This window comes from Hakea prostrata, chromosome 6 (assembly GCF_041222555.1).
Source record: "Hakea prostrata isolate BN-2017 chromosome 6, UWA_Hpros_2, whole genome shotgun sequence".
In the NCBI taxonomy this organism is placed as follows: Eukaryota; Viridiplantae; Streptophyta; class Magnoliopsida; order Proteales; family Proteaceae; genus Hakea; species Hakea prostrata.
The window spans coordinates 23,145,175-23,289,353 of NC_142605.1; the positions used below are offsets into that span (position 1 = coordinate 23,145,175).

The 144,179-nt window shown below is 37.9% G+C and overlaps 8 protein-coding genes and 1 pseudogene across 9 annotated transcripts; all 9 read left to right on the top strand.

Moving 5' to 3' along the window:
- Positions 1-2,982: 2,982 nt before the first annotated feature.
- LOC149012707 (MADS-box protein SOC1-like) lies at positions 2,983-76,894 on the top strand. The gene is made up of 7 exons (XM_089159761.1): positions 2,983-3,176; positions 3,297-3,503; positions 72,683-72,764; positions 75,547-75,608; positions 75,713-75,812; positions 75,903-75,944; positions 76,110-76,894. Exons 2-7 carry the CDS (start codon positions 3,322-3,324, stop codon positions 76,257-76,259), a joined length of 618 nt encoding a protein of 205 aa, XP_089015887.1. The 5' UTR covers positions 2,983-3,176; positions 3,297-3,321; the 3' UTR covers positions 76,260-76,894.
- A 2,508-nt stretch (positions 76,895-79,402) lies between these two features.
- Positions 79,403-80,903, top strand: LOC149012708 (putative pectinesterase 29). The gene is made up of 5 exons (XM_089157653.1): positions 79,403-79,623; positions 79,769-79,925; positions 80,089-80,295; positions 80,400-80,626; positions 80,738-80,903. The coding sequence occupies exons 1-5, from the start codon at positions 79,403-79,405 to the stop codon at positions 80,901-80,903; spliced, it is 978 nt and encodes a 325-aa protein (XP_089013779.1).
- A 12,951-nt stretch (positions 80,904-93,854) lies between these two features.
- On the top strand, positions 93,855-98,189 carry LOC149012709 (GEM-like protein 1). The gene is made up of 5 exons (XM_089159852.1): positions 93,855-94,166; positions 94,626-95,011; positions 95,110-95,211; positions 96,164-96,438; positions 97,676-98,189. Exons 2-5 carry the CDS (start codon positions 94,687-94,689, stop codon positions 97,874-97,876), a joined length of 903 nt encoding a protein of 300 aa, XP_089015978.1. The 5' UTR covers positions 93,855-94,166; positions 94,626-94,686; the 3' UTR covers positions 97,877-98,189.
- Positions 98,190-102,849: 4,660 nt separating this feature from the next.
- LOC149012710 (GEM-like protein 1) lies at positions 102,850-107,878 on the top strand. Its single transcript, XM_089159169.1, has 5 exons — positions 102,850-103,102; positions 103,628-103,973; positions 104,076-104,177; positions 105,329-105,603; positions 107,422-107,878. The coding sequence occupies exons 2-5, from the start codon at positions 103,646-103,648 to the stop codon at positions 107,623-107,625; spliced, it is 909 nt and encodes a 302-aa protein (XP_089015295.1). The 5' UTR covers positions 102,850-103,102; positions 103,628-103,645; the 3' UTR covers positions 107,626-107,878.
- A 3,755-nt stretch (positions 107,879-111,633) lies between these two features.
- LOC149012711 (thaumatin-like protein 1) lies at positions 111,634-112,584 on the top strand. The gene is made up of 2 exons (XM_089159170.1): positions 111,634-111,693; positions 111,829-112,584. Exons 1-2 carry the CDS (start codon positions 111,645-111,647, stop codon positions 112,500-112,502), a joined length of 723 nt encoding a protein of 240 aa, XP_089015296.1. The 5' UTR covers positions 111,634-111,644; the 3' UTR covers positions 112,503-112,584.
- Positions 112,585-117,932: 5,348 nt separating this feature from the next.
- On the top strand, positions 117,933-119,118 carry LOC149012712 (thaumatin-like protein 1b; annotated as a pseudogene). The gene is made up of 2 exons (XR_016173936.1): positions 117,933-118,036; positions 118,214-119,118. The product of XR_016173936.1 is annotated as a thaumatin-like protein 1b (transcript).
- A 5,823-nt stretch (positions 119,119-124,941) lies between these two features.
- Positions 124,942-126,117, top strand: LOC149012713 (early nodulin-like protein 15). Its single transcript, XM_089157654.1, has 2 exons — positions 124,942-125,122; positions 125,573-126,117. The coding sequence occupies exons 1-2, from the start codon at positions 124,942-124,944 to the stop codon at positions 126,115-126,117; spliced, it is 726 nt and encodes a 241-aa protein (XP_089013780.1).
- A 3,190-nt stretch (positions 126,118-129,307) lies between these two features.
- On the top strand, positions 129,308-130,431 carry LOC149012714 (thaumatin-like protein 1b). The gene is made up of 2 exons (XM_089158391.1): positions 129,308-129,426; positions 129,591-130,431. The coding sequence occupies exons 1-2, from the start codon at positions 129,363-129,365 to the stop codon at positions 130,265-130,267; spliced, it is 741 nt and encodes a 246-aa protein (XP_089014517.1). The 5' UTR covers positions 129,308-129,362; the 3' UTR covers positions 130,268-130,431.
- Positions 130,432-137,176: 6,745 nt separating this feature from the next.
- LOC149012715 (thaumatin-like protein 1b) lies at positions 137,177-138,282 on the top strand. Its single transcript, XM_089158372.1, has 2 exons — positions 137,177-137,255; positions 137,388-138,282. Exons 1-2 carry the CDS (start codon positions 137,192-137,194, stop codon positions 138,062-138,064), a joined length of 741 nt encoding a protein of 246 aa, XP_089014498.1. The 5' UTR covers positions 137,177-137,191; the 3' UTR covers positions 138,065-138,282.
- Positions 138,283-144,179: the final 5,897 nt, after the last annotated feature.

Below are 144,179 nucleotides of genomic sequence, written 5' to 3' on the forward strand. Positions count from 1 at the left end.
TGGGTGAAGGGAATATTCTTCCTTCACTCATCTTCTACCTAGCCTTTGTCGGAAATCCCCCACCACCCACAGAAACCATTACACCCCTCTCCTTACTGGCGACAACCGTCCCCACCTTCCTGCTATTGGAGATCACTAACCTTGCCCCAGCCCCTCCTCTTTTGGGGACCACCTTAGGTTTCTGGTGTAATTCTTGTGCAAGAATTGGCGGTTAAATGTTGGGTTTTAGGACAAGAACAAAATAGAAGAAGAACTTACTTGGGTTGGGATGTGGGTTCTCTGATTTCTTCTATGATTACAAAGAAAACCATTTGTCTTTTATGCTCAAATTTGTTGAATGGAATTCTATTTAAAACCTAACTAAAATCAACAAAGAAATGGAGAAAGATCTGATCCACACTTCTACTCAAGTCCCCAGTTGGGTCCTGCCTTTGCTCCCCCAACCAACACCCGTCATAGTGTCGCTCCCAAGAAAAAGCATTGAAAGTTCACATTTTTCACATTTCTGTTTGGGTCCAAGATGGAAGAACCAAAAGTAGCAGTTGTTCGAGATTTCAAGTCTTCTATAGCTACTTCTCCATCTTCGCCATCGATTTCACAAACCTGGTTTTCCACCATCCTTCCTAGTAGCTGGAAGAAACAATCCCGTCTTTTCTCTGTAGAAGGCATTGCTGCTACCACTGACATCGGCCATTGAACTCAATGAGAATATTGTGGTTTGTCACCAACAAGAGTCACCATTGATGATCACTTTGGAGACTATGAGAGCCCTAGTGGTTACTCAATGGATTCTTCATGGCACAGGAGGAAACAAGGCTTGCCGTCCCATTCTTAACACAACCTTTCTGATTCATTGACCTCCAAGAGGCATAAGATCAAAACGAGGGTTGTGTCTAGGGAAGGTGGGGGCAATGATCTCCTAGTAGGGGGAGGGGTGGTGGTTGCCCGCAGTGGTGGGGTCTCCGGCAAGGTGGGAAGAAAATAAGTAAAGGGAGAACCTAAGGGTTGGATAACATGAGTGAGAGTGAAGTGGCATTAAAGTTATTTTATGACACATAATGGCATACCTCTTATTTAGTCATTTCATAATCAAACTTAACATAAAATGTAACTATGGTTAACAGATAACTTTTCAAATTGTTAAAAGTGGGCATCCTATAATTTTTTTCCACTTAAATATGCAGATGCGGGGGCCCCCGGGGCCCCCCCCCCCCCCCCCCCCTTTTGGAAAATAAGTTTTTTTTGGGGGCGCCGGCAAAGGGCTCTACGGGGAGAAGATCCGGATTTCTAGTAAAGAACTCTATATAAAAAAGTAACCCATCACATGCAAAATGTTTCCAAATAAATACCACCAACCCCTGTTTTTGGTAAAACACCCTCCAACATTCCAGGTACCATACAAATCCCAATGCTCACGTTACATAGCTGTTAATTTTGATTTTCTTGACTGCTCTTTTTTTTTCTAATAACTTCTACACCCTTGGGTTGAACATGAAACTTGGGCGACTCCTGACTCCCCTCTCCCCTCTGTATCATATGTTATATTTGGATCCATTCCATCAAACTGTTTTAAGACATAGCGAAATTCAAATTAAATTCAGAATGTGACTAAATTACTCTTTATATGTTAAATTAAATGATCCAAATGATTCTATACATTATTTTCATAGAACCATATAGGTGGTTGAAGGGATTATCCCTTTACGCATCTTCTTCTTGAAAGTCACCCACCGTTGCCCACCACCAAAAGCAATATGAGGCAAAAAAGGGACGAAAGGATCTAGTTCCAGTGAAGGGAACTAGGTTATTAACGTGAGATTGAAATTTCCGTTAGTTTTTTTTTTCCTTTTCAATTTGACCCTTTTGCTGAGTCAATAAGTCCTACAGAACTAGGAAACTAATTTCCAGAACTCGTGAAAACTGAAATTAAGAATCGGCTGCTCTGTTTGAAAACCTAGGTTGATTTGAAGAACCCTTTAATTAAATGCTTGGCCTGGATAGAAAGACTTAAGCAGTGGAGAAAAATCCTAACATGGAAAACTGATTCATGCCTGTACGGAAAAAGAAATCAACTGACTCCACTAGGAATCAAATGACTATAAAAAATGAATTTTGCTTAGGCCAAGGAAGACAATTATTCAAGGGCTGGATGACGTCAAAAACAAATGCAGTATAACGTCATCCGTGACATTGGACCTAAGAGTAGAAGAAGTTCACGTGTAGTTGCACAGGTAGTCCCTGGTGGGGCCCGCAGTGCAAATCATCGTCACGTGGCCAATCCTAACCGTTAAAGAGATATATATGTGAACCAAGCTGATCTGTTCTCTCTCTGTGGAAAAAAGGGTAAAGCCTGTCGAGTTCCCACCCATCCGAAGGAAACTTTGGGATTCTACTTTTCCAAATAAAATAATAAAATAATAAAATAACCTTGGGTTCGCGAACCTCAGAAGAAGAAATCTTTTATTAGGGTGTTTTAGGAAATGGGAAACCTACGCAAAATGAACATAAATGGAAAAGACTACTAAAATATAAGAAAGCGTGACCCCACAAAACTCCACAACCAATCCTGTTTAGACACGAGGCATTAACCACGTGACGCAGGTCAAGTCTATTCCCATAAGGTCCCCTCTCCAATAATAATATTAAATTTAAACAGGCAATTAATTATATTCAAAACAGTTTTTTTCCGATCTCAAGTTCTCAACAAACTCGGACAAGAGTGGAGCAGTGTGAGACCAATCACCGACAGCAGACGTTGTGTACGTGGCAGACTTATATTGGTTGATGAGTTGGGTATCGTACGGAAGATGGGACGTGTGACTAATCGTCGTACAAGATCGGACTTTTCTTCCACCTCCGTTCTGTTTTCGAAAATATGGGAGCATGAGCGTTTTGATAATCTTTCCCCATTCTTTCAAGTCACAAGTTTCCACTTTTTCTCTTTTCTTTTTTAAGAAAATTTAACTATTTAAGACAACTGGGAGAGAGTAATAGATATAGAACTAAAATTACAAGAGAGAGAGAGAGTGAGGGAGAGTTCTTCTGCGGAAGGCTTTTTCTTCTTTTGGCTACGCGTCTGCAGATCGCTTTTCTTCCATTTTGGGTTCGCTGAAGAAGACCTTTCTTTTCTTCCTCTGGATTTTGTAGATCTTCTGTGCGATTTTCGTCTCCTTAAGGTCTGTATCTTCTGAAAACTTCAAGATTTGATACTTTCAGGGATCTTTGTTTTCCCCTCTTCTACGTACTGGCACTGATACCGTTTCGTTGCGATGGCTCGTTTGGTTTTACTTCTAAAGGTGCGAACAAGTTGCAGGAAAGAAGATGGGGAGAGGGAAAACTCAAATGAAACGAATCGAGAACGCTACGAGCAGGCAAGTGACTTTCTCCAAGCGACGAAACGGATTAGTCAAGAAAGCGTTCGAGCTTTCCGTTCTCTGCGATGCCGAAGTTGCTCTCATTATTTTCTCTCCTAGGGGAAAACTCCGCGAGTACGCCAGTTCCGGGTACGCTTTCTCTCTCATAATTCAATAGCTCCCAGTCCTTTGCTTGCATGAATAGAGTGCTATGAAAGTTTCGATGTTAGAAAACATCGCAATTCCAGTTTCCGCAACTGTTGGAAAGTTCTTCCACCTTCGATGTTAGAAAGCTTTGATCGTACGATCTTCATCAGTTATGTAGCTTCGGATTGCAGTGTTAGTATATTTTATGGATTCTTAACTCTATTTTCCATGGAGTCTATTATTGCTGGTTCTGAGCTCCGATCTTCAAATAGATAGTGACGATTCAGGCTTACTCACAACTTAAAACATCCTAACCTTAAAAAAAGGAACAATTGAGTTAGAACTCCTAGTAGATTCGAATATAACCTATCGAGACATAATTATGGAAATTCATGAGCAAATGTTATGCAACTTTATGTAACGCACTTCCATGAAAGGCAACTATGAGCAGGATTTTTGAGGTATTAGAATTTTTGTTCATATCGGCTACAGACTCACTGTTGACACTGACATGAATTGGCTGGTATCATCCGCAAATTCAAATTTTTATCGGGTATCGCGTATTTGACCACCGATACTGTGGATTCCAGTCGAATACTTAAATATATGGTATTAGGGCTTAGGTTTAGCTGATACCCAATTCTTGATCCAAACCAATTATAGCGTATTTATTCATTTATTCGTTTAACCTATTATTATTACCAAAAAAAATTGGTTTAACGTATTTTATCATTTATAATAGGAATTCCTATTTTTGAGGATCACATTGGATTTTTTTTTTTTTTTGGGAAACCGATCATATTGGTATTTGAGGTACTGGATGTTGGAGGAAGTCTTCCACTTACCACATCATCCTAATGCTCATAGACCTTATAGGGTTTTAATTATATGTTCTTCAAAAAATCTTATTATACAGTTGCAGAATTGTGTTATGTATGTGAGCCTCCTTCTAAGTAAATGTAGGGGGTGGTGGAGGCCAACAGCCTCCTAGGGAAATAGAGCTTGTTGAGTGAGTAGAGTTCCCCTGTAAAGCTAGTGAAGGCTGAATTTACAAGGCTGAATTTACAAGCTAGTTTTGTGCAGGAAATTATTTTGTAGGAGCCCAAATTGCATTGAATTCATCTGGTAGCTTAGATTACCTTAAGAGATGTACAATGTTAATTATATACATATATAACTCTTTATTTTTTTTTTTTGGTAGGAATATAACTCTCTTTTCTCTGTAACTGATTTTTAGCAATTGAGATTAGTGGCTAATTGGCAGCTGTAGATTTCTTTTTCCCCCTTAAGGGTTTCCTATGTAAAAATCTTATGTCTTAGTATTCATTTCTCTTCTTCTCTTTCGTTGTCTGATTACACCTAGGATCTGACTTGAATACCTTGTAGTGAATTGATTTTCATCCCTTGTGACTTGAGAAAAACCCGATCCTAATAGTTATATATGGCCCTGTAATGAAGAGATTCTCATTTGTCCACATTTAAGGAAATCCTTTCCTTGTAGCTGTAGCCTCACAATGACTAAATTCTCATTTTCCATCCTTTAAGTTTATTACATCATTGAAATCTAGTTTTTTTTTTTTTTTTTTTGGTAAGAGCATTGAAATCTAGTTGAATAGTCCAAAACTGTAAAGAACCTTGGTTGAAGTAGATTTGGCTAATATTAGCTCATACAATCCCAAGCATTTTACCTTTATGTATTGCTTATTGTTTTGATTTTTTGTGAAAGTTGTTTGGAAATTAATCATTTGGCGTTCTATGTTCTGCTGTCTCTATTTGAAGTTGGATGCAAGTTTTATTTTCTTCTATCTCATCGATTTTGTTAGATATTCTTGAATAGTCTTTTGTTTTTTAGATGATTTCTTGTTAGTTTTCTTTTATTGTTTAGAACTTTCTCTATACGGTTATTTTGTAATAGATTGAAAAATTATTTGCTTCAAAAATCCCAATCACAAAATGTTGAAAAATAGGTAACCATAAAAATATGTACGTATGTCTTCTTGAGCTCCTACAGCATTGGAGACCAAATATTTCTTTAACCTTTCCAAACCCAAAAAGAAAACATTCTTCATTTCTTTAACTAGTTAGTGTTACTTTACCAAAACCTTTTTATTATCTATGAAAATCGATAGTGTCAACTTTGGTACTTCCAAGACCCTACAAACCTCTTCTATAGGAAGCCAACCATACATTCCGGAAAACAATAAATTAAGGATTTCTTTTGAAAAAAGAAAATAAAATAGTACTATCAAATGGTATGCCAGAATTTCTATGCATTATGGTATATGTGAACCACTTATGATTGGTTGAATGCAATCAGATTAGCATCAAGAACCCCTTAACCACTTTATAAAAATAGTTAATAGCTCCACACCATCAGGTAAGAAGATTAAAAATAAAAAAACATACTATCCTTCAGAAAAAAGTTCTACGGCCACCTTGCTTGGTTCTTTAAGTAAGCAAACCAACCAACTGTTTGTATCCGAAAATATCTACCTTTTTCCATCCTTGTGTTTGTGTAGTATGCTTTACTTCAGTATTCCTCTGACGATCATCAGCCTCTCCAGCCATGGTTTTTTCTGGGTAAGGCTCTCTACCCATAGTTGCCATGGCAAATAATGATCGTTTCAGATGAGATATTCCTGGAAACCCCTGATGAATCCTCTTAGAAATTCAAAGCAACCAAAATAACTATAGACTAGTTTGACAATGAAAGAACTAGTTAGAAGACGTGAAATTGCTAATCATATCAAACAAATCGCACTTGAGCCTTAAAATTTTTTAAAAATAACTCTATCATAACACTATTCCAGTTGATCGTAGGATCTAGAGATGTCAAACTGAATCCTTTTCTACCGAAACATGCCATTGTGATGATTTAAGAAACAAAAAGTCTCACAGCTAGGGATTGTGATCAGTTTATATGAACTGTACTAGCGAACAACATAGTATTATTTTATGAGATAAGTACTAGATTTTTTTTTTTTTGGTGAAATAAGTACTAGATTTATAGACCCATAATCTTATATAAACTCCAGGTTGTCGAGGATTCGTATCTAAGTTTACGAGGTAAGTCACTCCCTTGGCTTGATTTGGGCTCTACAAAGTACAAAGTATAGTTCTAACCATCCATGTAGGTAATACGGAGGAACCCGAATCACTCCATCATATCTGATTTGGGTTCTTTCACAACCCCAGATTACAAAACCATGAACAAGTGTTGACCATATATATTGATGGAGTTTTACTAATCTGAAGAGCCCAAGTGTTGCTCCCTTCCATATATTAGTTCTTCCTCCAATAAACACAAGAAAACGAAGTCTTTGAACTTTCTTTGTGCAGCCAATGTTCTCCTAATCAATGCAATAAACTTAGAAATTCGGGTTCCATCAAACCCTAATTCTCAAGATCTTGAAGTCAAATAAGAGAGCAGGAGAACAAGCCATGAGAGTGGAGTTCTCTTAAAGGGAGAAATGAACTATTAAATTTGTCTTTGCCTCTGTTGCTCTCCATTTTTGCTTACATGGAAACCCTAATACGGCCCCCTTTTAGCCATTTGAGCTTCTGGCTCTCTTTTTCTCTCCCACTGTCCCCACTAAATCGTTTTGGCTTCCAACTTCGCATCCTTTGCATCGAATTAGGGAAAAAGTAATAGTAAAGATAAATAGAAACAATAAAATCTTCCACATTATTTTTGAATAAAATAAATAATCATTTCAATAACAAGACCAAACCTAAAGTTATATGACATAATAACTCTTTATTACGTATCAGGTACTCCTCCATTAATCAACATCAACATTATGGAATCTAGGGAACGCATGCAAATTTTGCCAAACCCGTTCCATAGCAGACACCCATATTAGATTGTCGATGTATGTGATCAGGAAACGAAACATGACTATTCATCTTCATAAATATAGATATATAATTTAATATATTTTGCATAAATAAGTCCTGCAACCCTTTTCTAAAACGGAGCAAGATTTGATTTCAGCTAACCATTTGTAAACAATCTCTCTTGATGTCTTGCAACCCAGTAGTGGAGATATTATTGAATAATCCTTTCACTCAAAAGATGCTCGCCCTTACTCCTCATATTGACTTTGGGACCTAGATCTTAGTCTTTGGCTTACCAAAGTACATGTTTGTATCTTGTGTGACACGAATCCTCTCAAATATAGGGTCTTGCTAGCAAATGTCTATCTCTTACCTACACTTGGTACTAATACATGCAAGAATTAAAATGATTAGACTCTTCCCCAACACATAGATACCTAGACATAAACAAGATTAGGCATATCTAATGCAACGGCCATGGCAGTGGCCGAAACCTTACTTGTGGCTCCAAATTAAAGTCTTAACTCTAGGATACAAACAAATCGTCATTTTATATGACATGTGATAATATAAAACGAAGCAATTTGTAATTAAAATTAAAATAAACTTCGTTTGATGTACATAAAAAAGCCAACAATGTCCACTCACAGATCAACACCAGGTGAACCTAAAACCCATAACCTCTAGTGTTTTTTTGACGCAATAGGAGAATAACCCTTTGTTATGGCATCAGTTACATTTTTGATAATTTCGACGTTGGAGACAGCTACATTGTATTGATGGATTATCTCTCTGGTGAGGTAATGCTTTACTGCACAAGCCTGTTCCTCTAATGAGCCTTGAGCTCCTTACTCCTATGCAATATGACAATTCAATGTACAATCTCCAAATCTAATAAGAACTTCCTCAGCTAAAAACCTATCTTTGCCACATCACGTGCTGGAAAGTTTTTTACTTTCAGTATTTGAATTGACTTATCAGTAGGATTCAACTAGCTTCAAAGATATCTTTTGTAGAAAAAGGTTGGTGATAACTGTAACTTGACTATTGCTTGCTTGGTTGTTAAGACCAATACCTCTTAGTGAAGAGGTCTTGGGTTTGATTCTACCTGATGGTCTATAATGTGATACCTCCATCCCTAATATATAAAACCCTCCTGCTACACATACACACACACAAAAAAGAATGACTGCAACTTAACCCATGGATGAAACCCTACACGGTTATTTTGTGGAAAAAAGGATAACTGCAACCTAACTGATAAATGAAACCTTACACAGTTTTTTTTTTTTTTTTTGTGGTAAAAATGAAATACTACACCATTCTTTTTTTGGTATAAAAATCCTACACCATTCCCAATGATAAAATACTATCTATGTATAATTTGAGAAACATATCGCTCTCTTGCTTATATCTTTGTAAATGCATGATGCAACCTTGTTTTGATCAACATCAGACTGCTTTTCAAATGTAATGTTCTAAATTTTAGAATTTATGGACTTATGGAACTTGCATTCTTTGCATTCTGACTGGGTTATTAATGTATTTAGATTTCTTTGTCAAGAACCAACTTGAAAACATAGTTTACACCTTCGTATGTTAGATTTTTTTTTTTTGGGTGGGGGGGGGGGGGGGGGGGGGGGAACTTTCATTTCTTACATCTTATAATCATAGAAAGCATGACCAGATAGTGAAATTTTGATGGAATTCAGTGATTGCTACCTGTAAAAGGTTTTCTCATAATCTTTATTCTCTTAGTATGTAAATCCTCTTTCTACTGGTATCACTTTAATGTTTGACCTTTCCGATGGGGCCCTTCTTTTAAAGATCTACTTACATTGAATGGGCTTAACACAAAATGGTGAATCGTCTAGACTTTGGAGTTCATGCCTAATTGGATTGCACCGAATCATTTTTTGGAGTATGTTGCTTCTAGTCACTTAGTGACATCCACATCTTGAGGTGTTAATAGATTGTCATTCGATTCAGCTAAAACTATGTAAAACTCTTTTGCAGCTTTTTCTTCTTTAGTAGGAAGAGTAATCTTGTGGGTAGTATAGTAGGTCTCTCGATACACTGAAACTCTTGATGCATTTCATTTTAAATGGGTGCAATATTAATTGGTCTCATTTAGAAAAATAGAAGTATTAATTTTTCAAATTGTTGCGTCCAAATCTGACACTTTGGGCAAACCGTGGGTGAACTTTTGTAATCCTAGCTAAGGCCTATTCACAAAACAAAATTGTGAGTGCGGCCGGCCTTTGGGATCGGGAAGCCGCCTTTGATGATCAAGTCAGTAAATGAATGCAACACCTTCTCTAGCTAATGGGGATTATAGGCTTTGAATTGAGAAGTTGCAGAGCAAAGAAGATGAGTTCACTAGAATTGGAAGAATCAAAGTTACCTTTGTTCAAGGGAGTTGATGGTTTATATGTTAGAATATTAATTAAATATTCCACATAAAATGGGCTTTATCGATTATGTTACACTTTGATTAGGTTTCTTATTGGTCTGATATCGGTAATATACGGTTACTAAAACTCTTATATGAACTGGCTAGTGTGGGCTAATAGGGACCATTAGATCTTGATGATCGATCTAACGGATTTGCCTACATAAAGGATGCTAGGTCCCTATTAGCCTATATAAAGGATGCTAGGTCCCTATTATATGAACTGGCTAGTGTGGGCTAATAGGGACGGTTAGATCTTGATGATCGATCAAACGGATTTGCCTATATAAAGGATGCTAGGTCCCTCCTCTAAACCCTAATCATAATCACATCTACTTAGTCAGAAAGTTATACCATCAAGCCAGTGAATAGGGAGGAGTCTAGGGGAGAAGATCTAACATCAAGTTGATCATAGAATCAACTTTCACCTCAAGTTCGTTCCTAGTGGGAGACAAAAGAAGATATTTCGCTGCGCTTCGTCTCCAATGGATCCTATGTAAAGGTATGTTCATCATCATCTTGTGTCATTATCATACTAAGGTATTTTTAGTCGATCTATGCGATATTGGATAGAAATATTCTAACATGTGGCATCAAGAGCTGTATAGAATCGATTAAAAACTCATATGATTGTTGAATGATGGATTTAGGGTTCTAGAATGGAAGCTATGAAACTTATGATTTTTTCTCCTGATTTTTTTCATCGAAACCAGGGGTTTTTGGTCAATAACTTTTTTTTCTAGAAAGGATCTTGAAGATCTGAAACCACCACTGCGTAGATCTCAAAAAAACGAAGAGATCGATATATTATGGGTCACCATCGGACTTTTAACGCGCCGCCAATCGCTTCCGGAATCCGGCGACGTTTTTCTGGATTTTTATAAATTTTTTTATAAATAATAGTGCTGATGTGGCAGTTTGACCGGGTCAACGGGTTGGTTAACCAGGCCCATGACCCGGATGGGTGACCCGAATATGAACATGTCGGGTCAAATGGGTTGACCGGGGTTACCCGGTTGACCAGCCAACGGTTCGACCAAATGGTTTGGGTCGGGTGAACTGTTTTACTGTTTGGACCAATTTTGATTCAACTCATTTTTTTACTCAACGAGTCGACCTGCCAGTATCGCGAGTCAACTCGCTGGGTCAAGTTAACGGTTCAATTTCAATTTTGATTTCAATTTGATCCGGTTCAACCGAATATGATTATGTTTTGATTTAAATCGTTTTTATAGCTGGCCGAATCGGTTAAAAAAAAAAGAAGGGGGAAATTCCCAAATACTATTTTTTTAGTATTTTTTAATTTCTGACCAAACCGTTAGGAATTTTAAAGCGTTCATTTGAGGTTTTATGTTTTAGACCCTTCCGAACGCAATGGAACCATTCTAAATACCCAATTCTACCCATACATATGTGAAATATGATATATCATGTTTTGGTTGAGCCGAAAATTGGAATGCTATTTATTTAGTATTTTTTTTTTTAATTTCTGGCTAAACCATAAGGAATTTTAAAGCGTTATTTTGGGGATTTATGTTTTGGACCCTTCCGGATGCAATGAAATTATTTTTAGGACAAAATTACACTTATATATATATGAAACATGATATGACATATTTATATTGTATATGTAACTTCATGGCTTTGTATTATGAGCATGTTTTATATGATATTATACAATTGTAAAATATATATCATGCATGCCTTATAAAGGGTTTGATTACTTTTGGAAATTCGAAATTTTATGCAAATGTATGATGTATTTTATACATGCTTCGATTGCCTTTTGGTAATCTGGAATCTTTTGCATACAATGTATTAGCTTGTCTTGTAATTTTGTCTGCACTCCAACTTTTTTCTATAAAGGTTTAAAATTACAACTGATATCATGTTTAAAGTGTATCATAGTATGAGAGAGTTACATAGGCTTGATTGTGGATGACTGCCAAAGTGGCACTCATGATTAGGTCTATGAAATATCATTCATATAAAGTAATGAGATATTTCTTTATGTCAATGTGTCTTTATACACCCTAAGGTAGTAATTGTGTAAGTGACATTAAGAGGGGTGACACAAACAACATTTGGTTGAGAGTTAACTAATCTAAGAATTTTATACACACAAAGGTGGTAAATTTTTGAAGGTTGGAACGCTCTCATGGCCACTGATGTGTAATGAAGTATCACAACTGTATGTCATGAATTTTGCCCAACGGTGTTTTCATGATGATATATGTGTACTCTTTAAAGTGATGCACTTATAAGTTATATGTTACCAACATTGTGTTAATAAAGTGATGTACTTATAAGTTACATATTAAAGTGCTAATAAAGTGATAGAGTATCACAGTTGTATGTCATGAATTCTGCCCAAATGTGTTTTCATGATGATATATGTGTGATCTTTCAAGTGATGTACTTAAAAATTACATATTAAAGTGCTAATAAAGTGATTGAGTATCATAGTTATATGTCATGAATTCTTTTTGCCCAAAGGTGTTTTCATGATAATATATGTGTGATCTTTCTAGTGATGTACTTATAAATTGCATATTAAAGCATATTAAAGTGTTCATAAAGTGAAGGAGTATCACAACTGTATGTCATGAATTCTGCCCAAAGGTGTTTTCATGATGATATATGTGTGCTCTTTTGTTAGTCACATTTTCTGTCTACAACAATATGATTGTTATTGAGATTCTTATAAAATCAAATTTCATGAAATTGTAGATGATGTGTTGTTAACTACACATTCTTTGTTATTGAATAACTAATGGATATGACTCATAAGAGTATAAAAAAACAAAAGTTGGAATTTTTGCAGAGTTGAAAAATAATTATGTCTACTTTTATTGCCCATTAAGAAGTCCATCAATGAACACTTGAAGAATTGTTTACCCACTGAATGCACTGTTTTTGAAATTGTTGAATGCAGTAGCACAAAGATATTAAGTCTCATCTAGTGTTGAAATAAGTATATTTCTGTAAGAGTTATTTATCATAAGGTGTGATGGTTTTGGAGGAGTTTGGGATTATTTTATCAGGATGATTATTTTTCAAGATAAAACTCATGATTCCTAATGTTTCTTTTTATTACCCCTGCTATTATCCATCAATGCCCTTTGCATCCTCTACTGAGTTTGGAATTATAAAGACCAATATTTTTTCCAAAAAGAAACTTTGTTCTTATGAACATCAATACTCATAAAAATGTTCAGGGTAAAGAGTCCGGTTAGACTAACAATTTGGGACTTATGAAAACTTCCTTATAAATAGAGATGATTGTTGCTTCTTCTTCTTCTTCTTCTTTATATTTTTTTTTCTTTTTTTCTTTTTTTTATGTAAGTAGAAGTTGCATTGAGTATAAGGTCTGGTTAACTAAGTGCGAAAATAAAAGTTATGATTTTTTGGTTTTTGTTTGAAGATCTGATTTTCTCTTGTCCCATTCAGTCCTGGTGTCTTGACAGTGGTCCTTATTCAGCCACCTTGTATATAAATTATTATTTTATCATATCTATTGATGACCACTCCTAATATGCGTTTTGTACTCAATTGAGAAAGAGTCTGAATCTTTGAGATCTTAAAGAATTTTTAGACTGAAGTTAAGAAATTGTAGATCTGACCGGGGAGGAGAGTATTATGGCTGATATGAGGATGCTGGATAGCTTAAGGGCCCATTCGCCAAATACTCAGCAGATTCAGATATAGTTGGTCCGTTCACTATGTTTGATAGTCCCGAGCAAAATTGTGTAATCGAAAAACTTTTATCACACTCTTGTGAACATAGTGATGAATATAGTAGGATAACTATTTTGTTTGCATTTTTTTATAAGGTGAAGCCCTGATAATAGCTTTTTATATCCTTGATTATGTTCCTTTCTAAATATGTTCTTTTTTATTTCCTTTTCCATTGCAGATTATTCATAAATCTAACTTGAACCATTTAGCGTTTGAGTTGTTCTGCAAATCTAAGGTTGAATAATCCAGTATTGCAAAAGTTAGAACATAAAAGTTTTTCATTGCTAATTTGTTTCTTACTCAAATCTTGTTTTTACCATCTTTGTTAAGACAGCAGAATTGTGAAATTTTAAATAGTTTTCTGGAGTTAGATATAGCCAAGAAAGGTAACTTGTTCCCAGACTACTTGATATAATGAACATGACTATAACATTGGCATTATGGTTGACCCAGTTACTAGAAAGTTGTCTTTAATCTTTAATTAGATTTGTGATTGAGTGCAACGAGATATATGATATTGTTGATGAGACATAATGATGTTTGGGAAGCTTGTTAAGTTGCCCGAAGGCTTTAAACCCATTTATTTTAAGTGGGTGTATAAGACTAATAAATATTCATGAAGAAAGATTGTAAGGTTTAAAACCAGACTGGCAGCTAAAGAGTTTACTCATAAAGAGGAAGTTGACTAGTGAAATTTTCTCACCTATCTCTTCTAAGGACTCTTTTAGAGTTATACCAAATAGACTTGAAGATTACATTTCTAATTGAAAACCTTAATAAAGAAGTACATGTCATTTAGCCTGAGGATTTTTGCGGTTGATGATCTTAGTCATCTTGGTGTAGACTCAAGAAGTCTAATTTGTGGTTTTAAGTAAGTTATCAAACAGTGATACTTAAAGATTGATAATGTTGTGACTTCATTCGATTTTATTGAGAAACTTGTAGATCAATATATATATATATATATATATATATATATATATATATATATATATATATATATATATATATATATATATATATATTTATTTATATATATGGCAATGTTAGTGGGAGAAATTTTATCTTTCTCATTATTTATGTTGATAATACTTTGCTCACTAGTAGTGACGTTGGCCTACTGTATAAAGACTGAGCAATTGTTATTTGAGAATTATGATATAAAAGACCTTGGTAAGGCATCTTTGTCTTGGGCATTGAGATCCATATGGATTGTTCATGCTATTTATTGGATCTTTCTCAGAGGGCATATATAATTTACATTTAAAGAAGTTCAGTATGCTAGATTGCAGCCTTGAGAATGGTTTTGATTATCAAGGGAGATACACTGAGCTTATTATAGTTGCCCTATAAAAGATTCTGAGAGAGAACAATTGAAGAAAGTATCTTATCTTGAGATACTTGAAGAGAACAATTGATGATATGATAATCTACAAACTTGTTCCAGACCTATAGCATTAAGGTAAATATATAGATTTTGACCTTGCTAATTGTTGGATAATAAGAAGTCCATTTTAAATTGTTTTACATGATGACAGGAGGGATAATATTGTGAAAAGTGTGAAATAATGTTAAATTACTTATTTCATCATATAGGTTGAGTTTGCTACATATTATGGGGCAGTTATTCAAATTGTTTGACTAAAGAATCTCATCAGATAATTGACAGATCTATTTTAACATTCTGGATAGACCCATCCAGTTGTACTGTGATCACAATTTAGTTGTGTTATTTATTAACAACAAGAAATGTATGATCATAGGGTCTAAATACATGATGGTTAAGTATTTGACCATTAAAGAAAAAGCTGTTTGGTTAAGAAACATCATTAGACAATTGACAGTTTTTTATTTTGTGGATAGACCTATCCAGTTGTACTATGATAACAGTTCTGCTATGTTGTTTATTAACAACAATAAGGGTATCACATGGTCTAAACAAATGGAAATTAAGTATTTGACTACTAAAGAAAAGGTAAAGAAGGTGACACCACAGTAGAGCATATTTGTACAGATAATATGATTATAGATCCCCTAACTAAGGGTCATTGCCCAGACGTCTATGATAGACATGCGGTAACTATGGGTTTAGGAGGAACCTTAGATGCGGTTGTTTAGTGGGAGTTTGTGAATTTTCCTCTATTGTGTAATAAAGTATTATATCTGTACTCGTCTCTTGTATGCACTGATAATTTATTTGAATTCAATAAAGTTCTTTGGTGACATATTAATGTTCATATTATTATCATGTTGCATGTTATGAAAGTCTTAAGGTGTGTGTTAACCTTGAGCAAAAGTTAAGGCATTTATGTATTAGCCTTAAGGTGTGTCATGTAACACATAAAGTTAAAACTCGAGTTGTAAAGATGACACAGGTTCGTGGGAACCATAATGTACATATAATCTCATTTTTGTGGCATTGAGTCACAGGTTCGAACCATAATGTGCATGCTTTCGTGGCATTGAGTCACAGGTTCGTAGGAACCGTAAAGTATATTCTTTTGTGGCATTGAGTCACAGGTTCGTGGGAACCGTAAAGTATATTCTCTCGTGGTATTGAGTCAGGTTCGTGGGAACCATAAAGTGAGAGATTTTGACTGACAACGGAATGACACATGAGGATTTCTATAAAGTGTCATTAGTTGCCACACTACCATATTGCATCCATTTTCAGTAAAGTTAAGAGTATTTGTGACCATGGATGGTCCTGTGTCGCTTAAAAGATGCAGTCACTTACATGATTCGGTACTTAAGGCTCTATGTGAAGGGATTGAGTTCTAGGATTATCCTCAGACCAATATAAAATTGTGCACATAAAGGTCAAAATGTTTTCAACATGTCTTTTTCAAATGTTTTCTTAAAACAAAAGAGATGTTTTGTTTTGCTCGACTATGTCACAATCAATTTAGCCCAAGTGGGAGAATGTTAGAATATTAATTAAATATTCCACATAAGATGGGCTTTATCGATTGTGTTACACTTTGATTAGGTTTCTTATTGGTCTGATATGAGTAATATATGGTTGCTAAAACTCTTATATGGACTGGCTAGTGTGGGCTAATAGGGACCGTTAGATCTTGATGGTCGATCTAACGGATTTGCCTATATAAAGGATGCTAGGTCCCTCCTCTGAACCCTAATCATAATCACATCTGCTTAGTCAGAAAGTTATACCATCAAGCCAGTGAATAGGGAGGAGTCTAGGGGAGAAGATCTAACATCAAGTTGATCTTAGAATCAACTTCCACCTCAAGTTCATTCCTAGTGGGAGACAAAAGAAGATATTCCGCTGCGCTTCGTCTCCAATGGATCCTATGTAAATGTATGTTCATCATCATCTTGTGTCATTATCATACTAAGGTGTTTTTAGTCGATCTATGCGATATTGGATAGAAATATTCTTACATTATATAGATTAACCTTGTTCAATCTAGAACATCGGATGATTTGGATCTTCTTGGTGTCATCTGAATCAAGGCTTGTAAAAGTCGATTTTGCGTGAATCTTAGATTGGTAATCAGTTTCTCTTGCTTTCGAATGGTGGAGACGACTCTTTTGCTAGCTTCCTTAGTTGATCACAACTTCTTGCCATAGTGGGTCTCTTGTTGAAGATCCCAAGCGTGATTTGTTGGGTTCTCACGCTATTTTGCACTTGAGATCGAACCTTGGTTTAATTTGGTCGGCTCGATTCAGTCGGTTCAGCTGCAGATTGGGGCTTGAGCTTGAGTCGGTGCAACACAAACAACTCACGATTAACTATGAGTTCAATTTCCCTGGTCAATAGCTCCTCCTTTTGAATAGTAACATGTTTATTCTTTTTTGGTGAATATAAAGTATATAAACAAACCTAAAGGACAAAAGGTGGGGGGGGGGCACTGAGAATAAGCTAGCCTCTGAGAAAGCAAAGAAATGTCTATACCCTATGTAACAACAATGAGCTCATTCTTCGGTGGAGCCTACAAGGGATCCTAGAGTAAGTAAGAAGAGCTTGGAATTAACGTTCTTGCAAATAGTGTTACAAATCTTGTCATAGAACCTAGATTTAGTAATCCATCTAAGTAGGTTGTAATCAGGGGTGGGAACCAGGATTCAACATTGGGGGGGGGGGCAAGAATGAAAATCCAGATAACCTTTCCGATGGGGAAGCACTAATGTGTTTTTGCCACATATTGTATGGGTTCTTATAAGATTCATCAGGGGTTCTACCCCTGAATTATTTTATTATATTAAAGCATAGGCCCACATATCTTTTGTGTGGCCTGCACATATTTGAAGAAAAAAAAGGTAAATTATTGATGATGATATTCCCCCCCCCCCCCCAAAAAAAAAATAGCTAAATTAAAGCAACAATAAAAAATAAATAAAAATGACACATGACTTCAACCCTAAAAAGTTATATGCAAACCAAAATTTTCTTTGGTAGGAGATGCAAACAAATTTTATTTTTTTTTTTTGGTTGGAGATGCAAACCAATGGTAGTTAGTTATCGTACTAACTATAGACATTTTATTCACAATATAAAATCAAATAACAAAAATTGCAGAAGAAATAAAGAAATAGATAATATAAAATTAAATAAAAAGATAACAAAAAAAAATTGAGAAAAAAGAGAAAAGATAAATAAATTGAGAAAGAGAAAGAGTACCGAATTTTGAAGAAGATTTTTTTTTTCAAATTTTCCTTAATTCACGCTTATAGAATAGGAAGAAAAGAGGAGAAAGGATGGAATAAATAGAGGGATTGAGGAGTTAGTTTCCAATTAGGAATGACATTTTAAATATCTCATAAAAAAAAATTTCAAAAATTTTCTTAACCCACATTTATAGAAAAAGAAGAGAATAAATAGGAAGAGAAGATGAGAGAGAAGAGAGGGGAGAATAAATAGGGATTGAGGAATTAGTTTTTAAATAGAAATAACATTTATATCCATTATTTTATTTCTAAAAATTGTTCTCAATATTAAAGGGGGCAAAGAGTGATATTTCATATGTGGGAAGAGAAAAAAACTGAAAAAAAATTAAAGAAATTAATCAAAATGGGGGTGGGGGGGGAGGGAACAGAGTCTGGATCAGCGACCCGTACGGCTCCCCCCACGCTTCCTGACCACACACATCAGTGGGGCCCACGGTGAAAAATAATTTTTGGAAAAAATAAAAAAAAAGTTTTTTTTTTCACCAGTGGGACCCACTGATGTTTGTGGTCAGCAAGCCATGAGGGAGCACTCTGTGCTCCTCCGACGGGGAGAAGATCCGGATTCGGGGCATGGTCCCCTCTAGCCCCAATGTAGGTCCGCCCTTGGTTGCAATCAATTAAGATGGGAGATACAAATGTTAAAGAGCGAACTCCCAATGCTATCTACAATTGGGGAGCCACTGGAAGCAGAGGCAACCAACACATTGAGAATCAAAAGGTTAGTAGCATCTAATATAGTGTTGGATGGAGGATAAAGCATGAACCAAAGACTTTTGTGAAAGGGCAGGCAAGAAGAGGTGTTGGGGGTTCCCCTCTCCATTAGACTAGAGGATGTAAGAGGGAGTGACTTGGATGTGGTGATGGAGAAGGAAGGGCTGGGCTGGGCAGGGACACAATGAGAGAGGATCTTCAAGCAATGAATGCTTGTCTAGGGAAATGGCTCTTCAACTAGACAAGATTGACCAACTGAACGTTGGCGGTTTGGGTATTCAGAAAAATCAATACTTACCACAAGCGAACAATATCATGCAGCCAACAGCTTCATCTCAAGGAAATACACAACTTTACTCACTTAAGCAATTTAAGATTTCCATTGACCAAATATAAATATTACAACTTAATTAAATGAAAGAATAAACAACTACGAAGAAAACTATTGCATTAGTTTCATTCAAATATAACCAACCCTGGTCAACATGTCTAAAAAAATTAACTAAAAATCAAAGAGCATTGAGAAAAGAGAAAAGCTTAATTGCTAAAGAGAAGTGTAAGTATCTCAAAGAGGGGAGGAAGGGTATTTATTTAGGGATATTAGGGAGGCAGGAAGTATAGAAATAAAAGAATAAGGGTAATATCACTTCCCTTCCCTTTTAGTTGATCAAATGACATTTGGACCCCCCCCCTTAACTAATTAAGGTATCAAACACCTCCTTGTTAACATTTTGAGTTAAGTACTACTTCTACTGTCACATCAAATTGTGATGAAATACTTTAGTAGTGAAAATCTTAAATTATCTTCAATTAATATTATTGTTGAAACCTCAAATTATCCTAAATTTCCTTAATAGTTAAAACCCTAAGTTACTCTTAACAACTTTTATTCTTAAAACCCCAAAAAGACTTCTAGATTTTTTTTAATTAATTTCCTTTTTTGCTAATGAAAAAGAGACATCTTGATTAAAGAACATAGAGATACTTTAAAATATAACTAATTGAGGGTAATTTAGGGATATAAATACTAAGGTAATTAAGAGTAATTTGGGTTTTCAACAATAATATTAATTTAGGGTTTAACTACTAGCGTAATTGGGTATAGTTGAGGTTTAAACTAAAACATATTTTCCGTTAAGAGTAGTTTGGGGTTTTAGAAAAATATTTAATGATAAAAATAGAAGTTTAACTGAATAAGTTTAGAAAGGGGAGGTATTTGATACTTTTGCTCGGTAAGAGGTGAGATAACTGATACTATCCAACTAAGAGGGGGTCCAAGTGTCATTTCGTCAACTATGAGGGAAAGTAAGTGATATTTACTCAAAGAATAATAATAAAAGAATATTGAAATAAATAAAAGAAATAGAGTAGAAGTAGTTGAATATAAGAAACGAAAACCTATTCCCAAAAAAAAAAAAGTACTAAAATAAAATAAAAGAATAGAAGAAACGAAAGAGAGAAGTAGCAGGAAGTGGAAGCAGAGAAGAGGAAATAATGAAGGAGAGCGAGATGAGTAGATGACTGCAATTGAGTAAAAAAGTATAGAATTGGAAATGTGAGAGGAAAGAAGAGAGGGGGAAGGAAAGAATAGAAAAAGATGTTAGATGTGATAATCGTGGGAAAAAAGAAAAAACGTATAGAAAAAATGGGAAGTAGAAGGTGAGAGAAAAGAAAGGAAAAAGAAAAGGAGAGAGAGAGAGAGAGATTGTGAGATATTGTGCTAAATCTAAAATAGACTAAAGACAAAAAAATTGCGACATAATGTGAAGGAAAATTGGAAGGAGGCAACTTATACGAAGAGAGAAAATGAAACATAAGTAGACAAATTCTCAATCCTTGATTGCGTGTGGACTCATGTGTACACTTGGCATTTCTATGTTTATTAAGAATCTATACCTATTTCATGCAGCGGATCACAAACATTCACAATAACAGAAGAGAGACAGGGTTTTTTACTTGGTTCGGACAATACATCCTATATCCAGGGATGAATGACGATGACTCATCAAATCATGCACTTTTTTATATCATAATGAAGGTTTACAAAAGAACTAGACACTCTCAAACCTGCTCTAAAACCAAGAACACAAAACCAGCAAGGAGACCAAAGGTACACTACCTACCAGTACCAGTCAGACTGCTGCATCTTACCAATTGAAGGAAGACACCAAACATAGACATCATCCTAGCTTCACCAAAGATCAGATGTTCATCTCCATGAGAGCTAAAACCAAAGAGAATGCCTCAAAAGCCTATAGAGGAGCACTATCAAAGGAGAGAAACCCAGAGATAGAAACAACTCCGAAAAACCATTGACATACATACTGAACACAAAACCCTAAAGAGGGTATTTATACAAAATAAAGAAATGATATTGCTGCCCTCTAAACAACTAAACAGAAAAGACACAAATATCCCTTAGGAAGAGCATCATTCAACAACATTCCTCCACCTTGACTTTGGTATTTTTTTTGGATGAATAATTAATATAATAAACAGAAAGCAAACAAAGAGCACATACAAAATGGAGAGAAAGGGGGGGGGGGGAGAAGACCAGTCAAGGAAGGGACTGGATAGGAGAAGTGAGACTCCAAGAACTAACGATCAGTCTATTTCTTGGATAGTCAGTAACAGGGGGATGGGGGAGAGATAGAAGTCTTGAAGAAACATCAAAATAGATGGCATTCCAAATAATATCTCGAGATCAGGACTTGGAAGTCCATCTTCTCATGTTACGTTCCCACCAAAGATGATGGACAATGGTGGCAAAGACAAGCTTACCCACTAGGTCGCAGATAGTGGCACCAGCGTAGCTTCTTAAGATCCAGTCTCAATCTCAGGCAGAGCCAAAGGACCGTCGCGATTGGAGCCAAATGGAAGCTAGGGCTAAGGTCCAAACAAAGCGAGAGAGTGGGCAACAGAAAAATAAATGGTCAAGGTCCTTTGAACTATTCCAACAAAGGGTACAATTGGGGTGTGTCTCCTCACCTACTACAATAGGCTATTGGGGCACCCACAACCCACCACTGCTATCGCAGGTCAATCGGCTTCAATACCCCTGCCAAAAGGGTGATGACATGATAAAGGGGTTTGTAACCATGCATCTAGACACCTAGAGCATATGCACATAAAGTCTATATAAAGTATAAAGTACCAAGGCCAATGGACGAACCTACAAGCTTGGGTAAGATATATATATATATATATATATATATATATATATATATATATATATATATATGCATTATCCACTCATTTCCCAATCACAATCATAATTGAAGATGAAGTAACAAAGTAACATAATCAACTAAAGTTCATGTTGCCATGCATGCCATACAACATCAATCCACATTAACATACATGAGCACGCATAATTACATGAAATATAACATAAATCAAATGCATGAATGTATAAGATTGTATCCCTAACCTATCAAAAATGTTAGTGTCTCCAATGAAACCAAAATGTCTAGGTCAAATAATTATCCAAAATCCTAGCAATTATATAAAGCATATTAGAATTGGGTTTGGAATCAATTCAGATGGAAAACAGACATCACCACCTGACCTGACCTGAGAAGGGCCGGTCAATTGGCCTACCAAGGCTGGTCGAACACCCCCGGAGATCGCCTTTGGGCTGCAAACCTTCTCAGCTCGCATCCCTACTCAAATTGAATCCCCAATTTTGAGGGGTTTTGGGGCTCCATTAGAATAACATTCTTGCCCCTAAAACACCCTAATAACCCCTGATCAAACCCTTTGCAAACATCCCTAGATTCCCAAGTTTATCAAAGCTAGGGTATCTCTGAGATATCCACACACACACACACACACACAAAATCAAAATGGGAAGATTCTCACCAACAAGAAAAACATCAAGATAACATCAATGCATCCAACCACCACAGTTACCATCATTAATTCCACCAACCAATTAGAAATATATTAAAGAAATTGCTAGAAAGTGAAGAGAGATGATGTTCTTACCTCAATACACTTTTAATCAAGTGATTCAAGCTTTGGCATGCACAAAGTCCCAAGATTCTCACAACTCTAAGGCTTCACCCGTCTCTAGAGCTCTCAACCTCCAAGAAACATAAACAATTCATTTGTGAGGCTTGTGAGCAATAAAATAGGGTTTTTCAAATCAAAATCCCAATTTTGCCCTTTTCTGGGTAGGTAGCCATCTGCCCAACAGACCAACCGCCCCCTCAAAATGTGCATTAAGGTTGGGCTTCCAGGGAGGTTTGTCTAAGAGACTTACCTAACCCTTCTTAGCTTGACGGTAGCATTTACCTAGGCTTGGGGACCTTCCAGCCTCAATTTCTGTGCATGTCAAATCCATCTACCAAATCGTTTGGCTTAGCTTTAAACCTCCTCCCAAAGTCATTTAGAGTGACCAGGTGACGTCTTCACCATCTATGTCCATGGGCTTAAATCTCAATCCCATGGTCTCAAATCGAATGGTTCACACCTGGCTTTTGCTGGCACTTTGGGTTCTCGGACCTGCAAGATGGGCTTTCTAGTTAGGGTTCTAGGGATTTCACATCCTCCCCCCTTAAAAGAAATTTTGTCCTCGAAATTTAAACGTACCTAAACTTCCAAAGAGATATGGGTACTTTGCTCTCATTTCCTCTTCCTTCTCCCATGATACCTCTTCAGGGGTATGATTCTTCCAACGAATCTTCACCAATGGTATGGTCTAGTTCCGAAGTTATTTGTCGTTATGGTCCAATATCTCTTCAAGTTTTTCTTCATAAATGAGATCCGCACTCAAACCTTCGGGCTCTTGTTGCAGGAGGTGTTACGGGTTCTCTATGCACTGCGAAGCATATAAACGTGGAACACATCATGCACACCAGTTAATAATGGGATGGGCTAAGTGATACGCAATTGGCCCAACCTTCTCAATAATCTCAAATGGCCCAATGTACCTGGAACTAAGCTTCCCCTTGATATTAAATCTCATTTCACCCTTCACTAGCGATACCTTTAAAAAAGCTCGCGCCAACCTGAAAATCAAGATCTGTCCTCTTGTTTGCATAGGACTTTTGTTTGGACTGAGCGGTTTTGATCCTTCCTTTGATCAAATTAACCATAGCCCTAGTGGCTTCTATCAACTCAGGGCCCAAAATTCGACACTCTCCAACTTTATCCTAATATAGGGGAGTGCTACATGCCCATCTATATAATGCCTTGAACGGTGCCATATCGATGGTTGACTAGTAGCTGTTGTTGTAGGCAAACTCCGCCATTTCTAGGTGTTCATCTCAATTTTTGCCCATATTAACCTCACAAGCTTTAAGAATATCTTCCAAAAGCTGTATGGTCTACTCAAACTGTCCATCTGTCTGAGGATGATGGGCTATACTCAGATTCAGCTGGGTATCGAAAGCTTTCTACAAACTTCTCCAAAATTGGGAAGTAAATTTTGAATTGTGGTCTAACACAATGCTAACTGGCGTACCATGCAAGCTTACTACATATATAATCTTGCCAGCTTGTGTATAGTAAAGGTAATCTATATCAATATGAAATGAGCCGATTTAGTCAACCTGTCCATGATTACCCACACAATATCCATTCCATTGCAAGTATGAGGCAAACCTGTGGTAAAGTCCATCGTGATGTCTTCCCACTTCCAACTAGGTACCAGAAATGGTTGCAACAGACCTAAGGATGGTTGCCTGACAGTCTTCACTCATTAACAAGTAGCACACTTGGCTACAAAGTATTCCACATCATTATTGAGTCTTATCCACCAATAGTGCTCATTCAAATCCTTATACATCTTGGTGCTACTAGGATGCACCGTGAACACCGAATGATGTGCTTCACCCAAAATCTCCTTCTTAAGATCGTCCATCGTTAGAACACACATTCTTCCTTTAAACATTAAAGCACCATCAAACGATATAGAAAAGTGTAACACTTCCATGGGATTTGAATAAATCTTCTCCACCTTCTCCTTCAATACTGGATCAGAAGATTGCAACGCGATGATCCTTTATCTCAAGGTTGGTCTTGTTGTCAAGGTTGCAAGGATCACATCCAAACCTTCTGGTTCAATCTCCAACTCAAACTCCGTGATGGCATTCAGTAGAGGTTTACTGAGCGTTGCCACTTCTATTGTCTTATGGTTTCTCTTCCTACTCAAAGCATCGGCACAACATTCGCATTACTAGGGTGATACTGAATATCATATTCATAATCCTTCACTAACTCCAGCCACCAACACTATCTTATATTCAACTACTTTTGGGTGAAGAAGTACTTCAAGTTCTTGTGGTCAGTGTAGATGGCTATTCTTTCTCCAAAAAGGTAATGACGCCAAATTTTCAATGCAAAAACCATGGCTGCCAACTCAAGATCATGAGTAGGGTAATTGTGCTCATAATCCTTGAGCTGCCTTGATGCATAAGTAACTACTTTTCCATGTTGAATCAACACACAACCAAGTCCAATCTTCGATGCATTAGTTTACAATGTCAAACACCCAGAGTCATTTGATACTGTCAACACTGGGGCATTTTTCAGTCTCTTCTTTACCTCTTGGAAGCTCTTCTTATAAGCCTTATTCCACTCAAAATTCACTCCCTTTCTTATCAACTTCTTTATAAGAGCTGAAAACTTGGATGTTTTCTCAATGAATCTCCTATAGTAGTCTGTCATTCCCAATAAGCTTCTAATCTTATTGACTATCCTAGGTTTATCCCATTACACACTGCCTTGACTTTATTAGGATCAACTCTAATTCCTTAAGCAGATACCACATGGCCCAAAAATACCACTTTAAATAGCCAAAACTCGCACTTACTGAATTTACCATATAACTTCGTCTCTCTCAACCTTTGTAAAGAAAACCTAAGGTGTTCGGCATGCTCCTTCTCATTCTTCAAGTATATTAAGATGTCATCAATAAAGGCTATCACAAAATTATCCAAAACATCTTGAAATATCTGGTTCATCAAATCCATGAATGTGGCAGGTGCATTTGCAAGGCCGAATGGCATTACCTTGAACTCATAATGCCCTTCTCGAGACCTAAAAGGTGTCTTGCACTTATCGCTTGCCTTCACTCTCAACTAATGATAGCCGGATCTTGAATCTATCTTGAAGAACACTGTTGTTCCCTTCAACTAATCCAACAAGTCATCAATCCTTGGCAAATGATACTTATTACTGATTGCCAACTTATTCAACTCTTGGTAGTCAATGCACAAGCCCATGTTACCGTCCTTCTTCACCAACAAGACTGAGGAAACACAATAGGCCATCCTATACGAACGCTTTAGACACAAGAGCCACTCCAAGGATCAAATTGATAATAAACTCCAGTTCTCTTTTCGGGGGTAATCTAGGCAATTCTTCAGGAAAAACATCCTTAAAGTCCTTCATTACCTCAATATTCTCAATAGACTTCTCTTCCTTCTTGACTTCTGTGGAAGAACAAGGTCTAGCACCACCAATCATCTTTCTAACTTGGTGCCGCTGCTATGGCTTTCTCACCATACTTCCCTAGATCACTTTGGAACTCAAATGCAGGGGCACCTTTAGGATGAAACTGTACTTTCTTCTCCAAGTAAGAGATGACGGTTTTGTGAGTGGTCAACCAATCCATACCTAGGATTGCATCAAAATCTTTCATGTCCAACTTCACAAGATGGACATCCAAGGCCTTTCCTTCCACAGATATGGAACAAGGTCCAACTATCTCATCAAGTCTCACTATAGACCAAGTTAGAGTACTGACCACTAAACTTGACTTAGCTTCCCAAGTGACAATGGGATGCGCTTAGCAAAAGATGATGAAATAAATGAGTGTGATGCTCCAGTGTCAAACAACATGAATGCGAGGACTGAAGCAATAGGCAATATACCTATCACCACATCATGGCTCTGATCTAACTCAGTCCCTATGAGACTGTACAAGTAAAATCCCCTAAAATCCTAACCCGATAACCTATTGTTTTAGGTCCACAAACCCAAAGTGCTAATAAGAGGCAACTTTGGACCATTTGAGTGGAGACCAAGAGTCCAAAAATCGAACTTATGGACTTGGATGAACTAGGAGATGAGCCGGCTACTTTAACTGATTTCAAAAGGAGAGAGAAAATCAATCCGAACGGTTTAAAAAGGAGATTTTGGCATGCACGAAAACCAATGAAGAGGATCCCCAATGCCAAGGTAAAGTATACTATTGAATCAAGTATGTTTTGAGGAATCTACCGCCCGAAGCCCATTGAAAATGGCTTTCGCATGTGAAAGTTATAAGGGCGGTTGATCAAATTGACTAATCACCCCCATCTAGAAAAGGGGCAATTTTGGGTTTTTAGGTTCACAACCCCATTTTATTGCTTTTTAACCTCATAAAAGAATTGTTTATATTCCTTGGAGGCTGAGAGCTTGGGAGAGGAGAAGAGCTTGGAGTTCGGAGAAATCCTTGCACATGAGGCTATACCGAAGCACGGATTATGGAGATAATCGCGTGTGAAGGTAAGAAGACCTAAAAACCCCTTTTCCAACTACTTTTCATGGTATTTATGTTGATTGATTGCAATAATGACGGTAGTTGTAAAAGTTGGGTTGAGTTAAATGCTCATTTATGTCGCCCATCATGTTTCTTAACCCATTTGAGCAATGAATCATGCTATTCTTTCCATTCGAGATCCATTCATCCTCTCAAAGACACTTGTGGGCAACACTCTGAGAACCAAATTGGGGCTTTTTGATTTGAGACTATTTGGGATGTTTGGAAGGTGTTTTTGGGATAACACTATTGTTCCATTGAAGTCCCAAAAACCCCCAAATCAATTGATTTTGAAACAAGCTTGAGAATTGAGTTTTTAGTCGTAACCAAGGAGCATCGGTTGACCGGCCTTGGTGAGCTTGACTTGCTAGCTCCTGTCCGAAAGTGTGCAAGTTTGGTTCATTTGATGCTTGGTTTGATTCCCGACTTAAACCTAATTTAGTCTATATGTTTCTAGGGTTCTTGTAGCACGTTAGCACTCTTGAATTGTGGACTTCTTGGACTCGTGCAGATCATTCTTTTAGTTAATAGCTGAGGAATACATTATCATGTATTGTGTATTTGATTTAAATTCTACTTCTTGTTATTACAAATGTCGTATACCTTCTTATGAATTGTGTGTGAGACTTTGCACGTATAAAAGGTAATATGGTGTTTATGCATATGTTACTATTCAATTTGTTTAAATGATGATTGTGAATGTGATGTGTTTGGAAATTGGGTGGTATATATATATATATATATATACCACCCAGGGTTGTGAGTTCATTCATTACCCCTTGTGCCTATGCATTCATTTAGATTTATTATATGTATGGTTAGTACGTGTCTGGATGCACTGACTAGTAAACTTTGATGAATGCTACTACCCATTCAGCATGGGTATTGAACCAAAGTGACCCGTGATTGGCAATGGTTGGGTTCTATTATAGTCTAGCACAATGTGTGATTTTTTTGGGGAGGTATTGACCCCCTGTCATTATGCAATTGGGAAGGTTACATACGCTTAGTGTTGGGCTCGTGGTAATTTCAGCACGATGTGTGATTTCCATGGGGAAGCCATGAGGGCGTCTGCCTATGTACATGTGGACAACTATAGGGTTACGGGATGTTAGTCCAGCACGATGTGCAATTTTCGTGGGGAACAACATCCCTAGGTGTCAAGGATATGTGGATCAAAAGGGCACTAGGAATGAGGGAAGGTATTTGGATCACATGTTGTACGAGACATAGTTGACCTTGCAATAGGTTAGATTTATCCCTAACACGTGCCAGAACTCAAACAAAATGGTGTTAGCGAGAGAGTGGTGACCTAATTCCTAACCACGGTATGATGTGACATAATCCTATTGTTGTGGGTACCTAAAAGAGGTAACTAGTCCTTGAAGGAGAGTGACGAGAATGTTCAGAGGAGGCTGATGTTGTAACTTAATGCGCGTCTTCCATAGAGACTACATTTGTTATTTAGAAACATACTTGCATTTATTATCTCAATATATTTATATGACATACTAATGTGTGTGACGAATGTGCGATGTATAATTATGTTAACCTCACTGAGTTCCATGGAACTCACTCCTCTATATATATTCTTTTTAGATTCTGTTGCAGGTTATGATGACACTATTTACTTGGAGAGTTTGTTGCTGACGTAGTCCTATGAGGGATGGGGGGAGAGGATACTAAGGGACATGGAGAGTCGTGTCCTTGCTCAGACTACACCTATAGAGTTCAGCCTTTCTAAGGCCTCTCAAGTAGGCAGGGGCACTACTTGTACTCTTAAAACTTTGATAATGACATTAAGACTTACGGTGTTAAACTTTCCTCCTTTTCAACTCTGATTATGACTTTGATTAACTTTGATTATTAACATAAGGATGACTGTAATAACTTTGATATTTGTTATCTTTTATTCCTGTGCTCTTGGAGTTTGCTATATTGTGTTATGTAGTCATGGATTTGGTCGTGAACCTAAATCCTATAGTGTATCACCCCTATAGGTGTTTGGATAAGTCTAGATCCGGCTGAGTGGGGTGTGATAGTACACCTTTCCTGCTTAGGGTGCCTGGGCTTGCTTTGCTGCTACTGTTGATAGCTGGTTTCCTTTCTCAGGGCACAACTTGGAGGCTGGAATAATGCTTTGCTTTACCACAAGTGTAGTAGGTTACTTCTTTCTGACCTGATGCTATTGTTGGTGCTACTGGTTTATATGTGGGGATAGGACGGGGGTTAGCATAAATTCGCCCCATTAACTGAGGCGCATTGACCGAGCGAGCTACACCACTTGCATTTCTATAACCATACCTTGCTCCTTATAGCTGATAATGTGGTTTGAGGTAAGGTGTTGGCTGACTAAACTTTGCATGATTTCTGTTCACATACTGATTGCTTCCCTTGTTGGCCATTGACCTTTGCAACTGATAGCTTTCCCTTTTGGCCTCTTCCATATTCTTCAAGGATTGGACTACTTGAGTATAACTTTCAATAGATTGAACAGACAAATATGCTCTAATAGACGGTCAAAGTCTTTTGAAAATTTTCTTTGCCTTCTCAAGGTCCACTTTCATTGAGCTAGGAGCAAAGAAGAAATGTCCTCAAACTTCTGCTGATATTCAAGAACTGTCATTGATCCTTGTTAGAGTGCCATAAACTTTGATTCCTTTACATCTTTGATTGCTTCTGGTAAATAGTTCTTGCAAAAGGCCTCCTTGAACGCTTCCCTTTTCACTTCCTAGTGTTGACCTACTAAAATTGGTTGGGTAGCATTCCACCACACATCGGCTTCATTATGAAGCTTTTGTTCCGCACACAGAATCTTTTGTGCATTGGTGCATTGCAACTACCCAAATGCATTCTCCATCTCTCTTAACACTTATTTGGCTATATGGAAACTTTGGTAACCCCAGTGAAGGTAGGGACTTGAAGCTTTAAGTATTGCTCCATTAGTTTGATTTGGGGTCCCCAACCAAAATTCCTAACATTTTCCCCCACTGTAGATGTGCTGGCTCCATCATTATTTGGGGGAACAACATGAGTGGCATTATGCATGGCCATAAACCCTTGCATCACGGTGTTAAACAAGGCTTGTTGTTGTTGCATCATGTTGCTCATGATGTTCAATATGTCTGAGTGGTGACCTCCGGTGGAGCAGTTGGTAGGTTTCTACCTTGTGGAAGGAGTGGTTGTTATGATCCCGCATGTGACAACAGGAGGGTCCCGCTACCATTTCCTTGACTGAAACTGTTTGCATTGCCACTTCCCACATTCGGTTTCTCAAGTTAACCATCCTAGGAAAATCACAAATTTCCATCATTTACTCCATTTAAACTCATCATTAATCATCCATATGCATGCATAAACTTAGACAAACACATCAATTTAATCAATCATTTGCATAAATGGGCAATTCAAAACACCAAATCATCCAAATCCAACAAATAGGGGTGGGTTTGCCGCGGCGGGTCAACTACCAAGGCAACCGCCCCTTCTCTGTGATGCAAAAAGGCATAAGAACATCATGAATAGAGAAGGACCGGTTGATTGGTTAGTCTGGACTTATCATCTGCCTTGAGTTGACTGGCCTTAGGGACTCGATGCAAAACCACTACAAGGACAGGTCGACCAAGTAAAAAAGTAGGTGGTGGTCTCCCACGAGGAGATTATCCCGGACTGACCAGTGGTCCGGGCAAGGAGTTCGCCTATATTGGACAACCGCCTCCCATTTTGCCCATTTTTACTCCTTCAAAACAGTCTCTGGCTTTGGGGAAAAACTCCATTTCACTCCTTTAGGTGGATTTGAAGCTCTACAATGCATCTCTGCCAAGTTAAACACAAAATTCTTTGTGAAATCACAGGTAAACATCCCATTTATCTCAAATCTACATGGTTTTATCTCAGATTCATGCCAAATCTGTGTCTTTTTGAACTTTTGCCTGTGAAACTTAAGTTTTAGAGTAGATATTTACTTTCCATCATCTCTTTGATTGTTTCTTATGCATTTAAGCTCATATATACACTTTGTTTACCACATCTACAAGATTTTTATCAAAATTTCAAAATTTCCTCATTCTCCATACTTTCTCTTTCCATTTTATTAGATTCATTATGGCACACTGTGGGAGTAGACAAGCGCCTATAGGAGGTCATGGAGGTGGTCGGGTTGTGGATGTGGGACTTATTTGGCATTGAGGGTCATGGCACCCTTTGAAGTTGAGCAGAGTTTCAAGCATTAGGATGGGGTTGTATGGTCGACATGGATGACCCAACTTATCTTAAGCTAATCAGGTATTTCTATAGCAATCTAAGGTTCATTGAGGAGGACATTGGAGGGAATGATACACGTTTTACCATCAACTCTTGAGTACTGGATACTTTCATTCACTTTTCTACTAAGACACTTTCATGTATCCTTGGTGTGCCTTACGTTCCTGGGGAGAGGAGGTGGATCCTGCCAGGCGGCTATGATAATGCACTTCACTACACTGAGCACTTCTTGATTTTCACCACGCTTTGCAATAGAGAGTGCGACCAGGTCCGTCGAGGCAGGTTCATGCTTCCCTCTGCTAGTCATTTCTCATTTGGTGAGTATGAACATTGTGCCTAAGTGAGGGCACCAGGACGAAATCTCTCATGCATGCATCTATCACATTCACTCTCTATGCGGGGTATATGATTGATCAGGCCTATATCATCCAAAAGGCCATAATTTACAGATAGAGAACCCTAGCATAACGATCTATTGTTGGGCATCTCTTGACCCACATCTTCTGACACTACGGGGTGAACTTGCACATTGCTAAGGAGATTACAAGTGGTATGGGAGATCATATTGGCATGAGGCTTATATCCCAGATGGGCCTCCAAGAGGGAGCTTGTTCACCTGTGTTACCAGGAGAGGGAGTTGAGGGTGGTCAAGGTCAAGCTCGTGAGGATGGTTAGTCTGAGCGCCATAAGGAGGTGGCCAAGTCTTCTCGAGCTTGGGATGCTCCAAAGGCACCGACTGCACCTCTAATAGATCCCAATTTATTGACCTATACTTTTTGCTCCACTCGGGAGGATCGAGAACCACCAGAGTCACATGCAAACCTATCAGGTGCAAATAGAGGACCGACAACTTGAGTGGCCCATTAGTTACTCGAGGTCCTACGCCGAGTGACTCGTTGGGAGGACTTCCTTCGCCAATACCTGCCTCCACCACTATCTCATGATCATTGATGTTTTTTCTCGTCTCATAATATTTTTAGTACTTATTGTCTCTTTTGTGGTTATGTCGTGGACATGTATGACTTTATTATGTGTGTTTTAGCACGTCTATATAAACCTAATGACTTACGCATCTTGTTATGTTTGTTTTATCTATGGTTATTATGTGTTATGCTTCACTTTGTTTCTATTATCATCATGGTGGGAGATCTCACGAGATATCTCAATTTTTCAAAGAAGCGATGTGAGATAGAGATCGAGAGCAGAGAGTTGGGATATCTCACTCGAGATCTCGCCATAGCTCGCTATATATCGCTTTGGATCTCACCATCTCTTGCTGGAACTCTCAATTTTCACTGATTTAGCTGGATTTTCACTTGCAACTACTCTTGGCACATCTACAACATCAAAGAACGATCAATCATTCTCTACTTGTCTTATGAACTTATGATTTAATGACTTATATAGAACTTCTAACGGTTGTATAATTTTATTATTCTATTCTTGAAAATTGAGATTGTTATACTCATATGGATGGAATTTTGATGACATTTAGGTTATTTAATACATTTGATACACTTGCTTTTCATTTGTATTCCTTAAAGGTTACATATTACATGTTGTATAACCTTGCATTCCCTAGTCCTACAACATTTCGGTTTCACACTATGGGTAGATTTAGAAATCATATTTAGAGTTGTTTTTGACAAATCCAAGGTCACCAATGTGTTCAAAAGGCCTTAAATAAGATAAATATCAAGTTCTAGCCCAATTGGGACCCTAAAACTCACCGAGATGGGCCATCGAGTTGATGCAAAAAATTGCATATCTTGACCGAGATCTCGTCGAGATGGTCGAGATCTTGGTTTTTCAAGGTGGCGAGATCTCTCGAGCAAGTGAGATCTTCTACTATGATTATCATCATCTGAGTATTTGTTTTCTCCTCTTTGTTGTACATTATTCATGTTAGGTTCATTCAAGGTTCGAAATTTCGAGCCGTGTTGCCGTGTCGCTCCTTGGCAACACGGCAACATGGCGACACGGCCGAAATTTCATCAAAAGTCGGGCGACTTTTGGTAGGGGTTCGATGAAATTTGATGGGTTTTTTTGGTCATTTTGACCTGAAATTTGATGTGTAGCCTAATTTGAGGCCAATAAACACATTGGTAGTGTTATTTTGATCTAAAACATTACCTTAACTAATGTTCTTAATCAACCCATGTCCTACTATACGCGGACGAAAGCCCCGAAACTAAAAACCTAAAAACTCATAAAACCAAATCATATAAAGTCTACAATTCATTGTAAAAATACTGTAATACATAAAGTCATCCAACCATATAAAATCTGAAACTCTCAGTACCAAGTACCGTGCCTAGGTGGATCGAACTCCTCTGACTCAAACTGTCTCCAATGATGCCCCCCCAACAAATTCACATACTCATCCCATCTTATACGATATTGAAAATGGTCTAAGTAATCATTAACTGCAGTTCTATAGCGGTCATCTTCCGCTTCCATGAGAACTCCAATTTGAGGGAAGTGAGAATAGGGCCAAGGAACATATTGCATGCCATCAGATGCCCTTGTTGGTACGAATGACTCTGATTGTGAAAGAGGGAGAGGGACACCATAGCTCCCATGATACGAAGAACTAGAGGGGACACCATAGCTCCCATGATACGAAGAACTAGAGGGGTTACTAATTCCCATATCATCTTGTCCATCCGAAGGGAGGAGAGGGACACCATAATTACCCGTAGGCCAATAACCCGGTGTGGAGCCTCTGGACTCATCCAAGCTCATGGACCCCATTGACGCAATCGCCGCATCCCAAGGATTAACATAGTCATGGCCAGCTCCCCTCTGATGGTGGCTCGGCCTCGTATCAGGATATTGACGACCACGCTGATAATCACCACCATGATCATAATCTTGAGTGGCATGATCAAAATGACTCTCCCCAGTGTATCTGGGTGGGGGCTGCTGTGTCTCTGGTAGTGGAACATGTATACGCTCTCCAATGCCTCCACCACCACCACCACCACTACCACCACCACCACTACCACTACCACCACCACCACCATCATCATCTCCACCAGTCTGACTAGGCGAGAGTGTGTCATCGGGATTGTCGTCCTGCGGCTCCTCCGTGCCTAGTGCCATCATCCAATCCTCATCGGCAGGTGGCAGCTGCCTCTCGCATGTGCCCGACCCTCTTCGGTGGCCATATACTCACCCACATTAACCCCCTGCAGCTTGAGCTAGTTCGGGGTCGGGGCCTCCCTCCAGGTTGGTCCAATACCGGCTCACCCCTGTCCAACATCCACTGAGTGAGGGGATCTTGGTCATCTTCGGCAACATCAAATATATCATCGAGATTGATGTATTGCCTTTCATTCTGAGCCTGCTCCCTGGCATATTGCAGCTTCAACCTCATATTATAGTGAATAAATACGAGGTCATTTAGATGCTGGCTTCCCAACCGGTTCCTCCTGCGGGAGTGGATCATGTTGAATGTACTCCAATTCCTCTCACATCCAGAGGCAGAGCAAGTCTGAGACAAGATCCTGATTGCCAATCTTCGCAAGTTTGATGCACTATTGCCATAGAGATACCACCATTCAACTGCATTATCACAAAAACATTAAGTTAGAAACTCAAAAGTCAAAAGACTCAAAACATTTATGCATCTAAGCCCTAAGGATCTAATATATAAGTATCTAACTTTGGATCCATGGTTTCTCCGCCCGTCAGACACCAGCTCCACTAAAAGACCCAAATGCATCTCTAAACAATTTGATTTGCAATAATACAATCATTAGTATTGATTGGTTATCTAAATTATTTAAACAATTAATACAACTCACTAATCGTTTGAAATTCCCAATGTCTCACCTCATTGTGGCAAAATGATTGGACCATCTCATCTGGCTCCAACTTTGTTATCACCTGTATCAGGGCATCCAATAGGTTTGTGTCCAACCCTAAATGTTGATTATATTGATACTTAGGGTTTAGAAAATATGCTGCATAATTAAAAAAGCTTAAAATTAGTACCAACTACCAAAGTACCAATACCTACAATGCTACAAGCCCACAAGTCTACAAGACTATAAGTCTACAACTACAAATCAACAACCCAGAATATTTACTTACCGGCCCTATGAAGAGGATGCATCAGATGAGCTGTCCATCGTGCATCGACAATATCTAAGAAAGCCCGATGTCCTCTAGGGTTTGCTGCCTTTATAGCATCCTTCATACGCTCGAGGGATGCATACAAGTGGGGCATAGTGGGTCCCCTCAAGGAAGAGTCCACCATATGCAAGACCTTTACTATAGGATCGATGGTCTGCAACACTACAGTAACACATCTCCAGAAATCATCAGATGATATTGTGTACTATGCGGCTCGCCCATTGGTCGTGCTAAATTATCACAAACTCATTAAGTCAATAGACAATAAATATCATACAAGATAATCATAAACTCATAATATAAATATAATAATTTATAAGATGAAATAGTAGATAGTTATCTTACTTGGATCCAGCCCAATCAAACCACTCCTGTGATGCAAACATGGATCCGAGGCCCGACTTCTTATCTTGCATGTCTGCAAGGCGACGAAATTTGTCGCAAATCTTGTCGGACAGTCGCACCAACTCACCTCCACATGATCTCCGCATCATTGCCAAAGCAACGTTATGATTGTAGATGAAGTTGGTTACCTGTCTTGCACTCTCAATGGTGTTGTGGACAATGCTGATTTTTCCAATGTCCTTCAAGATTAGGTCAATTCAATGTGCAAGCACAAGGTGTCCACATAAGGTTATAATCGGTGAAGCCATCAACACTTCACCGGCCTTCTTATAGTTGGAGCCATTGTCAGTGACAATTTGCACCACATTTTTCCTACCAACCTGGTCGATCACATCCTGCAGGAGACCCATGATATATCTGTGGTCTTTCATATGACCGATAGCATCCACTCCGATTTCAAGAAGGCAGGTTCTCCAATCACGAGTATACCATGAAGTTGATGATGGACTTTCTCGTCGGGCCGGTCCATCCATCGGACATGATGGTGCATCCATAAGTATCCCAAAAGGGTTTCATACTATCAATATACTCTTGCAGCTCTTGCTTCTCCTCTTGAAGGAGGGTGGTCATCAACTTTGTAGGGTTGGGACCACTATATCCGAGGCCTGCCGCTGCAATAGTATCAATCATATTCGTATAGTATGGACCCTGTCTTTGTGTTTCTTTGGGATGTGATTGTAATAAATCCACTTTGACATTGCTTTCTTTACCTTCTTTGCCATACCTTTCCATGCACCGAGATATCTTGGGCTGCTTGGCCCCTTTTCTCCCGAATGTATCGGGATCTGCTCCATGGTCGGGTGCCGGACGGCGTGGATAATCGGATGGTTGCCGTGGTAGTGGCATTGAATGGTCTGAACCTGATGTATGAGGGGCCCGCTGACTCTGTGATCTGCCAAACATGCCAAATACACCACCCCTCCCCCCAGAATCAGAAGGTCTAGCCCCTGTAGGCCTAGATGGACCAGCTCCTGTAGCTCTAGCTCGGCCATATCCCGCTCCCCGATGGTGCAATCGTTTGCTCTCCGCCATGGCCCGCCGCATATCCCTCTCCTCCTGATCTCTGTCCACATCAACAGGATCAACATCCCTATCATCATCTAAATCATCCACATATGATGACGGTCCCGCACTGCATCATCTAGATGGGCCTCTGTGCATTTAGTCACATCCTTTGAACTCCCAGTGATGTGACCCTTGAACCTACTGATGCCACCTGAGTATATTCTTTTGTGACAAAAATTACACTCAGTTTTATTTTTGTCTCCATTAATAGCCATACAATATTGCCATGTTGGGTCAGTCCTCCCTCCTACTGCTGATCTCTCAGGTTGTCCCTGACCCTATCCCTGTCCCTGTCCCTGTCCCTGTCCCCGTCCACCCTGGGAAGACCCAGTTCCCCTCTGACTCCGACCAGCAGACATGATGACTGTTGCATTCAAATAACATTAACAAATAACAACATCATTATAATTATTTATACACATATAAACAATCATATATGAAATTATGAATATTGCATGTATGATATAATTATAAAAATAGTTGCCCATATCAAAACCGGCGATGAAGCCACATGGGCAACACAACCAACAGTTGAAAAATACTTATATAATTATTCCATAATTTTCAAAACATTTCCCCCTATTTTTTGCATTTTTCATAATTATTGATATTTTTATTAATATCAGGATATTTTTTGAAAAATAAAATAACTTATTTTTGGGTCAAAAAATATTTCGACTCCGTGAGTCCGTAGATCGGCTCACGGAGTTCCACATATGTTTTTTCTATCATCATACAACCACTGTATCACTTAAAAAGTAATCATACAAGATAATCAAAATATCATTTTTTACCCACAAAAATAAAAAAATAAAATACTTTGCGGAAAAAAATTCCGACTCCGTGAAATTGTAGATCGGCACATGGTATTCAACATATATTAATTTCAAAATCATCCAACATCATATAGCATGCATTTTGTGAAAAATTACTTGGATAAGAATGGTTACCTGTTTGACGAAAAAACTCTCAGATCTGTGCGAAACGACTGCGATCGACAGAAACAATGTGATATCCGGCAACAAGGAAGCAAGATGTACCCGTAGATGTCGAAGATTGGACGAAAATATAGTGAAAAGTGCGAAAAATGAGAGAGAGAAGCTCTGGAGAAGAGAGAGAAGAGAGAGAAATTAAAAAAAAATCGAACGAAATTCGGGCGAATTTCGCCCGAATTTAGCCCTTTTATCGTGAGAAGTCGGCGATTTATCGACCGACTTCTCGCGATGTCGGTGTCGCTGGGGGGTGTCGTGTCGCCCCCCAGCGACATGGCGACATATCGCCCTATGTCGGCGATATGTCGCCGACATTTTGTACCATGGGTTCATTATGCTTCATTCATTTGTTTTTTGTTTCTAATCCAAGTTTGTACCTATAATTTAAGGTCACTTTTGGATCTATGAGCCAAGATGCTCCGTTATTGCGTTTCATGATTAGGATTGTATGGTAAACCTATGGCTCTAATACCACCTCTGTCACAGCCATCGAGCTAGTATCGGACTCACCTAAATACCCGTGGGTGTGATCCACAGTTATAAGGATCTAGGTCTACATTAAATCCTAAAATCAATTACACACAATAACATAATCAAAGAGCAAGATTTAGAAATAAATAGTTATTACAGTTATCTACAAGTTAGGGTCAACGGAAGCCAAATGTTTAAAGTATCAAATGAAAAGTTTAAAGTGTCAAAGAGTGTAGTTAGTTCAATTATTCAATTTTCCAGATTAAAAAAATGAAATCCTAGTCAAAGTTTATCACATCCCTAAATATAATCACATGACACTAAGAAGGGCTGAACACTATATGGGCACTCCATGTCATGGTGGGTAGCGAGATCTTGCCACTCCAAAATAGCAAGATCTCGGTCGAGATCTACGTAAAACCGAAATTCTGTGAAATGCAAGGTTAGACAACATGTAATGTAGAGATATCAAGTATCAAATACATTAACATTACACATCAAACTATCAAAGAACTTAAATGTCTTCAAAATTTTACAACCATAAGAAGTTTTAGACTTTTAGTAAGTCATAAATCATAATCCATAAGTTCTCAATCACAAGAGTACAAGAGTAACAAGATTACGATTTACAACTTTCAAAGTTACAACTTACAAGACAACAAGAGTATCACTCAGCATTCTCCATCAACTGGTTCTGAACAGTGGCCACATATGACTCCCAAGTCAACCCATCACTGTAGTATGTCACATATTGGTTTATATGGAACCGATATGTCTCCATGTCAAAATACTGGAGGAATAGCACTCTGGGATAACCATCAATCGTGGGTGGGTGAAAGAGCCATTGATGTTGATGTTCATATTGCTATTGAATATATGGGTAGGGGTTTCTAAACCACTCAGTTAACAACCCACCTTCACTCCCATGTCTACTCTCCAGGTGCAAAGTCTTGAGGAATAACATGATCTCCATAAGAAGAATACCTATTGTAATCTGACCTGGTGTTGTGATCCCCATATAGGTACCCCAATGACTGCCAATTGGCCAAACTTTGCTATTGTGAATCACTATGACCATGATCCAGACTCATGCTTCCTATGTTCAATTCAAGATCCTGCATGCTTGCATCATCATTCTTTTGCCCCTGGTTTGATCTGCTCTTCCTATTCCTAGTATAAGTCCGAGAGATAGTGGAATTGTGGCTCACATGTGTCGGATGACTCGGACCTGGTGGAGGTGACTCCCTTTGTTGACCCTGACTTCCACCAGCAACACCGCCAGCCTGACTACCTCCATGACTCGATGGCTGACTTGGACCACTTGGCCCTCTCATATCATCGGCATCATCTGAACTCCCACTACTAGACGTCACCGCAATTGTTTTAAGTCGACCAGGTGGCTCCACAAATGGTACACTTGGTCCTGCTAATGCTGCTGCAACTGCCTAACCCTCATCAGAAGACACGAGGTCAACCACAACATCTGGGCCCATAGCAGCAGCAATGGTAGGATCCGGCTGCCCTCTTGGCCCATCCAGCACTGGGCCACGTTGATTCCTAACCCACTGATATATGACATCATCTTCCTCATCTTCTGCGGGGGGCTTGGGGAATATATCAGTCAACTCAATTGGTATCGTCTTGTATGTGCCCTACTCTCAATCTCATGTTGTAATGCACATACACTAAGTCCTCGAGCCTCTTACTCCCCAATCTGTTCTGTACCTTACTCTGGATGAGCGAGAAGGTGCTCCAATTCCTCTCGCAACCAGAGGATGAGCAAGTTTGTGAGAGTACTTTAATTGCTATGTCCATGAGATTTGGTGAACTAGTTCCATATAGCACCCACCAATTAGCTGCATAACCAAATATAAGAATGCATTAGGCAAGTAAATCTTAATACTTATATAACTTATCAGTTATCACTTACAGAGTTATAGACTTATAGTAATGGACTATTTACCAGGATCGTTTTTGCCTAGTTGCAACCACAGAAGGCTTTCCAAAACTCCCAAAGGCATCCCTGAACTCCCTAATCTGTACATCAATTATTATACTTTACTACTGTATATGCACTACTGCAAGAAGTTAAAGAAGCAATTGAATAAGTTCTCACCTCTCCATCAATTGTCCCCTGCATAACAGGATTTGATACAAGCTTCTCCACCATGTCTTGCACCGCATTAATCAACCTTACATTAAGCCCCAGATCATTCTTGAAATGGTACTTTGGGTTGAGGTAGTAAGCTTCTATTGTGGAAATAAAAAATTTGGTTGTTTACTTATTTATAAATTATAAGTTATAACTTAAAACAAATTAACAATGTAAATTAAAGTATTCAACAAAAACTTAAAGACTTAAAAACTCACCAGCCAAGTGCAAAGGATGTATCAAGTGCGTCTCCTATCTATCATCGATGATCCTCTCATAGGATTTGAAGGAGCCAAGGGCAGCAACTCTTTCATTTGCTGGAAGGCAGCATATATGTGGGCATTGTGGACTTCTTCTCTGAATCCACCATCCTTAAAACAAACACAATAGGTTCTAAAATGCCTATTGCCTATTCAGTTGCCTCCAAAAGGAATCATCAGCAATGGTTTGTTGGACTACTACTGCATCAGGATGGCTAGATCATGGTGGGAGATCTCGTTTTTTCACCTTGGCGAGACGAGATGGAGGTCGAGATCTGTGAGTTGGGATATCTCGCTCGAGATCTCGCCATATCTCGCCATATCTCACTATCTCTCGCCATATCTCGCCCTGGATCTCGTTGGAACTCTCAATTTTTGCCTTTTTTTTTTTTTTTTTTTTGTAGATTTTGGCTGAATTTTCACTTACAACTACTCTTAGTACATCTACAACAAGGAAGATCAATCATTCTCTACTTGTCTTATGAATTTATGATTTAATAACTTATATAGAACTTCTAATGGTTGTATAATTATTTTATTCTTGAAAATTGAGATTGTGATACTCATATGGATGTAATTTTGATAACATTTAAGTTAGTTAATGCATTTGATATACTTGCTTTTCATTTATATGCTTTAAAGGTTCTATATTACATGTTGTATAACATTGCATTCCCTAATCTTACTACATTTCGGTTTCACACTATGGGTAGACTTAGAAATCATACATAGAGTTGTTTCTAACAAATCCAAGGCCACCAACATGTTCAAAAGGCCTTAAATAAGCTAAATACCAAGTTTCAACCCACTTGGGACCCTAAAACCCACCGAGTTGGGCCACCGAGTTGACGCCAAAAAATTGTATATCTCGATCGAGATCTCACCAAGATGGTCGAGATCTCTCTTTTTCAAGGTGGCGAGATCTCTCTCGAGAGCGAGATCTTCTACCATGGGCTAGATCCACGCCAATTAAACCACTCCTCACTTGCAAATATGTGCCGTAGACCCACCACTTTCTTCTGGACGCTTTTCAAAGCTACATAGTTGGTGGCAAATCTAGTCAATTCAGGTCTGACTAGATCACCCTTGTAGTGGTTCCCCATTATCTTCAGCACATAGCCATGGTTATAAATAAAATTACTTACCCTTCTAGCCCTGTCAACCACAGCATTGATTGACTTTCTTTTCCTCAAGTCCTTCAACATAAGATCTATCGAGTGTGCTACATATGATGTTCAAAAGATGTGGATCCTACTGCTCTTCTTCTTCATCAATATTTCACTAGCTTTTGAAGTTAGCACCGTTATCTATGATAATTTGGACAACATTGTTTGGCCTTACCTCGAGGACCACCTGCCTAAGAAGCTTGTAAGGTAGTCAGCATTTTTTGATTTTATGTGAGGCATCCACTGACTTAAGGAAGGGTGTCTTTCCATTGCAACTCAACAAGAATTTAATGATGGACTGTCTAGTAGGACCAGTCCATCCATCAGCCATCACAGTAACACCGTATGTAGTCCTTCTTTATTTTGAATGAACCAATTCCTCCACCTCCTGCTTCACCTTTGGTAAATATTTATTCATTACTTCCCAAGTTGTTGGGCCTTTAACCCCTACACCTGCCCTAGCAACTACATTGATCATCCTCAGATAGTATGGTGTGTTGGCTGCAATGTTGTTGTAGAGCATAAATTTGTTGATTGCCAACCTAGCTTCCTCCTCCTTACTGCCTTCTTTACCTCCAGCAAACATATATAGAATGCTTCTTTGATAGGTGTCTTGATGCTTGAAGAGGGAGGGGTCTTGGTCAAATGTGGTATCATAATGTCTAGTCTTCCTCCTCCTTTCGGTCCTCTCACTTCCATGAATACTATATCTAGGTGGCATGGATGCCCCTAACCCCGAATTGCCTGCTCCTCTTGTCTGTTCACATTGCCTCAGATTCTCAAAATATAAGGATTGTCTGCTAGCTTCCATTGCAGCCTTCATCTGTCTCCACTCGGCCTGTGACTCAATACCCATAACCCTCCTTCTCTCCTCATCATCATCTAACTCCTCATCAACATCAACACAAGGTTTAGCCAGCACTGTATCCTCAAATTCCCTTTGCTTTTGTGCCATCTCTTCCTTTTTTGTCTCCCTCCCTTTAAAGTTGTTGCAATTGCTTTTTGCACTTCATAAGGAACTTTGAGAAATTTGGAAACATCTTTGTCGCCACCAGCCAAATGATGCTTTAATCTGGTTGAACCACTAGAATTCTAGTTCTTGAGGCAATACTTGCATCGGGATTTTTTCTTGTCGGCAGTCAGTGGATCCCCATGTTGCCAAGCAATGTCCTCAGTCCCACTGGCAGTGCCGTGACTCCCACTAGTTGCCATTTAAGATACAAGTCTACAACACTGAAATACATACACGAATGTTCCCAAATAATCATTAGACAATTTTTAGATAAATAAAAACATGTAAAAACAATTTATAAAACAACAAAACACACATTTTGTTCTAAGATAACATATATACAATGCTTAAACAGACATGTTTGTATTTTAAAGTACACTACATAATATGAGCATCATTTAATAAATAAATAAAATAGATAAATTTTAATAAAATATTATTTTTTAAAATTATTTTATGCAAAAATAATATATAAAACAACAAAACACACACTTTATTCTAAGATAACATATTTACAATGCTCAAACATGCATGTTTGTATTTTTAAAATAAACTAAATAATATGAGCATCATTTAAAAAAAAAAAGATAATTTTTTAATAAAATATTTTTTATACTTATTTTATTTAATTATTTACATAAAAAAATTACAAAAAAATTACAAAAAAAAACAGTAAGCATGATAATCAAAATATGAATACATGGGATTGTAGTCCTCTTAATGTAGTTTAACATAAGTGATAATCACATTCATATCATAAGTATTTTTTTATAATTTTTCTAAAAAATTTAAATTGTTTCCATGAAAGTGTAGTCAAAGTTAGTAGATCAACATATATTTATACTACACTCACACACCCATTGTAGAGCATTCTATTTGAAAAAAAATCAAATTTGGGGGGAAATCTTACCATTGTTGAAGATCTAGTTGAAATAGGCTTGAATGATGATAATCTGTTGTTGTAAATGTGTTAAGGATGTTTAGAAGTTGAATCCCCAACAAATTACGGCAAAAAATCAACTTTCCGCCCAATTTTGAAGGTTGCAGCAAGAGAGAGGTGAGATATATCTCTCTCGAGCAAGATATGGGGTTTTAAAACCCCCTAAACAGGTGGTTGGACCACCTTTGGTGAGATCTCGCCAAGATATTGGTGAGATCTCCCATCTCTCCCCTCTCCTCTCTCCTCTTGTCTCGCTATCTCTAGATAACGAGATATCTTGCAAGATCTCACGAGCTCTCCCACCATGCTACATGTATGGACACGAGTCGCCATAGGTCTCCATGTCCTCACCCGTCAGTATGTCATATGGCTCTGCCGGGATAGCGGGGTCATCAAAACCTGTATGAGAATTAAAAAAAATTAAAAAAATCACAAGGGATGAGTTATAATGAGCTCAGTGAGATCAACAATATCATATACCACGCATTTAACACATGTATGAGCCATGAAGTATAAGTGCAATGTAATAGAGTAATGTATATGCAAGTATGCTCCTATGAATCTAACCATACTACTCTATATCTAAATAAACACACATTACAATACCACACCAACCTCCTCTCAAAAGTCTTAGACAAACCCTAGCAGCTCCGACCGAACTAGGCAGTACGACTAAGGTATAAGGATAACAATCCAATCAACGGCCATGGTGGGGGATTAAGGCCACACTCTCTCACCACAATCAGTGGTGTGAGCAAAAGCGCATGTCAAGGAACTTCCTAGCCCAATGCAAAAGGTCATCTACTCAATCATGTCACACTAGGTTTGGATATTTTTTTCTATCACCAGCCAACTTGGTCAAATCCTTGCTTCTCTTGAAAATGTCGCATCCTAGGGCACCAACCAACTCAGATTACGCCTCTCTTAACCCTACAACCAACTTGGACTATGCCTCTCGTAACCCTATGGTCATCCACATATAACATGCAAGCTACCTCACGTCCCCTTAGTTACTCCAATAGGCTATTGGGCGCCCATGAGCCCTTTATTATATGCAATCCTACCATGAATGACATACGGTCTATTTGTGTCCCTCACTTACTCCAGTAGGCTATTAGGCGCCCACAACTCAGCACTATTGTCACAGGTCACTCAACTTTAATACCCCTATAAAAAGGGTGATGGCATGATAAAGGGGTTCCTAACCACGCACCTAGACACCTAGAGCATATGCACATAAAATCTATATGAAGTGCAAGGTACCAAGGGCAATGGGCAAATGCACAACCCCAGCTAAGATATACATATATGCATTATCCACCCATTTCCCATCATATGATAATCCCTATCATAATTGAAGATGAAGTAACAAAGTAACATAATTAACTTAAGTTCATGTTGTTATCCATTTGTGCATGCCCTACAACATCAATCCACATAAACATACATGAGCTTGCATAATAACATGAAATGGAACATGATTCAAATACATGAATATACAAGATTGTATCCTTCACTTGTCAATGATTTTAATGTCTCCAATGAAACCAAAATGTCCACAATTGGAAGGCCCAAATATTCACCCAAAATCCTACCAATTATATAGAGCATATTAGAATTAGGTTTGGAATCAATTTAGATGGCACACAGACATCACCACCTAACCTGACCTGAGAAGGGCGGAGACTGCCCCTGGGTTGCGAACTTTCTTAGCTCAAATCCCTACTCAAATTGAATCCCCAATTTTGTAGGGGTTTTGGGGCTCTATTAGAACAACATTCTTACCCCCAAAAACACTTCTAATAACCCCTAACAAAACCCCTTTGCAAAGATCCCCAAATTCCCAACTTTATTAGAGCTAAGGTATATTTGATTGTCTTTGAGATAGAATACAGAGACCAAAACTAGAAGATTAGAACACTATTGCACAATGGGGGTTGGGATAAGAAGAGAAACATCAATGCATCCAACCACCATAACTGCCATCATTAACTCCACCAACCAACCATAAAGGTATCAAATCACGAATGTCATTAAGCTCCTACATCTTTGGCGGGGGGATTGAGTGCTGCAAAGTTGGATCTGTCTCTGTGGGGAACTGTGGCAGAGATACCAGAGATGAGGGCTTATTTTTTGCACACGATTGATGCCCAAAATTCTTGCAGAGAAGACAATGAGATGATTTCAGTCCAAACTGAACCTCTTGAATTAAGTTGTGCTCAGACTCCTCACAGATGGAGATGGAGGAGGGGAGGGGAGGGGGGACTTGGTAGAGACGTCAACACAAATTCAATAAAACGTGAGCTGATCCTTCATCATTGTTGCATTTGAGAAGAGGGGAGTGCCTAATGCAGAGCCTACTATGCTCAGACCTTCAACACACCAACAATAGAGAGATAGGCCTGGAAGATAAATCTAAAGGGGGAGGGATGAGTGATCTTTGGGTGTGATGCGTCCAAAATCTGCTCAGCTCTTAGATCTCCTTGGGATGACCTGCAAAATGAAAGCGTCAGACGTGGCCCGACCGTGGGGGTCGGGAGTCCACCTCCGAAGGCTAAGTCAGTTGATGAACTTAATCACAAACGGCTCTGCTAGAAGCACAGAGCTAAGGAATGAGGAACTGGGAAAAGTGATCTAGATCGTAAGCCTCTGATAGTTTACGTCTACCAGTGTGTATGTGGATCTGAATCCCCCTCACCTCGTAGGCAAGTAAGGTTTATATAGAGTGTACCTTCGAATCTCCTTCGTTGGATGCACTTGAGCCTTCTTCGGGTAGTCGTTGGATCTTATCAGTTAGATCCGTTGGGCGATTGACTTCTACTAGTTTGAACTAGTAGAGGACTCCTGAGATAACCTCCAGGTTATTCGATGATTATCCCTTCAATGATGATAAGTGACAGCCGCCAATTTGTGTCTGCCGTCATTAGGGTAATCAACCTAATCCATAAGTCGGATTAGGGCGTGCTTGTAGCTAATTTAGTTTTCTTCCTCAGCAAGCTATCTTCTGGATCCGGTTCGCTCGGAAGCGAGTCGATATCCTCCGTCTTGCCCGGGGTCGAGGGTCAAACCGAGTATGAACCCGGTTCAATCATATTTCCTCCGTATCACGAGCCCCCTAGACCAAGCGTTCGGTCGATCCCGAGGGCTTGGTTTTTAACTGGGTTCTTCGACAGGCAATAGTCTCTGCGTATCCCATTAAATGTCATATCACATTTAATGCGGTGGTCACTTTTCCTCGAACGTTGTGAGGGCAATGCCATGCGGCTCTTTGCAGTCGATCTATCGTGGCTCACGTAACCCAAGCGACAGTTTCCGAACGCCTGTTTCGGATTCGTGAGTTCAAACTTTCAAAAAGTCTTCTAATCTCGACCGTTGATGCTGAATCAATCTCGATCGTTCAGATCCCCGAACACTCGTGTGGGTGTTTTAAAAGCGGTTCGTTGTCTTCGTAGGTTTCATTCTTCTTGTTTGGAATTTGAACCTTCGTCGTCTGCTTCACGCCTTCTCGCTCTCGAGCCTTTGCTTCACTGAATCAGTAAATTTACTGATCCTTTTGCAAAGTTTAAACTTCCTGTCTCCAATCTTTTTCTTTTTGTATCTTACTGAAACTAGTAATGGCGGATAATAGGGTTTCTCTGGTACCCAGTGCCAGTAATAGTAGTGGTAACGAAGCTTTTGCTTCCCTTCCTTCCGAACAGTCGGATAGTGATAACAAAACCCTAACTGTCCTCTAGCACGAATTTGCTGAAGTTTCCCAAAAAAGTTTAGGGAGAAAAGCTTAAACTTCCTCCGCCCTTCTTGAGTCTGGATCTTCCAAGACTCCTAGGGTGACTGTCGAGTCTTCTAGGTAGTCGAAACAAACCTCCAGGTCTAATGGCGGACTTGGCTCTGTCCCCTCCGTTTTCAAGGAGGAAACTCTTCTTTCAGCAATCCCGGATTTTGATTTTCCTTCTTCTTATCATATTAGGGCTCCCCATTCTGATGAGAGGGTTGATTCAACCCTTCCAGCCGAGTTTTCCCTGTACATAGATGCACTGGAAAGCGGGGTTCGCTTTCCTTTTTTCAATCCTTTGTTTTCAGCCATTCTGAATCACTGGGACATTTGCCCTGGAATGCTCCTTCCCAATAGCTGGCGTCTCATCGTTGGCTTCTTGGGTTTGTGTTTTGAACTTGGCGTTACGCCATCTCTTTCTCTTTTTGTGCACTTTCATATTCTTTCTATCTTCCATCCTCCTGGCTGGGTTTTTCTTTCCAAACGCAATAAGGCTGAACTTGATTGGAGGGGCAGCATTTTTGCCAAAGGAACTTGCCCTTCCAACCACAAAAGATGGCGCGAACGATACTTTTTCTGTTGAGCACCTCAATCAGATCTCAACTTCCGGACCGTCTGGAAACAGTGTACTTCCTATTCTGAAAGTAACCGGGGCCTTCCCTTATCCAAAGAAGACGAGGCGACCGTCAGGAAGATCAAATCAATTCCATGGTATCAGGAGATACATGGACTTGAGGTGGAGTATAACTCCATCCTTCAGTACTGGGGCTTGGCTCATTGTGAGCTTTCTAACCATCATCCTTTAATTTTACTGAAGTGATACGTCTTTTCATAATTCTGACTCTTCTTCTTCTTTACAGTGCCTCCAAGAATGAACCCTGAGAACCTGCGGGTGAAGGCCGCTAGGGCCGTAGTGACAGCTGAGCAACGGTTGCCCAGAGCCTTAACCATTGATCATGAAGCTTCTGTTCCCTCTCCCGACCCTTCTTACAGGGGTATCAAGAACATCAGGCCCGTGGCTGATGCTTCGGGTAAAGGGAAGAAACCGATGGTGGAGAGGTCAAATGTCTCCTCCTCTGCTCGAACCAAAAGGAAGCACGATATAGTTGATGCTTCCTCCCATAAAAAATCCAAAAATTCCGAGGATTGTGAGGAGGTCTTCACCCCTCAGTGGACTCTAAAGCTGACCGTTAGGGTGACACAAGACCCTGAGAAAGCTGTAGAATGGAGCTCCCTCAGTCTTATACCTTATGATCGTCGGGAATTTGAAGCCCTGGACGATGATGCCCTTGTTAGTCAGTCCACAAGGTACCGGTCTTCCTGCTTGTTCACTTTTTCATAATCTCTTATGACTTCTTCTGATAATCTCCTCTTCCCCAGGAATGCAGTGTTGAGCTTTTATCAGCACATGAAAGCATTGAGCCGGGTTGGCCGCAACGGCTCCTTGCTGCTGCACTGTGAAGAGAATTTGGCCAAGGCCAATCCCGAGATAGACCGGGTGACGGCAGCTGCCAAGGAGCTGCAGAGAAAGCATGACGAGGAAATGAACTCCCTAAAGGAGGCCCTCGACTCTTCAACGGCTCGCGCTATTGCTGCCGAGTGCGACGCTAAGAAGTAGAAAGCAGCTGCCACACCAATTCTGAGATAGACCGGCTGACGGCAGCTGCCAAGGAGCTGCAGAGAAAGCATGACGAGGAAATGAACTCCCTAAAGGAGGCCCTCGACTCTTCAACGGCTCGCACTGTTGCTGCCGAGCGCGAGGCTAAGAAGCAGAAAGCAGCTGCCACATTGTTCGGTGACTGACTTGAATTTAAGTGTGTAGAGAACGAAGAATACTTGAAGTTGGCGATTCCCAGCAAGCCCGAGCATATCAAGCCAGAGCTTCGAAAGGATTGTGTTCGGAAGTACCTGAACAGCGTACCTTTCTCCAAACTGCTGGGTGCTTTCAACATCCAAGCTTACCGTTTTGGGCAAAATGACGTCTGGGAAAGAATTCTTGAATCCAACCCTTCCTTCGATACAGCTCCCTTACGTGAGGTGTGTCACAAAGAGGTCTTCGGGAAGTTAGACATGAATCTCCCTGACTGGGCTCGGGAAGAGGATGATCCTTTTCCAGCTGACCCAAAATATGAGGAATATCTTGCTGATGAACCGCCACTCCAAGAGGAAAAGTCACAGGCCGAGTCACAGGCTGCTGCTGAAGAGGACTCTGACAACGACAATCCTGAGGAAGGCTCTTCTTAGGATCCTGAGAAAAGCTCTCCTGTACAGGGCTCCTCGGGCAATAATGAGGAAGAGGCTTAGGGAGTTATCTCTTCTTCTTTTTTGTAAAGATTGACCTCCTTGTTAATGAATAGATACTTCTTCCATGTTTGCCTTAATACTTCCTTGTCTCCTATCGAAAGCTTGTCTTGAATATCAAAATATAAATGATAAAACTTATCACTTAACTTCACATTCCTCGACGAATGATAATCTTGTAAAGATATCGTGAAGAGATGTTTTGGAAAGATGCCTTAGCCTTTATTCTTCCTTACTCCTTCATTTATTGCAAAGTCTACACGTTTACCTTCTGCTACCTGCAAAGTCCGAACGTTTTCTTGCTTTGGTATACCATTCACTGTTTCCAATGAATTGGTAATACATCCATTATCCCAATGGCGGTGCGACGGTTGGAGGTATTCTCGTATCAGGTGCCTATGTCCACGTGGCCTCCTTTTGACCGTTGATCTCACTTGTTGAGGATTTCGAAGCGTCTTTTCGATCTGGGCCATTGGTTGCCTTTGGCTCTTAACCGTCGTCTTAATACCTGAGGCTTATTTAAAGCCTTCGAGGGTACTCTCCATCTATCCTGCTATCTGCAAGTTAGATTTGCAAAAGTGACATTTCGTCCTCCTACTTGCTTCCGTATTCCTCGTACTCCAACAATAACTCTATTAGCTTCTGAACAAGTGAGCTTTTTGCTATCACCAATCTCTTCCCCTTCCCCCTAAGTAAACTGCACAGTAGTAATACTTGGGGTTTATTTAATGGGTATTCTGAGTAATGCATATCTGTCAGAGAACTAGGGTTTTCCTTCGTTTTTTGTGTTGTTGTATTTTTGTACTGATACGGCTCTTTCTGTGTATACAGTGGCTCCCAGAATCGATCCGAACTTTATCAGAGCGAAATCTTGTAAGAAAATCATTCCATCGGCGGTTGGGGCCAGTGGGGTGGTTTCATCTGGTGAATCCTCTAAACGTAAGGCGACTGCTGTTGGTGAATCTTCAAGTCAGATTCCCATAGCTTCTACTGATATCACCCCTACATCTCTTCTGCCTGAAGTGATCGCTCGTTCTTCCTAGGAAGATCTTGATCACTCCGTTGTTGATGGCGCTGCTGATGCCCCGCTGCAGAGACCGTTCGTGCATCCCCGAAGGAGACCCTTCGGACATCTGAGGCAATTATGTTGGCATCTGATGTAGGTGCGGTCCCAGCAGGTGCTGCTTCTATTTCCAACTCTAGAGCTTGTTTGGCATCCTCTGCCTCTCGTTTGGTGCCGGAGAATTTTGCCACTAGGAAGCGTCGTCGGTTGGCAAGTGATGAAGCTCATCCTTCTCTTGATGTAGCTCATCCTTCTCATCCTTCGCTTGAATTAGTGTCAAACGAGTTTGACAAAGCGTTGGAATGGTGCACTGCTGCTCGAATGCCTTCTGAGAGCGCAGTTCTTTTCAAACTTCCAGACGAGGTCTTTTTGAAGTCAATGGTGATGTAAGTCTTTCTTCATTATCTTATGATTCTGAAGATTACTCTTCTGCTCCTATTTAACTAGGAAGTTGTTTGCAGGAGTCTTACTGGTAACTTCCACAACCAAGTGGAAGCAGCCTCTAGGCTCAGTAGGCTAAGCAATGAAGTTTCCAGGCTTCGGAAAATCTCTAAAGCTAAAGACGCTGAGATTGCTCGCCTTAGGAAATTAGCTTGGGAGGTTGCAGGAGAAAAGAATTCGGTGATCGATCGACTCCGGTCAGACTTGGATGATGCCAGGGAGAAGATCCGGCAACTGGAGCGAGGAGTTGGAAAGTCAGGAGCCAAAGGATCTGAAGCGTTACCTCAAAGCCAAGCTGTTATTCCTTTGCCCGAATCCCTTCCAACTGACGTTCGCAGAGCCTGCGTCTTCAAGTATTTACACAGTAAGCCCTTTGTTGAAATGTTGAATGCTTATAACTTGCAGGCGTACCGGGATGTTGAGAACGAAGTATGGCAATCGATACTAAGGAAAGATCCTCATTTTGATACGACTCCCTACAGTGCTGTTTGCCATCCTGAAGTGTTTACCAACCTGGGTCTTCCTTCTCCTGACTGGACCAAAAATAAGATTGATCCTCCGCCTTCTGATCCGGACATTATGCATTTCCTGGAAGATTCTCCTGTTTATTCTCCTCTGGAAGGATTCAATTATGAAGAGCTCGCCTTGAATGCAAGTTTGGTCGAGGACCACACTTCTTCTGGACAAGCTGGATAAAGAGTATGAAATTGCAGAGGATTTTATACATACTGAAATGCTTTTTGTAATCCTCATTTCTCCTCTTCTTTTTCTTAAATCCATACCGATGCTAGACTAATGTGTTTGTTCTAGGAAAGTTGTGCTGATCTTGTATGACTTCTTAATTATCACCGATGATGACTTTCTTTTATGAACGAAGATTGTATTCAACTCTTGTAATCTCATGTTTGATGTAAAGATTGGCCTCTTTCAATCATTTGAAGAAATAAGAAATTAACTTCATCCTGAACTTTGCTAGTCACTTGAATCGCTGTTGCACTAGGTCTTAGTTGTTTAGAACAATGCCTATACTTAAAGATTTCCGGAGAAATTCAATAAGTCTTTGAAGGAACTCACTCGGGTTTTAAACCGATGCCTTTACTTAAGGATTTTTGAAGAAATACAATAAGTCTTGAAGGAACTCACTCAGGTTTTAAACCGATGCCTTTACTTAAGGATTTCCGGAGAAATACAATAAGTCTTGAAGGAACTCACTCGGGTTTTAAACCGATGCCTTTACTTAAGGATTTCCGGAGAAATACAATTAGTCTTGAAGGAACTCACTCGGGTTTTAAACCGATGCCTTTACTTAAGGATTTCCGGAGAAATACAATAAGTCTTGAAGGAACTCACTCGGGTTTTAAACCGATGCCTTATAGTCGGATATTGTTCTTGAATGTGGTGTATGATGCCCCCCAATCAAAAGATAATTTGTTGAAAGCCAATAATTGCATTGATTGAGTTGAAAATGGTTACATCACGAACAAAATTGAAATCATCATCAAGGATAAAAAATTTTGAGATGCCTGGCATTCCACGAACGATCCAACTCTTTCTGGGTGTTGATGTTCTTCAGCCTGTAAGCTCTTGAACTGACTAGTTTTACAACCATATAAGGTCCTTCCCAGGAAGGGTCCAATTTTCTTTGGTGGCGTGAGTCTGAAGCTAAGGTGTTTCTCAACACCAAATCTCCGACTAAGTACCGACGATTCTTTACTCGGGTATTATAATGCGACGCTATCCTTCTTTGATAATGTTGAGTTCGTGCTATTGCCTTTGCCCGAACTTCGTCCAACAAATCAAGACTATCAAGCAGTCCTTGCTCATTCGCTTTTTCCTCGAACTCTCGATCCCGTAATGTCCCCGCCATTATCTCCACAGGTGCCAATGCTTCGAACCCATATGCTAACCTGAATGGAGTTTCTCCTGTGGGTGTTCGAACTGTAGTTCTATAAGCCCACAGTACATTATGAAGTTCTTCGACCCATAAAGCTTTGTCAGCTTCAAGTCTTCTCTTTATCCCTTCCAGCAGCGTTCGGTTAGTAACTTCTACCTGTCCATTGCTCTGGGGGTATGCCACTGAGGACATACGATGCTCGATCATAGAAGTTCCACAAAATTGCTCAAATTGTGGACAGTCGAACTGAGTACCATGGTCAGTGACAATAATCTTTGGAATCCCAAAGTGATATATGATTGACTCAAGCACGAATTTCTCCACCTTTCTCTCAGTGATTGTTGCCAGTGCACTGGCTTCAACCCATTTTGTGAAGTAATCAATTGCTATTATCAGATATTCCCGTCCGCCTGATGCCTTGGTGAACTTGCCCATGATATCAATTCCCCACATCGCAAAGGGGATGGGATCTAGAATTGAAGTCATGGTTTCCGCTGGGCGCTTTGATACCGTAGTGTGAATTTGACAATTGCTACATCGACGAACATACTCTATCGCAGCCTCTTGGATCTTAGGCCAATATAAACCAAGTCTTAGATTTTGTGTGCCAGGGCTCGTCCACCCATATGAGCCCCACAAATTCCCTCATGAACTTCAACCAACGCTGATTTTGCTCCTTCGGGACCTATACATCTCATAAGGGGTCCACAATAAGATCTTTTGTATAGTCTTCCATTCTGAATGACAAATCTTGCTGATCGTATCTTGATCAATCTTGCCTCTTTCAGATCCTCGGGTAATTTGTCATCTCTCAGATATTCGACTATCGGATCCATCCAGCAACGCTCTGCTTCAATATAAGAAATTTCTTTCTCATGATAACTTGGAAATGTTATCTCTTCAATGTAGACCGAAGGATCTAGATTTTTTTCTTTGGCATTGGCTAATCGGGATAGCTCATTTGCCACTATATTTTCAGTCCTCGGAATCTGAGATATCTTCAAATTCCGAAATTGCTTTTGAAATGCCTGCACAATCTCTTGATATTTCTGCAAGCGAGGTTCTTTAATACCATACTCCCCCTGAACTTGGTTGACTATAAGTTGAGAGTCACTGTAAATAGTAACATCTGCAATGGATAATGCTTTTGACAATCGAAGTCCAGCTATCAGGGCCTCATATTCTGCTTCGTTATTACTAGTTTCGAATGCAAATCTCAAAGCATATCGAATAATAAATCCTGCTGAACTTTTCAATAGAATTTCAGCTCCTGCTCCATCCTTATTACTCGAGCCATCCACATATACCTCCCAAATGGTGGGTATAATGGGATCTTCAATAGTGGTCTCCACTGGTGCAGTAGTTTCTACTACAAAATCGGCTAATGCCTGAGCCTTGATTGCCGTTCTGGGCTTAAAGCTCACTTGGAACTCACTGAGTTCGACCGACCAGGCCACCATCCTTCCAGACAAATCAGGTTTATTAAGAACTTTACTAAGAGGGAAAGTTGTAAATACCTCTATTGGATGAGCCTGAAAGTATGGCCGTAGCTTCCTGGCGGCTATCATGAGAGCCAAAGCCTGCTTCTCAATCTGCGAATATCGTGTCTCCGCATCAAGTAACACGTGACTCATATAGTAAATTGGCCACTGTTTCTTATCTTTCTCATGAACAAGTACTGCACTGACCGCTGGAAGGGACGCCGCTAGATATAGCTGTAAGATTTCCCCCTTCTCTGATCGGGACAAAAGTGGTGGTTATCCCAGTGCCTCCTTTAACTCCTCGAAAGCTTTCTGGCATTCTTTAGTCCACTTCGCTTCCTTGCTGCCCCTCAAATCTTTGATTGCTTTGAAGAATGGTAAACACTTCTCTCCGGACTTTGAGATGAAACGATTCAAAGCGGCAATTCTCCCTGTTAAACACTGCACATCACGAACAGTTTTGGGAGCCTCCATGTCAATCAGAGCTTGTATTTTGGCAGGATTAGCCTTAATACTCCTCTGTGACACCATGAAGCCCAAAAATTTGCCTGAAGAAACTCCAAAGGCGCACTTTTATGGATTCAGCTTCATTTGATACTTTCGCAGTACTGAAAAATACCTCAATTAAATCTGCAATATGATTTGCTCTTGTAAAGCTCTTTACTAGCATGTCGTCAACATAAGCTTCAACATTCTTCCCGATTAAATCCTTGAAAATCTTGTTGACGGCCCTTTGATATGTACCTCCTGCATTTTTCAGGCCAAATGGCATAACTTTGTAATAGTAGCTTTCACGATCAGTCATGAAAGCCTTGAACTTCTCATCCTCCTTATTCATAAGGATCTGATTGTACCCTGAGTAGGCATCCATGAAACTTAAAGTTTCATATCTTGCAGTCGCATCTATCAAGAGATCAATCCGAGGTAACGGATAGCAATCTTTAGGGCAAGCCTTGTTGAGGTCTATGTAGTCTGTACACATCCTCCACTTCCCATTTGCCTTTTTGACCATTACCACGTTGGCTAACCAAGTTGGGCATTCAATTGGTTCTATGAAACCAGAATTCTTCAGTTTTTCAACTTCGCCCCGAACGGCTTCGTATTTTTCAATGGAGAAATTTCTCCTTTTCTGGATAACTGGTTTCACCTTCGGATCTATCCAGAGTTTGTGCTCTACAACAGCTCGATCAATTCCTGGCATGTCTTCGGCAGACCATGCGAATACGTCACTATTTTGTTGAAGAAAAAACTTCAACTCATCCTTGAATTCCTCCAACTGCTCAGACCCGATATAAGTAATCTTTTTCTCATCCCCGGTACATAGTTGGATTTGTTCCAGCTTTTCCACTGGCTCGGGCCTTTGCATTTCTGCTTCTTCTTGATCATCTCGAATTTCTATAGGTAGGGCAGTTACCCTCCTCGGGCCTTCCTTGTCTTTTAAATAGGCAACGTAACATTGCCGAGAGATCCTCCGGGTCGAGGAAACTTGACCAATTCCCATGTCAGTCGGGAATTTTATCTTCAAGTGTTTCGTCGAAACAATAGCACCTATCTTGGATAAAGATGGTCACCCGAGGATAACATTATAAGCTGGCAGTTCCCGAACCACTAAAAAATTGATTCGGACGGTCGTCTCCTTGGGAAAACTTCCAATAGATAAGTCCAACTGGACAGATCCTTTCGCCACTGCAGATGATCCTGCAAAACCATATAAATGCGTGGATGATGGCTCCATCAAGTCCTCATCCACCCTCAGCTTTTGATACACTTCATAAGAAATTAGGCCAGCTGCAGACCCTGTATCAACTAAAACTCTATGCACTTCTCGGCGCGCAATCTCTACCTTGATGACTATGGCATCATCGTGAGGTAGACAAACGCCTCTTTCATCCTCCTCGCCAAAGGTGATAGAATCTTCACCGTTTGGCTTCTTCCGCTTCTGCGTCTCTCCGGTTCTGACAAATTTAGATTTTGTCTTTAAACTCCGGAGTGATTCTGGTTCTGGACCTCCGAAAATTGTAAGGATTGGTGATCGAGTAACATCAATCACCTCCTTGCCTTTCTTAGACTTTGGAGCCTCCTTTGATCGTTCTAAATTAACCGAACGATCTCTTTTAGGGGCAGCCCCGCGTGGCTCACGTGGCTCCTCCCTTCTTCTGCTAACAAAATTGAACAAATGTCCCTGAGATATTAATCTCTCAATATCTGCTTTTAGATGATGACAGTCATTTGTATAATGACCATAGTCCTTGTGGAATCGGTAATATTTTTCTCGATCCTGCTGCTCTCCAGGCTTCAAAGGAATTTTAGGTGGCCATTTCAAAATATTTCGCCTTTTGATGATATTTAGAATATCAGCCCGAGGAGCATTCAATGGAGTATACTCACTTTTACCAGGAGACCTTTGCCGCCAAGCCTGAGGTTTTCCAACCCGATCACGAACATTCTTCTTTGGCTTCTGTTTTTGCTCAGGAGCCTTCTGTTCTTTAGTGGAGGCTTTGTTGTCTCCTTGGCGCGCATCTAAGATCTCCATGACTTCGACCGCTTTCCGGCATCTCTCGTACCAACTCAAGCATAAGTTGCGCGGCATATCCCGTAGTAATAACTCCGGGAGTTTTCGGTTAGTGAGTCCAATGAATAGAGCAGTTTTAGCTACTTGCTCATCCAAATTCTCTATCTCCGTCGTTACTCTGTTGAATCTTTTCAGATACTCTCTGATCGATTCGCTCTTTCCTTGTCTGATGGTAAACAAGGTTTCTTCCGTTTTCTTGACCTGGATTCCACTTTGAAATCGCCCTATGAATTTGCGCGCCAACTCATCAAAGTTTACGATCCTTCTAGATGGGAGGTTCGAAAACCACTTTTGTGCCGCTCCGGTTAAAGATGAACCAAAAACCCTGCAGAGAATTTCATCAGAATTACCTGCAACTGCCATGGTCTGTTGATAATAGCCGATGTGGGCCGTAGGATCTCCGGAGCCATCGAATGTAGAAAAGGTAGGCAAACGGAAGTTGTGGGGAAACTGATATCCCGCAATTGGCTCGGTAAAGGGGGTCTTCCGAATAACTGAGTAAATATCCTCAGTTATCCTTCCCTTAGCCAACTGCCCTAATTTTTTATTGATGTTGGCCAATTCCTGACCAATTTGAGTCGGGTGATCTTCAGCAATATGATCACGACCTCGAACAACACGATCATCACGAGCTATTCGATCATCACGAACGGCCCGTCCATCACGAACATTCCGCTCATCGCGAACTGCTCGATCATCACAAACGGTTCGTCTAACAGTCGGCGAGTGAGTCCTCACCCTTGTATCCAACCTTGTATTTGAATTGGTTGTACTTTTCTGTGGTCTGTCAAATTGATCGTCACGCCTAGGTTGATCGTCCATCCTCCTAGGCCCTCGATCACCTTCACGAAAGTTTTGACCGATATTCCGATCATCAGCCAATCTTTGATCACGTGGCAATGCACGCCTCCCTGAATCGTGATGATCAGGTTCTTGTGGTAATACCACTCGTCTGGTGAGCATGCGAAGTGCTTGACTCACCTCCAAGAGTTGAATCTTTACCCGATTCAATTGATCTTGGAATGTCTCTGAAAGGATTATGTCCTCCCTGACCACCATCTACCTCAAGAGGTGGTAGACTTCCCTAGGGAATATCTGGGTTATTCTCGCCAGGAATTTGAACACCGGTATCGCGTTGTGCAGCGGCTGCTGCCGATCTAGTCACCATGGCTATACAAGTCGTTTCCCACAGACAGCGCCAAATGATGCATCCAAAATCTGCTCGGCCCTTAGATCTCCTTGGGATGACCTGCAAAACGAAAGCATCCACCTCCGAAGGCTAAGTCAGTTGATGAGCTTAATCACAAACGGCTCTGCTAGAAGCACAGAGCTAAGGAATGAAGAACTGGGAAAAGTGATCTAGATTGTAAGCCTCTGATAGTTTACGTCTACCAGTGTGTATGTGGATCTGAGTCCCCCTCACCTCGTAGGCAAGTAAGGTTTATATAGAGTGTACCTTCGAATCTCCTTCGTTGGATGCACTTGAGCCTTCTTCGGGTAGTCGTTGGATCTTATCAGTTAGATCTGTTGGGCGATAGACTTCTACTAGTTTGAACTAGTAGAGGACTCCTGAGATAACCTCCAGGTTATCCGATGATTATCCCTTCAATGATGATTAGTGACAGCCGCCAATTTGTGCCTGTCGTCATTAGGGTAATCAACCTAATCCATAAGTCGGATTAGGGCGTGCTTGTAGCTGATTTAGTTTTCTATTCTTAGCAAGCTATCTTCTGGATCCGGTTCGCTCGGAAGCGAGTCGATATCCTCCGTCTTGACCGGGGTCGAGGGTCAAACCGAGTATGAACCCGGTTCGATCATATTTCCTCCGTATCAGGGTGAGAAAAAGGTTTCGATGCAATAGATGCAAAAACAAGGGCTTCTTCCCAACCATCCATGGCCCACTCTCGAGCACCCATTGCCTATCTCCCTCAAGAAAGAATTAAATTCATGATCGAGAAGGTAAACCTCCACCTGTTGAATCTCACCCATATTTTTTTCATAAACTGAAACCAAAATCGTTCTCCTTCATCCCATACCATTAAACAACTTGTTAGCTAAGATAAGCCATGGATTCCTAAGCTCTTTCACATTGTTATGAACAATCTACCTTCCAACCTTGACTCTTGTCCACTTTTGTCCAACTTGAAGCTTCTTTTATTATAAACACCCTAATATTTTTATATATCTATTGTCTATGACAAATGATATCTTGATTGCAATGCAACTTTCTAAAATATTTGTCTTCATTAGTAGGCTACATTTCATACTTAAGCTCTCTCTTAGTGTAACCTTGGAGTCCTAACATAAGTCTTTTAGAGATTTAGTAAGGAAAAAAATCTGTTTGGGTACTTTGATGCTTACTTTTAAAGGTAACTAAATGTTCATTTTTCCAGTAGAAGTAAGTGTTTGGAATGGACAAATTAAAGTGTGTTCACTTTTTTTAGCCTCTAAGATCTTTTCAAACATGTCCACTCAGCTCACCCCTTAAAATAATATTTCTCCTTGACTAAAACCTTGTACTAATCCATCCATATGTTCCCAAGATTGTAATTCACTAATTCCATCCAATCCTACTTGAGGTGCATAGGTACCAATTACATTCACAAGCTACTTCTCCAACACATGCTTGATGGATGCAATCCTTTCTTCGAGTCTTTTAAAACCTACCACTTCAATCTTTAAATATATATCTATTACCATGCCCCTCTATTTTATTACTTTTATCCTTGGTATACTGAAGTTTACATTCATTGAACTATTGAGTTTTTTTACCTTCTATCTAGTCTCTCGAACACAAGCTATTTTAATTTTTTTTCTCTCTTGACAGCATCAATAAATTCTTGACTAACATTATGCGCTTGGTAATGTTTCCATTTTGAGAGACCAATTCTTGTGTAAAACCATTTCTATATGTTTGTATGCTAGGACGTTCTTTATTTGGAATTGGCACTTCATAAACCTGTTTCGGAAGTATCTCCCAAGTGGGCCCACAATTTGAAACATTACTTTTCGAGCAAGAGCACAGGGCAGTAGAGCAAGGTGGAAGGGTTTTGCGAGCAAGTGTGGGTGCGGGTTGGTCATGAGAGACCATCAATAGTACCATTTTATCAAGTATTATACCCTTGATCGAACATGTCTTACATATTTTATAAACTTGCAGTTATTCAAATCCCTTTTCTCACCGGTTCATTCTTCAAGAGCAAACAAATGTTTGTAACAAACATATACCACTCGTTCTTCTGCTCTCTGAGAATTAAGAACACCAGAGTTGTTCTTCAAGACTGTTACCCAATGCATCCCTAGCTGTTTTTGATCTAATGTTCCAAGATGCTAATTGAATCCGACACATTTGAACTAGCTTCTTTACAATTAAGAAACTGAGGACACGATAGAATATCCATAAAGGGTGAGCTAAGTTTGCAATGACTAACGCCTCTTAGTAGGTCAAGAGTTCAAGCCAGGGGGAAGCCCCGTTGTATATAATTTAAATTACCTTGAGGATATAGTTAAAGTGCTCATAAATTGGCACCCGGATGAACCTCGTATCCCGAAAAGACAAAACAAAGGTTACAATAGAATTGATTTTAGGTGTGATCTTTTAGTTGCTTTTGAATGTTAGAAATCAGGCTTAGTAGATCCCCATGCCCAGAGTTGCTTCATACAATATTGTTCTTTTGGATGAATAAAAGTTATGTGCTGGACTGAAAATTTCGCTAGGAGGGCTTGAATCTTCGACCTTGTAGTTAACAACCTCACGCTCTAACCAACTGAGCTATTCCAACATTTAAATTAACTAGAGATTATTTATTTTTTCTATTTTAGTGAGACCATATGTTCAAAACTAGTTGCGTACAATTAAATTTTTTTATTCAAAATATTGTTTTATTTTTTGAAACAAACTTCTTTTGGCATGAAGATCCAAATTTAAAGAGTTGGAGAAACATGAGTGAGCTCAGAAAAGAAATAAGGAGTTACTGACAAAAAAAAAAAGGAAACGGAATCAATTAAGGAGCTCACAATTATAACTGATATAAAACAGGAATATGATTAGAACCTAACCATGAGATTCAGAAGGTTTTTCGACCAAAAAAAAAAAAAAGAAGTTTAGATTAGATCAAGGCCAACATAAATGAGAGGAAACGCAAAAGGGGAGACTGAGTTGTGGTTATAGAAAAATAAAAGTAGAAAATCGTTAGAGAATAAAAAGGAAGAAAAGGGACAAACCAAAAGAAGGCAAAGAAAGAAAAACTTGAAAGCTGTAAGAATGCTGCCCAACTTTTGTAGTTATTTTTCTGGTCTTTTGTCTATTTTGATTCAATGGGACTGATCGTTATTCTATATCTTATAAGTGGGTTCTTCCTATTAATCTGGGCAAGTCAGAATTTATTATTGTCGTCAATTTGAATGCAATAATGATGGTTGAACCCCCATGGTGGGGATCTTGTGCCCATTTTTTCAACTTATGGCCATACTTCAAATTTTGGTTATTTGCTCAACCGAGATGAAACCAGAGGGAGCAATTTTCTTTCCTTGGTTTCAACTGAGATGGTCGAAATTTAGCGAATTTTGCAAAATCCTGCTTAAGAATCCCAAATCTTGGTCAAAATTTAGCGGAACTCGCAGGTGTCCATTCTCTTCCAGTTTGCCTCTTTCAACCTCTTTTTCACTAAAAATTTCCTACTCCCATAGTGGGAGATCTTGTGAGATATCTCACTTTTTCAAAGAAGCAAGACGAAATAGAGATCGAGAGTAGAGAATCGGGATATCTCGCTCGAAATCTCGTTTTATCTTGTCATATCTCACCTTAGATCTCGCCATATCTTGCTGGAACTCTCAATTTTCGCCCATTTTTTTTACAGATTTCAGTTGGATTTTCACTTGCAACTACTCTTAGCACATCTACAACATTGAAGGAAGATCAATCATTCTTTGTTTATCTTATGAACTTATGATTTGATGACTTATATAGAACTTCTAATGGTTGTATAATTTATTATTCTATTCTTGAAAATTGAGATTGTGATATTTATATGGATGAATTTTGATGACATTTAGGTTATTTGTTGCATTTGATACACTTGCTTTTCATTTATATTCCATAAAGATTTTATGTTACTTGTTATATAACCTTGCATTCCCTAATCCTACAACATTTCGGTTTCATACTATGGGTAGACATAGAAATCATACTTAGGGTTGTTTTTCACTTTTTTGGCAAATCCAAGGCCATCAATGTATTCAAAAGGCCTTAAAAAGGCTAAATACCAAGTTTCAGGTCAATTGGGAGCCTAAAACCCACCAAAATGGGCTACCGAGTTGATGCCAAAAAATTGCATATCTCGACGAAGATCTTGCTGAGATAGTCGAGATCTCAGTTTTTTTAAGGTGGCAAGCGAGATCTTCTACCATGCCTACTCCTTTGTCTTCCTTCACCTTGTTTGCTTCTCGCTCCATGTTTATAGCCCTTATCTTTGGATATCCATTAGGACCATCACCCCTAGTTATGCCAGTTTAACTGTCATCATCAAGTTATAGTCCATGGCTTGATGATAGCTTTGGTTGGGATATCTAGCTTGTGTTGACTATACAACCTATAGAAGTGCAGTGAGGGAGTTCATGGAGAAGTATAGGCATGTCATGTGACATGGTCTGCTTTTGTTCAGTATCTAGAGTACTACGTGTCTCAATGGATAGATCCACCTAGGCACTCAACTTGGAACTAAAGTCTGGGAGTTTCTTTTTGGTTATTGTATTTGTAATTTTGTATCAAGTATTTAATTATGCAATAGAATTTGTTCAATTTTACAAAGTTTGTATTTCTTGCAACCTCTCATGTATACTAATACCTTTTTTTTTTTTTGTAGGAAGTATACTAATACTTGAATGACAACTTTTCATTGTTTTTTTTAGCAAAATACCTACATCATTGTGTTATTTATGCTTTAAACATGTAGTGCGCAAGAACTCAGATAAAAAAAAACCCTTTAAAAACCCAAAACATGTGGTATTGAAACTACCTGGAGAAATTCCTAGGTTTCGACTGAAATTTTGACCAGCCGTGAAACCAAGATTTTGAACCTTGCTTATGACCTTGATGGGAAATCTTTGAAAGATTGCTAGGTATGAATACATTACTTTTCGAATACTTGTGAGTCTAAGTGGGAGACAACCGTGCATGCCCATATGGTTAAGGAGTGATCCTCATGATTTTTCAAAAACCTAAAAACCCAAGGGGAAATAGGGGAGATCCTTAACCTTTCTTGCATGTGATTATTAACCTCGTTTATCTTTGGTTTTGGTTTAGCCATTTCTCTTAGGGAGTGATTAATTGGTTATGTTGCTATGCTTGTTCTCATGATGTTGGTTAGGTCAAGAAACCTCACAATGGAGATATAGCATATGCACTTTGATTTAATATAATTTGATCATGTATACAGGTAAGTGTGTACATTTATGATTTTTGGAGATTTTATGATGTTTTTGTCATCAACGATTAAAACTACTCGTTTATTGACCGGGATCGTTAATGACAATGTTAATGATGGTCATGAGATATGTGACAAGATATAGCAGCGGATTTTGACTCATGTAGGTTGATTTTCCGCTTCATTGATTACATTAATGCATGTAAGATACATTGAATGAATCTAGTACCATGACCCTTGCCAATAGGGGTTTAGGTGTTGGATAGTCCTATATACAAGTAGAGACGATGAGATGGATAATCTTTAGTTACCTAGCTAGATGTACGTCGTCAGCAAATTCTATCAGAAACTAGTGACACCAATGTGAGTGTATCTCATGAAAGGGCAATAAGACGAGATAATCTCTAGGGTAATCAGGTACTGGCCTAGACTGTTCTCAGAATGAGGAGAATTCATAACCCACTTTATGTTGTTTATGGTAGATGGTAGTGCCCGTGTATTGGTTGTCAATGTTGTCAACACGGTTCATGTGTGTTGTTAGTCTTAACGTAATGCATCTTAGTAGAATACAGGATAATGACGTGGTGTATGGCATTCCAAGGAAATTACAGAGATTCAATGGTATAGACAAGATTCTCAATGGCATCCTTTTGATAATGAGTTGGTGATTAGGTCTGTAGGGTTTTATATGATGTTAATACAACCCACAAGGGTAATTTGATAATTTGACAGTGATGTGGCATATTAGGTGTGATGTTGGAGCATGAGATACTTCACATGCAGCTTATACTTAAATGGATGGCTTGTATTGAAAGCATGCAGATTATACTGTACAATGGCAAAGACATACCAAGAAGCAGTTTGGAAATACTGTAAGAAGGCAAAGGAGTACAAGACATTGGCAAAGGAATGGCATAGGAGTAAAAGGTGCATCATAGAATTCAAAATTCATGTACAAAATCAGTGTTGAATTTGATATGTGGCTAATCCATATCAATAGTGCTTGTGACACATTTAAGTTAGGAACTATAACGAATAAGTTATAGGCATCAAAGGAATGGTATATGGGTAAATCAGATTACGCCATGTGTTATAATCTTATCTATGCTTCTGCTATTTAAAGAGCAAATGGTGTGTTGTCACATGGAGTGAATATTCTGACATAGCTTAAAATCCAAAATTTGAATGGAAGGCTAAGATTGTTTTGGTACAATCTAACGAATAAGGAAGTGAAACATGGCCTGCCACCTCTGCCCTCATGATGAGTTGTTTATCACAAAGCTGATTTTGTTGTGACACTTGAGCTGTTTAAGAGAAATCAAGATTCCTGTTGGGTTTTTCCTATTGGCTTCTCGTGTATTTATTCTGCTTTGACTCTGATCTGACAGCATCAAAAAGGGGACAAAGTCTTTTTTTATGAGATTTTTTTTTTGGATGATTAAATAATTCATTATCAAAGAGAAAATATACAATAGCACAAACAACAAGCAACAAGTGAGATATAGCAAGAAAAAGCCTCAACTAACAAGCAGCCTAAGAGGCATTGAGCCAAGCAAGAATTTAAGGGCACTAATAATAGCAAACTTGTTACATAGCACAAGAGATCTAAAGCCATACTTTGCACATGGACCAACTAGCAACAATGAGCCAAGCAAGAATTTAGGGCAAACTTGATACATAGCACAAGAGATCCATAGCCATACTTTGCACAGGGACCAGCGTAGCAGCATCACCATTGCAAGGGTAAGTAGCACAAGAAATAGATAAAGAACTAAGAACAGATTAGACTCCAAATAATTTGAGAGTTCAAGATCAATAGCTTTCATAGTTTTCCCCCAAAGCCAGAGAAGCCGTCAATGGCTAAACTCTTGAGTATTTGAAGCCAATCCCAGAAACACAAAGGAAGAGAAGGAGAAACAAAGGGTGAAAGGGCTGGGAACAAATCAGGGTTGGAAAAAATTCGGAGTATATCAACAAAAAAGGCCCTCATGGCTTCCCCTAAAGCTAGCGAGACAATCAAAGCCAAGAATCCTCAACGAACAAATTGAAACCATGAAATAGGAAGGAATGGGCAAGAGAAGGAGAAAGAAACAAGAGAAGATTCGGAGAAAGAAGCTAAAATGGCTCTACTTCCCCCGACGCTAGAGAAGCCATTAAAGACAAGAACCCCCGACGAAGAAACATAAAGAGAAGGAGAGAAGATGAAGGAGATGAGACCAAAATAAGGATGAAACAGAACTTGAGAGATCCGCAACAGTGGCTCTCAACGCTTTCCCCCAAAGCTAGAGAGACCACAGGAGGCAGAAATCAACAACATCCCTAGACAAAACCCCGGACGGCCAATCATCCACAATTTTTTTTCCCGAGCCCGCCCCTCCAGGGAGGAGAGGAGGGGGAGAATGGATCTCAGAAACGGAGGGAAAGAAAAGGAGAATCAAAGGGGAGAACAAGCTACCGCCAGCGGCTCTCCGCCTCCAGAAAGGCCAGACAAGGAGAAAGCGAGAGAAGAAAGAGAGGAAGAGAGAAGGAAAGGAGACGGAGAGATGCACGGAGGAGGACCTCCGGCATCTCTCCGCCTCCAGAAACGCCGATCGGGAGCAGGCCAAGCGGTAGCTGCTGCAGCAACGATCCAAAGGAGCTACAAGACGAGAAGAAGACCAAAGGAGATCTGAAGACGAGGAGGATTGGATTTGAATAGCCACTCCGACACAGTCGCAGGAGCAAACGCTTTCGCTTACAGATCACCTGAATCGACAAAAGGAGGAGCAGCAGATCTGAAGTGGAGGAGGACCAGATCCAAGGCAAACGCTCCGACACAGCCGCACAGACACAGAACTTCCGGCGCTCGCTGAACCAGAAGAAGAACTGTTCATTTTTTTTTAGGAGATCTTATCCAATAAGGGAGAGGAATCAAAGGGGTTATTCATAAAAAGTCATGGATTTCTTGAGTCGAAGCTCCCAACCCTTTGTGAAATGTATTGGAGACTTTACCGGCCAGCCTTTGGATGTTTGAAGACATCTTAAAGTGCCCTAATGATGCCTATGCAACATTGAATGTTGGGTGATGCATTTTGAGTGAGGATTGGTGAAGAAACAGAAAAACCCTTTCCCCCTTGTGTTGTATGCACTTGAACCCATCTCCATTTACATTCTTGTATCTTTAATCCCCCATTAAAGCAGGCAAAATGGAAGGAAAGAGTTATACTGGAATTTGGAAAGGTTATTATACAAAATGGAATGACAGAGAAGGGAAGAAAGAAAGGAGGAAGCAAGAAGGAAAGAGAAAGAAGCAAATCTGGCAAGAAAGAAAGTGTTGTGTTCTATGTGCAAACAAGGTGTTTACAAAAACACCTGAGAAGAACAAGGAGAAAGAGAATAGAAAAAGGAAGAAGGATGGATAATAGAAAGGAAAGAAGGATGGAGAGACTAATGAACTGAATTCTGTGTTTCCCATGCTGCCAAGGAACACCTAAACTTGAAAGACTGGTGATTTACCCCTTTAATCTCATCTCCAAGATACCAGTGATTAGGGACAATGCATGTTGTGATTTTTACTTCATGTCTTAGCTTGTCATTTTGACTATGTATACGCTTTGTAAACTATATAGGTTGAATTACTGCCATAAACATATGCTTGCTTTCGTTGTAGGGCATTGTTATAAACCTAAGTTTGTATATCTGGTTAATAGTGGGTGTAACAACCCCCATAATTCTAATCCGAGATCCGTATTTTAGGTCCAATAACCCGAAAGTCCAACCAGAATAAGTTGTGGAGTATCCAGATTGAAGACCATGATCCATACCCTAAGTCCATGGATTTGGATTCAGCTAATGAAGAACCTGCCTTATGGGAAATCCAAAGAAGAACCCGTAGAAACCCTGACGAACTGGGAAAGTGGATCATCAGTCGGAGTCATGATGAATTTGAAGATGACCAGAATCAAGGTATGTTCACCCCCACATGTTGTTTAGGTAACGGTTTGAGTTGGGGATCAACCCCTTGAGCAAGGCACCCAAGTACTAAAAAGTACTAGGGGGAGGTTGCTTAAGGCAATTGATTGACCAGTCAACTACCCCAAGCGATCGCCAAGTATGCTTGCGGGATTTTAACCCTAATTTGCCCCCAGTCTCATATATATAGCAAACCCCGACCTTTTTACTCATTATTCTATTCAGGATTACTACTGTGGACAGTTAGGAGGTAGAGGACACGTGCTGGAAGGTGAGAGAAGCATGATTGGTGAAGAAGATCAGTCCTTCGTCTATTTAGCGCATCAATCGGAGGTAGGTTGATCTCAGACTCTTTATATCTTTCCTCGTCTCTTGGAATAGTGTAGATCATCCTCTTTGGGTTGGTGGTGGGTTAATTGCGTTGGTTCTATTCCCATCTGTGATCTTGGTTAGATCATGTCCGAAACTGATCCTTGCATTCAAATAAAGGATAGATCTAATCGAAGGAGATGGTTTGAATATATAATCATTAGAATTTTAGGGTTTGTTTTGTGCTTGTATTCTAGGCTCCTTAAGGACAAATTTTGGATTTAGATCATCCCAAAATCGGATGAAAATTGGGAGATCAAAAGTCGGAATTTCGGACTTAGAAGCAGTCTGGAATAGGGGCGGTCGCTTGCCCAACCAACCGCCCTAAGCTACCGGCTGGGTCACAGTTGAAGTTCGTTATAGCTTTGATGAATCCTATACTTAATGTAACTTTGTAAATCTATACTTAGGCGATCTCTGAAGTTCTTTGGACTTTTATATTGATAGGTTTAAGTGCAATTTCAATAGTATATGTTTCTACAAGTAAGGACACATTCTTATATATATGCAATGGTATGCTCTATGATGAACTGTTTGATTTCTTATATATACATCAATGCTCTTATAACTTGCTGTAGGTGTAAAATTTATTGATTAGTAGTCGAATATATACTGTGATTAATGTTTATATGTATTACATTACTTTGTGATATAGAATGAATGGTTATATTATAATGGTTGGTGATGTGATGTAATTGTGATGGAAGGGTATCCGTTTGGGTATCCATTGCTTGGGATATCAGAAGGCTATAGTATGGGACACTACTACTGATGCCCCAATCACTATCATGATTGTTGGATGACATACCTATGGAGTCTAGATTGCATGGCTAGGTACCCATACATGCTATTATCCTTTCGGTAGGGGAATTGAAGCCGAATAACCCATGATAATAGTGATGTGACTATGTTTCATCCTACAATGGTAACCAGTCTGTGCGGAGATTCAATGGTCCACTATTGATCATGTATTGGTAGGGTTGCATATGTTAGGGTTTGGGCTCATGGACATTTAAGGAGAGGCCAGGAATCGTGAGGGGTCATGAGAGCATCCACCCTAACAATATGTGGATGACCATAGGGTTAGGGAGTGGAGTCCAACAGCAGTAGCCAGTCCATGAGGGTTCTCATTCCTAGGTAGAAAATAATACTGAACCGAGTTGGTTGGTGCCATAAGGGAAGTATCTGGACTACCTGTAGTATGTTGCTGTATGACTTTGTATTGGTTTAGAAACCCCGACATGCGCCAGTACTCATGCCAATGGTTGTGGTAAGAGAGTGTTGACCTAAACCCCAGCAATGGTTAATTGATGAGGACTGAATCCCTTTACCTAGAATCCCAGCAGAGGTAACCAGTCCGTGAGGGATTAGAGTGACTAGACCTACCCAGAGGAAGGCTGGTGTTATATCTTAAAGCATGTCCACCATTTAGAGACTTGCATAGTTAGATACTAGCTACATCCATATATTTTCATATCATTCTTTACATATGTGCTTACTTTGATATACTGTCGATATGTATGTGAGATGTGTTTTCCTTATTGAATTTGTCAGATTTCATTCCTTTTTTTGTATGTTACATTATATTATACAGATGGGTATATTGGACTAGGAGAAGTTCCGTATAACTGTAGCAACTCCTGTGAAGAGGATGTGACGGCGTCAGTGGGTGACGGAGATGTATGTCATGAAGCCTCCTGCGGATGCATGAAGTGCGCTTATAGTACCCATTGATGGCAGAAGGAGACAGATAGCTCGGCATTTTGAGAAATCTTTGGAGCAAAGCTAGATAGCTCCCATCATTGCTAGAACTGAAGAGAAGACTTTAGCCTAGGAGCGAGATAATGGAATAAAACTATATTAGTTTATTTTTGCTTCCGCTGAACTTGATAAACTTTGGAACTTGATTTCTTCACTTTCTTTCCTTTTATTCCCTTTTTTGGAGTATTTTGGACTTCTGTAATCCTTTTTAATTAGTTATTTGAATTTATTCTTGCTTATGATTATTATTATTATTGATGATAAAACCGTGGGTCCTGTGACGGATCCCACCCACTGGTTGTCGGGTGGGACCGATACCGGCGGGTGGGGTGTGACAGTGGGTGTGCTAGGAAACCATTATGGTAAAACCCTTGCCTCTATTAGAGAGGTGGAAGCAGGCTGGATGTCCTAAGTCATGGGTGTGACTAAAACATCTTCTGCTGGTGGGTGCAGCCTCCTAGATTCATTCTAGGTAGATGGGTGAAGCCTAGCCTTTGTATCTTCAAGGGAGCAAAGTAGGGATGAGCAGATGCTGAGGTGTGAATGACCATTACTTTCTGCACGTAGGCAAACTACTGAAGCACGTATATATATATATATATGTGTGTGTGTGTGTTAGGAATGCTTGCTCTCTCATATTCTAAATGTGTGTTCTGCAGGATGGGTGTAGACACTTGGTAGAGCCTTTGAGTCTGGCCAGGGTGTGCACTTGACTGTGTGCATGTGAATGCCATTTGTGATACTGTGCAGTTCAAGGTATATTGACAAGCTGCTTTTATAGTTTAAAGCAAAGGAATACTGTATGTAGGTATAGAAATACCGAGAGACGGCAGAGTATATGTACTAAAAGGCACCTTATATAATTTTAAGCAAGGGAATACTGTGTGGTGGTAAGGAAGTACTGTGTCATAGTGTGCTTGAGTGGAGAACTTACAATATTGTGTGTGAGATAGCTTTAAGCAGTAGGGCACCATCCATATTGAGGATCATAGGAAATTAGAGAACAGTTGTGAATAGAAAATTTGGTAGAATTTTGTGACTCTGATTCACCCCCCCCCCCCTCATCAGTGTCAACCCAGGAATAACACTTTGCTCATTGTGCAGTGTAGGTTGAGGATTGTACCTAATCTGTTGTATTACTGTTTAAATAATTGAGACTTAGAGATGGCTCAATAGGTTTTTGTTTCTAATAATTGAAGTTGCGAACTGCGCCACTGCATAGACTATATGGTACTGTTGAGTTATTCGCTTGCCTGTATTCTCTATCATTAATTATCATTGTATTCTAGAGGAGTCAAAGATTACATTGCATTTGCATTCATCCCTCACTAAGCTTGTGCTTACACTTGGGGAATGTTTCTTTCTAGATTTTGGCTCCAGCCTTGAAGGGACATAGTTGGTTTGTTTTGGAGCCAGAGCACATGATCCTAGTTGTGACTGCAGTGATTGTGCCTATGGAGCACATTGACTTGCCTTGACTTTCTTTATGTTAATTTTCAGATTTGTCTTACACCATGTAATGACAACTTGATGCAATTGACTTAGTTGAATTTGTGCTGTTCTGATAGTTGTATTTTGAGAATCCCATTAATCATCTTAATTTATATAGTTTTTTTCCCCGGCTGCTACAAATATTGGTAGCTCTTTATGTCATTGATGTTAAAATTTAATTGTGTGGATATGAAAATTGGCTCTTGAACTGTGTGATTCTACATTGTCGTGTGCTGGTGTAGCACACCAGTCATGCCTTGAACCTAGCAGTTTGGTTGGAAGCCTAACACTTGGGTCTATAATTCATTCTGTAATGCAATCCTTTTCTATTCTCACTTTGAACTACATGTCTAGACTCCATATTTATTCCAAGAACACATAGCACAACGTTCAAGTTGATGTCGGTATGTTTCTTGTGGATTGTTAAGCTCATTTTCTTGTATAAATGGATCGTTTCATTTGTCATACTGGGTGTTGTTTGTATTTTATTAAAGTGTGCAATGTAGCATCACTAGAAGTAAGTTCTGATACTTTTTTAGAACTGTAGGAATTGTCTGTCAAGTTGAACTAAAGCAACTTGATTTATTGACCATGCATGGAAAGTCAAATCTTCAGATGAAACATCCAAGAAACGTCAAATTGTGTAATGATCTGATGAACAACTGTGAGCCACATAAAGATGTTGGGTTTAAGTCCAGCGTGATGATGACAGCAAACTGAAAATAAGCATGCTTAATTATTGTTAAACCATATATATTATGCTATCTGCTTGCATCTTAAATTGAGGAAGTTAAGATAGATTACATTTTTCTTTCCCTATTTTTGGATGCTTCAGAATGCAGAACACAATACATCGTTACCAAAGACTTACCAGAGATGTACAAACCAACAGCAAGACAACAGAACAAACCGTGCAGGTTAGCACCTCTTTATTATTTGACAGAGTAGGAATTTGTATTTCTAGATTGTCATATACATAATTTGAAGTTCTTATCTATAAGCATAAATAGTCTTTTAGTATCAACCTTCAATAAATACTTGAACTCTGATCCCTTCATTCCAGTGAATAAACAACAGAAGTGAAAACCCAGCCAAGAATCTTACATGGTTGAGAACCACTCTGTTAATAGAAACAGAATCAATTCAGTCCATCTAGACTGAAGTTGGAACTATAATTTTTGAAAGTCCCTTTTGTCATTTGTATAGATTTTAACCTTTTCATCTAGAACACAACCAAGCTATTCTTCACTCTTTCTGCTTTTCATTAAAGAGTAACTGATGAACTTTTTTTCTTTTTTGATCAATTAAGAATCAGTGGAGAAGTTATGCAACCTGAGGATATGTATTTACTAATGTCTTTGAAGTCCTTGTAATAAAGTCCCAAAAGAAAGAGGCTCTCTTACCCTTGAGATAACCCTATAAGCATTGATCTTTGTCTTGCCAAAAGTATCTGCTGATTATTAAATTACCTCTGGGAACTCCAAAAGATTACCTCAAGTTGATGTGTCCAAGACAATATACCTTCTTGACTCCAATCTTGATCATGTAGTAACCTAAAACTCTAAGCAAGCCCACAGGCATCACCCCAGAGAACAAGATTTGCAATATATGTTTGAATGATCTAGCATTTTGTTTCATTTGGGTCGGAAAGACCAACATAATACAGAGACTTGCTTTTTAATGAGATATTTGATGGTGGCATTAGTCAAATGAGGTCAAGAATATGAAAAACATCAGAATTCTATTACCTACTGAAAACTCAAATCATTGTGAGAATTATCTTTTTGCTCTGTGATACCATTTCACATTTGTTGATAAAATCAGCCTTCCTTTCTAACTTTTTGACCATTCATATCACTGAGACTACATTTACACAAGCTGAACTGTTCTGCACTTCTGCTCCAGATCCACTGCTAATTTTTTCATTTCCTTTTGACTCCGTCTAGTTACAAGTAGAAGGAAGGGAAGGGAATTGGTTTTGAAAAGAAAAAGAGAAGTTCTATAACATGTAATCAGTTTGATCTTTATTCTCCTCTTCAAATCAAAAACATTTATTTGCATAGGAAAATAAAATTTGAAGTATCACTGCCTGCAACATCTTATCATGAGTATTTAATTTGAAGAGTTTCTTCAAAAGGACCTTAAAAAGGGTTATATTCCCTCAGCTTTATAGTGCCACCATATAAGTTGACAGAAACATTGGTAGATGCACTCAGCTATTTCTCCACAAGACTTGACAAAGCAGCCGACACACATGATACATCTAGTTTCACACCTAAGATTTATGGAATGGGAATCCCATGATTTATTGCACTCTCCAAATTACTGGGATCAAGCAAATCTGTGCAACTTGGATTGAAAGACACTGGCAAACCTCCCATGAGTACAAAAAAGTTTGCAGGTATTTGAAATTGGCATTCTACATGGAAAACTCCATAGTGACTTCATTCCAATGTTCAGACGACAAGTATGGCTAGGCTGAAAACCTAGACCATCCTCCTGTTCTTGGTTTCCAACCCAATTTTGAAAGTCAGAACCTATCCAGAGGATGAAAGGGCAGAGGCCTTTGGTGTCCTCTCCAGTCAAGAATTGGGGCCTCACAATCACTAGTCAATATGCTTTTCTCTGATGCAAGTGATAATTTGAGAGCTCCTTCCAAACTTCTAATCCAAAATACCCTTGTAGTTCTCTTTTTACCCCCACCTTACTGTTTGGGCCATGAGAATTGACATAGAAAGCCTGGCAAAGTACCCTTGTAATTCTCTTTTTACTCCCCCAATATGGTATGAGGGTAGGCCTTGGTGCAACAGCTAAGATTGCTCCATGGTGACCAAGTTCTTTTGGGTTGGAATCTGGAACTAACCCCTCGGAAAAAGCAGGGTGAGGCTGTTGTGTTGGTGGGAGCCTTATGCACTGAGTCCACCTTTTTGAAAGGCTGGCGAAGTAGGAATTTCTTCTCACACCATAAGAACTCAATCCTCCTACTGACCAAATATCTTCTTCAAGAAGTCCATGATTATAGCTTCAAGAGGTGTTCTAAGTAGAATAGAGAGGAGTCTTCCAGCAGTGCATTTACAATTAATTGTTATCATAAAATTCACAGAATTTAGCAGTCAGCATTTTGTGTCATTGCAGAACATAACACCACAGTTTATTAACACAAGTTGTTAATTTTCTGGAAGATGTTTTGCCATATCAAATTGCTCAAGCATCCAATCCACCACTTCTATGGAGATATATTTACTTGGAGCTTCTGTGTCGATTAAGTTGAAACGAGATAAACAACCTCCCTGACAAAAAATATACATGTCCAATGGATAATGTTAATTACTTCTTCCACCCATTCTTGCAACAAAACCCCTAAACTCCACCTTAATTTGTACTCCCAAGTAATTCCTGTTAAAATGCTTGTAAGCTTTACTATCTGTCATCTATATAATGTAGATATGGACGGCTAGCAGATTGTTAACTGTCTTTCTCATAAAGAATTTGTCTTCCCCTGGAAAATTAACCAGGCTTACAAGTTGCGGGTCTCTCCTGCTACCTTGCTTCTATTATGTAATGTGCCTGCCATAGTAGTTTCTTTCGGAATCAATCAACTGTAAATGAAACTTCAAGATAATTGTTCTTGAATTATGAAGAAAGGATCTCATAAGCAATTTTCTGATTTATTTTTTCACTCTGATTGAGTCCTTGCAGCATTTACAGTATGAATATGCTAGCATGGAAAAGAAGATTGAACTTGTCGAAGTTTCAAAACGGTTAGGAGATGGACTCCAAATTCATATCTTGACCAGCCAATTATTTGTTTTGTTTTGTCATAATCTGTTTCTGGAGATTCTTATCTATGCAAATATTTCACCAGGAAGCTTATGGGACAAGATCTCGAATCATCTTCTCCAGATGAACTGGGACAGCTAGAAAGCCAGTTGGTGCAAAGCTTACGCAACATTAGGGGAAGAAAGGTATTCACAGTCTACATAGATGGACTCAACATATAATTCTTGAAGAAAAAAAAAATCTGACAATCTACTTCCTTGATGCTGTCAACCCAGATTCAGTTATTTAAGGAACACATTGAACAGCTGAAGGAGAAGGTATGGTACATCCCTGAAAGTTTTGAGTTGGTACATGATTGCGTTGCCTCCTGTAGAAGAGAAGGAAGCAACACTTACCACAAAAGGGTGTTTACCTAGAAATTTTCTAAAATCTCACTGGAAATGGTAGTGTCTTTACTAACTGGATATCCCTGAAAATTTCAGGAGAGGAGACTAAAAGAGGAGAACGCATTACTCCCCAAGAAGGTGAGATTCTCTATTACAAACTTGGGTTCTATCTTTGGGAACTTCTGCAAAATTCTCATCTTGTGTCAATTCTTCTATTCTTCACATTGCAAGATTTTCTTTCTTTGATGCAGGCAAAGGAACAGGCGCCCCCAGACAGACGAAGTGTCCGAAACAACCGAAGTCATCCAAGTACAGATGTGGAAACTGAACTGTTTATTGGAAGACCTGAAAGATGAACTATTTGCTCCCATCATAGAATTGTTTGGTGTGTCAAATTGTACACCAACAGAGAATGATTCTAAAGCCAGATTTATCACTATTTTAGTGGCATGACAAGAACAGAGATTGATATGCCTATGTCTACATTTCCAATATGTGAAACAAACTAGAATACAACCAATAACAATTAATACTTGGATTGATATGGTTGGGAAGACTACATACCAGAGCGAAGTATGCTTCTTGCTCTTCCTCAGCATGGGCTGGGGGCCTTGGGCTGAGGTTGCACTTTTATTCTGGGAATCACAAACTGCTACGTGTTGTGTTGCAAACGGTCAATATCTCAATCTCGACCGAGATTTCGATTTCAATCTGGACTGACCGTTTCTCCAAAGTGTGAAAATACACTTTTCAAAAATAGACAATCAAGATCGAGACATTGCTCTGCAGGTGCTCTGCATTAATTGGACAGCACCCAAGCAATTTCCCATAGTTATAGCATTAACCTGAATTTTAGATACTTTGAACGCCACCCCTGTTGACAAAAAAAAAAGAAGGAAGAAGAAGAAGAAAAGAAAAAGAAAAAAAAAACGAACCTAGATATAGTATTAATCTTACTTAAAATTTAACCCCATACCGAATATTCAGCAAGTAATAAAACTGCAGTTGGAATTTCCCTAGATTGGAAAAACCAATTCCCTCTCATTACAATTCCATTTGTTGTTGTTGTTGTTTGTTTCTTTTCTCTCTTCTCTTTTTATTTATTTTTAAAATGATGATTTGGTACTTTATTTCAAAGATTGATTTACTAGTTAGGGTTTTATACATAGCATTGATACTGGTCACCACAATGAAGATATAGGCTCTTCTCATTGTAGGAAACCTTCGAATGAATGCTCGATGAAATAATTTTACTCTCTTTTTTGGTAATCATCAATACCATTCAATTCTAACTAGGATCATCAATACGTTACCATATTTTTTTTTTTGGGTAGAAAGCAAATTTTTTCATTCAGTGTAAAATGTGGTCGAGCTGAGAGGAACATGGCCATGGTGCCACACGAAAGCATGAAGGCCTTCCTAGCTAAGAGATCTACCAAAGAATTTAATCTCCTATAAACCTAAACAGGCCTACAGCCCAACAAACTTGTGCAAAGAAAGGATTTATCTTGCAATATGGGCTGGATTTCTGGGGCCAGTTCACCTTTCTCCAATGCGTTGACCAGTTGCAGACAATCCAAATGTTACTAGTTACTAGTTACTAGTCATGAGCTACCAATACCATATGAATCGGACCAGATAGTAATATGCGTACGCCTAACAGCCTAAACCATGGAAGGTCACCCGTTCCTATTGTGGCCATGAAATCTTCGTCCCTTCGTTCTTAGCTCAGTTCGTTCTCTCTTTTCTTTTCTTTTCTCCTTTTTTTTATTTTTAATTTTTTTTTTATTTATTAAAAATCCAAGTGAAATGGAAGTGTACTAGTCAATTAATAAAAAGAAAAAATGTAGGATTTTCTTTTAAACCTTAATCTAGTCCGTAGCCATCCATGTGGCTACTAATGAATTTCAGTCTCCACCTTTTTTTTTGGTAAATAGATTTTCATTCATCAAAATGGGAGCAACACGTAGATTTCGACTTTGGATCGAGAATCTATGGAGTGGAAATCGGCCAATATGTCTTTCCCGAATAGGACATGGCCTTCCTAGCCAAGCGGTCAACCGAACTGTTACCCAACCTAGAAATATAAGACAACTCACAATCGAAAAATAACAACCTCAGCTGTTTAATATCCCTTACAATTTCTCTAATCTCCAACGGAGCCGCTCTCTATCAGAGTTCAACAAAGAGATAAGCTCTTGATTGTCAGACTCCACCAATAAGTAGTCCACTGCTTCCGCTACAGCTGCCAAAATACCTTCTCTGGACGTGCGGGCTTCGCCGCCAAGCACCGAGACAAATAGGAGCGGTCTGACACTACCAAAATTACCTCTCCTCGCTAGGTCCTGATTAGGAAACCCACTCCAGATTTTTCCCCATGTTAGTCTCCAGCTAATGACAAGAATATGTCAATTGGGATAAACTATATGCTTCTTCAATTCTTTTTTCCTTTTAATACTAATCTCTTTGGATTATTTGAATTTGGACCTTAGGATATGTTATTTTCACATTCTTCTAACACATATTTAGAAAGGAAATTCACTTTTTAACACGAATAAAATAGATTAGAGGTGGATCATTTGCTAAATATATTGCCAAATACTGTGAGAGGAGCAGAGTCCTTTACCCTCAAGGTGAAAAGATTTAAACTCAAATTATTTTTTGTGTTAACAAAACTACATAGCAAAAAAGTAGAGAATAGAGAAAACATACATACATGCATAACGCAAGATTTTATGTGGTTCACTTGGAAATTAAGTCCCTAATCAACCTCTGTGATAATTTTATTAAAAGGAAGAAGAAAAATTTTACTAAAATACTCTATCCCTCCCAACAAAAGGCCCTGAAACACCATTTAATAGTTAAGAAGCTCACAACCAATCATTTTGAAGATCTTAAAATTTTGATCATGGCCACATCATTGCTATTTTTAATTGAATTAGATATACTTAGACCCTGAAACCCCAAAAGATACTCCGTTGATGAAATTACTGATATTCAACAACTAACAGACAGTAGTTTACCAAAAAACAAAAACAATTAACAGACAGTACATCAATTACCATTTAGATATATCAGAAAGTGGAAAACTGGGAAAGAGAAAATCCCTAAGATTCTCTACTGGGGAAAGAAAAAACCATCTTAAGTCCATATTTTGTACCTTTTTAAGTTCAATATAATATTTATTCAAAAATGAGATTCTGACGTAAAAACATTTCTAATATTGATACCCATACTTCCTTCAGTAAAGATTTATTTCAACGCTTTAGAGATTGAACGTTGTCTATACTTCGAAGCTATCCTATATATCTTGGAAGAACTTGTTTCTTGAGCTCACTCAGTTCTAGCATACTCTTCCTCTCAACCTACATATTCCTTTTACACTCAAAATGTTGCTTCATCGACCATTATTTTTCATTTTATTCATGCTTTCATTCTTCAGGATCTGGAAATTAAGTAATGCAGCAGGTTTAAAAATTGCCAAGATCATCACTGTTTCTCCCTACGTTCGTTATGGAAATTATCAGACCATTAGTGCAGCACTTGAACACGGTGTTCCTGTAAACAATAATGAATGGATTCTGATCCATGTAAAGCCTGGAAGCTATTTGTAATAGCTTAATCACTTCTCTCTCTATGTATTCTTTAGCAAATTCTGATTTCAAAACTGTTTTTCTTTTTTCTTTTTCTGGGTCTCCAGAACCATCAATGCTCCAGGCTTTTTATGACTCCAAGTTTATTTATATCTATTACAGTGAGAAAGTTGAAATCCCTCCAGAGAAGCAATACGTAATTCTTCAAGGCTCCGGCAAAGATGTAACATTTATCAACTGGGATCGTGTCCAAGATTTCTCCCAAGCAGCTTTACAAGTCCGGGCTTCAAACTTTGTGGCAAGGCACATAGCCTTCCAGGTTTGTAAACTTAATAATCTTTTTTCTTTCAAGATGTGTGTGTGGGTGTGTTTTTTCTTTTTTAGAAAAGTCTAAGTTGCAAGTAACAACAATGTATATGTGCTTTGGAGAATCTAATAGAGACTTTGTCATTTTGATTGGATATTTATGATGTTTGCTGCAGAATACATACAACCATCCACCTAATGAAAATCCAAAAAAACAAGCATTGGCAGCAGCTGTTAAAGGAGACAAAGCCCTTTTCTACAACTGCAGTTTCCTCGGTTTACAAGATACATTGCTTGATTTAACTGGTAGACATTACTTTAAGAATTGCTACATTGAAGGCTCCACAGATTTTATTTTTGGCGGTGGACAATCTATTTATGAGGTGAGGAATGAAAACAAGAAAAAAAAGTAAAAATGATAGTTTATTTATATATTTTTTTTATACTAACTATTGACTATATATATGCATTTTCCCCCTCTACATAGGATTGCATTATAAATTCAACTGGTTCTGGATATATCACAGCACAAAATAGAATGAGCAGTAGTGCACCAGATGGTTTTGTGTTTAAAAACAGTCATATATCAGGAGTTGGGCCAACATATCTTGGAAGAGCCTATGGACCTTACTCAAGAGTTATCTATTTTAATTGTAAGATGGCAAATATTATCTCTCCATTGGGATGGGATGCTTGGCATTTTGTAGGGCAAGAGTAAGATTTTAGACCTTCATTTTTAATGTTTGGATAGGAATAGGATGATCAAATGTTTGGTTCAATATTTATTTATTTATTTATTTATTTATTTTTTGTAATGAATTTCATGAACAAATTAACTTATGTGGAGGCGAACAACTCTGGTCGTGGTTCAAAGCTTAGAGGCCGTGTTCCTTGGATAAACAAAATGAGTTCAAAGGAACTACTGTATTTTACATCTATGTCTTACATTGATGCCGATTCTTGGCTTAGTAAGATACCCAGACTTAATTAGAACTCTTTTCAGTTTATTTCATTTTTAGATATATGTAATTGTATCTAAAAGAATATTCATCAAGTGCATTAAGGATATAATTAGTCTTAATTGAATTCTACATTCACCTCTTCACTAATCGGTGTTGGTTATTGCTAACTGAGCTGTCTTTTGATGATATTATTTTGATTTTTGTAACAAAATATTTAAGACTATAATGGTGGTGCAGTCTACCTTATCTCATAGGCGTTTTGAAATTATTAATCCAACATTAAACTTTTCCTGAAATTACAATGCACTTTGTTGTTAAGCTTCGTTAGTTAATTGATGAAGTAGCAAACCTAAAGTTTTCAAGATCCCAAAAATAACCTTAAGGTTTGTTATTACTTTTTTTCTTTTTTGTCAAATATTATTACTTATTTACCATTTATGTCATCTCATCAAAATATGACACCTTTGAAATCCAAAATGACTATATTATAAGGGTAAACATGGTATTCCATATAGTTTTCCTTAATGAATTTAATATCATTTTTTGGCTTCTTAATTGTAATAATAGGCAAAATAAAAATTGCATACCCAAACTTCAACAATCTATTAACACTATTAAAAGGGAGGAGGCAATAGTAATTTTATAAAAAGTAAGTATAAGGGAAAATAAGTAATTATCCCTATAATATAATATTAGCTATATGATTTTGTGGTTTCACATAGCAATTGCATCTCTAGATTGAAGGTGTGGTAATCGAGCTCCTTTATTTCATTTAAACCTAGAAACTGACTCCGGCTGGACTCAGGTTTGGACCAAGCTGGTCTACAACAGAACTGGTCCGTCTCAATCTAGATTTGTTAAGGTATAGCCAGGTTCTTGGTTATTTTCCATCTTGTGTTTACACTTGATATTAGCTTTTTTTCATATCTAACGGCTATAACATACTCGTGTGACATCAAACAAAATCTTAAAAAACTTAATGTCTAGAATTTTGATTTCTGAAAATTTTTATTTCAATCACTTTTTTTGGATCTAAACTCGTGTTTTCTCTCTAATGTGCCCAAAATTATACTTTAGATTTAAATTTTAAATTTAAAATGAAATTATGCTTTAAACCATATAACCAAAATAATCCCTAAATATCTTATTTTCATTGTTCTATCAAGCACCCTAATACCCCAGTTCCTGCCGGGAAACCACCCACCTAGACCTGTAAATGGATAGTCGAAATCCGCCTCCAAATTCGCATTCGTATTCATTTAAGATTGTCCGTATTCGGATTTTTTCTTACGAGAAAATATCTGCATCCGTCTGCTAAGCAACCGGATTCGGATAATTGCTTATCGAATTAGATAATATTCGGATAGAGTAAAATATTCAACATTTTTTTCTCTATAAAGGGATGATAATCAGATTCAAGAAACCAATAATCATTAATCGGATAAACGGACACTATACTGTTAGAGTAAAGTATTAAATACTTTTCTTGAGAAAAGGGGTTAATAATCGGACTCAAAAACCGGTAATTGGAAGTTGGAAATTAAAAAAAAAAAAAAAAAAAAGGTAGTTTTCATCTGGACCCCTTGAGGTTTGATTCATGTCACTTTTAGTCCAAAAAAAGTTTCCCTTTGCAATGGCTCCCCTGAGGTTTCTAGAAATGAGTACTAAGGACAAATCATAATTTTGATGACCAAAATACCCTTATGGTGCAATGGCCAAGATTGTATCAAAATTATAATTGCAATTTTAACCTATTCATTTTATATTCAAGAGTCTTAAGATTTCAAATTTACAAACTTATACCCTTACTAAAACTCAATGAAATCTCATTCCCATTTTGCAGGAAAAGAAAACCACACTTTCAAGAATATTGAAATCTACAAAAAATCTAGGGGCGGGCCGCAATCGTGAACGGGTCGAATCATGTTTCTATGGAATCATGAGTCCGGGAAGTAGGTCGAGAGTCAAATTCCTAAGAAAAATTGTGTTTGGTTACCCGATTCCGAAAGTGAATCGTCAAAATTAGCATTTGGTTATCCCGATTCTGAAAGTGTATCGTCGAATAGCATTTGGTTACTGATTCGAAAGTGAATGCCGAATTAGCATTTGGTTACCCCGATTCGAAAGTGAACGTTGTTATTTTATTTGATTAACCAAATAGCATAACAATAATTTGTCAAAATTCAATACATCAACCATGAAATTTTTAGACACATTTTTGGTCAAGAATAAAATTAATTAAACATCAAAATTATTAGAACCCGGTTATATGTTCCAACTTCCAAGTCAATACAATTGTTACGAGTTCATGCTAAGCTTTGAACCCATGGTTGTTAGTAAGTTTTGGTGAAAGTGCGCCACTAGTAAGGATTTGATCCTCTGGCATTAAAAGGTTTTTTCTTAGGTTTTAATCCACAAACTTATTAAGCAACTAATTCAACCAATGCATCAATCTTATTTACTTTTATAATAACGTAATCCATCAACTTAAGCAAGTTTTTCCTTCCAAGTTACACTAACAATTTGTTTGATTGTGTGTGCACTATTAAAAGGAAGAAAAAATTACCATTTTAACCGACTATAATATTTTAACTGACTGGAAATAGTCCCCTAGCAACTCCTGCTGTAGTCCAAACACAATTAACAAGCTATTTCCCATTTTGTCTTTGAACTAACTTCAAACTAAATACGGAATTCTCAAGCACTTCAATGTTTCGCATCAATCAACAAATAGTGACACAATAGCTTGTTGTATGATTCAATCACTACCTATAAGAGTTTATTTCAAAATAAATACCATCTTTGTCCCAAATATCATGAAAAAACAGCACAAGAAGCCAAAATAACAAAATTGAGAATTCAATTAGGTCTTGATTTCCCACAGGACCCACGTCTTAAGGCCACGGAGCACATTCGATTCTTAAAAAAGAGAAATATTTTTACATCTCGGTTGCATAAAAATACATAACAAGAAAGTAACAAAACCCACACACATAAGAACAAGAATCCAAAGCCAACATTGTGATTGGTCCATCGAATTTGAATTTGAATGTGCACGTGTTCACGGTGCTTGCCATCCAACACCCAAAATTTTCTTGTTCATGCTGTCATATGATGTTGAAGTGTGGAACCCTCCTCAATTGTTTGACTCTCCCACATCTTATCTACCCAAATAAAAGAATTGATGGCTACTACCATTTGGGCACTTATAAAATCTGACCGGATTTTCTGTTGGAAGTCATTAAGATCATCCTTCCTTGTCTGCAATAGCACAATGGAGGGTTGTTCCATACTAAGTACAGCCTTATGAAAGTAAACTGAAATAGATGACTCACCAACAAGAACATATTAATACATTAAATCAATATTTACCCACCATGTTGAAAATTAGTCTTAACTTCAGCATGGGATTGGTTTCCACATTCAGTTTATTCAAGAAAAAACATTAATACTTATTAAACTTAATAAGTGGATAGCTCTAATTGGTACAAATGGCAAAAAATAGAGAGGAACACAAAACATCCTGGCAACATTGATGATCACCAAGAACAGCTAATCCAAATATGAAGTTGCATCAAGCCAACACAATAAGTACAACATGGAAAGTTATTGCTCTGAGGAACAAAAACTTAACAGAAAGTAATCAAACCAGATAAATCATACCAAGTAGAACAAAAAAACAAGTAAAATTTTGAGCTCACAGTCCTATATAGCAGGAAACATTGATGATCACCAAGAACAGCTAATCCAAACGATAAATCATTAGGACTAAAATATATAGTAAAACAGCTGACACTCGAGGAGGAGAGAGGACTCTCCCACACTCACGTACGGAGCAGCAAAACCACAACATCAAGACGATGATCTATTGACCAAGAATTAGCCACGATGAGTAAGAGATTAATTAATTAGATCGATCACGACATAAATTAATTAATTAAAGTAGCTAGATATATACATATAATAATAGAAAATTTACAAACTAATCAATAATACAACAACATACCGCCAACTCAACGGGAAGAGGGCTGAAAGCGGAAGATGGGAGAGGAGTAGGAGAATGGAGAATAATGACAACCAAGCTGGAGCTGAAAACAACCACCCCACCTGCTGTCCCCCTACTAGTACTACTCTTCTTCCTCCCATTCTTAATTAAAAAAATAAACTATACCTTTCTTTCTGTTACAGGAACTTTGCTGCTTATGCTTGAATATTTGGAACTATGCTGCTGCTTTGCTTTTTGATCAATGAAACAAGTTCTGTTACAATTTCAAAACAAGATCACCACCCCACCTATCAAGTATCAAGTATCAAGTATCAATGATCAATACAAGGTGAAAAAGCAACGTAAATGGAAAACTTAGATGAAAAAAGCAACGCCATTTACATTAGGATGTGCCAATTAATCAATCTTAGTCCTATATAATTTTCTACATTAGCCAAGTAAATCTTTAATTTTAAGCTATGAAGTTTCAACTTAAACATGGTAAGCAATGCTCAAGTTAACCGAAATTTGCAGTTAATACATCAGGCCTCCATTCTCCAACCATATAAATTTACAGGTATCATACATGGAAAGCATGAGGCAGCTTCTTCGAATGGTAGGTGTTCACTCGATGTGCAAAAGATGCCAAATCAGTGAGAGAAGCACACAGAATGAGATTTTGGGTGGATGAGCTGATTGAGTCTTCAACATTAAAACCTATTAATTTTAACCCAATGACTTCTAGAAATGGAAAGACCTGTGAAAGCTAGCTCTCAAGTTGAATTCTAAGTCTCTCTCCATATTTTAAATCTCTCTCAATATTCTTGGATATCAAGTCTTCACAAAATTCTTTTTTCACCCACAACCAAAACTGAAATGATTTCGAACCTTATTACCAAAAAAAAAATATGATTTAGAACCCCACCAAGAAGGAAAAAATTGAAATAATTCACTCTAATCAGCATCAAAGATGACCTTAAATTACCATCAACACTATCTCTGAAAGCGAGATCGGAAGATTATGAAGAGCCACATGCATCAACCCCGTTGTCCTTGTATGGAATCTAATAATGGTGACCCTGTTTGCTCCTTACTTCAAATAAATCCAAACACTTCAAAAAAGCCTTTGGTGAGAACATGTCTCAAATTCTTTTCAAACAGAGTATTTCTAATAACAGATGTGCTTGCACATGTAATAGAAGGCCACCCATTTTTTCTCCTTATAAATGAATGTTGGCTTCCCAGTCTCAGTTTGTCTCACCATGGTTCATCCCTAGCTTCCCAGCTTTCCTCTTCTCTAGCTAGACACCAACATTTATGTCTTTCTTCTAAAAAAGATACCTGCTGTTGATGTACATAAAAAGGAAACCTCCTTCCAATGGGAAAAATGTGAGTTGTTTTAAACTTGCACCTAAAGAATTTCTCTAGACAGGAACTAAAGTTTCTCAATGGAAGGTATATTACCTCCATACGGTCCATGGAAGATTTTCATAAACCAATGGCTGAACCATAGGTTAACTCTCATTCTAAGGCAATACCAAAGAACAGATAAACCAACCATAAATTAGAAATACTCGTTATCATGCATTATAGATACAATAAAAGATTTTTTGTAGAATTGAATTCAATCAACCCTAGCTCCAAAACATAGCCCAACATTTATGTTTACTCTATTCCCAACTGTAGAACCATCATATTAAGCTCTAATCCCATAACCACAGGGTTTTAAAACCCAAACTTTACTGCTGGTTCATTTGAATAGGATCCTGAAGGTAAACCCTATAAGAAGCCGTCACATAACCGCAGATTAAATATGAACAGTAGCTGCAATTAAGAAAGTACATCTACATTTCCTACTTTTCAGATTTCGTATGAGGCATCTAACTACAAAAAAGAGGTTTGCCGCATTTGCTATCATTTCATTTAAGCTTGGTTTATATAGAGGGCATGAGATCACTTAATTTTTCACATGATGAAGCAACGTGTATTTGGGATTTCCTACGGGCTCCCACGAATTTCCAAAAAAGCCATGTTTTATTTAGTTTCTAATAGCTTTGAGATTGTAATAAGGAGTGAGGTTTAGGCCTAAGGTCTCACTACTTAGATTCCCAAGAACACTACAGAATTTTCAGAATTACTTGCAATGCTATTAGCCGCATTGTCTTCTTCTCCATCATGTGAGACCTTAGTTTAGTGAGTCATATCTAAACTAGTGGGATTGACCGGAGCAATTGATTCCCGATGGTGTATACCCGGAGATTTAAAACACCACCGCCCCAAAACCTTTGTTGAATACAGTTTCTCCATAAACCATGATGTAATAATCGCCACTACTAGCCCATCCAACCATCAATTTTTCCAACAAGAATTTTAATCACAGGGACACTAGCCATTAGAGTTCCTCACCAGCTCTCTTTAGAAAAACCCAATTTTCACTCAAAACCCTAAAATCAAGAACCCACTTCCACCATCAAAATTGAACATAATCCGGATAAGCCATTCTCCAGCCCCCATACTCAAGCCAAGTTCCCAACCCGGGGAGCGCCTAAAGATTCCTTCACCATCCGCATATTTAACTTGCTAGTCATTGAAACTCTCCGCGTGTATCAGTTATAGAGTACATTTGGTAGAATAATGTAAGTCGAGAATAATGTAAGTCGAGAATAATGAATAATAAAACAAGAATGAAGAATAATGTAGGTCGAGAATCCCACAACCGAATACATAAATGAGAGAACAATCAAAATAACAGGGAACAATTACAAAAAGGGATAACATGAAAATGTTACTAAAAAAACCTAATCATACCCAACAAGCGCGAAGTAATCAAACGACGCTCTAGAAAGAGAACACAACGAAAAAAACGTATGAATAGAAGAAGAAGAAAAAAATGCACTAACTAATTCAAGCTAGGTTTACCTGTTGAACGAGAATCGAGCGGTAAGAACAAATTAGTAACTCGGATGAAAAACCTTCACGGAACCGCAAGGAAGAGAGGAATGAGACCCCGATGGAAGAGATGAGCGAGTTAGTAGCCGCGATGGAAGAGAGGAACCAGCTGCGACGGAACAAACCGCGAACGAGAACGAGAAAATGATTCACGATGGTTGGAACCTCCATGGAACTGCAAGGAAGAGAGGAACGAGACCCCGATGGAAGAGATGAGCGAGTTCAGTAGCTGCGATGGAAGAGAGGAACCTAGCTGTGACGGAACAAACTTCGCGAACGAGAACGAGAAAATGATTCAAGATGGTTTCCAACCCCTATTTATACGTGGGTTCCAAAAGGTGAGTCTATTTGGAAACCACCTCTCCAAGTGATCTTACATTTTAGTGTAAAAAGTGGATCCTAGCTGAAGCTAGGTTCCGACTCAACTTGGAACCAAACACAAATTTTTTTCAGATTTCATGATTCCCTGGAATCTAATTCCAGGGAAACGCAGAACCAAACGCCACCTAAGCTATTTCTTGAAGGTTCACCGCTTACTTCGACAACGTACTAATCTGAAGACAGAAACCAAATAGACAACTCATACATTTTACTGAAAACACTAACCCTAGAATATTCCTAGCTTGAACATTAAGGAAGACGATTTATCAAAATCTAACTCGAAACTAATCTGCTTCAACCCTTGATTCGTATTGCCTTATACCCCTAAACCCTATAACCCTTGAGCTTCTGGTTCGCAATACGAAATAAAGCGTTGAAGTTGATCGAGTTAGATTTTGGAACCGAGCCTTTTCCCCCTTGTAATCCGGCTTCAATTCCATGTAATTTCAATCACTGGCGGTAATCGAAGCTCCAGATTGTAGAACTCCATCGATTGTTGCAGCGGCGGAAAGCAACTCATTGGTCCTCTTCTTTGGTGAGCCTCTTTCTTCTCTTTTCGTTGATTCAACCAGCCCCTCTCTCCTGCAAGTTGTTTTGTTAGATATGGTAACCAAGAGGAAACACTTTTCTGAAATCCAACTTCAATAACGAACATACCAAAGTATTATCATGGGATTTTGAGAAATCGTATTCCTTAATCTTCAACAACTAAAATTTCAATGAAAAATCGAGTATGGAAGTGAGAAAAGGGGAAAAATAGAGGAAATTATTTTCCCCTCTTTCGTTGCAGAAGAGATATAGAAGACTAACGAGTTTTTCAGAGGTGGAAATGATAGAATCAATCATGTTCCGAACTCGATGGCTTTGAAATAGATGCTCACGGTTTGGGCCGCACTGGAGGTCCTTCACTACAAGACACTCGAGACGCTCTACTTCCTCGTGCGCTGGAGTATAAGATTTCATTAAGTTCCAATAAGGGTATAAGTTTGTAAATTTGAAATCTTAAGACCCTTGAGTATAAAATGAATAGGTTAAAATTGCAATTATAATTTTGGTACAATCTTGACCATTGCACCATAAGGGTATTTTGGTCATCAAAATTATGATTTGTCCTTAGTTAGTCATTTTTAGAAACCTCAGGGGAGCCATATGCAAAGGGAAAAAAAATTTTGGACTAAAAATGACATGGACCAAACCTTAGGGGGTCCAGATGAAAATTACCCAAAAAAAAAATGACAATCACCAATCAATAATCGGATAGTTTATCGAATATCCAATAAAGTTCCGGATTCGAATTCGGATGCCTTCTTTAAATTTCTAGAGAATTCGGAGGGATATCGGTATTGCTAATCGGATTCGGCTCGGATACATCAGTATCCGAGCCAAATCCAATCCGTTTACATGTCTACACCCACCACCCTGGAAAAAAAAATCAACGTGTGAAGAAAACCCTAGAAATTGAAAATAGGTTTTACTTTGCATCTGGGCTCTTTTTGGTATCAATTCTCATTCTCTATTATGCCTATTTAAAATAAATAAGTACAAGAATTCATTTTTGGTCAATAATGAAAAATGGTTTGGTGAATTTTATCGAAAATAAATTATGAAATGGAAAATAAGTTTGGTGTCAAGATAAAAGATTGTTAAAAATGATAGTAAACAAGTGAGAAAAGAAGGAAAAAGGATGGTTGTTATAAAAGAATGTGTATTGACTATTTTACCCTCATCTTACTTATAGAACTTTAAGTAAACTTACACAAATGAAGATAATGAAATTCTCATCATAATCCATAATGGACAAAAAGGTCATTATGGATTTTGGAGGTTTTTCTATTATTTTAAATAAAACTAAAATTCAGGATAGATGCCAAACAATTTAAAATAATGAAAATTTCTCATAATACAATGATAATTGATACCAAAAAGAGCCTTGGTGTTTATCAGAGAAGAAAACTAGGGTTGTGTTCAATTGCTCCAACTGAAACCCTAGAAATTGGAAATTAACCCAATTCTTTTCATTTTGATTCATTGTCCTTGCGAATAACAACGACTTCTTTCCTTTTTTCTTTTTTGGTAAGTAATAAATTTATTGAGGAGTAGAACTCGTGAAGTCCAAGTTACAAAGACCCCAAACCCACGGAATGGAAATAGGCAAAGTCACACTCCCAAAAGACAAAGCCCTCCTAACTAGGTTATTGGCCTATGGTATTAGCCATCCTAAAAACATACCTCATTTGGCTAGTCCCAAACTGACTCATTAACCATTTGATATCATCCAGAATGGGCTGGATTACAATATGGCCTACAAAATTACCTTTAGACATTGGTCCAACCACCTCCAAGCAATCAGATTCTAACTGAATATTGCCAAGTCCCAGTTGCATAGCTTCAACCAGACCACGTCTAATTGCAAGAGCTTCTCCCTCTTTGGCACTGTAGAAATCCAACATTTTGGAAATCACAAAAATAGGATCTCCCCTTACATCCCTACAAATGATACCCACTCCACCAGTTGTAGAGCCTTTCCTCCACGAAGCATCGTAATTGATTTTGAAAAAATTGATAGATGGGGGTCCAAGATGTAGAAATGTGAGTTGCATTTCTAACTTGAATCTCTGTTCTTGCATTCGCTCTCCAGTATTCCCCATGTATTGTTAATGCTCTATGTAGAACTTCCATAGGAGTAGAGATGCATGGAACTGAGTTCTGCCTCTCGCACAAATCTCAGGGGGAAAATGGATGTAGCCTTACGATCGTTCTTCTTTCAACACAAGAGAGATCCAAATTCAATGGACTGCAAACCGGTAAAGCACTTGTTGCTTCTAGGTTTGTGAAAGATTCTAGTAGATCGAAAATGGCGATGATGTCAGTTCTCTGCTGCTGCTTTGGATCTTCTTCTTCCTCCTCGTGTGTTTTCGACCAATTGATGGAAGATAAAGATCAGTTAAACCAAGGATTTATATGTTTGTGACTTTGTGATCCAAGAATGGTTGTTCAATTTAGGGTCTGTTTGGTTATATGAGTCTCAAGATTTCAAATATCTAGAGATTTCAAATCTATGGAGCCATAATTCATAAAATATCTAGAGATTTCAAATCTAGTTCTATGTGATATTTGTGACTGTGCAAATGTTTAACTCTTTTATAGTAGGGGTGAAATATCTGAAGCTCATACCCATAAATCTACAAATTCACATTTTTAGTGTAAAAAGATGAATTGCTAGATTTCATGAATTCAGGGATTTTTACAACCAAACGGGTATAAATCTCGCATTCATGAATCCAAAGATTTGAAATCCCTAGATTCATGTACCCAAACAGGCCCTAAGGGTTTTAAAGATAACCGAAATTTACTGAAGGTTAATGACGGATTTTAACTGAATCAAATTTAGAATAGGTAGAAAATGGGTTAATATCTAGCCCTTCCTTTTGGCTGTATCTAGGGAATGTGAATTAGTCAGAATTACAATTTTTGACGGTGGGTGATTTTCGGCCGGGTGAAGAAAGAAGTCTTTATCCATCTAAGGATTGAGATAGGTAAGAGTATTGTATAGTCCACTAAAGGTATTTCAGTCAAACAAGTGTATGTTAGTAATTTTATCTCTTTTAACTTTATATGAGGATACTATGATCACGGAACAATTTATCGCCGAAATTCGGCGAAATATCGTCGAATTTCGGTGATTTTGCCCCCCGGCGAACCGAAACTGGAGGGCGAAACGAGATTTGCAAAATCTCGCCTGTTTATCGGCGAAAATTTGACAATATCGCCGGAAAATCAAAACGTTTTCTCCAAGACTCTGCAACTACCTTTGATTCTCTGAAACAAGTAAAAAAACTTCACCTCTTATCTTGGATTCAATTAAACTTCACCTCTAATCTTCTAAAATTATCATAAATTGGGATTAAGAAAACATGGCAGAGGCCAAGACGGTGCCTCACCTTTACGGCTTCACCTGTGTAGATCCATGCTATTGTCATCGGTTCAATTCAGTATACTTGCAGCCTGCAGGCTGTTTAGAGAAGAAGTGAAGGTTAAAGCTTTCCATTTCTTAAGCCTTAAGCAAAATACTGATCCGTTGTTACTTGTGAGTGGGGCAAGCATTTATTACAGAGAGAGAATAACTTCATGGTTTAACCACTTTATCAATTAATGAATATTAAAAATGACCGTGATAAGATTTTTTTTTATCTAAATATGATATATTATTGACTGAGTTTTGCAGATGTGATGTGACATATCACATAATATTATATTATATATTCATATTATATATCAAATCTGTTATACATTTGTTTTAAAATTTTAATAGCAATTTGGAACAAAATATCGTCGAGATTTCGACAATATTTCGCCCCTTTCGCCGGTTTGCTGGTTAATGAATCGGGCAAAATGAACGAACTTTCTTTCATTGACTATTATCATTTAACCAATGTAGTTAACTAGGCTTAATTAGTTTTCTTTGTGATCAAATATAATTTTGGACATTTTAAGGAGAGAAGCCAAGTTTGGATCCAAAATAAATTACTCAAAAGTAAAAAAAAAAAAAAATTGTTGACTTTCTTTCTATTTTTCTGTTTTGTTGGTCTATTTGTTGAACCTTAACAGTTAACACCTAAGGATTCGTTTTCATTAAGACCACGAGAATCACGGCCCGCAAAAAGGCTTGCATGCTTTCACATACCGACTACTATTCAAGGGTCATCTTGGCTATACAAATTTTAAGACTTAAATAATATTTTCTATAAGGATTTCATCATTTCTAGTTGACCTAAAAACGTTTGAGGTAGCACAATCACATTCAATGAAGGCATGTAAACATTCTTATACAGTGAAGTGTATAATCTAGAATAATAGAATTAAAATTGTTAGGGACAAACCTAAGATAATCTTAAGAAAAGTTGTGAAATAGGATTATGCATAGTTTATGCTTTTATATTTAGCATGACCTCAAACATAGCTGATTGAAAGGGAAAAATTCATTTCTAGTTAACCCCATTTAGTTGGAACAAGACTTCTTATTATTGTTACTTGATGATCTATTGGAATTGATAATGAATGAGTTAACCCATGATATATAGGATGAGATTCCTTAATATATACTTTTGCCAAAGATACTGGGATGATAAATGAGATTGAAGCTCAAAAAATGGTACTAAGCTATAATAAAAGTAACATAAAACTGCCAATGAAGTGTTAGTAGAGTGGTTGAGAACCTCGCCTCTTAGTGGAAAAATTATGGATTCAATCCTTGCTCACGCCTTTGTTACCCAAAAGAAAAAATTGTAACATAAAACCTCTCAAGTAAATTTACCAATTTGTCAGATTTTCAAGCATACAAGAACAAACCCATGACCTCTTGGTGGGAGGACAGGGGTTGTTAATCACTTGACAAACCAATCATTGGTTGTTTTTCAATAGAGTTATCAAACACACCCTTATTCGTGAGTCTGGATCCTCAACCCGTCGGATAGTTACAAGGGGCCCAGGGGTTGGGTGATGGGAGTTTTTTTTTTACATGTGAGGCTTACCAATTTTGTGGTGGTAAAACCGTCGAGGAGCACTGACGGGGTGATGATTCGGGACGGGGTGATGATTCGGATTCCTTATTCGCTGACTGGCTCACGAGTCGCCCATTAAAAAAAAAGTGCAGATCCGAATCCGAGGTCGACAGAAGTGAGAACCAGCTGTTTTACGTGGCCACTTTCTAGAAAGAAGAGCAATCACACGGCTTTGTATTTCAAATGTTCCTTCGAAAAACGGAGTCTCAGACACCTCCTCCATTTTAAATTTTCACAGTTCCTGCCGTTCAAAGCAAACACAGTGCTTGAAATAGAGGAAAACTCATCAGTTTATTCCTCCTTCGTTGTGTGGATCTCTTTGTGCTTGTTGTGCTTTTCAGGGAATCGGATGCCTTTGTGCTTGGTTTCCTTTATTGATTCTTAGCGAATCGATTCGATTCGATTTAAAATCAAGGGTATGTTCCAGTATTAGGGTTTTGATATATTAGATTGTGGCTCTTTTGGGTGATGTCTGTTATCATTTGTTGTTATTAGTTTGAAATTTAAATAACTTGGAGAACATTCTGGGGGAGGGGACTTGGTTGCGTCCAGGAAATGGGATAATTTGGGCTTCTCTGACTTGTCTTGAGATTTTCCTGGATTAAAAACTAGCTTGTACTAGGCTCACTTCTGCTTTCTTATTTGGTAGTGTATTGTGATAACACATGTTTGGATGATTTTGTTTTGGTTGTGGAAGATGGATTCTTTGGGCTTCTCGTGCTTATTAATTTTTATTTAAAAAAAGAAAAGAGTTTCAGATTTGAAAAATGAGTTCCTATTTGCCAAATTCTGTTTTTTTGTTGCTGAAGATGACTTTAATTCAGCCAATGATTCTGACTTGTTTATTTTGTAACGTCTGAATCTTGATGCCTCAGATTTCTTCTAAAGAGAAAGTAGAACGAGAACATTAACTGGTAGTGCAAGGAAATCGTTATAATGAATCCTTACCACCAGAACAACCAGAAGGCTGATAAGAAAATGGATGAAGGCACGTCAAACACAGAGGGAATGTGGGGCACTTGGGTTATGGGTAATCCAGTTCCACCCCAAGGTCATCCAGATAACCAGAAGGCTGCTACTTGGGTTGCTGGAGAAGCTAATCATTCTTCTGATCCCACAATTCATAATGCTAACTACATGAAATACCCTGTTCCTCCAGTTACTAATGGGAACTTTGGTAGTGCTAATGGTGGCAACAGCATGGCTCAGCCTACCAACCCCTATGTCCAGACATCATCTGTTTCGGGGTCATCCGGGAAGGGTGAGTTATTTGTTGTCAATCATATCCTCTTAAGCAATTTAATGAAGCTTGCTTCTTCTTCCTCATTCCCCCCGTTTGACTGTTGGTTATGTGTTCAGGTGCTATGGATACGTTTGTTAATGTATTGGGTCGTTTGGGGAAACAGGTTGAAGGTTGTGCGAAAAAAGCTGACAGTGTCACAGGAAATGTTTGGCATCACTGTAAGCCCTATGTGCACATGGCAACTCCGCGTTCATTCAATATAAATTTCCTTGAATTTAATTGTTTGTGTAAACATTCTTATGTCATTATTTCTACAACTTTTAGAGTAGGGATGATTCTTGATATTGATATAACTCTATGCTGCCTTGTGAATTTGTCACATCTTATTCTTTTTCTTTGAACTTCTTCTTAGTACTTGATTTCTTTGGGGGAAATCCTCCCAGAAAAATTGTTAATGTTGGGTATCAACACAAATATGGTTACTAGTATATGTACTTCAAGGGCAAATGAGGAACAGAAAGATTGGTATGAACTGGGGGATGACCTTTGATAGGCTTTATAGAGTTAGGTAGAACTATGCCGTGTCTTGAGTTGAATTTTTTTCAGTTTTAAGAATGATGGATCATAATTATGTTCTTGTTTTATCTGTTCCAGTCCACAGTTGCTACAGAGCATTAGTTGCAAACTGAACAGCGTAATATTTTTGGTGGCTTGTATAGTATATTTCTTTTTGTATGGGCAGGAATTTGCTCATCACAAAACTAAATGGTCTGAAATAGTTCATTTTTAAATGGAAAATGATTGACCATATTAATCTGTGAACTTAACTTAGCATCTTGTGTTATTGAATTTATTCCTTCCTTATTACTTTGTAGTCAGAAGAATCAAACTGTGTATACTTTATCCAATATTGAATTGCATTTTCCCATCAAGCAGAAATTACAAATTTCATTTTTTATTTGAAAATGATCCCCTCCAAACACCCAATAATATAAAATCATCATTTAATCCGTGAGTACTATAATTTTTTGCATTTTGGTTAACACAGCTATGTCCTCTTAGCAGGAATATAACGTGTTCATATTTTATTACACACATGTTACAACTTTAGGTTTTTCTGAGACTTGCTTGTGGTTTAATTATTTTCACTTATCATGTCCTGTATGACAGTGAAAACTAGTCCTAGTCTTACTGACGCAGCCATGGCTAGACTTGGCAAGGGGACAAAGGTTCTTGCGGAAGGGGGGCATGAGAAGGTTTTTCAGCAGACATTCCAGTTGTTACCAGAAGAAAAGCTACTGAAGCAATTTGCTTGTTATCTTTCGTCGTCCTCAGGACCTGTTATTGGGACGCTCTATCTTTCCAACAAAAAAGTGGCCTTTTGCAGTGACAATCCACTTTGTTATTATCCTGCTCCAGGACAGAAAGAGTGGTCATATTACAAGGTATTATCTTTTCATTTTGGTTCCACAGATTACTTTACTGGTCCTCATTTAGATTAAAAGCTTATGCTTTTCCTAATAAATTTTACAATTATAATCACAAGTTATATATACCTTATGTTTGACAAAGCTTAAATATCATTTAATGATTGAACAGTTGAAGTGGTATCAAATTGTTATTCTTGAAACTTATATCCATCAATCCATCTTCAATAATGTATTTGAAGTGCTGTTCTTGAAATCTCATTGTGAGAATTAGAGAATTTAAGATCCTTCTAAGAAGGTGTGTGGTGTATTATACTCATATTAAGAAGAGATCCTAAGCAAAGAAGAAATTTTAGTCGAAATTGTTGAAATTTCAACCGAAATGCCTTCATTTTTGAAAATCAAAACGAACTTCGGATTATTTCTGTAAAGTTACAGGTTTCGACTAAAATTTCGAAGATTTCGACCGAAATTTCGACCATTTCAACATTCCAACTTGTTTTTCTCAGTTTTTGTTGATTTCTATCCCATTTCACCTAATTTCCACGACTCCTTTGCCTTCAAGCATTTCTTTTGCTCATCTTTTGCCTCGAAACACCTCCTAAGCCAAAACAATTACAAAGGAAACTCCGGTAGCAATAGAATGTGAAGCATGAGCCATACCCAATAGTTTCAAACATCCCCTTTTTTTAATTTTTGTTTTGTTCATGCCTTAAATGATCTTGTATTGCCTTGAAATTAATATATGATTAGTCTAAGACTATGATCTATGATTGTGTTTTGTTAAATTTTTTTTTATTTATTATTTGCTACCATTTTTCATTTTTCATTTTTCAATTTTAATAATTATTTTCTAAATTATTTATTTTTATTTTATGTATATATAATATATGAGTTTCAACTTAATATATGTGAGACACCATCATTTGATCTAGTTGGTCATTTTATTTTGTTGACTTGTTGTATATGTACCATTCTATCAAATAGTTCATATATGCTGATAATTCTATGCGAAAAGTCCAAGCTACCTTGTATATAGAAGAACATTTTTACTACATACTGTGTTTAGGTTTAAAGAGCTTAGGCTCTTCTGTAATCACCAGGTCATAAATTTTGTCACTTTATCTTATATTTAATTGCTTTTCTTTTAGGTAAATATTTAATTGCTTACATGGTTATGTAATTTCTTTGCTTCTATGCTTAGCTGGTAATCCTCGCTTTTAAAGCTTCTAACTCCAATTGTGTGAACATCCAGGTTGCTGTGCCTCTTGATCAGTTGGTTGCAGTAAATCCTTCTTTTAACAGAATGAATCCTTCTGAGAGGTACATTGAGATTGTCTCTGTAGATGGTCATGAGTTCTGGTTCATGGGGTTTGTATCATATGACAAGGCACTCAAGAATCTAATGGAAGCTTTACAGCACCATGGTGCCTTTTCCAGGTACCAACAGAACTAGCTTGTTCATGTATCCTGATGCTTAGATGATGTAATCTAGTGTGTAGGATATAAAAAAATGTAAGAACTGATGCAGGAGAATATTATTTGACAATGGCTTTATTATTTGTTAATGGGCTGATGTATTTATCGATCAAAAGATGAAACTGCATGGTAGTTATATAAATAATATACTGTAGAATGCAATGAATCCGTACAGTACACCAATTCATGGTAACAGCAATGACAAGTAAAAGTGTGAGTTGCATTGAAAGGAAAGCCTACCAAGAGGTTTTCCCACCCACTGGATAAGAACTTTGTTACTTGGGGCTTAAAAGCATGAAAAATTGCCATGAATCCTGCTTCTGTGCAGTCTCTCTATTAATATTATTATTAAATATTTTTTTTTTTAAAGTTTGATTTGCACCACAGCCCATTACTTGATCAATTCAAGAACTTGGTGACATTCACAGAACCATGCCTTGCTTCTTGATTCAACAGCAAGAAAAATTCCAAAGTTGTCAAGGAAGAATAACCAGAACTAATACCAAAACCCAGCCCATGTCATGGCTGTGTGACTTGTGCCAAACATGTAAAGCTGTAGTAGATTCTGTGCAGGTTGATCCTTTTGGTAGAGCTGTCGAATGTTTTGCTTGTGACCAATCTTTAGCTTCTACAATTATGTATTGCAGATGAAATGCTTGTAACAGTTGCTTTTGGCAACAAATTTATGTTCACCCAAGAGAAAAAAGAGAAAAACAAGCTCCAGTTCCTCACAAAAACAAAAGCCTTGTTGTATAGCAAAACTGATTACAAAACCCAACCTCTAGATTGGAAAGAAATAAAGGCCATTTAGCCTCAAAAGGAATCATATGTTAACTAAGATGAGCGTATAAATGACCTTTAAAAAGAAAGGTGTATTTGCCCGCAATCCAAAATTAACATTTTTCTTTCCCTTTTTTAAAAATATATATAAGCATATCTAATAAATAATACCAAAGGCATGAAAGAAATGAAATATTTTCTTGATGTTGAAAGCATCCCTGGGGTGATCTTGTAGTTCCTAGGGTTTGATTTTCATTTCCTATTGTCTTGAACCTTAAGGGGTAAGGATATGGTTTCAGCTATACGTTTTTATTTTATTTCCAGACTTGGGATGCAACATCCTATAATGGGCTAAGCTCATGAAGAAAGACAAAGAAGAAATAACTTCATAGACTCAATGCGATTGGCTCACTTGGCAAATATGAATACCTTATAGGCTTATTAGTCTGGATCCTCAACCCGTCATTTGTGCTCCCCAACGGCTTTACCACCACAAATTACAAGGGGGCCAGGGGTTGGGTGATGGGATTTTTTTATAATATTTTTTACCTGTGGGGCCCACCGATTTTGTGGTGGTAAAACCGTCGGGGAGCACTCTGTGCTCTCCTGATGGGGTGATGATCCGGTTCTAGGCTTATGGTGTGAGATCAAGAATTCAAATCTCCTTAGGAACAAGGACAAAGTCCTACATGTATAAATAGTAATCTAGAAAAAATTGGTCCAAATAAACTACAATTCAAAATAGAAAATAATAATAATAATAATTTTCCTAACGTTGTATTAAGTTATATAACTAGGCATCAAATCTTAGTTCTTAAGTAATTTAATTATCCATCGACACCTTTAAAAAAATATTAATGTAAAAAAATTACTTAAGAGATTATTTATGTACATGAGAAAAAGGAGTGGAAAATTCTATAACAGTAAGGTCAGATGAAGAAATGAAGAAAACATTCAATATGTTGGTTCAACAAAACTTAATTAAAATTAGGGTAATTTTCATCTGGACCCCTGAGGTTTGGTGTATGTCATTTTTAGTCCAAAAAAATTGAAACTTTGTATCTGCCTCCCTGTACTATAAAAAAAAATCAATATAAAAACAAATTATCACATCTATGACGAATTTGCCCTTACTCTTTTCTTTTAATTAAAATTTTCTTTTTTACATTTTAGGGGTTAAAGTTGATTGATTTACAAAATCAGACCCTCCATTACCCGATTCCCAAGTCCCTGCTTCTACCAATTCTAAACCCTTTTTTTTTTCCCCAAATCCTAGATGAAGATTAAAAAATGAAAATTAACTGGTGAAATGTAACCTCCAACTCGTGACCAATTGATTCAAAATCTACCTAAGAGATATATTAGCAGCAATACAGGTAGAACTTAAAAAGCCAAGAAGAAAAGAACAATGATACAGATTGAAAATTTTCTCTGGTTTCAGCGACTCCAATGAATCTGGAATCAACAAGACACCGAAAGAAAGAGAAAGCTAACCTCAACTGTCAAGGAGGACGAGACTCCATTTGAGCAATCCGTCCCAGTTGGGTCCTTCTTTTGCCATTTATTAAAACCTACCGAAGGAGAGAGACACCGAATTCGCTCTTCGATTGAAAAACAAGTTGTAGTTTGTGTAGGAATCTTGTTTACGGTAACCTTAAAGGCAGAAAGGGGAGAAAAATATAAGTAGACCTGTAGAGGAAGAACCGCCACCGCTAGAGGGCTCGAACCTTCTAGAATATTAGAGCATATCAACTGAAAAACACGACAGAGAACCGGAGGTAGAGATTGGGGTTGTGGGAGGTCTTTCAACAGTTGGAGATTACGTTTCTTCCAATCGATCTCTCCGGCCAACGAGACTTTTTTCTTCCAATTGAAAGCAAAAACCGCCTTCACTTTCTTCTAATTACTGCAAAAATAAGCTTAGATTGAAGAGGGAGAGAAGGAATTGAGAGGAATAAATATTGAAAAGGGGGAAAACTTAGGTTAGATCCTTGGTTTTCCTTCATGATTTTCGTAAGAATAAACACCGAATATAAGCCAAAATAATCTCGAGTAATCGATTCTAAGAATGATCCAAGCCATCTCCACTATTGTACGTGAGAAGCCGTATCTGTTTGCATGAAGTAAAAATCAAAGCTGAGTGGAGGAGTGGTTTGATTTGATTTTGACTGATAAGATGAAAAGCTGAGAATGTGTTTGCATTAATGTCTATGTCTCTGAGAGCGACAGAGATCAATTTCTCTCTCTCTCTTTACTTTTTAACCACTAACAGCTTCGATCAATTCGGAATCCGAAGAGAAGTAGAGGAGTTGAGAGATAAAATTAATGGAGTTCTGAATTTGAAGAACCTGTGAAATTTCATTTCCTAATCTGGATTTGGATGAAGAATTTTTGGAATTGTAGAACTAGGGATTTGGGAATCGGGTAACGAAGGAGGGTCTGATTTTGTAAATTAATAAACTTTAATCCCTTCAAATGTAAAAATAAAAAAAATTTAATTAAATAAAAAAATAAGGACAAATTCGTCATAGTTTTGATAATTTGCCCTTATATTGACTTTTTCTATAGTACAGGGAGGCAGATGCAAAGTTTCAATTTTTTTGGACTAAAAATGACATACACCAAACCTCAGGGGTCCAGATGAAAATTACCCTTAAAAATTAATATATTTTTCTTATCCATATTTATCCTCTCTATTTTATTCCATCAAATAAATTATCTTTAAATAATATGTTAAAATTTCTGCGCACATATGAAGTGCATCTCTAGATCGAAGATTCGGTAACTAAAATATATAATTTCCTTATGGCTCAAGTCCAAAACGCAACTGGCCCTTATTAAACTAAATTAATTTACCCCTAAAAGAACAAAATCTGAACGTTGAAAATATTAAAAATCTTAACGCGTGAGGTTTTATCTTCTCTCCAAAAAAATAAGGTTTGATTTTCATTTTCCTATTGTCCTACTTGAACCTTAAGGGCTAAGATATGATTTCAGCTATACGTTTTTATTTTATTTCCCTTTTTTAAACCTTAAGGCCTAAGTAAGCTTTGCAAGGAAATTCAATTACACAAAGACTTACATCTCTCATAAGTAAGAGATTAATAATTCAAATCATTTTAGAATTGAAGTTCTACCTTCCCCTGAAAAATACCCACACATATTATAACAAAGTGTAAAAATTTTTAAATACCAATCAAACCTCAAAAGAGGGTTTAACTGGGCTTGGTTTAAGTGTGGTTGACATTGACATCAAATTTTGGAGTCTTGTACATGAAGGTAGGAGTATACATGAGAGGTGAAAAGAGATTGTTTTGAATGAAAAGGAAGAAAAATAAGAAGAGAAATGTAGCAAATCAGTACAAGTTTGAATCCTTTACTGGTAAGGGTAGAGGATTGTGCCCATTTCATTCGTTTATTGCACATTGAAAAAGTATCTTCCTTGTAAGTGTTAAAAGGTAAAAGGTGACTCCACTATATATTAGGAGAGGATCTCATCCCTGAGTACTAATAATTGAGTGAGAGGTCGGACCCCTAGCGAGTCTCTCTTATGAGATTCTTTTCTACGAAGTGTGATGTGAACGTAGATTCCCATTCTGCCAGATAAAAAATCTAGTGCCAAAAGGTGAGACTCGCTCCTAGATACATAATGACCCTCTACCATCATTTGAGTGTAGATCACTTTAACATCAGGGAGACCAAAGTGCTCTCCAGAGAGTTGTTGACGGGGCTTCCTGGATAGATATTAAAATTAAAAATTAATGAGTGAATTGCATTGGCACTCCCACAATAGAGGCCTTAAAACACTAACATCCCACTTTATATTTAAAGACCCAAAAGTTAGATTTTTATTGGATATATTTATTCAATTTGTCACTAAAAAGTCTTTCGGACACTGTTTATTATACGGATATTTTTTTAAAATAAACAGTGACTTAATTATTTTCAGTGATAAATTTGACAAATATATTCAACTAAAATTCAAATTTAGGGTCTTTGTACTTTTTAAACATAAAGTGGGGGTGTCAATGCTTTAAGACCTCTATTTTGGATGTCATAACAATTTGCTCAAAAATAATTGAAAAGCCGAGACCCCGTGGGCCCATCCCCAATTATCTGGTAAAAAGCAGTCAGGGCCTTGATGGGGGTGGTGATCTGGATTCCCCTTGATCTGCTCACCAGTTTTAAGCCTAGGCGTGCGTCTTGGTTAACGGCTATACCAGGTGAGCAAGCACTGTTATAAATTTTCAGAAATCGTGTCATTCGAACAGAACAATCTTGAAGAGAAGAGGATCTTCTTCCACTCTCTAGAACTCCCTGCATTTGTCTGCTCACAAGTTCCTTTCCCTTTCCTCGTTGAGTGGATATCTTTGTGCTCGGTCTGTCTTTCTTTTCAGGGAATCGATTCGGTTCTAAATTAAAGGTACTTTTACTCTTGTTTAGTCTTTCTGAAGTTCGAGTTTTGATCTGTAAGATTGTTGCTCTTCTGGGTAGTTCCTGTTTTCTCTTTTCGTACCGTAATTTAATCGTTCTGCGAGGTTGGTGGGCAGAATTTGGTTTCATTCAGGAAGAGCGATTATATATGTTGCTCTGATATCTTTTAAAATTTTCATGGATTAAAAACTGGATAGCACTGAAGTCGGTTATGCTTTTCTTGCTCTAAAGGTCTTCAGTACAGATCAATTAAAAATGCTAGCTTGCTTATTGGGTAGTATTTGAATCTTGATGCCACAGGCGAGGGAGAATTGTGAAGAAGGGTTGCTTATGTAGCTGCTCTTATTTTTACATATTATTTTAATTTTTTTTTCAGAGTTAAGATTTGCGTTCCTATTTGGCCCAAATCTGCATTCGCTGTTTTAGAGGATTAATTTAGATCAACTAAAGATGCTTGCTTTTGTATTTGGTAATGTCTCAGTTCTGATACCTGGAATTTCTTGTAAACTGGTAGTGCAAGGAAATTGTTTCCATGGATCCCTCCCAACAGAACGACAAGAAGAATAAGAAAATAGATGAAGGCACCTTAAATTCGAACACAGAGGGGAGGTGGGGCACCTGGGTTGTGGGTACTCCAGTCCCACCTCATGCCCATCCAGAAAACCAGAAAGCTGCTACTTGGGTTGCAGGAGAAGCAATTCCTTCTTCTGATCCGGCGACTCTTAACGCTAACTACATGAAATACTCTAACCCTCCTGTTACTGGTGAGAATGTTGGGGTTGTTCATGGTGGAAGCGGCATGCCTCAGCCTACAAATCCTTATGTCCAGACATCTCCTGTTCCTGAATCATCCGGGAAGAGTAAGTCATTCTTGTCAATCATCACTTCTGAAGCAATTGATTGAAATATCTGGGTTTTATTATTTTTTTTTAGCTTTCTTGATTGTTGGTTATGTGTTTCAGGTCCTATGGAGATGATCCTTAATGTATTGAGTCGTTGGGGGAAGAAGTTTGAAGATTGTGTCAAGAAAGCAGAGGGTTTTACTGAAAATGTCTGGCATCATCGTAAGTCCTTTGCGCCTAGTGGCCGATTCTGTGTTCATTCATTTTAGTTATTTGATGAACTTATTTTATTGTTGCATGAAAGAGTATACTTCAGATTGAGATAGAAATTTAGGTTGCTTTAGCATTCATTGCTTACTATTGTTGTATGTTTGTAGGTTATTTTGAGTTCTATCAGTATGAGTTTCCATTGCTTTTCTTTGAACTTCTTCTCAGTGTATCTTTTCTTTGGGAAGCAACAGATGCGAATTCCGTTATTGGATGACAACACAATATGATCATGAGGATTTATAATTTAAGGGAAATGAGGAATGGAAACATGGTTGTTACGGGAGGTGGTCTTCTACGTGAGCACCTTGGGTGCCTTGTTTCTGTCACGTTTTCCAACTGATAGCCTATGAAAGTAAATAAATAATCTAGGTTGAGGAGTCTAATGTTTGTGAAAAGCAAAGAGTTTGATTCTATCTTCATGAGATTTACATAATCACAAATGGTGCTAAGGCTGGAGGGTGATTATAACATGATGTGGTTTCTTTATGGAATGTTCTGTGGTGCTGGATGTCTTACCCTCGAGTGTCAGTAATCGTGGTCAAACCATTTTTTTCTTGTTTTATCTATTGCATTTCAAGTTGTGACAGAGCAGCAAAATTATTTTTTGGTGGTTTAATATAGCATGTGTTTTTTGTATGGGAAGAAATTCCTCATTGAAGACAAAAATGGATGGCACATCATAGTTCCTTTAAATGGAAACTGCTTGCCCAAATAAATAGGTGTTCCTAAGTTTTGCATCTTGTATTGTTGAATTAATTCTCTCCTTAGTACTTCTTATTTGATATGTGGAGGCTTTGTCTTTCTTGTTGGAACAGCAACCTATTTATACTTTCTCTGATATGCAGATGCATTTTTCCGAGAGGAAATTACAGTTTTTATTTTTTATTGATCAAATAATCATTTCGACACACGAACACCCAAAAGTTGAAATTATTATTTACTGCCTGAATATTCTATTGGTTGCGGCTTTTATATACATGGTTATGTTTTTTAGTTGGAACTTGGAACATTAGTCACTTATCTTTCATTATTCTTAGAACTTTTGATTTTGCTGAGATTTATGTTACTAAATTCTAATCAGTAAATCATGTTTTGCATGACAGTGAAAACCAGTCCTAGAGTTACTGATGCAGCCATGGCAAGACTTGCCCAGGGAACAAAGGTTCTTTCAGAAGGGGGGCATGAGAAGGTTTTCCAGAAGACATTTCAGTTGTTGCCAGAAGAAAAGCTGCATAAGGCATACGCTTGTTATCTCTCTACATCCTCTGGTCCTGTCATTGGGACACTTTATATATCCAACAAAAGAGTGGCCTTTTGCAGTGACAATCCTCTCTGTCATTATCCTACCCCAGGACAGAAAGAGTGGTTATATTACAAGGTATTCTCTCTCATTTATCGGTCCATTGGTTAATAAGTCCTTATTCAGTGTTTCTGCACCAATAGTAAAAGCTATAGTTTCGAATGGGGGTTTTAGCCCTAGGATGAAATCATAATAGAAGGAAGATTTTTTTTTTGTTGTGGCGGTGGGTGGGTTTTGGAGGGTGAGGTTCAAGAGAGCTCTTTTCCTGAATTAAATAACTCAACTTTGTATAATCGTCAAGAGAACACCATAATTATGACCGAGAATTTTAGCCTTAGTTTCTAGTTATATCCTATGCTATGCACTTGAAATATCATTTATGATTGGAACTGTGGAATGCTGCATCATGTCAAATTACTGTTCTTGAAACTCATCTTAATGCTTTATCGTAGGAGTTCTAAAGTATCTTTTACTTGAAATTTAGTAACTTATCATCTGCAAGAGAGTTGGCCCAAATAATTCTTCAGGAACCAAACCAAATTTCTGCTGTTGAAAAATAATGTCAAAAAAATAGGTGCATTGTTGGTATTAGAATGAAATATCCAGCTTTAATAATGTTGATCTATAAGTGGGTGATGTTGATTTTATTCATCAGCTATCTTTTTGGATGGAATTACTAATGAATAGAAAGTTTGGGAAGATTTGGTATCACCTTTTAGCAATCATTGCACTCATTTGGATGCCTGAAATTAACCTTTTTTAGGTTGGAAATTAAGAAGTAAGATGAGGACTGTGATCTGATTTTTGAAGAGCATCCTACTTTTTAATTATTCACTTGCAACAAGAGTTTGTTGGGAAACTGCTGTTCATTTGAATTTGTCATGTATTTCCACAGAAAAAAAGAGGGGGGGGGGGTGCTTGTTAGGAATGTGCACACGTATTGATTCAGGAATAGGGTAATGCTACTTGTCAGAATCAATCAATCAGTATTATGAGTTTTCTTTGACGAGTCTAATTAGGTAAGAACACCTTCACCTATAAGGGAAGGAAAAACTTTCTGTTCTATTGAGCTAGAAGCTGAAATTAAGCTAAGTGTAGCCTGTGCTGCTTGTCACAGCAACCCAAGGCATTGACAGGGCCTTAGTTAGTTATCAGTTATCACAGCAGCCCAAGGCATTGGCAGGACCTTGGGCACTAATCGAGCAAGGCATCAAAGATTACCAGAGTCTCACCTAGGCAAAACCTCGATAACTCTGTTGTTATCCATCCTAATTATTGCCTTCCATTCATAATCCTTCAATGACTGCTATCCTTCCCCCCAACCCCCCCCCTCTCAAATAAAAATAAAGTAAAATAAAATAAAATAAAATAAAAAAAACCCCAAAACCCCCTAAACAATAGGATATTGTTTCATTGTCAAAGAGCCAACTACCTCATATTTAAAGTTTTAACATTTTTATGGCGTATTTTATTCAGTTAAACTCAATGCAGCAGAGATGAGGATATTGAGGTGGATGTGTGGCAAAAAAGATGAAGGAATTATTATATTACAGCTGATTTGTAGTAGCTCCAATGCATGATAAGGTACACCATAGTTGTTTTAGGTGGCATGACAATGTTCAACAAAGTCCTTTGAATGATGTGCTATTAAGATTGAAAACTAATGGCACCAGGGTGCAACTAAAATAACCTTAGGAGAGACTTGGGGAAAGACATGCATAGGTGGGGCGTTGTATCTAAGTATGATCTCAAGTAGAGATGCAGAGGGTTAGGTTGCATGTATTGAAGAAGTAGTTGTCTTGTTCAAGTTTAAATAACGTAGTGTCTCTTGTTTTTGTGACTATTTGGTAAACCTCTTCATTCATAGTTTCTAACTCTGAGTGTATGAACATCCAGGTATCGGTGCCATTTGATCGGTTGGCTGCAGTAAATCCTTCTTCTAACAAATTGAAACCTTCCGAAAAGTATATCCAGGTCGTCACTGCAGATGGCCATGAATTCTGGTTCATGGGGTTCGTATCATATGACAAGGCACTCAAGAAGCTGACTGAAGCTTTACAGCACCATGGTGCCTCCTCTGGTGGAAACCAACAGAACTAATGTTTCTTCTTTTGGATGAATTCCAATAGAATTAGTTAGTTCATCTATCCTTTGAAATTTGTACTTATGTGATGTAAGCTGGCTTTGTAGAATGTAAAAATGTATATTTAAGAGTGATGCATGAGAACGTTTAATGAACACCTTTGTTTTAATTCTTGAAGTTTGTGTGTTGTAGGATTCTTGAATTTGCTGATTTGATTTGATTCAATTTTAGATAATACAATATTTTATACTGTCATTTGGGACTTCTCTGGTGACACGAGTCTGAAAGTCACACATTTTTGTCTCTACTGCTATATTTCTGCTTTTCACTTACTGACTAGAGCTTTGAACCATCCCAAATTCCCAATTCTCCATGTAAATAGTAATTAAAACATGTAGAATGTGGTTAAAAAAAAAAAAAAGATAATAGGAAATTTAAGTAATTAAAATATATTTTAAAGAAACTTAATGGAGCTTTTCATAAGGATTTCTTAATGAAATTTTAAAGTGATCATCAATATACTTATGTTTAACAATCAAGATTCTAATTTACAATTTTCTATATTTATTTAAATCTATCTCATATATTTTCTACCCAGATGCCCTCCTTCACCAAATTGCCTTTTTATTCCTACATTACCAATCATTCCAAATCTTAATCTATTTATAATAAGACATTACAACCATATTATAGGGCCAATCTGCATTGTACATCACAAAATTGATTTTGACCAGACGATTTTGTACCTACTAGTAATTTCATCGGCTGGTTTGACAACATTTGGATTGGATCCGGAGTTTCTCATAAACATAATAAATGTAGATCTCTAAGTCGTCTTCCAAATACTCTTTAATCACTTGATTTCAATGTGTAGCGAAGAAGTTATAGTCGATTTTGTACTCAAGGTAAATATGTCAAAAGACAAAACAGCCAACCCGGTTCCAGATTAGAGATTCTTAGTCTTGCACATTGGTCAAGCCACTAGGGAAATAAGAAACCATAAATTTCAAGTAATCTAAGTTTAGAGGAATTTTATGTTGAGAGTTTTAGTCCTACTTCGAGTAGACGTGGGAGAAGGTGGGATGGGGAGAGGCTATAAAATGATGCATCCCCTCTACATGTAATTCATCCCAAAGAATCTTCCCTCTTTCATATTTTTTTTATCTATAGTGAAATTTTCTTTCATGCCCGTAATTTTTTTTCTTTAATGATTTTTCACGTAAATTATTGTGTTCTTTTTTTTTTCTTATTTGCTAATTGCTCCATTCGATGAATTTTTCATAACCTAACATTTTACTTGTTGGGTATTGGTTTTAGTATGAACATGTCCCCAAATCTAAGTACAATGACGATTCAATATCTCTGTACCCATTATGTGCTTTAAGTCTCTCTCACACTTTCGTTGTTCTTCCTCTTGTATAAATTTCTCCTTAAATTTCATGCATTTTCATGTATCGATTTCTTTCTTCCCTCTTTACTTCTCTTTCTCTCTCTTCAGTGTCTTTTTAATTTTCTTTCCAAGCCCACGAATTGATCTTCTCTCTTTCAATTTTCTTCTCATGTTCTCCCCCTTTACTCCTCTTTCTCTCTTATCTCTTCTCTCCTCATTCCACGCAAAAGACCAACTCCAATTTAACTTTTAAATTCTCTTATTCTCTCTCTTCTGTCACTTTCCCTTGCAAAAGACAAACTCCACCATACTCATCTCCCTTGTTTTCTACTTTACTTCCTTTCCCCTCGTTTGCTTCCTTAAGTTGACACCTAGACTGCTTGATGAACGAAGCTTTCTAGGTGTCATCACTTCACTTTCCCCCTAATGCAAAACTGCACCTCTTCTCTTAATTGATGCCATGATTCATTTTTTCAAATAATTCACAATTCCTAAAAGGATTTTCTTTTTTCATATAAAACATTAGATTTGACAAAAAAAAAAAAAAAAAAAAAAAAAAAAACTAAATTCATGGAAGTTGAGTAAAATTTAGTAAGAAAATTTAAGAAATAATTAAAATACTAACGAGGATTTTTTTTTATTGGGAAATAATAACGAGGATAAGAATTTCATCAAAAATAAAAAGACATTAGTTAAATGTAGTCTTTACTTTTTCCTTTTATATACAATGGTAAGATCGAATTAAGTGTTAAGGAAAGTGGCAGACTGTAATGCGGAAGTGTGATATTCAATCTCCTTTTTGTGCTGTTACGAGTAATATTCTTTCCTAATAGAATTGTTCATTGTCGAGCAGCAAAAGAGGAATACTCTAGCCCTTCAATTACTGGTGAGAATGTTGGGGGTGTTTTTTTTTAGCCAAAACATGAAAGTAATTATATTAAATGAAAGAGTGAAGGTTCGGAAACCTATACAAACGGGATGATTCCACATTAAGCAAAGGTGGTGTATCCCACCAAGATTTCTCTAATGAGAAATGACGAGCACCCCTAGCAAGAAAGTTTGCGAATCCATTGCCAACGCTAGAAATATAACTAAAATAAACCCAATGAAACAAAGAACAAAGTTTCAAAATATCCAAACTAAATTAGAGCTCTCATCCAATCTAAAGATGATTGGAACTCTTGAAGAACCAAAATCACTGATAAGCAATCCGAATGGATATACAAATCAATTACACCTAGGGAACACCCAAGGAGAATACCATCCCTAATACCTTCAAGTTAAACAAGATTTACCAAACAACTATTTCTAAATTTGCTTTGAGATATTTATGCCGGAAGCCCCATACCTCTCAACCAACCAATCCTTATGCCCATTCATTTCCAGCAGTTGAGTCATCCGTGAAGCTTGAATTTACTGATTTAATTTGTTTTGATCCAATTTTATTAATGTAAAACAAGATTTAATGTTGTCACTTGGGACTTCTCTGGCGGTGACATAAGTGTAAAAGAAAGCGTGGTTAGGTAGCAGTGGAAATCACTCTTTTTTTATCCCTACTGCTATAGTTCTGCTTTGTAAATAACCTACAGACTAGAGCTTAATTTGAACCATCCCAATTCTCCATTCAAGTTCTATGTGGTTTCGAAGACTAGCAACCAAGATATAAAAATTTGGAATGAATAGAGTTTCAACCCTATTTTCGCAGAGAAGCTGTTTGTAAACTGACTTGATCTCAATAGACCAATAATAACAATTCACCAAGGCTTATCTGGCTGGGGTGTTCAGATCCTCTCCATCCAGGTGTATTATATATCCAACTTTTCCTCTCATAGTCTACCTGATACAGGTGGGCTTTGGGTGACTTGCGTCAGGTGGACTGTGAGAGAGCAAAGTTGGATGCATCATGCACCCGGGAGGAGAAAATATGAATCTCTGCCTGGGTTGGTTGTTTCAGATGTTGTTTCCTCTTATCTATACCATTTCACTAGTATCCACGTATCAAGCCAAATCTTTCCATGTTAACTCTTTTCTATTTAGTAAACTAGATGATCATGATACCATATGATGTGGTGTTCTAGTGGTCCCAAGCTCACTCCCAAGTAGCTCGATAGCTCCTATATTTCAGGATTGAATCTCCTCTGCTTATTTGTTTCTCAAATTGGGTAGTTGTATGCTCTTCGACCTAGGCATGAGATCTCTACCGGCTTCTGTGGATTATATTAGGCCTCCGATAGAACTATGCTGATGGACCAATACTTGTATTGGTAGTTCACAGGACTAATGATTGCATAAGTTGAACTCAAAAGTCCGAACATTTCCTAGCAAAGGGTGCAAAGGCACCACTATTACACCCATTTTGGTTTATCCAAAAAAAATAAATAAATGATCACGACCATTGCATTACAGTTGATATGATAGGACGAATTTTATGACTTTAGAAAAAAAAAAAAAGGAAAAAAAAAAGCGGAATCTCAAGAGATTTCCCCACATCCACTGACGTTTTAAAGATCAGAAGAAAAATTGGGCAACCAAAGGTGTGAAAAATTGGGCAACCTAAGGTGTCTGCCCTAGATTTTATTTTGGGGTCTATAAATATCCTTGTTTGTGGCTCTTAATTCTTAAACCAACATTAACACTTGCATAACAATGGATGTCAAAGGCACATTACTACTCCTCTTCCCTATCTTTATATCAGGTTTGTTCTCTCTCTCTCTCCCCCTGCCCATGCCTGTGATGGAGGAGGTCTCTAGATAGAGCAAAGCTTCATCACATAAAGTACTTAATTTTTCTTAATTGATGGCATTAATATCAAGTTGTTAATGATCTGCAGGTGTTCTCTCAGCTACCTTCACTTTCACAAACAACTGCCCATACCCAGTTTGGCCAGCCACATTAGCAGGTGGTGGAATATCTCCGCTCTCATCAACTGGATTCGAGCTAACCACCGGTGCTTCGTCATCACTCCCCGCACCACCTGGATGGTCCGGCAGATTCTGGGCTAGGACATTATGCTCCACCACCATGAATTTCCACTGCAGCACCGGAGACTGTAGCTCCGGTCAAGTAACATGCGATGGAACCGGTGGTACTGTACCAGCCACCTTAGTAGAATTCACACTAGGTGCTAATGGTGGCCTAGATTTCTATGATGTGAGCCTTGTTGATGGTTTTAACCTTCCTGTATCAGTGACACCATCACTGGTGGGCAGCAGCAGCTGTAACTCCACAAGCTGTGCTTCCAACATCAACTCAATATGCCCACAGGAGTTGAGTGTCATGGACTCTAACGGAACAGTAATTGGTTGTAAGAGTGCTTGTAACGCATTTGGTGATCCCAAATATTGCTGTACAGGTGATTACAGTACTCCTGATACTTGCACACCAACGAATTATTCTATGATCTTCAAGAACAAGTGCCCTCAAGCTTATAGCTATGCTTATGATGATAAGACAAGCACGTTTACCTGCAACGGTGCCAATTACACTATCAGCTTCTGTCCTTAGAATGGAATCCCTGAAAACTACTTTATCTGAGAGTGGATTGAGATGGGCTTGTTCTAATTACTGTTGTTTTCGATCAGCTATGATGCATGTAATTTATTATATAAATGGAAATGAATGTTCTTCATATCAGATTATATAATAAAACATAAAATTTCCATTAATGTCTTATCCTTCTTTTTAGGGTTTGTTAGTCTTTGGATTTGACGACATCAGAATTGATTTTAAAAAGCTTATGTTTCTTTACATTAAAAAACCATGTGAAACGAATCGGTTTTCATCAGGTTTATAGTTAAATTTATGATAATAAAACGTTTACGTGCAAGGTTGCCAATTACCTTTTATGACTTCTGCATGTTGGCGACATATAATTGTGGAAGCTGCTTTATGTTATATCATGGTGTATGTATATTAATACAATATATGAACAATTTTGAATTTTGGATCACCTTAAGGTTCTTTCTGGTATGGTTTAAACTTATGATTACTTGACATAAATAATAAATGTATTTAGTACGATTTACAATCTCGGTTTCTCACTAATATGAATCAATTTAAACATAACATAAATCCATAAATAGATCAAGGGTTCTTTTTGATTTTCATTATAAACTGTTATTTTTTTACTATATTGGGTACCATTCAGGATTCTACCCAAAAAGAAAAAGTACCATTCAGGAAAATGTACAAAATTATTGCTTAAATAAGTCTAAAATGGTGAATTCATAAAAAATTAGAACAGCACACTCCAACCTCCAATTTTCTCCCATCTCAACTTTAGTAGCATTCATCAATATTGAATGGTGAATTCATAAAAAATTAGAACAAAACACTCCAACCTCCAATTTGCTCGCATCTCCACTTTAGTAGCATTTACGGAACAACAATACTAGCCAAAACCAATAAATGGCGAACCAAAACCAAAACCAAATCCGATGTATTTAAAGTGTAAAGTGAAATCAACCCAAAAGGGCAGAACCAAACAGATGCATGATACATCATATATTATTTATCCAACTATACAAAACCTATTTCTTGTTATATAGCTTAATTACTAGGGGTGTAAATGGATTGGTTTTGGATCGAATAGTGATAATACCATAACTGTATCCTATTATATTCGGATGGATTCAGATAATATTTTATTGGTTTTTGGAAGGATTCAGTCGAATTTGGATGATAGTCGAATAGTTTTTTTCTTAAGCAGATTCTTCTAAATGTGTATGAATACATATTGAATACAAGTTTTTGATTATTTGTTGACATCTTTTCCATTTTATTTGTGAGGACTAGGTTTGAAATTTAAGAATTTAACGATTTTGGTAGTTATTTTAGTAGATAATCTAGAAAATAGTCATATATCTCAAGTAAAAGATCTATAAAAATAAGAAAAATAAATCCAATTAAGTGACTTAATTGGATGATTTTATCAGACGGATAATAACCGGTAAGAAAGGGGTATATCATATTTACATCCTATTAGTAATCGGATGGATTTGAAACCCCTAAATGGATGTTGATGCGAATTTGGAAGCGGATTTCGGTTATTCATTTACACCCCTATTAATTACTAGCTTATCCATTGTACTTCTTGAAAAATTCTAATCCAACCTTAGACTTTGCCTGAAATTACCGATGCCCCTCTCTCGTTTAGCTATGTTAATTACCTAATAATATGACATCTTTGTATTTTTCAAAAGCCCCAATTATAACTCAAAGGTTTGTTAGTCCCTAGGAGCAATAATTGATGCCCCCTTATACTATAACTTAATTACTAATTAAGCCTCACTTCTAATAATGTATAGAACTATTAAGGTTGGGGATCTAGAAGTGATGGCTTAAATGATAAATAAATACTAACAAACCTTAAGGTCACTTTGGGGGTTTTCTTAAAAATTAAAAGGATGTCACATTATCAATTAACCAATGGATATTAATGGCAAGGGAGTATAGTATTTGAGGCAAAGAATATTGGGAATAAACTAGTAACTAAGCAATAGCATAAGGGGGGTAATCTTGCCCTAAAAAAAAAAAACTGTAAGGTGTTAGTAGTTCTAACGAATGGCTAAATTGACATTCTATATATTGAATATTAATAGTGTCTTAATACCGTTAGAAGTGAGCCGTTAGAAGTGAGAGAGGCTATACTGATTTCATAAAGAGGAAGCTTCGATAAGTAACTATGTAACAGTATAAGAGGACAACAAATAAGTATAATGTATGTCTAATAGTAACCCAATGATTATTGAGTATTACTCATAACCTAATAGCGTAGTTGATGATTCATGAACACGGTCAAACATAAATATAAACTATATCAAAAGAAGTTATAGTTTCTTAAATGATTTTCTTTCTTCAACTTCCTATTCTACCCAGGTTGATTGACTTGTAAAATTCATATGAGAATTCTTTTCATGTGTGTAGAAGGTTACAAGATTATCCACTCCTGCTGCGAGGATTGCGGATCTGATCTCCCATGAGTCCCTTAATTGTTAAGAAATATTAAACAACTACTGATTCCCTACATCGACTTTGAATTTAGTTCTTATTGCATCAGTTGAAGAGGTCCATATGGTCTTTATTCATAATTGTTTTATGTAGACTCTTTGACTTATAAGACTAGTCAATTAATGAGAGAATTATTCCTATGAAATTTACTCTTATAGAAATGTTGCTATTGCTTAGAAATTGACCAACAACATCAAACGCTATTATCATCGATGGGTTGCTTTGTGAGGTTACGAATTTGGCACTCCCTACGATTTATGTAATAGTCCCCATCCCCTAATATAAAGCTACTAATTCACCCCAAAAGAAAAGAAAAAAATCAAACACTACTAATATGCCCTAGGTAAGAACTAGGTTTTTCAATGCCCCAAATGGTTTATGATCTAATCGTATTTGAACCTAATTTGCACAACTTGTAATCAAATTTTAAAGGAATAATTATTATCGTTCCCTATATTATAGCTTAGTTACTAATTAAACTTTATTATAACGATCGTGTGTTTCTTTGAGTTCATTGAACGAGCAAGTTGAAATAATTTACAGGAGAAGAGTATGCTTTTTCAGATTGTCACGGAAGATTTTCCATAGAAAAGTAGTTATTTCCATGGGCCTTTGACATAATTGATGCTTGATTTCTTAGCATTTTACCAAGTCAGTCAGGTCTTTGCATTGTACTAGTAAGTATCAACTACTGCTGGGGATTTTCTTCCCCTTCAACATGGTTTGCCACTAAAGTCACAGTTGGAAGTTCTCTTCCACATAACACGTCCAAGTTTTAGTGATGAGATGCATCTAACAATCCTGAATTAATTTTTCTTCTCCACTAGCTATCATGCATGGCTACATTCTCTGCAACAAGAAATAATAGCCCTCATGGCTGCATTCTCTACAACAAGAAACAATAGTCAAACACTGCTAATGCGTCTCTGTAGCATATGTATTTCAATGCAAAGATGTGAGTCTCTTTCTTTCGTTGCAATGAGAAAGCAAACATCCTCATTTCTTGTCTGAACCTTGGTAAGATTGCAGAGGATTCGATAGATGATTTTTTTTTTCCAGAAGAAGATGCTATATATTAATTGGGGTTTATTGAATTACGATTAAAATCCAGTAAGGGCACCTCAGGTCCAATAAAATAAAATAAAATAAAATAAAATAAAATAAAATAATATTACGACTAAAATCCAATAAGGGCAATATTATAAAATTCTTAAAAAGTTAGAGACAATTGGTTAAGGGTAATAATGTAAAGCCATAATACAAGGTAGTTTAGAAATTATAAATTGTCTAACCATGACTTAACGGAATGGACAATTGTGCCATTTTATGAGACATTTTGGGGTGTCTCCACCAACGTTATATATTTTTGGGATGTTTGTAATTTTTGCTATACATTTTGAGGTATCCTTGAGATTTCCCCAAAAGTTTTTAATTCAACTTCTATGACCCTGTGCAATAAAAATTTCATTTTTGTTATTTGAGACTGATAGCTTTATATTAAGGGGAGATGATTTGTTTCCCCATGATAATATGAATCCATCTTCGGCCAATGCCCCTGATGTGAAATGTTGTGCGCGGGGTGTGCTTGAGTATATTTCAAAGATTCAAAGGAAACACCATGTGTACATCTGGCCTCCAGGCGAATTGTTAGATTCACCACTTGCCTCAATGTATTGAGGGCTCTTGAAACATTTTGGGAGAAAGCTATATAACCCATAGACTACGTTAATGGCAAAGTTCTTGAACCAATTGTAAACTAATTGAAGCAAGATAAAATTTAAAATAAACTAATTGATGAATTAACGAAAAACCACGGGGGGCCAAGGGGCAAGGCCGCCAAGGCCGAAACCCGGGAGACCACCCCGGGGCCCGGGCGACACCGGTTGTTGGGAAAGCCTGAAACCGGGGGCACCAAAAGAAAAAGAAAAAAAAAGAAGCAATATATGATACGAGTATTGTGTTGTGTGCTCCTCGAATGCTCCTTTAATAGACACATGAGTAGATAATTACTACCATAACTCCCTTTACAATTTTAATTTGAAACAAATAAACCACCATAACCTCCTTGGGGTTTTCAAAAATACCAGTTTTTTTGCATAGCCACCTTATCTTCTCAGCCTCATTCAAATGTACTGAATCCGGTTCACCTCCTCACATTGGTTTAGTGCATGGTTTAGCCCAATTGGTTACCTCTCACAATACCATTAACTTGGGCCAACGTAGAACTAGTTCTCATCCAAAGTTTATTATTGAACCAGACTATGATTTTGTAATTTTTTTGGAACAACAAGACTATTACATTTACCATAATTAAGGAAGTGTCAAACTCATGATTTCTTTCACAAAAAGCTGTTGGTCATGACCAACTGTAATTAATCCTTTGATGGTAAAACATAAATAATTGTTGTCTCTCAACAAAAATGGGGGGAAAATTTGAAAACCCTAGAAGAAGTCTCTCCAACTAATTAAACAATCGACTATCCTGGAGAAAACTCTAAAATCTCTACAACCTGTCGAAGAAAAGGGACAACCCGAGATAACCTCCGCCCTGAAGCTCTGCTCCTGTGACTCATTAACAAGACGAAGTACTCCTCAAGGAAACAAATTGTCTTCCCCCCCTCCAGTGCTCTGTCCTGATCTTAGACGGGTCAAATAAGTTGAATGAAAGGACCAACTGAGATACATGAATATCATATTCTAGCCAATCAAGCCTTGCTTGACGCTTTTTCAAACATGTGGTGGGTGGAGACTGGAGAAAGAGAATCAACCATAGCACATGTCTTATTGTCTTATTTTCTTAACGTGCCACTCTGACTTTTCTCCCCTTCCGATTACTATTTCTTCATTCTAGACTGACTTTTCTCACTTCCTCCGTTATAAATACCCACCTTCTGGTGAGGAAGGTCATAAAAATAAAAGTATATCCCTTCTTCTAAAGTTCAAACACAAGAAGCAGCAGCTAGCAATGGAGTACTCAAGAATGAATACGTCCTCCCTTCTCTGTGTCCTTCTCTTCGCCTTTGTCTCAGGTTTGCTCTTATGGTTTATTATTCTTTGCTTTTACACGTTCTTTCTCTTTAACTTTCATGCTTAATTTTGTTAGTTAACTTGTTTTCTATGGGATTTCTTGAGTGTGTTTTGTTTGTGTTCTTTTACATGATTGTGCATCCGTTTCTCTTAACCTGTTTTATATGGGATTCATGCAGGAGGTTTGTCACTCACCTTCACCTTCAAAAACAACTGTCAGTACACAGTTTGGGCAGGAACATTAACAGGAGACAACAAAGCCCAACTTTCTCAGACTGGTTTCGAGTTGGCAACGGGAGCTTCAACCTCCGTTGATGCCTCAACTGGGTGGTCCGGCAGGTTCTGGGGTCGAACATACTGTTCATCTTCAAGTGGCAGTTTTAAATGTGAAACTGCCGACTGTGGCACTGGTGCAAGTTGAATGCAATGGTGCTGGTGGAACTCCACCGGCCACCTTGGCAGAATTCACTGTAGGAACCAGTGGTTCAGACACAGAATACTATGATATCAGTCTTGTGGATGGATTTAACTTGCCCATGTCAGTGACTCCACAAGGTGGATCTGGTGATTGCCAAACTGTGGGATGTTCAAGTGATATCAACTCAGATTGCCCTTCTGAGCTAAGTGTTAAAGGGTCAGATGGAACCACAATTGCTTGCAAAAGTGCCTGTGAAGCATATGGGACTGATCAGTATTGTTGCACTGGTGCCTATAATACTCCTGAGACTTGTCCGGCCACGAGCTACTCTCAGTTCTTCAAGAACGAATGTCCTCAAGCTTACAGCTATGCATATGATGATACGACAAGCACATTTACATGCACTGGTGCCAATTATCTCATCACCTACTGCCCTTGAAATTGATGATCGATCTCAGCTGCTTCGATCCATCAAATAAATGCATTGGTAGCATTCATGATTCATAGATCCAAGCAATTCAAAAGCTTTTATAAGAATAAGAGAGAGAGAGACTTGGTCGTACTACTGTACAATTCTCTCCCTTTGTTTGTAAGCTATATTTAATTAATAAATAAATAAATGAACAGATTGCATGTTTTATTATAAACTATAACTGATTTGGCGTGAGCTTTATTTGAAATCTTTGTTCTGATTTATGTGATTTATTTCCGTGAAACAGAAATCATGTCCTTTTACAAGAATGCTCAAGACTCTTCAGAACATCTACTATGTCCCACCTAGGGGTGTAAACGGTCCGGATTCAGTTCGGATAGTGGTAATACCATATCCGCATTCTATTATATTTGGACGGATTCGAAAAATATCCTATCGATTTTTGGACTGGTTCAATCGGATTATAAGATCCTACTATAATCTAGGCCTATTGACCAATTCTTCGTCTAGTTAGATGCATGTTTTACTGCTAGCTTTCTTATTCTTTTGAACTAGATCAATTTTACATGTGAAAGATGTCTATGCCTATTGAAAATACATCCAAAGATACTTCTTTATAATGATTTTATCTAGGCATAAGGGATGTTTTTGAAATTTCTTATTGTTTCCATAGAATTTTGTGATGCTCATCATTATTTGATACACATACTGTAAGATTTTTGGGATTGTCTTAATTCTATATATTTGTTCCATATTAAGGCTGTAAAGTAAGTAAATACCTCCAGTTTCTAATAATGTTTTAACAGCATCGTTGAAGATGTGATGGATTATTACAGGGATGGAAATGCTTTTCTTTCTCTCTCTTGTATGGTCACGTGCATTTGCACGTGTCAGTACTTAACTAGTATAAATAGATGTATTTAGTATGATTTATGATCTCTATTTCTAATTAATATATCGATTTAAACATAAATCCATAAATAGATTAAGGGTTGTTTATGTTTAGAGTTTTTTAAATGTGGGTCCCTTTAGTGGACCTCAAATTAATATTGGGTCCCCTTAATGCAATATATTATGTGTATGTCCTAACCAGACTAACACCATTAGTCGCCGTTAAGTATATCGACTTTTAAACTTGGAAGGACCAAAATGTCCCTCAGGTTATATATATATATATATATATATGGGTGAGAAACAAATCTATTTAGATAGAATTGGGTGAGGAAAGCAAATTTATTGAGAAGAATGGCAAGGAAAGCACGAGGAAATAGGCCAACAGTCTGACTTGCCACAGACAAGGCCTTTCGGGCTAGAGTATGAGCAACATTGTTGACCACCCTAGACACAAATGAAAGGGAGAAGTTGGGGAAATCCGACAACAATTTCCACATGTCCCCGACAATGGTGGAGACCTTTGATAAGAGAGGAGAACATCCATCCACCATGTTTACAAAAGATTTGCTATCAGATTCTACAAGCGCATGAAGAAAACCTTGTTGAATACACTCTAAGAGGCCCGATTGAACAACGACGGCTTCACCCACCAAGATTGATGCATGCTGTACCGGGACAGAAGGAGCCCACAACACCTCTCCCAGATGATTACGTATCACTGCACCATGACCACCTCTAACCAAGTTTTCAATCCATGCATAGTCACAATTCAACTTGACAAAAGGTTGCATTGGAGGATTCCAAATAGGTTGAACAACCTGAGATTGGTTATGTGTAGCATTATTGCCCTTCATAAATTCCAGATGGGCAGATGAGGCCTTATGCATCCCCAGTCCTCACCTTTGAACACCAAGGCATTCCTGGCTAACCATATGGACCAGCAGACATAGAAGACCATGCTCAATGGCTCCATTTCTACTTGATTCAAGGGGAATGTTCTCTTATGTCAATTGTTGAGGATTTCAACTAGGTTTCCAGGTTGGGAGCTATGAGATATACCGGAAAGACTACACCCAAACCAAATGGCCCTTGTAAACGGACATTCAATAAGGATATGGTCCATTGTTTCCAACTCTGCACCACATCTTCTACAACCTGACTTGACTTGCACTTGCCTCTTATTGAGATTTTCAGTAGAAGGGAGGCCTTGGGCTACAACTTTCCACATGAGGGATCTTACTTTCGGGACACACTTTGCTTGCCAAATTCTCCTCCATCCATGTTTTTCTATAAACTCCCAATACTGCCGCCTAGAGAAGGAAGCCAACCCCATCATCTGAGCATCTCTCTTATTTTAGAGCACATGGTAAGCACTCTTAAATGAAAAGACATCATTCTTTGCACCACCTTGGATTAACTTGTCTTGGGTATGAAACACACTCAGTTGAATCTTAAGGATGTCCTCAACCTCAGCATGATTAAATAGAGATTGGAGAACCAATAGCTTTCATGTGTGTGCATTTGTATCAATGAGGTCAGATACCAAAATGCAATTTTGTTGTAATTTGGTGGAGAGGAGATCCGAAAATTGGGAAGTGAGGGGACCCAAGTAGAATTCCATATATTGATGTTAGCACCATCACCTACTTGCCAAATGAGACCATCTTCTAACGCTTGCTTTCCTTTCATAATGCTTTGCCATGCCCAAGATGGATTATTTCCAACTCTTGCCTCAAGAAGAGAATTGTTAGGAAAATAGAATGCCTTCATAAATCTTCCCCATAGAGTATCTAGCTCATGTAATAGTTTCCATGCCACCTTGGCAAGGAGAGCTTTATTGTGTATGATTGGGTCCATAAAGCCTAACCCCCCCCCCCCTTTCTCCTTGGATCTACAAAGACGAGTCCAAGAAATCCATTGGATCTTCCTCTCATCTTGTTGTTGGCCCAAAAAAATCTTCCAATCTCTTTCCTTGTGTAATTCAATTGGTCGCAGGCAATGCGATGTGAGATGCTCCATATAAGGCTATAGAGCTCACAACGGATTTAATGAGGACCTTATGGCCAGCATGGGAAAGGAGTTTCTGCTTCCACCCTTGAAGTTTCTTTGAGACCTTCTCCCCCACATCTTTAAAAAGCTCCTTCTTAGATATGCCGAAATCTGTAGGCAAACCTAGGTACTTTGAAGGGCCCTCCCCATACTTGATTTTTAAAACCCTGGAGAACCATCTGTTGAATCTATTGGGCGTATTAGGGCTGAAAGTGAGGCATGATTTTTGTAGATTAACTTCCGACCACTAGCTTTGTAGTAAGAAGTCAAGCAGGATTGCAAGTTTGTCACCTGGTTGAGCTTAACTTCGAAAAACATCAAGCAATCGTCAGCAAACAAAAAATGAGTCATAGGAGGAGCCCTACCTAGAACCTTGACCCCTTGGATCAGCCTACTCTCTTCGGCCACATTAATAGAAGAAGATAACACTTGAAAGCATAATATGAATAAAAATGGTAACAATGGGTCCCCTTGCCGAATGCCCCTAGATGGGATAACAGAACCCTTAACCACCCCCATTAACAAGAAGAGAATAAGAAACAGCAGAAAAATGCATTCCATACCAAATTCTCCCATTGGCTACAATACCCCAACCTACATAGGACAACATAGATAAAAGGCCACTCAAGTCTATCATAGGCCTTCTTCATATCAAGTTTAAGTGCCATAAAATTCTTTTTACCATTCTTTTTGTGTCTGATGTAATGAAAGAGCCCATGAGAAACAAAAATGTTATCTGGAGATCAATCTTTCGGGACAAAGGCAGATTGGTTTGGGGAGATGATATCTAAAAGAGACTCCTTCAATCTATCAACGAAGATCTTTGAGATGATCTTTATCACCACTCCACAAAGGCTTATGGGCCTAAATTGCTCAGGAAGTTCCGGATCTTGATTCTTTGGGATAAGGAAAATGAAGGTTCTGTTGATTTCCGAAGGTAGAGAGCCGAAGATGAAGAAATTCTGCACCACCTTGCAACTTCCTCCTTAGTTATGTCCCAATATTTTGATGAAAGAAAGGGAGGAAACCATTGAGACCTGGAGATTTGAGAGGGCCCATAGAGTTGAGGGCGCTCAAAATTTCTTCTTCATCTGGACACTTGTACAAAGCTTCATAAACATCATCAGACACCACTGGTTCCATTGAGGACAAAATTTGCTGTAGAGCCACATTATCGATTCTTTGGGATGTAAGAGCTTCCCCAAAATGAGAGAGGAGAGCTTCCACTTCTGAGTCTAAGTTGGTCCATCTTACATCCGCCTTCTTCAACTTGATGATCCTATTGAAGTGTCTCCTTTGAAGAGTAGATGTATGAAAAAATTTTGAGTTCTTGTCTCCGCATCGGATCCATTCAAGCCTAGACTTTTGGTGCCAAAGCATTTCTTCCTTGAGCAATTCCTCATCTAGCCTTCTTAATAACTCAGATTCCTCTTCTTGATCAAAGCTACTATTCGGCCTATTTTGTAACATTTCCAACTTGAACTTAATTCAGTTGTTGAATATTTGTTTGGATTCTCCCAAACACATTTTGATTCCATTTTTTCAGAGCTTTCCTACAATTTTCCTCCTTCTAGGTGATGGGAATTCCTTCATCTAAGACAATGTGGTGTGCCCATGAACTAGAAATAACTCTCTTGCAGTCAGCATGAGTTCTCCATACAACTTCAAACCTAAAGGGCCTGGGGCTTGAGGTCCCCTTGTAGTATTGATCACAATGAGATTATGATCATAATAAAAGGAAGGCTGCACAATGATCAACGACTCACACTAACTTAGATCATGAGGCTTCATCCGGACCGTAGGCAACTTAGTTAATGCGCAACGCTGAAGCAAAATCCATGGTAATGAAGGAAAACAATAATTAAAATTCTTTGACATTAAGTTTGAATCACATCTATCATCTCTAAGTGACACATTCCGTACTTTCTTATCACATGCTCAATGAAGTGCATTTATATGAAGGAATTTGATTTTATGAAAGTCTCAATTAGAAATGATACATAAAACACCTCTTCTCGGTTGTCTTAAACCCCTTGTTTGTAGGTCTTTTCTTAGAAACCGAACACATTTTTATATATACCAAAAAATGAAATTCCTCTATTTTGCATGAATTGTATATAATTTAATTATATACTGTCCCAGACGTTTGCATGGATGCTAGGTATATGCATCAATCCAATAATCATGGAAAATCATTTTATTGTTACTTTTAGAAAACCAATTTACTATTACTTTTTGTTTGATTTCAAACATTGAGGAGGCTTTATCAATTTTATCAAGAATAATTATTACAAGATATAAAAATATATATATATTACAAAAAAAAGATTTTGTTTTTAGAAATCATTACCAGAAAATATTCGGGTTTTCGCGCCTTCTCTCTGCACATGAGAACCAGATCTCTCACGTGCGAGATGCATCGTGCAAATCGAATTTAAAAAAAACAGCTCTCAGTCTCAATTCTGTTCATTTAAGAAGAAAAAAAAAGCTCTCAGTCTCATTCTCTCTCGCTCTGGAATGTTAGGGTTTATGGAGTTGCAATGAACATCCGCCGTTGCCGTTGAATTTCTGATCGGTTCCGATCGATTCTAAGTCTGTCTTCGTATCTTTGGCAAGTGAAAAGAGGTGAAATTCGATCGAACCCTCAATTCTTTTACATTTTACGAAGAAATTACTGATCGGATGTTAGTTAGTACATCGGTGAAATCTGCTTGTAACTCTTTTTGACAGATTTCTCAGATGATATTGATTGGATTCAGTTTTTTCAAATTTTCATATCTTCGATCTCTATATTGATTTCAAGGTTTTATATTGCCAATCGTCTTGAACGGAGATCTTTATAGCTCACTCTAGTTCTAATCTTGCGTTTCAGTGAATATTTAAGCATTTCCAGAGTTTTTTTTTCTTTCTTTTTTACTTCTTACTTTTTCTTTATTTTTGTTATTCGAACAGAAGCTGAAACTCCAATTGATAATAGATTTATGTTTAAGTTTCTGTTTTTCTAATCGGATCATCCGTTAATTTCTGTAAGAACTAAAAGAGTATTGAGTACTGCTCGTCCAATCACTCTGCTTGAGTGAACTTATTTGCAGGTTCCCTATCCTGAAGAGATGATGATTCCAGTTCGTCCTGCATGGGCAATAAAGGCGATATTTGTAGTCCTGTTCTGGTCAATCCTTTTCCGCTGTGTCTCCGCTACTGATCACACCGTCGGTGGAGAAATCGGTTGGGATATTTCATCTGACGTGAAGAGCTGGGCTTCGAGCACTGTGTTCTTCACCGGCGACAACTTAGGTGCGTTTGCTTTCCCGCTAATGTGCGCCGTAAATTACAGAGATTAAAATTATTTGATTCTCAACTGTTTTTCTTTTTTTGCCGGAACTATCCTCGGTGATTGCTGAAATTGATTCGTTTTTAAGGGCACACATGTCATAAAAATTTGATTCCTCTTCCCTCAAATTGAAATATCCCATTCAGACCTTTGTGATTCCTCAAATATTTCTTACGTGTAAGGATAATTTTGTCACTTTATACTAGAAGTACGCAAGGAGCTGAGCAAAAGGTAATTAAGTAATTCAACTACAGCCACCTGTCATTGTACTCCACAAGGAAAGACGCATGCATTTCTGTGTTCTGTAACTTCTGTTACGATTAAGCTAGGGTATTTTGGACATATCATATAACCTGACATTCCTAATTTCCCAAAAGCACGATTAACTGAAAATGCTTTACTACAATTTGCAGTGTTCGTGTACACGCCCGAACACGATGTGATCGAGGTGGAGGAGCAAGGCTACATTCAGTGCCAGATACGAAGCCCAATTCGCACATACAACGATGGTGACACTGTGATCCCTTTGATGAACCCAGGCACCAGGTACTTCGTGTGCGGCAGGCCTGGTCATTGCTCTCTGGGAATGAGGATTCAAGTCGACGTTCTCCCTCGCCCTCAAAGAGTAGCTTCATCTCCAAGCACAGAAGCTGGAAATTCCAACACTACCGCTGCATCTCCTGTTGGCTCCGGTAACCGAGTAGAGGGCCCTGGTGTAAATCCAAATAAAAGGCGCAGTGCTTCGCCGCCTGAAAACCCTCCTCTGCCACAAATTTCAGATGATCAACCTCCTCAGTCACAAGAAAATCGTAATACTACAGGGCGTCCGAGTCCGAATGGAGCTTCACAGAGAGGGGTGGTGTTGGCTTCATGGTTGGGTCTCTGCAGGTTTACTGCTACTACTGGCTGCTTCTTCTATTCAAGCTTTATCGCCATCTGCTACTTCGCACTTCTATGATTTTACGTGATTTGGTTCTTGTAAGAGAATCTGTGACTCAGAAACTCATAACTCAGTTACCCACCTTGACTCGGGAGTCAACTCAGTTACCCACCTTGACTCGGCAGCCAACTCAGTGTTAGCAATTAGTGCGTTTACTAGTTTCTATAAAACTGTATGACCTGAATATCTTTCAATATACGAAATACTAGTTTCATCATGGTATCAGGTTCGGAACAGGGCCTCTACCCTTTTCTTTTTCTTTTTGATCTTGGTTGGTTTCATCATCTTTGTGATGTCTCCGTCGCCTGCTATGCTTCCGGCGTCCTCGCAGCTGGTTTTGTTATCGAATTTGTCATCGGCGCTTCCGATTAAGCTGAATGATTCCAATTTTCCTTTGTGGAGAGCACAATTTCTCCCTTTTCTCATTGGGTATGATCTGCTGAGGTATGTTGATGGGTCGTTTCCTTGTCCCTCTCTTCCAGCCACTGATTCGTCTCCAGAGGTTCTTGCATCTGGTTCTTTGACGATTTCTCTTTGGAAGTGACTAGATCAATTGGTGTTAGGATGGCTAATTGCATCGTTGTTTGAGGGCACTCTGCCTCACATCGTTTTTGCTAAAACCTCGTCTGAAGCGTGGGAAATAACATTGAACACAGTATATGCATCGCGCTCCAAAGCTAGGGTTCTTGATTTGAAAGAACGGTTGTTTCATGTGCAGCATGGCTCCTCTTCTAGCTCTGATTATATTCTTCAGATTCGAAGTCTTGGTGATGCCCTAGCAGCAGCTGATACACCTGCTTCTGATGTTGATTTAGTTCTTGCCACTTTGAGGGGTCTTGATGAATCTTTTGAAAGTTTTTCAACGTCTGTAAGACTTCGTGCAGATCCTGTTTCGTTTGCAGATCTTTGTGGTCTTTTGTTAACTCATGAGTTGCATCTGAGTTCTTCGGCCTCTACTTCTGTTAGTTCTATTTTAACTGCAAATATTGCTGCTACGAATGCCTCTGTTGATGTGAGATCTCAACCTTCTGCGAGTTGAAATGGTATGTCATCTTCTGATTTTCGGTCTGGTAGAGGAAGAAGACCTTGGTTTCGTTGTTCGTATGGCAGAAATTCTGGTCTCTTTGTAGGTGGTCGATCTGCGGGAAGATCTGTTTCTTTCTCTGATCATTCTAGTGCAAATGGTTCTAGTTCTGGTGAGAATTTTTCTCCCTCTTTTTTACATGAGCATCGGCCAGTATGTCAGTTGTGTCGAACACCTAGTCACTTGTGTGCCCAATGTCCTCAACGGATGGAAACAATTCTGAGAAAAGCCCCTTGAAAGGGTGAGATGAAATCGGATAGGATAGGCTTGAGTTTGAAAGCCAAGAGCTTTGCCAAGATCTTGTAAGCTACATTCATTTCCTGTATTTTTTTTTACATTAGTTACCAACACAACCTTAGACATCGCCTCAAATTGCTAATGCCCCCAGTTGTTAAGCTTCGTTATTTAATTGACGACGCGATATCTTTGTATTTTTCAAAAATTCTCAGAAATACCCTGAAATTTGTTATTATTTATTTACCCTTTATGTTGACTCTTTGAAATCCAAAATCACTAGAATATATTGGCAAAATTGGTATTTATATGATTTTTTAAAATGAATGTAATATCATATTTTAGCATCCTAGTTCTAGTGAAGCACAAAATGGACATTACACATCCAACCTTAACAATATTTTAACACCATTACAAGTGAAGGGGAAAATAGTAATTACATAAAAAACAAGATTCAATTAGTAATAAAGCTACAATACAAGGGGGCATTAGTAATTATCCCAACTAATTTTAGAAATTTTAATAAACTTTTGTGACTCAGCCTAATAAAAAGAAAAATTGAACTGATAGCTTTATATTACGGGGTGAGGTCTTGTTTCCCCAAAATAATATTAGTCAATCTTTGGTCATCGCTACTGATGTGAGATGTCATAGGCAGACATGCCAGAGGATAACTCAAGGACTCAAAGGAAACACCATGCGAACATGTGACCTTCAGACGAATGTTGAATTCACCTCTTGCCTTGGCGTATTGAGGACTTTCAAAGCCTTTCTAGAAGAAGGTTGCATGACTCATGGAGTCTCTTAATAGTAGACTTGAATCAATTATAAACTAATTGAAAAAAATATAAAATCTATGATAAAATGATAAAATAAAGAAGTACATGATATGGGTATTGTTGTGTGTATCCTTCTCCAATGCACCTTAAATAGACATAGTGGTAGTTAATTACTACCATAACACCCTCTACAATTTGAATTTGAAACAAATAAATGACTGTAACCTCCCTTGGGATTTGTCAAAACTACCACAACTACTAACCACTACAACTTAATTTTACATAACCACCATATATCTTCTCAACCTCATCCAAATGTATTGAATCAAGTTCACCTTCTCATATTGATTTAGTGGTTTGGCCCAGTTGATCAACCTCTCACGATACCGTTAACTTGGGTCAGCGTAGATATGGTTTTCATCCCAAGTTCATTATTGAACTAGGCTACAACTGATAATATTTTTGAAACAACCAGACCACTACATATACCATTAGGAAGAGTTCAACCCATGACTTCTTCACAAAGAGTTGTTGGTCATTACCAACTAAGCAACCATTTGATTATAAAACATAAGAATTTTTCTCGCTCAATCAAATAGGGAAAAAAGGAAAAAAATGAAAAACCCTAGAAGTCTCTCCAACAAAACAATGACAATCCTGGAGGAAACTCCAAATCTCTACAACCTTCCCGCCCTATGAATTTCTGATCTGTGACTCTTTTTCTTTTCTTATTTTTTATATTTTTTTTTTATGAATTTCTCATTAATAAGACGAAGTACCCTTCAGGAAACAAAAAAATTTCCCCCTCCAATGCTTAGCCCTAATCTTAGACGGGTCAAATAAGTTATTTGAAAGGACCAACTGAGATATATACATGTATATCATATTTGCCAATCAAGCTTGATTGACGCTTTATCCAACAGGTGGCAGGTGGAGACTGGAGAAAGAGAAACAGCCATCGCACAGGCACAGGTCTTATTATCTTAACGTACCTCTGAAAGACTTTTCTCCCCTTCCCATTAGTATTTCTTCATTTTAAAAAGAGATCTGAATTGATACGTATCTCACTTCCTCCATTATAAATACCCACCTTCTGGTGAGGAAGATCATAAAGTAAAAGTATATCCCTTTTTCCGAGGTTCAAATACAAGAAGCAGCAGCTAGCAATGGAGTACTCAAGAATGAATAAGTCTTCCCTTCTCTGTGTCCTTCTCTTCACCTTTGTCTTAGGTTTGCTCTTATGGTTTACAATGATATTTTTTTTTTCATTTATCTTTAATAGTTTTGTTAGTTAACCTGTTTTATCTGAGATTCTTTGAGTATGTTTTGCTTGTGTTCTTTTTCATAAATTTTCATGAGTCTCTCATTAACCTGTTTTATATGGAATCATGCAGGAGGTTTGTCACTCACCTTCACCTTCAAAAACAACTGCCAGTACACAGTTTGGGCAGGAACATTAACAGGAGACAACAAAGCCCAACTTTCTCAGACTGGTTTCGAGTTGGCCACGGGAGCTTCAACCTCCGTTGACGCCTCAACTGGGTGGTCCGGCAGGTTCTGGGGTCGAACATACTGTTCATCTTCAAGTGGCAGTTTTAAATGTGAAACTGCCGACTGTGGCACTGGGCAAGTTGAATGCAATGGTGCTGGAGGAAATCCACCGGCCACCTTGGCAGAATTCACTGTAGGAACCAGTGATTCAAACACACAATTCTATGATATCAGCCTTGTGGATGGATTTAACTTACCCATGTCAGTGACTCCACAAGGTGGATCTGGTGATTGCCAAACTGTGGGATGTTCAAGTGATATCAACTCAGTTTGCCCTTCTGACTTGAGTGTTAAAGGGTCAGATGGAACCACAATTGCTTGCAAAAGTGCCTGTGAAGCATATGGGACTGATCAGTATTGTTGCACTGGAGCCTATAATACTCCTCAGACTTGTCCTCCCACAAGCTACTCTCAGATCTTCAAGAACCAATGTCCTCAAGCCTACAGCTATGCATATGATGATACGACAAGCACATTTACATGCACTGGTGCCAATTACCTCATCACCTACTGCCCTTGAAATTGATGATCGATCTCAGCTGCTTCGATCCACCAAATAAATGCATGGGTAACATCCATAGATCCAAGCAATTCAAAATTTTTTGAAAGAATAAGAGAGTCCTGGTTGTACTCAATAATTCTCTCCATTTGGCTGTAAGCTATATATAATAAATAAATAAATGAACAGATTGCATGTTTGGGGTGAGTTTTATTTATTTTTTTGGTAAATAATATTTCATTCATGAACAAAAAAAAAGAGACATACAAAAGAAAAGAAAAATACAACAGATAGATGCATGAAATCACAAGGTTCGATCTAAACTAAGGAGCAGAAATTGATCAAATTGTCGTACATACATGCAATAGACATGGTCATCCAAGCTAAAGAATGGGTCAAGCCCAAGAAACTCTTAGAACGAAAGCGTGAGTTTTATTTCAATCCTGGATTGATTTATGTGCTTTATTTCCGTGAAATAGAAATCATGTCCTCTTACCATGAATGCTCAGGATTCTTTGGAAACTTGTCATACGAAATCTACTGTGTTTGTCTCCTCCTCCTCCCCCAATCACAAAAAAAGAAAAAGAAAAGAAAAGAAAAGAGAATTTACTGTATTGGAAATAAAATTAAGTCCGTTTCATTATATTCTATGGACTATTCCTTTATTGTTTCTTAGAGTATCTAGATGGTTTTTCTTCTCTTTTCCATTTTTCCATTTTTTTTGAGAAAAAATAGCTTTATCAGTGACTACCTAAAAATATAGGTTAAAATCTGCAGTATTTCATGCCATTAGTTTCCAATCGATCTAACTCAGCGACGGCTGGTGGCAAGCATGAGGGGAGAAGATGAATTTGAGTGAATTCAGGTCTGCAAAAGAATTAAACTCACGTCGATGATGAAAAAAAAAACAACTCCTTAACTATCCAACAATGTTTTGAGGTATCAATCTGGTAACTCCCATTCATCATTTGCATCGCTATTTCTGAATCCGATCATCTGAATGTGATTGAGATGCATCCTCCTCGTCTTGTGGATCCCAACTCGAATAGTCATAAGCTCGGCATGTAACATGTCTTAGATGTTCTTCTTATACAAGAACATGATTGGAACTCAAGAAATAAAGTTTTTCTTTAGTAAATAATCTGCAAATAAACTAATGAACCAAAAAAAATATGCTTAAGTTGCTTTTTGTTTTTTTGATTGATTGGTAAACAAACTTTCATTCCAAAAAAGGGAATAGCAACAAAGCTTCGGACTTACTAATGTCACAAAGCCAAGGAGTGGATGTTTTCAAGACATAATGACCATATAATATACAAAATAAGGGGTAAGGGTGAAAGATGACTCTTGAGTCTTGACTTGGTATCTGCTCTAAGAACGTTGTGCCATGGTGGTCCAAATTAATGCATGAATAATCAATGATCGATTAGTCAGGCATGAATAATAATTGAATGTGTATCAAGTTTTCATGTGGGCAAGGTCTATATATGGACAGACTTGAAAAGAAGGCTCTTGACTTCTTATGGTTTGGTTTACATCTATATTTACTTGAAAATTATTTCAATATATCGGACTTTTATTTCATGGAAAGAATAAATTTTTATTTTTTTATTTTTTAAATTTGAGGTTCATTCGGGCCAGCTTATGTGCACCTTGATTACATTTTCAGGTTATCTTTCTATTTTAAGGTCACCCCAAAATTATGTCAAATTAGTAATGACACTCCAAAATTCTTAATTTTGCAAAATAGTACACTCTCGTAGAAAATTTTGTTAAGTCGTGGTTCGATAATATCACAATTCTTAAGTTGCCCTTAATCTCTAGTGACTTTACATTGTTGTCTCTAGTAAAATAGATTTCTAAATTGTAATAATATCATAATTCTTGTAATTTGTGGTTTTAATTCGAATCTAGGGAGATTAGGATTGTTTAAGGGTGCTATTGCCGTAGGCAACAAAGATTGTAAAAAAAATGTGTTATTGTCCTATTAAGCATAGATTTTAAGAGTTTAATTTTCTATCCACCATATTGAAAGAGAATTACTAGTGAAATACTCTGTTAAGGCCAATAGATAAGTGAATGTAGACTTGAAAAGTCGAACTATTATGAAACTCTTGTGTTGTGGGTTGATTGCAATTGTTCATTTACTTTAATTTGTCTATTAATATTGATTTACAATTAAATCGAAAAATTAGACTAATTCACTAGTTGCAACCTATTTATGCCCCTTTGGGTTGCATTAACAAGACCACCTCTACTGATTCTTTCTGAATTATAACTTGTACTCTTAAGAAAATTCTCACAAAAGTTAGAAATATAATTTCCCAGATTGAATTGACCCGAAATTTTCTCACCATCCAGAGTTGTTAATTCTCTAATATTCGTCTTTCGCCCTTCACATTTCACCGACATGATTTTATTTTTATTTTTTTTAATTTCTATCACTCTCTTTGGTCCACATATTTTTATTTCTTTCTCTTTTAGTTTATTTTCTTCCTTTTTCCCTTGAATTTTTTTCTATCAATGCTTTCTACTATTTTTTTTTTTAATAATGTTGAATACATGTTTTCTACTTTTTTTTTTTTTTATTTGAATGTTGAATAGCTATTGTATGAAAGTTTACTGCTGTTTTTTTTATATTATTATTAAATTATGTATTTTTATTTGTGGTTGATTTGTTGAAGTGAGAGAAATATACTTTTAATACACCAAATTAAATTAAATTTTAAATTCAAACCCAACGAAATAGAAACTCTATCCTGGAATTCAAAACACAATAAAATATGAGAGTTTTAACTTTGCCTTATATCCAGACTCTTACACGTGCTTGAATAAGATTATGTATATTTGAAATTTGAAAAGTTTGTTTAAATCAAACAATAAATAGAACACTTCCACAAGCAAACAAATCTTGAAAAAATTCATTCTCTTTGAGTCTTCCTTTGAACTTTGAATTCAAATCTTGAAAACATAATAGAAAAGAAACTAGGAACAAAACAGGGAATAATAGGCTTATAAATCGATCGAATTTTATAATAAGAATGGTGAAAATAATTTTTTTTCTTTTTTTGGTAATCCAGTGAAAATCTGTTACAATTTTACAGATGGAAGATCAAATTATAAGAAAATACGATTTAAATATAAGTTACAATCTTACATAGGTTATTTATTTCTTGCCAATTTTTTTTTTTTTGGTTTGCCAACCCCGGTTTCTAAGGCTTTGCCCTAGTTTGCATCCACAAGGTTTCGATATCGGAACTTTGCTTAAGTGGACCAAACTGCTTACCACTTGGACCAACCCCCATTGGTTTTTCTTGCCACTTTTGATTTACTCCTTAAAAAAAGAAAAAATAGAAAATGAAAGATAACAATTAACTAATACAAAAATTTGTTATTAAAATTGAAATTACTTTTAAAATTGGTTATGAATTTTAGAAATTTCTAAAAAATTTACTCCTAAAACCAAAAAATAAAAAGAAGAAGAAGTCACTAATATAAATATAAAAACTTATCAAGTAAATCTCTGTTTTTTTTTTTTTTTTCACTTGTAGGGAGTTTTGAAATACGTGGAGCTCCAGTTGACACTCGGGCAAGGGGTACATATAGGCACAATTTGCAAGTTGTTCAGGCATTGAACAAGGGTAAATCTAGAAAGAAGTGGGTGACTTTCGTTTTGGATTTAGTGAGTGGCGGTGATCTCCCGAAGTAGACGACAAAAGTAGAGGTGGAGCCATGTCACATCATACAGCAACGATGAGCTGTACGAGACACCCCAGGTGGGGGGGGGGGTGTGCGTCATGTTGGTTTAGTGATGGCAAGAAGGAAAGCATCCCTGGAGGGGATATGGGCCATGCAGTAACGTGTGGTGGATACACATAGACGGATAATTGCAGAGAGATATCATCAATGGTTTTCTTCAATGTGGTTTTTAAAATTCAAGCCAAGGTGGAGATTGTTGGGTTTGGGTGTCTTGTATTCTGTGAGTCTATGTAATTATAGTCTTAGTTGTATTTGTAATTGAAACAAGGTTTGGATCAATTAGTAGTACTGGGTTAAAGTTATAATTATATTGGGATTAGGGTTTTAGATTTTCCTATAAATAGTCTATGTGGGATAAACTAGGTAAGGAGGCATGCAAATGGTAGCACTTTGTGGGTATGAGAGTGGTGTAAGGTTTTCTGAAAGAGTGGAACTTCATTTCTCTTTGGTGGACGTAGGCAAAATTTTGCCAAACCACGTTAAATCCCTCTTTGGTGTGTTTTGCTTGTGTTCATCTTTGTTTGTGGTTGTGCATCCGTTATCCCTAACAACATTTGTAGTAAAGAACTCACAATAATAACTAGGGGTGTCAATGGTTCGGGTTGGGACGGTTTCGGGCTGGTGATGTTTGGGCTGACCAACGGTTTGGGCTAACGGTTTAGAATTCGATTTACTAACAATTTGGGTTTGGGTTTCTTAGTGGTATGTTTTGAATACCTTGTTGATATGTGAAATTTATCAAGACTATGTGAACATATATAAGCATTAAGTTATCTTCAAGTCTTTTGTGTTGGGTGTTCAAAACCAAAAACTTTTTTTCTACAAAGAAATAAAACTTATAAAACTAATTTACCAAAGAAAGCTGGCATCTTGATGAATTTTAGTGGGTTGTCTCTGCTTATTTCCTCCCCCCCCCCTTCTTGATACTTGTAAATATAGATCAAAATAAAGTATTAAAAGATTTTCAAATGATAATACACTTGATATATATTTTCTAAACCCATCTTCCAAATGGTGAAAGCTTTGACAAGCTTGTTGTTTGCATATTCCAAAGCAAAACTATTAAGGAAAACAATGGATACTTGGAGGTTTTAATGTCTTTTACATTTAAATTTATTTTATTTTATTTCTTTATAACGGGTTTAACGGGTTGGTTCGAGTTCGGGCTATTTCGGGCCAAACGGTTCGGGCTAGTGGGCCACACATGGGCTGGCCCAGCCCAGCCCAAACCATTGCGGGTTGAGGTTGTTCGCCCAAACACAGCCCATTAAGCTTCGGTCTGGGCTGGTTTGGGCTATAGCGGGCCAGTTCGGTCCGGTTTTAACAGTTCGGATTAGGTTTTGACACCCCTATTAATAACATTCCTAATGAAAATTGCAAAAAACAGAATTGTTGTAACAGGTTTGTGGCCTTCCTTTATCATTCTCTGGGAGACGATAGGCTGGGAACGCCATTATGCAAGGACAAGTAACGCACTGATCAGCAGAAGAGAAATATAAACAAGGTTGGTGTAATGCACTAAGTAGAAGAGAACAAATATATGCTAGGTCGGTGATGCATGAATCTGTTGTAAAATTCTAAATATAATGGATATATTTTTTGGATTTTATTGGAATTATTAAATTGTCTTTTTTTTTTGTTTCTATATTTGGAAAATTTTGCCCCACATAAAAACTGAAATATTGGGATTTAAATTAATTAATTAATAAATTCTTCCGATTAATTACAATTTATAATAATAAGACACGCTAATGTGTCTACGAGGTGTACGAGAGAGGACGATGGGAGAGCAGTGAGATGTTTGTGTAAACAACATTTTTTATAAGGGGTCTGGCTGATAAATTAGGTAACTTAGGGCATGAGACTAAAAAAATTTCTTAATAAAAATATGCAAAATTATTACATGAGTAAAGTTAAAATGGTAAAGTTACCAAAAGTTCAAACAAAACCTTATATATCTCTCTCCAACCTCTAATTTGCTCTTATCTTCACTTTCATAATATTTTAAGTATTTGTTAATGTAGGGTTGCTCGATTGATAAATCCAACACCTCTTAGCGAAGAGGTAATGGGTTTGATCCTGACAGCATATGTAATTTCCCAATCACCTATATATAAAAATCTTCCATATATAAAAAAAAAAATACATATTTTAAGTGTATCAAAACTTGTCAAAACTAATAAAAACCAATCTAACATATCTTCAGTAAATAAACCAAACAAATGATATATAATATATTATATCTAACTAGACCAAAGCCATTTCTGTTATATAATATATTATGTCTAATAATAACCAAACGATTATTATTTATCGTTTATAATCTAATATTATAATTGATGTTGCATAAACAGGCTGATCAAAGAGACAAAGACATAAATATAAATTATGCCAAAGGAAACCTTGGTTTCTCAAACGACTTTCTTTACAGACCTTCCTCTTCTACCCTGCCAGGTTGATGGACTTGCAAAGTTTATGGGGAATTCTTTTCATGTTCTTGGAAGGGTTGAAGATTATCCACTCCCTCCCCGAGGATTGTGAATCTGAACTCCCATGACTCCCAGTAATGTAAAGAAAACTGAAACCATTACAAATTCCTTCATTGGATTCGAACTTAGCTCTTGGTGCAACAGTTGAAGAGGTCATGGTGATCTTTATTCATAATTGTTTTGGCCGACATTTTACTCATGAAATTTGCTCTTATAGAACTGATGCTGCTGCTTAGAGCTTAACATAACCACAGAAACGGGTGAGAGCATAATAGAAGTTGGTCTTTTTCCCTCCCTATCAGGTTCTGAGGTTCTGATCTTATGACTCATCAATAAGACGAAGTACTCTTCAAGGGAAAACTTGATTTTTTCCCCCCAATGCTTAGCCTGAACTTAGACGGGTCAAATTAGAATTTCCATCACATTTGTGTCGTTCTGCAGTCTCCAAGTTTACTGCAAGCCTTGATTGACGCTTTATCAAACAGGTGGTGGGTGGAGACTAGAGAAAGAGAAGCAGCCATAGTACATGTCTTATCATCTTATCATCTTATCGTACCTCTCAAAGACTTTTCTCCCTTTCCCATTTGCTACTTCATCATCCGAGAAAGATCAGATCTTGATTGATACGTAACTCACTTCCTCCATTATAAATACCCAACCCACCCTTCAGTGTTTCAAACACAAGCAGCAGCTAGCAATGGAGTACTCAAGAATGAATATGTCCTCCCTTCTCTTTGTCCTTTTCTTCACCTTTGTCTCAGGTTTGCTCTTAATGGTTCATTATCTTTGTTTTGATGTCTCTTTTTCTCTTTAACTTTCATAGTTTTGTTGATTGATAAAAACCATGGAATGCTCTAGGGTTAACTAACCTGTTTTATATGGGATTCATGCAGGAGGCTTGTCACTCACCTTCACCTTCAAAAACAACTGCGACTACACAGTCTGGCCAGGAACATTAACAGGAGACAACAAAGCCCAACTTTCTAAGACTGGTTTCGAGTTGGCCACGGGAGCTTCAACCTCCGTTGATGCCTCAACTGGGTGGTCCGGCAGGTTCTGGGGTCGAACATACTGTTCATCTTCAAGTGGCAGTTTTAAATGTGAAACTGCCGACTGTGGCACTGGGCAAGTTGAATGCAATGGTGCTGGAGGAACTCCACCGGCCACCTTGGCAGAATTCACTGTAGGAACCAGTGATTCAAACACGGAGTACTATGATATCAGCCTCGTTGATGGATTTAACTTGCCCATGTCAGTGACTCCACAAGGTGGTTCTGGTGATTGCCAAACTGTGGGATGTTCAAGTGATATCAACTCAGTTTGCCCTTCTGACTTGAGTGTTAAAGGGTCTGATGGAACCACAATTGCTTGCAAAAGTGCCTGTGAAGCATATGGGACAGATCAATACTGTTGCACTGGTGCCTATAATACTAGTGAGACTTGTCCACCCACAAGCTACTCTCAGATCTTCAAGAACCAATGTCCTCAAGCCTACAGCTATGCATATGATGATGAGACAAGCACATTTACATGCACTGGTGCCAATTACCTCATCACCTACTGCCCTTGAAATTGATGATCGATCTCTGCTGCTTGGATCCACAAAATAAATGTCGTAGCTAGCATCCATAGATCCAAGCAATACAAAAACGTTAATAAGAATAAGAGAGAGAGTGTATTGGTTGTACTGATGTGCAATTTTCTTCATTATTGTAATTAAATAAATAAATGAACAGATTGCGTGTTCTATTATAAACTACACCTGATTAGGCGTGAGTTTTATTTCAATCTTTGTTTGGATTGATTTACGTAACTATATTTCGGTGAAATAGAAGTCATGTCCTTTTACAAGAATGCTCAAGACTCTTCCGACTGATCAGTATATTGTTGCACTAGTTGCCTTGTTCTCACCTATAAACAGGAAAGAACCATGTAGTTTGTTATTAAATGAAGAATCCACGAACTGAAACACACCATCCACGATGCCAGTGACACCATTGGAAGAACTGGAGCATGAAAAGGAATCGTACAGAGAGGTATGGTAAGGGGGGACTGCCTCCGTCCAGAAGGAGGAGTTGTATTCACCGAAAACGGAAACCTTAGCTTGAACCCAGTGCCTCGCCGAGACCATGATCGCAACGCGTTCTACGTACCACAGGCACAGAAAAGAGATAGCAAAATTAAGCTCTTATGATTATTGCAAGGCAAGACCCACACCTGAACTAAGGTAGGGTAGCACCCATTGGCCTTTTCCGTACTCGGACTATTTAAATATATCTTTAATATCCCCGAGAAAAGATGGGGGAAAAGTAAAAAAAACGAAAAACAAAAGAACATCTGGTTGGAACCAAATGGAGTTAGGATTTAAACTACAATAAGAATAATTAGTAAAAATCAGTGGAGTCGCCATGTAAAAATATCAGTGGTGAAAACCCTCTGGATCCAACTTGTTGAGACGTAACTTTGGTTTCTTGAAATAAAACCAAACTAACTTTTTGTGTGTTTGTGCAATGGTCGTCCGTTTATCTATATAGAAGTGGGGTTGCTTGGGCTCCGGCAAGGTCTTGAGCTTGGGTGAACGCTTGTTGTCACACAGGATGTCATAGAAGGGTTTCTTAACAGCTTGAAGGGCGGAGGCTCCTGGAACATGCAGGTCTTCTCGACCATGTCTTCTTCCATAAGAATCTGGTTTATGTACTTAAGAAACACAACAGAGAAATCGCAATCTTGAGGGCATTCTTCCTCATGAGGTACTAAGATCGGAGGTGGAGCTTCGGGGTCATCACCAGTGTTTTCAGTAGGATAAGCAAGCAATGGAAGGTCGACGAAATTACTGTTTAGCAGGGGTTTTTCAAGTTTGAGCCAGTTGCCGAGGTTTTTTTATAAGAATTGGACTAATCATCAGCTCTGTATCCACTCATTGGAGCAAAAAGCTCAGCAAGACACAAATCCATAATCATCCACCAATAACCACGGTGAAGGTTACATCGAATGGAAAAGTGTGGTAAGAGTTGCAGAGGGAGAGTGACAGTCACAGCTTCAAGGGTTGGAGTGGTTGCCTGAGAGTCAAAAGTGTTAAGCTTCATAAGGTATTAGGAACATTCGCTTTAGAAAGAAAATAGGATTTGTAAGGGAAAGTATTTTGGTCATTAAATAATTTGGTCTCCCTAGGTTTAAAATTTGAAAACACTTTGGTGGGTGACGGTGTTAGTCTGGTTGGGATCCAAACATAATATATTACATTAACGGAACCCAACATTAGTTTATAGTCTACTAAGAGGACCCATGAGTAAAAAAACTCAACAAAAACTAAAGAAAAAGAAAATCTACTATATTAATAAAATTAAGTATGTTCCATTACATTCTATCAAGGATTCGGTGTATAGGTTCTTAGAGTATCTTAGATTTTTCTTTTTTGGGGGGGAGAAAAGGTAGCTTTGTGAAGGAGTAACTAAAAATATAGGTTAAAATCCACAGTATTTCATGCCATTAGTCCCCTTATGAACTAACAAAGGGATGGCTAGTGGTAAGCATGAGGGGACAACATGAATTTCTTGAGTAAATTGAGTGAATTCAAGCAGAAAATTCAAACAAGAATTAAATTCATGAAGATGAAGCAAAAAGAAGCAACTCCTAAAATATCTAGCAGAGTGTCGAATTTCATACACCATATAACCAAGGGATCGATCTGGTAACTCCCATTTACCATTTGAATCATTGTCTCTGAATCCCATCTTATCTAAATGTGATTGAGATGAATGTCGTCGCCTTGTGAATCTCAATTAGAACAGCCATAAGCTCAGCATAAAGGATAAGCCTTTGAATTCAAACTCAAATTCCGCATAACCAACTCTATTCTCAATTGATTTTAACTCCAACCGATCAAGAAGAGTTTGAGTTATGGTTAAAATGTCAAGAAGTTGTAGAGTTCTTATTGTAAGCAAGTTGTAATTCAAATTGTTATGTTTTTACCTGAATTCTTGTACACAATTTGGAAGGTGGACCGGCATTGACATATTTTGGTCGGCAACCTGAAAGACCCTTTTGCGAATATCTATGGCGGAAGCAAAGGGCTTGGGTAAATATGCTGAAGCCCAGAGCCCACCATTGATCTTGGTCTATGGAGGGGGTGCGAGGGTGGGGCTCTCATGGTACGGTATTGTATGATCTAGCTCGATGGGTCAATCCGTTTACCCGATTGGAGTTTATATATATGTATCTTATGTTCGTCTACTACATTATTGAGAAATTTGAGATTTTCAGTTAAGGTTTTGGGTGAGAGTTATTGTAACATTATTCTTGGTGATTGGTTGTGAGATCTCCTTATGTTATTCTTCTACATAGTGGAAAAACTCTTCTTCTTCACCCATGGATGTAGCATACCACATCGGGTGTGTGAATCACATTAAATCTATGTGTGTTTTCATTTATGTTTTTATTCAATTCGCTATTTTGGGGTGTTTGTTTTAACACAAATTCAAATATCAAATTGTAATTCAAGTAATATTAATCTCCCACTCACAAATCTAAGTGTGAAAGAATTATCTCTCAAACGAAATTATAACTCTCAATATGAATGGTGCCAAGACATCCTACCCGAAGTGCATGCAACCTTTCGAACTAGCTGATGAGCCACAGTATTACCACATCAGAACAAATAAAATTAATGCTGAGTTGATTTTCAAACTACATCCGTCCATAGCATGAAAATGATTTGTGTTTGGTATAACATCAAAACCAATATCATTCCAAATTTGTCAAGGGTTTATCCTGGGTTTATACTTTCCAGCTACCAAATCGAATTTTCAACCCATCTGCATCAGATGCTGTGATTACAAGTTCCGTAATATCCTTTTTCTTCTTCTTTTTCCCCATCCTTTTGATAAAATTTGGGCTTTGCGAATTGTATATATCCCCTCATTTTGAAGATAATCACTATCACATACATGAATACATGTAGCTAGTAATATTTTCTACGAGCAAAATAGAAAACGCATGCATGCATCTTTTCATTGGGTGACTAGAACTAAGATGTCAGGATAAGATTTCCTCGATGAACTGATGTTACGTGTGTTTCATGCCAACTCAATTTAAGATCAGCATCTCCAATCTTAAAACTACATTTCCAACATGAGCAGCCGCTCGCCATATTCAAAGCGAAGAAACTCTTGCCTTCCGTAACAGATGGGGCAGAATAGTTCAATTTTTCACTTTATATTCTTCATTCTTGACTTTATAATTTTGTTTTGGAAATAATGACCATGTAATATACAAAATAAAGGTCCAAGGTTTATATACAAACCGACTTGAAAGAAGACTCTTGACTTCGTATCTGCTCTAAGAACGCGGTGGTCCAAATTAATGCATGATAAATTAGTCAGACATGAATAATCCTCATACACGGAAGACTCTTGACCTGTCCATAGAAGACTCTGGACTTCCGTATAGTTTGGCTAATATATATCTACATTTACTTTGAAATTATTTCAATGGAACTTCTTTTTCAGGGAAAGAATAAAAAAATTATAATCTTTTGGATCTGAGGTTCACTAGAGCCTGGTTATGCATACCTTGACTACATCTTTAGGTTAGCTTTCTATATATAATTTAAAGAAAAGATTTCAAGAACACTCCAAAACTATGTCAAATAAGCAATGACATCCACAAAATGTTTCTTAAATTTGCACAATGGTATACTCAGGTAGAATATTTTGTTAAGTCGTTGTTAGATAATATCATAATTCTTAAATTGTCCTTAATCTCTGGTGACTCTACACTGTTGTCCTTTAGTAAAATAAAATCCTAAATTTAATTTTCTTTCCTCCTCCATGAGTTCCTTATTTTACCTTTGTTTGTCATTTTTTATATTATAAGATATAGAATACTACAACTAAGGGTATATTTATCATTTTCCTTCCTCTCCCACTCATCCTCCCCCAACTTCCCTCTTGGGCTCCCACCCCCTTCATTCCCTTGGTGATTCCATCTCCAACCCATCTTCTATCCCAGCCCACCCACTCCCCTAATTCGGCCTACTTCTCCTCTATTCTTTCTAGCCCAATAATACCCATCTCTCCCTCTCTACCAGCCCAGCAATTTTGGCCCACCCTTCAAAACTCTTCCCAAGCCAATCCCTCTCTTTGCCCAGTCCCTAGTTCTTCTCCTTGCACCACCCCCCCTCCCCCCACTCTTCTACCCCTTTCATCATCTCCCCCCCCCCCCCCCCCGCACTTTTATTGGTACATCATTCCGAAATTGGGATAACCAACTTTCTCAAAAGTTTGTCCAACTGTTTCTCGACCCCCCCTGGTGCTCCTATTCCCATGAATTGAGGGAGGGTTGTTCCTATTGCTCAAAACCCTTCACCTTGTGTTACTAATGCTTGCATTGGTGATGTCGACTTTGATAACCCTCCTCCATATACCTCTGATTGGGATGGTGATCAAGACGGGTGTAGGAGAAGTACTCGTATCCCCAAAGGGCACTACAAAGTGGATGAGACTTCATTGTGAATTTTAAGTCTCCTAGAAATACAAGAAAAAGAATAGGCAAAAAATTAAACCCATTCTTCTTAGCTCCCCCCCCCCCCCCTTATTTTGTTGCCAGATGTAGTACCCTTGTGGGCCTTTGCTTGTTCCTTTGGTTTGGCTGGGCTTAGCCCTTAGTCCCTTCTGATTTGTCCCCCCCCCCCCTCTTCTCTCTCTCCCTCTCTTTCTCCTCTTTGATAATGAATTCTTTATTCATCTAAAAAAAAAAACTAATTGTTCTTAGTTACAAGGGGTGACGTGAACAAATCATAATTGAGATCCGATACCATTGTGCAGATGATTTGTGGAAAATTACTTTTACAATAAATAATAATTTATTAAACAAATTTTATATATATATCCGCTGAATTTGTAAACTATCACATTTACATCTTTTGAAATTTATTATATTACAAATGTCCTTAGTGCCTAATACGATTAGTTTTGGAATTAAAAAAATAAACGTATTTACCAGTGCTTAATCTTTTTATAAATGAGAAAAAAAATTGATAAAAAATTGCTTAGAAAATCTATTAGGTTTGTTCTTCATCCTCCCCCACTTCTTTTTGACTCCTCTTTCTTTCTTCTTCTTCTTCTTGTTCTTCTTTCTGTCTTTCTTTCTTCTTCTTTCTTTCTTTCAATTTTTTTTTCCTTAAAAATCAAAGAGAGATTGAGAGTAATGGAGGACAGCTTTTTGTATTTAAATTGCTAACTTGAAGCTCTCAACTGAACTCTATCATCACATATAGCACTCTATAGTATAATAAGTCTATATATAAAGATTGATACACGCAATAGCAGCCTGCTGGTACAAACCCGTTGGGTCTTTTATTCTAGCTATATATATGAAATGAAATGCATAACGATTCTCTTAACAGTTAATATCGAGACCCAGTTAACAGATCTAAGCATAATCGCACATCCCGTACATACAATACCCTCCTGTCATGCACTTCTTGGAGCAAGCTCCACAGTGCCTCTTGTCGAACGATAGATCCACACACTCACCATTACAACATGTGTGTGTATAATTGCACTTGTTCTTGCAAGCTCCACAGTTGTTAGAATCACTCTTCAGGTCCACGCATTTGTTGTTGCAGCAAGTCGATTCCTGGTTTCCATCTTCATAGCAGACATCATTATCCTTGTGGCAATGAT

Bases quoted from the DNA above. Each gene is read 5' to 3' on its own strand.
- LOC149012711 (XM_089159170.1), top strand. From the start codon at position 111,645: ATGGATGTCAAAGGCACATTACTACTCCTCTTCCCTATCTTTATATCA. The intron at 111,694-111,828 runs GTTTGTTCTCTC...AATGATCTGCAG, and splicing joins CTTCCCTATCTTTATATCAG to GTGTTCTCTCAGCTACCTTC.
- LOC149012715 (XM_089158372.1), top strand. From the start codon at position 137,192: ATGGAGTACTCAAGAATGAATATGTCCTCCCTTCTCTTTGTCCTTTTC. The intron at 137,256-137,387 runs GTTTGCTCTTAA...GGATTCATGCAG, and splicing joins TTTCTTCACCTTTGTCTCAG to GAGGCTTGTCACTCACCTTC.
- LOC149012714 (XM_089158391.1), top strand. From the start codon at position 129,363: ATGGAGTACTCAAGAATGAATAAGTCTTCCCTTCTCTGTGTCCTTCTC. The intron at 129,427-129,590 runs GTTTGCTCTTAT...GGAATCATGCAG, and splicing joins TCTCTTCACCTTTGTCTTAG to GAGGTTTGTCACTCACCTTC.
- LOC149012707 (XM_089159761.1), top strand. From the start codon at position 3,322: ATGGGGAGAGGGAAAACTCAAATGAAACGAATCGAGAACGCTACGAGC. The intron at 75,813-75,902 runs GTATTCACAGTC...CTGTCAACCCAG, and splicing joins GCAACATTAGGGGAAGAAAG to ATTCAGTTATTTAAGGAACA. The intron at 75,945-76,109 runs GTATGGTACATC...TGAAAATTTCAG, and splicing joins TTGAACAGCTGAAGGAGAAG to GAGAGGAGACTAAAAGAGGA.
- LOC149012709 (XM_089159852.1), top strand. From the start codon at position 94,687: ATGAATCCTTACCACCAGAACAACCAGAAGGCTGATAAGAAAATGGAT. The intron at 95,012-95,109 runs GTGAGTTATTTG...TTATGTGTTCAG, and splicing joins TTCGGGGTCATCCGGGAAGG to GTGCTATGGATACGTTTGTT. The intron at 95,212-96,163 runs GTAAGCCCTATG...CCTGTATGACAG, and splicing joins AGGAAATGTTTGGCATCACT to TGAAAACTAGTCCTAGTCTT.
- LOC149012710 (XM_089159169.1), top strand. From the start codon at position 103,646: ATGGATCCCTCCCAACAGAACGACAAGAAGAATAAGAAAATAGATGAA. The intron at 103,974-104,075 runs GTAAGTCATTCT...TATGTGTTTCAG, and splicing joins TCCTGAATCATCCGGGAAGA to GTCCTATGGAGATGATCCTT. The intron at 105,604-107,421 runs GTATTCTCTCTC...ATGAACATCCAG, and splicing joins AAGAGTGGTTATATTACAAG to GTATCGGTGCCATTTGATCG.
- LOC149012708 (XM_089157653.1), top strand. From the start codon at position 79,403: ATGTTGCTTCATCGACCATTATTTTTCATTTTATTCATGCTTTCATTC. The intron at 79,926-80,088 runs GTTTGTAAACTT...TGTTTGCTGCAG, and splicing joins CAAGGCACATAGCCTTCCAG to AATACATACAACCATCCACC. The intron at 80,627-80,737 runs GTAAGATTTTAG...AATGAATTTCAT, and splicing joins TGGCATTTTGTAGGGCAAGA to GAACAAATTAACTTATGTGG.
- LOC149012713 (XM_089157654.1), top strand. From the start codon at position 124,942: ATGATTCCAGTTCGTCCTGCATGGGCAATAAAGGCGATATTTGTAGTC. The intron at 125,123-125,572 runs GTGCGTTTGCTT...TACAATTTGCAG, and splicing joins CTTCACCGGCGACAACTTAG to TGTTCGTGTACACGCCCGAA.